General features: G+C 31.4%; 4 protein-coding genes across 10 annotated transcripts; all 4 read right to left on the minus strand.

Moving 5' to 3' along the window:
- Nucleotides 1-2,259: 2,259 nt before the first annotated feature.
- LOC134683028 (metal cation symporter ZIP14-like) lies at nt 2,260-30,847 on the minus strand. Its single transcript, XM_063542035.1, has 9 exons — nt 30,358-30,847; nt 24,866-25,040; nt 20,348-20,517; nt 17,922-18,056; nt 16,363-16,410; nt 10,797-11,024; nt 9,816-10,014; nt 8,612-8,799; nt 2,260-7,888 (listed from the first exon to the last, which is right to left on the minus strand). The coding sequence occupies exons 1-9, from the start codon at nt 30,637-30,639 to the stop codon at nt 7,733-7,735; spliced, it is 1,581 nt and encodes a 526-aa protein (XP_063398105.1). The 5' UTR covers nt 30,640-30,847; the 3' UTR covers nt 2,260-7,732.
- Nucleotides 30,848-38,280: 7,433 nt separating this feature from the next.
- On the minus strand, nt 38,281-65,705 carry LOC134683029 (DNA damage-regulated autophagy modulator protein 1-like). 6 transcript variants are annotated; one of them, XM_063542037.1, is made up of 10 exons: nt 65,587-65,705; nt 59,406-59,529; nt 57,393-57,446; nt 49,751-49,818; nt 48,561-48,715; nt 48,009-48,177; nt 47,508-47,569; nt 45,691-45,864; nt 43,707-43,748; nt 38,281-42,278 (listed from the first exon to the last, which is right to left on the minus strand). In XM_063542037.1, the coding sequence occupies exons 2-9, from the start codon at nt 59,495-59,497 to the stop codon at nt 43,713-43,715; spliced, it is 810 nt and encodes a 269-aa protein (XP_063398107.1). In that variant the 5' UTR covers nt 59,498-59,529; nt 65,587-65,705; the 3' UTR covers nt 38,281-42,278; nt 43,707-43,712. The 6 variants fall into 6 exon arrangements, with proteins under 6 accessions (XP_063398107.1, XP_063398106.1, XP_063398110.1 ...); XM_063542036.1 differs by lacking the exon at nt 65,587-65,705 and adding an exon at nt 65,224-65,360; XM_063542040.1 differs by lacking the exon at nt 65,587-65,705 and adding an exon at nt 63,572-63,650.
- Nucleotides 65,706-70,167: 4,462 nt separating this feature from the next.
- LOC134683949 (DNA damage-regulated autophagy modulator protein 2-like) lies at nt 70,168-91,472 on the minus strand. 2 transcript variants are annotated; one of them, XM_063543258.1, is made up of 8 exons: nt 91,336-91,472; nt 75,620-75,693; nt 75,014-75,067; nt 73,940-74,007; nt 73,272-73,417; nt 72,506-72,686; nt 71,739-71,824; nt 70,168-70,417 (listed from the first exon to the last, which is right to left on the minus strand). In XM_063543258.1, exons 2-8 carry the CDS (start codon nt 75,688-75,690, stop codon nt 70,232-70,234), a joined length of 792 nt encoding a protein of 263 aa, XP_063399328.1. In that variant the 5' UTR covers nt 75,691-75,693; nt 91,336-91,472; the 3' UTR covers nt 70,168-70,231. The 2 variants fall into 2 exon arrangements, with proteins under 2 accessions (XP_063399328.1, XP_063399330.1); XM_063543260.1 differs by lacking the exon at nt 91,336-91,472 and adding an exon at nt 89,624-89,702.
- A 6,540-nt stretch (nt 91,473-98,012) lies between these two features.
- Nucleotides 98,013-129,070, minus strand: LOC134683030 (plastin-3-like). Its single transcript, XM_063542043.1, has 13 exons — nt 128,895-129,070; nt 115,583-115,741; nt 114,064-114,233; nt 112,642-112,737; nt 111,636-111,846; nt 110,480-110,665; nt 109,685-109,759; nt 106,009-106,216; nt 105,129-105,305; nt 104,288-104,389; nt 103,118-103,227; nt 102,308-102,451; nt 98,013-101,549 (listed from the first exon to the last, which is right to left on the minus strand). Exons 1-13 carry the CDS (start codon nt 128,958-128,960, stop codon nt 101,382-101,384), a joined length of 1,872 nt encoding a protein of 623 aa, XP_063398113.1. The 5' UTR covers nt 128,961-129,070; the 3' UTR covers nt 98,013-101,381.
- Between the last annotated feature and the right edge of the window lie 15,109 nt (nt 129,071-144,179).

A 144,179-nucleotide genomic window follows, 5' to 3' on the forward strand; every position in this document is an offset into this window, starting at 1 on the left:
CATTCACGTAACAGCTACACACATTTAATAGTTCTATATATTTCAATATTGTCTGAAGATCTTTTAATCTGTCCATATGACTTTAAAACTTATGTAAATGTTAAGACTACATGTAATGCTCAAAACAAGGCTTAAATATGTCAAGTGGAGGACCTATTTCACAAAAAATATGTTAAAGGTATGATATTTGAGCAGCTTGGAATATTGAGGAGACTGAAGCTATATATTAATATCTTTTGGCATAAGCAGTTAAAGTAACCAGAACAACATAAAAGGTGCAGAGCCCTCTACTAATTAGAATATGCTTATTAACAATATTAAAATAAAAAAAATAATTAAAAACTTTGATTGACAGAAATGATAGAAAAATTGTAGAAACCTGTTAGTTAGAATATGATCATATAGCATGTATAATAAATCATGAAATAAAAACATGAAAGGAATAGTAGTAATAAAGATACTGCATCATTTGTCTTGAAGTGATGATAGATTGCATTCATGTATCTACATTTTGGCATTTTCCCCACGCATTATTGTAGAAACTGGTTTCTACAAAGTACATTCTTACTGTGCTTGTAAGAAATATTGTTTTAGGGTAACCACTAAAAATTAAGATCAATCACTTTATTGGATATATTTTGCTTATGTCTGAGAGTGGCTTTAGTTATAGATCATAGTTGATTATCTCAACGAGATTGATTTTCTCGCTTGAGCTGGTACAGCGAAAGTGAGAAAAGCAATCGAGTTGAGATGACCAATGATAATCTGTTTATTGCTATTTTACCAATGAGGACGTTGTCAATTTCAATGTCAATTTCGTTAGCAACGCCACGTGGCCTCCTTAGTTTCTAGTGATCATTTTTCCATCTCAAGCGAGAAGCATGATATGAAAATTATCACAAAGAAAGATCAAAGAAAAAATGCACAAAATAGCAATAATGTTAGTTATCTGAATATATCACTAGATATCATCCTTCCTCTCTTCAATCTGACTCAAATCCGTTCAATTTGTGTTTCTACAGGATTTTTTCAAATTGGTATCAAACTAAGAATACATACATTTAACTATGTCTACATAGGAGTAGCACAATTGCATAAGTTTGAATAATTGTATAGTTTGCATGAATAAGAGACAATTTTAAACTATCAAAATTGAGATAAAATTGGTACACTAGACTCACACATCATCAAGCCATACTAATGAATTGGAAATGGATATCATGTTAAGGGGTCCATCTTTGGGAAAAAACAGACAACTTATTCGTGATTTATTGAAAATAGAAATCTAAAGAAATATTTAGTGGAAACTTCCTCTTCTCATAACAAATCAAAAGAATTGCATCAGAAAAATCACATTTTATAGGATTGTTTTAATAAGAGTCAATCTCAGCTTCACACATAACCTGATTTCAGACTGTCTTTCACAACAATCAATGGGTAAAATTGAATAGCCCTTTCAATATGACAGGGGCATAAATACACTTTAACTATTATCGTTGTGCAGCTGATGAATTCAACTAAAATTGTATTGAAACTGAAACTACTCAAAGCAAAATTTAGATTTATCATGATGTTACATCCTACAGTTATTTAGCCATTGCTGAATTAACATGGTTTTTATGTGGGTTTTTTTGGATAATAATGCCTCATTCAACTACCATGTCAGCCATTTTTGGTCAGATTCCCTTGGAAAAAACAACAAATATCAGTTGGTCAATTGACAACCTTGTCAATTTAAATCAAAGTCAAGTGTAACTCGCCTCTAACAGGGTTCAAAGTCACAAACTAAAGAGTTTAAAGGGTTCTAAATAAAGTAGCAATGTTTTACAAGCTCTTGATCAAACTTAAATTGTTTTTCAATAAAAAAATACTTATCATACCGGCATGATTGTTGCAATAGTCAATATTCATTATTATTTTCGAGAATGAAAACAATTCATATAAATATAAATACATATGCAGATGATATAAAAAAAATTGTATCAAAATGCTGAAATTGGATTTCAACTTATTGTATAATTGAAATAAATAGTAATTTTTTTTCTTGTAATTAGACACTTAAGTTTTGATAGTACTTTCTAGGATAACCTTCAATCATAACTTTGCATTTCGTGTAAAGCTTCAGCACAACATCAAATAAAATAATTCAAATTAACATTTTCAAATCCCTGTTTCAGAATCTAATGCATTTTGGGTAATATTTCGAAAAGCGTACACCAAATGTTATGATTGGTTTAAAACATCATAAACAATAGAAAATTAACCAATGATGTGATGTTATTTTAATTTTGGTGTACGAACAATGAGATTATCCATAGTCCTCTAGATTCTGAAAAGAAGAACAATTCTATGCTGAATAATTTGCATAACAAAACAGTTAAACAACACACAAATAATCATATAAAACAAACAAAACAAAACACACCTCTTTCAAGGGGTTGATACCATTCTTTCAATAGAAAAATATGGTCTGTCAATGAAAATGTCATGTGATTTCAAATGCAAGCGTAACATTATCAATAGACAGATTTGAAGAAAAAAAAGATTACATACAAAAAAAGTGGAGAACATTTTAGTTTGAGAAGTAGTTAGATTAGTGATAAAAGTAATGTCTTTAATCTAGCCCTTCAACTGTCAGATGGGTCCTATTCATGCATTTTCTTGAAATGATCTTTATGATAAAACTAAATTAGAAATAGATGATATAAATGTTCATTACATAAGGTTTTACCTCCCAGAAGCAGGAAAGGCCTTAAAAGAAGATTTTGATTGTGCTGCTCAAGATGTAATTGAAAAAAGAGAGAGATGGGGGTGGGGTGGGAGAGGGGCCAAATTTAAGAATTGCAGTTTAATCTAAATCTTTCTGACCCCAACTACAATTAAATTTGGAACATCCCTTCTAAATTGATTATTTATTTGGCTAAGCATGCTTTCTTTTAGAGTGAACCTGAAAAAGATTATTACAAAATGATGTGTGATGTTTACAGAAATCTGTCTCATGAATGAGAATGAGCAGTTTATAAATTTCATGCCTTCACAGCATTTTTCTGGATTCACCTACATCAGAAACCTTAAAAACATAAATATTTGAAATGAATGTAAAAATAAGTTGCAAATTAGAGGATTTATGAACTAAGAGACCTTAAAATGATAGACAAATTTATCTGAGGTATACTTTGACTTAGGGACTTCTTATAAACAAGTATGTTGTAAAATTAACTGATTCTATCAAGCATAGACTTTTTTACAATACATTAAATAAACAAAATACAAAAAATCATAAAACACCACATCAGAAATGCTTTCAATATACAAATGCTTAAAATCAATAAAACTGCTTATAACTACAATCTTATATTAACTGACATGGGTTCTACATAAACATCTATTTTGTTTGATGATGAATTTAAAAAAATAAACATTAGACAAAACCTTGAACATTATTCATCCCCTTTACTACACAAATTATAATCAAATCATCTTTCTAACTAAACATACCAGGGGCGTAGCTACCCGGAGGCACGACAGTACGTGCATCCACGTCGTTTTCACAAACAAAACAAAAATGAAGAGAGAGAGAGAAAAGAGTTGTCAATCGGAATCGGACAGCATGATGCATATGTATTATCTGAGACTATTATGATTATAATATTTGTTTAACGTCGGAGACTGTTGGTGTCCCGGATATTAGTTTGACAACCTATAGTTACAAGTGTTGATGAAGCTGTTCGAGTCATGCAGAAAAAGATTATGGCTTCATATACACTTACACACAGTTGCATGTACATTGATTCGGCATGCAAAAAAGAAATGGCAAAATCAAAATTTATAAATTGAATGTTAAAGGAAACAACTATGTTGTCACCTTTTTAATTAATGAAATATCATTAAATAACGACCTTTGGTTTCAAAATAAAAAAAATGACAAGATCAGGAGGTAACTTGTATTTTTTACAAGATTTGAATTTATAATACTCAGTCTAAGACATGTAGTTTTGGAGAATATTTCTCAGTGTACAGTTCATCAGTTTGGAATGAGATGTACCAATCGGCATTAGAATTATTAGATCCCTTCGATATCATTGAAAATATGCCGAGGCGAAGTGGTCAACAGACTACCGGAGCCAATCACCCTGCCACCACTCCAAAACAGTATTGGAAATTCTTATTATTTTTTGCGTTTTTATACCATGATAAGGGAACTGGAAAGAGGATTCGCTTCAAGTCTTATCTTCTTTGCGCTGTATCTGCTTCATCATAATGTAGGAAATATCACAAACGAGCAAATCTCAATATTGTCTGAGACATACGAAACTGACCTGGCATGTAATTTTGACGAATTCAATTGGAAAGGTCGCTCGATGCCGGACACTTACACTAGTGTATAACATCTCGCGAGTACTATACCATGCCATGATGGAGATCTTTCACTCACGGTACTACATATGTAATTGAAAACAAATGTACGATCAACAATGAACAACGACAGTTACATAGCATTACTGCATATTCATCAGAATTTCAATGTGAATATTGACAAAGTAATAGAGAAGTTTCTTTCTTCCCAGACCCAAAGAGCAGATTTTGGACAATTTTGAGTAAATTCTTATCAAAAATATGAGTTGTTTATTAATTACTCTATTCAGAAGATTTATTAATAGTTTTACATTCATAAATTTTTATCTACATATAAATGTAGCTCCTCTTTTAGCTGTCCTATGACCAAAAACCGAAAAAAAAACCATTTTTCTGCAAAATAGGGTCCCAAATTTTTTTCGCATCGCTCCACTCGGCGGAAGTTGCTTCCACGTTGCTTCTTTCTAGCTACGCCCCTGCATACTAACAAAATGCATGGTTCAAGCTATGTATACAAATACCTAATATGTTACTTACCTATATTTACTAATTACACAGTACTTTCTATATTTGTTTATTGAATTTATCTTATTTACATACTGTTTAAAGACTTATTCAGGAAATTTTAAGGAAATAAATGTGTTCTGAAATACAACCTGTGTTTGCAATATACTAATTTGAAGGCAAAACAACCGGTTCCAAACTACTTATTATTCTGTATATATTAAAGTACAACAACATGTATATCCGTTTGAAAATTGTTTTTGTGAATTTACTTATTAAAACAAAATGTATAATTTATCCGTTTGAGACTTGTTTTTGTAAATTTACTCGATTTAGTCATGCAAGATAGAAAGAATCAATAACATAAACCAACAATTAATTTTTACCCTATATATGAAATATATTAATATAATAATACATGTACATGCAAAAATGTTAAGTCCATTAATTTTATCCTTAAAGTTTATACAAAAAAATATATATATCAGTCTGCAGCATTATATTTATATTAAATCATATATCTAAAAACCATGGATATGCTTTTGTTCAGTATAACAAATATATGTATTTTTAAAAAGACTAGATTAATCATAGAGACATAAATTATACAGGAAAATGTTTTGTTATGACTCTCTTGAAGTTATTCACCTTATTTCATGACACATATGCACATCACAACAAATACAATTACAACACTGGTGTAAAACCTTTTTTAACTAGACTTTGTTAAAAATCACATGAATTTGACACATCAAATCATTTAAAATCTGAATTTTGTGTAACAGAAGTTTGAGATCTTAATAAATGCATTATTTTCTGTGTTGATATGCAATATATTTTTGAAATCATAATGTTCAGCACAAACATTTAATGTCTTTGACATATAGTTATGGATTAAAATGTACTTGACTTTAAAACTTATAAAACATGTAGAACATGAAAATATATATTAAGCATACAATTTGCAATCAATATCATGTTGAATGTACAGTGACAAACTAAATGCACATTCAAGACTAAAATATGATAATGCAATATGAATATGAACCCTGCTTTGTACTAGACCAACACAGTCATACTGAGACCAATACACCTAATTGCTATTTACTCCATTCCGGACAAGTTCTAAAATTACACAACTTATTCATCCTGTTGAAGCTATCTGGGACCCTGTTTAAACAATTCACCATGCATGCTACTTTTTAATAAGACCTGTTTAAACTAACGTAAATACTTCAAACAAAATATTTTTTTACTTCAATTTTAGTTTAGAAAAAATGGATCATACTCTATCAAAGTTTCTTAATAATCACTTTCTTAAGTTTTTTCTCCCTCAGCTCACTACTGATGACCTCTATTTTTCGGCGGCCTGACCCAAACAGGAAGTTATATAAATGACTGTTTTTTCCCAGATTGAACTAAATAGTGATAAGGTGTTTAACAGGAAGTAATAGTCCACAGGATGACATGTTATGCTATTCAGACACAAAAGATGAACAGGATTTGCTCTAACTCCTAAATGCAGTAAAGCAGATTAAGGCTTTTTGAAGTGAGTTTCAAGAAAATTCTATATCAAACGGACCTTGTAGATGAATACATCACTCAATCCAATCTGTTTCCTTCCAAGATATATTTTTTTTTATTCAACTTTTGATTCAATCAATGCTTAGATAAATTTCAACAAACTTTATACAATGATTGTCTTATGAGTTATGAGTGAATGAAAATGATGATTTCATGTAAAATAAAATCAGTACACAAATAATTAAATTCAAAATACCTCTGTAAATTAGTCTATGTTGTGAATATCTAATAAGCAAAACACAATAGGCTATAAAACCTCTAGAATTTCAAGTGTAAACTGATCAGTGTATTAAAAATATATATAATTTACAGGACTTGACTGGAGTTAACTAGAACTGACCTTTTTCCGACAATTTTATACAGTTCATAATATTTCAAGCATAATTTTCTAAAGCACCTTGTTAAATTATTAAATAGATTATTTTACATCTTTTTAATTCCTAGGTTAAATGGAAGAAATTGTTTCATTTAAAAAAATTGACTAATTTATTGTTATAATTACTTACTGCAAATATTAGACAGATAAAAGTCCCACATATCAGTTGCATTCCAGATAATGTTAATTAATAGTATACATAAACTCTCCTTATTTTTCAATATGAAAAAAAAAAAAAAAAGTTATAATTTAACTTATTGGATTGATGCCCAAATTCCTCATACAAATTATTTTATAAAAATGAAAAACCCCAGCTTGATATATAATAACCTTAAAGCTGTGAATAGGAAGCTGTTAGTGAATTGCGAGAGCCAAACATTCTTCCTTTAATTGTCTTAAAAGAAATTTCAAATATCACGGGAAAGCTCTTTCATATTCATAATCTAAAAACTTGATGTATGGAAAATAATAATTTGGCATTAATTTAATACAATCATAGATATAAAAATATGATGAACTATAGTTATCCCTCCTTTACACAACTGTTTCAAACAGTAATCATGTATCATTAAAATAAAATATATGTCCCTCATTACACTCTTAAACTTTGTTTACAATGTTTTTATTAATCAAAAAATGATTTTCCTCTCCATTTTTTCAACTTCACTTTTAAATTCACTTTCCACTCCATGAATGTAATATATTAATACAAAAGTGTTATGAATTATAATAAAAATTCCTCCTTTCTATAACTAATACAGTAACGTTGAATAAAATAAAACATATATCCCACATAACACACTTAAACTTTCATCCACATAGTTTTAATTTATACTTTATTTAATTTATACTTCATTTTAAATAATCAAATTTCCCCTTTCAGTTTTTCAACAGAAATCAAATGTGTCTTCTTTACTCTGTAAAGTTAATTTCTCCTCCATAAATAGACATTATTAATATAACAGTGAATCCTAAAATCAATCCCACGTTTTGTAGAATAAAGATCTGAAAGGAACCTATATTCTTTTTATTTTCTTCCGATTCTGCTGCGCTATTCATTTCTGGCATCTGAAATAGAAAAAATAAATTTGTCAAGTCTTTAATACAAAGATGTGGCAGAATGGTACTAGCCAAAAATTCTACTAAAACCTATACTTGGAGCTGTTCTTTTTCTGTAAAATTCAGTGAAGTGGAACCAAAAGTAAAATCTAACTATAACTCATCATAGTAGATTCACATTAAAAATTACCTAATATATGATAGTGTTTAGTAAAAAAGACCGTATTACTGCTTGTTGCTGAAGGACAGAGCGGCGAGAATGACTGATAAGGGTAAAAATATATAGCCCTGCCTTTTTTGCGGAGAGGCAATACAAAGCAGTACCAAACTAAAACAGAGGGACCCATTTTAGTCCTTGATATGTTGATTATACTGATCTCAGTACCACTAGTAATAAGAATGTAAACTATGCATTTGGTTAATTGGTCTCTGGTGGACAGTTGTCTCATTTGTAATCATACCAATTATTTTTATTCACATCTTCCCTAGACAATGCTAGAAGGACCTCAACATAATTCTGAAATCAATTGCCACTTCATAGTTTTTTTTGGAATAGACTTTACCTAGTTTTCATCCTTTTATTATACTTTTTCTTTAATGAATTCACTTTTAATTATTTCTTTAACATGATAGGTGTTTTACAAACAACAGGCTCAGGGGAGATAATAATATAAACTTGAAATTATCTCCCCTTAAATTCTTTACTTTTCATGCACTAAACAACTAACATACCATGTCAACCAATGATATATACAGGAACATTCCAGCTGCTATGGCAAACACCCAGTCATGTGCTGTTGTATTCTCTCCCAGTAGTATACCAACAATGAGACCAAAATAACACATGCATGCTGATAGGAAATTATACATCAGAGCCTTCTTCACGGTCATACCTGAATTCAACAGGATGGCAAAATCACCTGAAAATAAAATAAAATAAGACTGAAGATGTTTATACTTTAATATAAGATTTATACAAATATCTCATGCAATTTTAAACAATCATATAAGTGTAAATTTGAGCTAAAAATTAGATTGATGCGGTACAGACTGCTAGATAAAAATCACAAAATAAGTACAATAAAAAAATAACATACCATGCATATGTTTACCAAGGTTATATATAGGAACATTCCTACAAGCAAAGTGCTGAAATTTCAAAATAAAAATTATTTCTTACTTTCTCTATGAATTATTGGACCTTATAAATAGAAACCATATAATGGTATGATGGTAAGGATATGGTGTATCAATTCAACACCAAATCACAACTTCACAAGCGCATGTAATCCAAGTAAAAATCCTTGCCTATGAGTGGTAAATATTGCTTTTATTTATCAGTGGGAAGTAGGCTTGTAAAAAGCATTGATTGAGGTTGATTAAACTACAATTATGGACAAAGGAAGATAACTCAAATTAAAAGACAATGATAGTTATCAAAAGTACCAGGATTATAATTTAGTACGCCAGACGCGCGTTTCGTCTACATAAGACTCATCAGTAACGCTCAAATCAAAATATTTATAAAGCCAAACAAGTACAAAGTTGAAGAGCATTGAGGATCCAAAATTCCGCTATTGACATTGTTGATATTATTAGAACAGATATGGGATTTCTTTACCTTTGTTAGTTATATAATATTCTTGACAAGAATAATATGATTTTGTAACTTGGATATCTGAGCATATATTTCATTGATAGACTTCTGGTAAAAATAATAGATAGGATGTTTAGAATGTTACGATCAATGCACTATATTTTAAGTATCTTGAAAAGTCATGACCATTCTGGAAGGTTGAGACATCAAGTCAGTACGATAGGGTTTAGATTGCATTCCATGCAATTTTTATCCAAAAACTCAAATCAAAGGAACAGCATGTTTAATGCTGTTCTTCATCTGTAAGATTCAATGAGGTCAAATTAAATATTTGTTTACCTAGTTCATGTGGTAACTCCTCACAGAATACAGACACACATATACTGATCCCTGCCAGTATGTTATCTGTAAATGCTGCTCCTATTGTTAAACCATCTATAAAATTATGTAAACCATCTCCAAATATGATCATCCAAGCTACAGTAGCCACTTCCTTTTTCACCTTTTTTACTGGCCTTTTGGCATCACCATTTAGAAACTAAAATTTAATGTTTTATAAATTACATATATAAATATAACACTTTATCTGGTTTGTTTTCAAATCTTTTATTGAGTTACTGTAATTTGTCTATAAAGAGTTAATGGTAGGTCTAGTATTTTATACTTCAAATATGGGTTACTATCATATGGACGTTTCTTGAAAAGAATGTACAAGTACTTGGTTATGCCCACATGTTTTTGTTATATGTAATTTTATTTGTATCCATCTGATGAGTTGAGCCTTTTTCCAACTGATTTTTATAGTTAGTTCTTATGTTGTACGTTAAACCACTGTTCTAGGTGAGGGGGTGGTTGGGATTCCGCTAACATGTTCACCATGGTACATTCTGTATATATGTATGAACCTGTCACAAGTGGGAGCCTGAATTTAGTGGTTGTTGTTTGTTGAAGTGTTACATATTTGGTTTTTGTTCATTTATTTTTATATTAATTAGGCCTTTAGTTTTTGTTTGAATTGTTTTAAATTTGTAATTTAAAGGTCTTTTATAGCCAACTATGTAGTATGGGCTTTGCTCAATGTTGAAGGCTGTACAATGACCTATGGCTCTTAATTTCTGTGTCATTTTGGTCTCCTGTAAAGAGTTGTCTCATGTGCAATCATACCACATCTTCTTTTTTATATGAACATCTTTAAAACCACTGATTTAGAAACTATTCAGGATTTTTTACCAAATGAATGATTAAGTAAAGATAAAACTAGCTACTAATACTTCATTACATTTTGTGTTTAATACTAATTCAACACTTATTATAACATACCCCACCATTATTGGAACTGCGTTCATCTGTATCAAGTTTATCTTCTAGTGTGTCAAAACTTCCCATGCTAGGAGTTTTATCCTCTAATGGGCGAGTACTGGAGAATGAGGATTCTGATTTACTCATATGGAGGTGTACTGGTAAATTATTTGTGTTTTTGTATTTAGCGTTAACATTCACTGGTGTATTTTGTTTAATACTTGGATACTGGTTCTCTTCTTCATTTGGCTAAAATAAAAATGTAAATATTTGTTTTCCTTCCTAAAAAAAACAGTGTAATTAAATTGAGGGCATTTATGATTCACATTAAAAATGACAATTTGATGAAGTTGATTTTTTTTAATCTATTAAATAATGATTCAAAATATTTACAAGAATGCAGTCCATTATATGATATCTGTATATTTCTTTAATAATTTTAACAGGGGCCATCCAGCCATTTTAAAAGGGGGGTTACCAACCCAGGACAAAAGGGGGGTTACCAACCCAGGACAAAAGGGGGGGGGGATTCCAACTTTATGTCCCCATTCAAATACATTGATCGTCAAAAAAAAGGGGGGGGGGGGGTTCCAACCCCAGGAACCCTCCACCTGGATCCGCCACTGTTTAATATATCTATTTTTAAAACACAAGTACTTTAAGTATCAAATCCCATAGTGAAATTTGTACAAAACAAATAATAAAAGGAAGCTTATTGAAATCAACTAAACCATTTTCATAAAAACTTAATTTCAGTAAAAGCAAACTTTAAGTTATCAGATAAAATATAGAACAAGAGGCTGTCACAACTACAGCAAACCGGATTTATTAACATTTATTTGTGTCCTGGCAATATCACAAGAACCATTACTGATGATTGGTGAAAGTGAAAATCGTCAATATCAAATTTGACCTCTATTTTGTCATCAGTATCAACATATTAAAATTTGAAAAGCTTAGATTGAATGGTTTGTGAGTAAATGCAACAACGTGAATGGCAACACCATTTTACGATCTTTCAAGAACCATAACTCCTTAACAGTAAAAGTCAAAATCGTCATTATTGAATTGAACCTCTATTTTGTCATCAGTAACAACATATTAAAATTTGAAAAGATTTGGTTGAATGGTTCATGAGAAGCACGGACACGACTGGAAACACCATTTTTTCAATCTTTCAAGAACCATAACTCCTGAACGGTAAAAGTCAAAATCGTCATTATTGCACTTGACCTCCATTTGGTCATCAGTAACAACATATTAAAATTTGGGAAGCTTCGGTAGAACAGTTCATGAGTTAATGCATGGACACGACTGGAAACGCCATTTTACGATCTTTCAAGAACCATAACTACTGAACAGTAAAAGTCAAAATCATCATTATTGAACTTGACCTCTATTTTGTCATCAGTAACAACATAATAGAATTTGAAAAGCTTTGGTTGAATGGTTCATGAGAAAATGCACGGACACGACTGGAAATGTAACAAAAAATTTGTTCCGGCGTGACATTTGTTCCGTCGGAACAAATCTCATATGAAATATCTTCCACCGGAACTAATGTCATAGAAAATATGTTCCAGCACCATAAAATTTGTTCCAGAACTAATTTTTAACTAAGTGTGAAATTAGTTCCGGAACAAAAATCACAGCACCATGAGTTTTGTTCCAATATAAAAATACAAAAAAAAAGTGAAATAAATTTGTCTGTTATTAGTTTTGAACGAAGGTATTTTATAGAAATCAATGAACATGTTCTGCTCGTAACCTATGTCACAGAAAATAAGTACTGTAATTGCATGGGGTACTTTTGCAATTGAAGGCATGACTGTAGGATGAATATAAGCGATGATTATGTTTCATTATAAAAATCTATGTTTTATCATTTATGTGGTATTCCACCTCCTTGTTTCCTGTTGATCTGTCATGGGTGTTCTAATCATACATGTACTTAGCTATGGTCATTGCACAGTTTTTAAAGAGTGTGTCTTTTTGTTTCTTTATGTCTTTTAATATAATTGATCAGTCACTTTGCCCTTTCAAAAAAGTACCAAATTTATGTTCATCTCTAACAATTAGAATACTTTTTTTCGGAATGACTTTTATTATTATTTCTTATTCTATTCTTTCCTGGTTCATAAGTTTCATTTTTAGTATTATTAATTGAGTATGTTATTACACTTTTGTTTTACTCCACATGATCCAAATTGGATGTTTGAACTTTTTATTTATTACCTTATCAATATAATACACGTTTTTTATATGGACTTAAAACTCACTGATGACAAATGCTCAGTATATAAGATAACTTGTTTAACCAGTGGAACTTATTTCATAGACAAGGAACTTATTTCACCAGGTGAGGAACAAATCTTACAAACACGGAACTTATTTCACCATGTAAGGAACAAATTTTACCATCTCAGAACTTATTTCACCAGGTAAAGTGTGGAACTTATTTCATATAGATGGAACAAATTATATAGAAATTGTCTGTGAAAAAAGTTCTCCCAGAACATATTTCCTGTGAAATTAGTTCCACTGGAACTTTTTTCACAGGAACAAATTTTGGCTCACAGAAACACCATTTTTCAATCTTTCAAGAACCATAACTCCTGAACGGTAAAAGTCAAAATCGTCATTATTGAACTTGACCTCCATTTTGTCACCAGTAACAACATATTATAATTTGGGAAGCTTTGGTAGAACAGTTCATGCGTAAATGCACGAACAGGACTGGAAACGCCATTTTTCAATCTTTCAAGAACCATAACTCCTGAACGGTAAAAGTCAAAATAGCCATTATTAAACTTTACTTCCATTTAGTTGTCAGTAACAACATATTTAAATTTTAAAAGTTTTTGTCGAACAGTTCATGAGTTAATGCACGGACAACATTTGATTGCCGCCCGCCAGGTGTGGCGGGCGGGCGCCGATCATCCCCAAATCAATAACCGACACTTTTGTCACAAAAATCCAGTTAAAAATTAATGATTATTGAAGCTAAAAAAAATCTTTTTATTTGCTTATGGAATCTTATGATTGTGGTCGCTTTTTGTTTTTCCTATTTCCAGTAAGGAGGCAGTAAGGTGCAATTATAACTAAAAATCTTTATGTACATGTAACTAGTACTGTAGATTAAAAATTTTGCCAAGTTTAGCAAATGATGTCTTCAGTAAGATGTTTTACATGTTTTAAGAGTGAAATTTCTCATAAAATCCTAATTTAACTTATTTTGAAGAAGAAAAATTCTAACAAAAAATTTAACTGTCATGTATGCACATACACAGACATGACAGAGAGAGAGGTTATAAAATATTCTAAATATGTAAATGCTGAAATATCATAACTGAAGGTGATGAAGGATTATATAAATTGTATTCACAAGCTTTTATAAAAGATGACAAACAAGAGTTATATTTTGTCTTTGTTACATGACTGACTAAAATAGATCATATTTTTTAACTATATATAATTCATATCTGCCTTCTGAGTTAATAAATATCAGGATTTACAGTCTAACTTAGCTAATTGCCATTCATAAATTGATGATTTTATTGAATCATCTTTTCCCTAGTCAATTAAGTATTATATTTTGGTTTCTCACGTCTACAGATCTATTACTGTGAAATGCAGAATCAATATAGAAAAAAAAAATAAACAAAATCAATGGTACAAGTGCTTGAAAACTGCATAAACAAACACAGACCACTTCAAACAACAGGTTTAACATTAGAATAGATAATAGCCTAGTGATCACCTTGAACAAGGGAGTTGTTTGACGATGTCCCTGTAAACATCCATATTAGGCCAAACAAAAAAGTATGCATGCTTACTGTACCCCTACCTACCCTTAAGTTTCTTTTGCCATTTTTTTTATTAATCACTGTTAAAGTCATCATGTTGCTCCCATCATGCCCATAGACTCAATGTAAACAAGAATGTGTCCACAGTACACGGCTGCCCCACTAGCATTATCATTTTCTATGTTTAGTGGACTGTGAAATTGGAATAAATTCTCTAATTTGGCATTAAAATTAGAATGATCTTATCAAAGGGAACATGAATACTAAGTTTCAAGTTGATTGGACTTCTACTTTATCAAAAACTACCTTGACCAAAAACTTTAACCTGAAATTTGCACTATAATTTTCTATGTTCAATGAACCGTTAAATTTTGGTCAAAACTCTAATTTGGCATTTAAATTAGAAAGATCATACCATAGGGCACATGTATACTATGTTTCAAGTTGATTGGACTTCAACTTCATCAAAAACTACCTTGACCAAAAACTTTAGCCTGAAGAGGGACAGACGAACGGACGAACCAACTTATGGACAGACGAACGAACAGATGGACGAACAGACGCACAGACCAGAAAACATAATGCCCCTCTACTATCGTAGGTGGGGCATTTAAAATAATAAAAATAAAAAAAGTTCCCTACCTTCCTACCCTATTTTTTTCAGTTTGTTACAGTAAACACACATACATTTTTGTTTGGCCTTATAAATTTGTCTGAAGAAACTGTGAAAATCCATCAAAGATCATACCTCACCATTACCTTTTATCCTATAGATAGAAACTATTAACAGACATGTCAATTCCTTTAATAGAAAAGCTTTTCACTTTGTACCATTATTAGTATAGGGAGTTCATTCAAAAGTCATAGCAAAATAAGATTTTAAAGAGTTCCGTATTTCAAATAACGCTGACAATTACAAACTAGATAACATTCAATTAACAAGTCCTACACTGTTTTAAACCAATCAAAAGCACAGGAAACAAATTTGTTAACAACTTTTCATATGCTGTAAAGTCTAACAATTCACTTATAATCCCTTCTATAACATGTATAATGAGAAGAGATATTCTATTGAAAAGTGATTTAAAGAAGCCTAACAATGCATGCACGGATATGTGATTCACAGTAAAATTGACCTGCAGTGGCCAAGGTAACCGTCCATTCAGTTGCCAAAGCTTTAATTCAGGCATGTTTTTAATGAAACATTTTGAAAGTAAATGTCAGTAAATTCAGGCATGTTTTTAGTGAAACATTTTGAAACTAAATTGTCAGTTAAAAGACGATATAACTATGGAGGCAAATATGACTAACAATGTTTTTTGGCTTTAGTGTTTAGGCTCTTTTGTCAGTAGACTGTCAATCTAATAAGGCTGTATCTGATCAATATCCAGTTCTTTATTAATGGCCAGTTTTCAATGATTAACTTATAAACTGCAAATTTTCAATGTACACAGTAAAATTTTCAATTTCAAGTTCTGATTAGTTCATGAAATTAATTCTGAATATTGCTTTAAAAAATTGTGAATATGTGCATGATGTGTTGCCTGTCATCTTTAAATAATATAGGCAGAAATGGCAAAGACTATGTTCATGATTTTATGATATGGAAAACACATAAAATCATTCAGACCTGAAATTCAAATAGTGCACAATTGTTTGTCCTGCGCAAGTTTGGTCTTTTTCAAGAAAGTGCAGCACAAACCACGGAGGTGATCCCTTATAAAGTGATGCCATTTCTGGACACTGTCATGTGATAACATGTGATAATATGTATAAATTACCTCATTTGGAACTCCATAATATTCATGTCCATGACTATGTGTTGGTGTCTGTATAAAAAGTTATAAAAGTGCATTTTAACTAAAGCTATATCATGCATAATACAACACACTGAATACATTTTTGGGTTAGCAAAATAGTTTGGGAATATTACTGAAGGCATTGATGTTGTCAAAAAGATGCAGTAATATTTTGATTTCTACAAGCAATTTCTTCACTTTTTACGTAAATTAAGCTAATCTTACCATGCTTTCAACCAAATTTCATTCATTTCAGGTTTTTTTTAAACAAATTTCTGGTCAGCTGGATAACAACAATGCAAAAAAAAAATGTGCAAGGAAAACTTAAAATACATTCATGATAATTAGGTATGAAACTTCAAAACACAAGCATTGAAACAACACAGGGTTCACAAAAACAGACATTTAAAGGTCATCATACATATATACATTAAAATGTCTTTAAACATCACATCTATTCAATGTTGGATTGTCATGTAAACCGTTTTCTTAAACTGTGGTAATACCTTTACATTGTAAATCTCAAATAAAAGGTTACCACAGTAAAAACATCAATAACTGGTTCTGATATCGATCTTTATATATAAATATATATATATTATATTATATAACATCTCCATGCCTTATATATCATGTACTGTAGTACACCTCTAGATTAAAACTGACGAGGAAAGGTAACACACGCCCACTGAAAGGTGTTTTTTTTGTAGAGCCCATGTGGTCGTGTGGTCTAGCGGGAAGGCTGCAGTGCAGGCGATTTGGTGTCACAATATCACAGTGACATCGAATCCCAGTGAGGGAAGAACAAAATTTGCCAAAGCAAATTTACAGATCTAACATTGTTGGGTTGATGTTTAGACGAGTTATATATATTATATATATATATATATAGTGTCTAAAAATAGCAATAAATCAACATACAATCATATATCATATAAAGGAGTTTGTCTTTGAGTTGTTTCTATTCAATTTCTATAAACTAACATGACAAAGGAAAATCTCATGAATCTAGAAGTTTTAAAACATAAAATAAAGATACATGTCTATTGTTAAAGCCCTTTTGATTTATATAGTACAAGCATTGACTGCCAAAAATTTATAGCATTTAAAGGGGATTTCAAAAGACGGATGAAAAATACTAATGGGACAGTTAAATTCATAGTAGTATATAATTAATGAATTGTAAACAAATGCAGAGTGAAAATAGCAATGCAGTATATCATATCCCAATGGTTTAAAATATGATCCTTAAGACTAATACTGTGAATTCATTTATTTTCGTAGGTACCAATTTTTCTTTGATTAATATATACAATACTTCAAAATATACTGATTAATTTTCGGTATGATTCCAATTAATAACAAGGTTTGTGTTAAAACTGAATTTCTACTGACCCTCATATGAACTTTATAAGTTGAAAAGTCATATTCAAAAAACTTAACACCAATTCCTTCTTAAGCTCTAAACAATACATTAAATCATGCAATGTTAGGGATACACTTATATAGATATACTGATATACTTGTGCATGTTTAATTACCTGTTTAATTTTCAGAACTATTTTCAAAAATCTTTCAATGAGGAAAAACAAGTAAACTCCAGCAATTACAGTAGCAGTTTTGACTATATAGTTGTCTCTGATCTCATGGTCTTCTGTATACATAAGTCCTAAAGCCTACAATGAGAATTCAAAATATGATCTCATGGTCTTCTGTATACATAAGTCCTAAAGCCTACAATGAGAAGTCAAAATATGATCTCATGGTCTTCTGTATACATAAGTCCTAAAGCCTACAATGAGAAGTCAAAATATGATCTCATGGTCTTCTGTATACATAAGTCCTAAAGCCTACAATGAGAAGTAAAAATATGATCTCATGGTCCTCTGTGTACATAAGTCCTAATGCCTACAATGAGAAGTCAAAATATTTTTAGAAATCGTAAACTGGTTCCTTTGAATGGAATTACAGGTGTTAAGTTACTGCATTTCAGACTGTATATTAGTAATGTCAGGAATACCATTTTCAACCTTCTAAGGAATAATTGTTAAATTTGTCATTAAAGGACAATAACTTCAATAAGGAGTTGAATGACAATATTTGCCATGTTGAAGCCTGTAGCTTTGAGGTTGGTGATCATGTTTGCTTTTTCAAACTTCTGTCTATCTATTATCATGATTATAGTAATATTGATATGAATATTTCATTGGTTAAGTAAAAGTATCGTATAACATGTATAATAAATGGGGAATGTGCCATGGGACTCTAGAACGGTTTAAGTGATAGCGATGCAACCAAAATTCAAATTTGATTTGTGTTTTGTGGAAATGAGCATTGTGTATATGTTTCATAACATTTGCTTATGGCAAATTAAAGGAAGAGAATGGAAACGAAAATTTCAGCAATTTTTAAATTTATTTAGAGGCATACCTCTCATCCTCTAGCAAGATTAGAGTGACACAACCAAAATTTAAATCTTATTTGTGTTTTGTGGCAACATACATAGTGTATAAAATATAAGTTTCATAACATTTGGTTGATGTAAACTAAAGTTAGAGAACAGAAACTAAAAATTCAGCATTTTTTCCCCCATTTTTAAAGGAGCATAACTCTAGAACAGTTAAAGTGACGCCACCAAAATTTAACTTGATTTGTGTTTTGTTGCAATATGCATTGTGCATAAGTTTCATAACATTTGGTTGATACAAACAAAGGTTCAAGAACAGAAACCAGTTTTAGGACACGTGCACGTAGGAATGTACTACACATACGTACAGACATACAAGGGTAAAACAAAATGCAGAGAGTTGAACAAACAAATGAATGGAGTAGTCAACAGATGGATAACATTATAAATGTTAAACAATATATTCCTTAGTTCACTAAACTATGTGTTTTAAAAGAAAAATGTGCATTGTATACCCTATTGACACAAGGTAGACATGTCTATGAATTCTAAAGAAACACATGTTAGCAATATTTCATTTATATATTAAATGTTATATCTTTTTAAATAGAAACAGCTGTGTTCTACAAAAACATTTAGGTGTCATTAAGCCAACAGTATAAATTGATTATAATGTGTTATGACATATGTCATGCTTGTGGTCTTGTACAATGTTGTAAGATTTGTAAAACATTAATCTATTGACATTGTATCTTAAAATAGATCAAAAGAGTAACAACACATTATAGCACACTCTGTGTACAATTGATCTGTCCATCAACAAGATAAAATATCTGATATCCAAATTCGTATCTGGATGCTTAAAGTCACAGATACATTTAAACACCATTCCGTTGATACTTTAATATTTATTTACATAGATAAGGCCGTTAGTTTACTCGTTTGAATTGTTTTAAATTGTCTTATCTGGGCCTTTTATAGCTGACTATGCGGTATGGGCTTTGCTCATTGTTGAAGGTCGTACAGTGACCTATAGTTGTTAATGTCTGTGTCATTTGGGTCTTTTGTGGATAGTTGTCTCATTGGCAATTATACCATATCAGTTTCTTCTTTTTTATATCCTTTACTTATTTTTATTTGCTTACTTATTTTGAATAGCAATGACTACAATAGACTGTGTAAAGGACTTAGAAGCTAAATAAAGGGTAACTTCTTGAAACATGATCACCTGCAGCTGATTAGTCTAAGAATGAAATAACCCCCTTTTCTGCAAGGTTCCTGGATTAAGTTGTGTGCAGTCTTTATTTTGCATTTTTCTTTCATTACAATTTTATTCTCTGATTTTCTTTGGACTGTGATTTGATTGTCCCTTTGGTCTTTTCTTTCTCATACATTGTATGCTCATATTTATTTTCTGTAAATTCAATTAAAATTTTAAACCGTGTTCATTTTTTTTGGTCTTAATTAGCATGTCTTATATTACATGTACTAAAAATTTCCTGATTTCCTGATTTGATTACAAATCCAAACATCCACCTTGTTAGAATAATAAGCACCTACCTCTGGAATAAGGACCAAAAGTGCATTGGCAGCTAAACTCCCTACAGCTAGGCCAACCATGAAAATCAGGACTTTCTGGTAAAATGTCTTCTTCATACATGGTAATACAACAGCTCCAGATAACGAGCATATATTTATAATGGTCACAAACAGGAACCCAAATCCCCAAACTGCAAGATAAAAATACAATTGTCATATATATAAGATCACCAATATTAATGTGGCCCAGATAAAAGTTCTATCTGTCGATATTTGTATGTAAACCTATCATCTACATAATTTGGTCTCTGGTTGATAGTTGTTGTCTCATTGGCAATCATATCCATTTGATACTACATCTTCATATTTTTATTCCTATTCCGGTTAAAGTCGGATTTCTTTCTTTAAATGCTAAGGGTGAAGGCTTTGTACCTTAAAACATTTAAACCCGCTGCAGTTGTTTGCATATATTCTAAGTTAGAAATCTGATATGCAGTAGTTTTCATTTGTTGATGTGGTTCATAAGGATTTCTTGTTCCTTGTTTTTTTTTATCAATTAGACGGTCATGACTGTTGGTTTCCTCATTTGAATGATTTACACTAATTTTTAGGGAGGCCCTTTATAGCTTGCTGATTGGTGTGAGCCAAGGCTCCATGTTGAAAACCGTACTTTGATATATAATGATTTACTTTTATAAATTGTGACATGGATGGAGAGTTGTCTCATTGACACTCATACCACATCTTCTTATACATTTTATACATTTATCTAAGTATTTATTCTTTAACTAAACAAATACTATACAAGTGCTAAATAACATATATATTTAAATGTTCTTTTGTCTGGTCACAAACTTTAGTCTATCATGTCTATTATATAAATATGATATAGGAAGATGTGGTGTGAGTGCCTATGAGACAACTCTCCATCCAAATGACAATTTTAAAAAAGTAAACCATCAGAGGTCATAGTACAGGCGTTCAACACGGAGCCTTGGCTCAAACTGAACAACAAGCTATTAAGGCCCCTAAAAATTACTAGTGTAAAACCATTCAAACGGGAAAACCAGTCTATCAAGCATTTTTCTATAATCATATAAAATTGAGAATGGAAATGGGGAATGTGTCAATGCATTTCTTACTAATTTACATTAACAATGATTAAAACTACTACAAGTTATTTAGTATGTTTGGAAGCAAGTATTGTCACAAGGACCATGTTAATCTAACTTATGGGAACTAAGAAGAATTACACAACTACCATGACTACAAAAAAGATTAATTCTATTTTACAACAAACTGTTTCCAATAGCAACAAATTTCAATGTCTAGTTAATTCAGTATTTTGATTGATTAAATTTACCATAATAAAGATCAGTGGGATAATTTTTAAAAACAAATGATCTTAAATCAGGTTTTTAGTTTCATTTCTATAATTCCGTATAAACATTAATGCCACTGGACATCTCACAAGGCAATCAATCAACCTTTTTTACAGATGTTAACCCTTTCATCCCCAACAATTCCTTGACTGTATACAAGAATAAGGAGATGTGGTATGACTGTTAAAGAGAGGGCTAGTCACCAAAGTGTCTTTCAATTCTTATAATTAGAAATTTTCAACTAAAAAGTTAGCTACTTGCACAATGATCGAAATATTTGTTGACCTTTAAGTATATATGTATAAATTGGTGTTATTATATTGCCTCGAGCTCATATACTTTTTTTCACCTAAAATCCCCTTTCTAATCACAGCTACAGATATATCTGAGGTTCATTCCAAGTGATTGGTGGTACTTGTAAGATATAACCCTCTGATCTATGAACCTGTCATGTTGTACACAGTCAGACATGTTTCTCAATATTTTCTGGTGATCTTGGGTCATTAATATACTCTGAGTACAAAAGGTAAATTTGTCTCTAAATAATCCCATGATTCAATGTATTTACCTTTACTACATCAGGAGTCTGTAGTTCAGGGGTATTCAGTGGTGTAATTATTTATTGTTTGTCATATTTATTTTTCAGTTGGTTTTTTTCGTCATAAATCAGGTTGTTGTTTTCCTGTATCGAATGTTTCTTGCTTTGTGATGATGAGGCCTTTTATAGCTCTGACTATAAAGTATTGGATTTTGTTCATTATCAAAGGCTAAACAGTGACAAAAAGCATTAGGTGCTTTCATACAAATCATTAAGACGTCTCTGGCTGACAGCTGTCTAATTGGCAATCACCAAATTTCTCCATTTGTTCTCCTTAGTTTTATAATATAGAATAGTAAATTTTAGAATGGAAACAGGGAATGTTTCGTAAGATAATAATAAATAATAATCTATTTTATTATTGTGTCACAAATTGATTGACATACATATTATACAAAAATATTAAAACATACATAGAACAATCAATACCCAGCCATATAATTTGGCCAAAAGAACAGAAAACTGCCCAAGGCCACCAATGGGTCTTCAACACAGCGATTAAATCCAAAACACCCTGAGGTAGGCTTTAGACATAAATAATATAATTAAGAATGGAAATGGGGAATGTGTCAAAGAGACAACAGCCGAAGGCTACAAATGAGCCTTCAATGCAGCCAGAAACTCCTGCACCTGGAGTATACTAGTTCAGAGGAACGAAGGTCACAAGAAAATTCTGAAAAACAAATAAACCAAAACTAAAAAAGTTTCAAGATTAACAAAAGCCAGAGATTCCTGACTTGGGACAGGCAATAAAATGTATGACAAGGTCGTTACCCCAAGATTGTAGAATTAATATCAGATTTAATCAAACAGTATCACAGTGCTTCACTCAACACTTACTAGTAAGACTCGATCCATCATTTTGTGAGTGCATTATATATTGCTGATAATTTGGAGATAAATACTCATGTAGCACATGTAGTATCGTAATTCTCTTATTCCCATCAAGAGTGATTTTTGACTCAATACGATGTTTAAAATGGCAACTTTATTTTCTAACTCAGGCACCATTTACAGTGAAGCAACAAGAGCTCGATCAGTTATTGTACAATATACATTTTATAGCGAACAGAACAAAGTGATTAAAACAAAACAGAAAAATGAATTGAAAATGACAAACTGATAACTTAAAGAGGGTGGTAAAGGGGGAGGGGGGGGGGGTTTTGCACAAAAAAAAACGTGAAATAAGACATAATTTCACGTTGAACTTGAAATAGTTTCTGTAATGAATGTTGCACGAAAAATAAATACTTTTATGTGAACCTTTTGTGAATGTGTCACTGTCTTCTTGTATATATTAACTCTTTGTTTTATTTGATATTCCCGATTAAGTATACACACTTATGATATAATTGGTTTACGGCTTTTAAAAAAGTATTTCTTGACGATCCTTGCCAAGCGTTTGAATTTTATTTGAAAAATACCGAGCACTCAAAATAATACTTTGACAATCACGATGCACGTAAAATTACTTAGCAGAACACGTTTAAAGAGACACCCATCTTGCACAACTGAACGTCAAATAAAAAAGTAAAAACCTGTTGAATGTGAAATAAAAAACGTCGATCACATTGCAAGAAAATAACCCTTTCGCACCCTCCTTAAAGTTAGATATTGAAACAGCTTAAAAATTTTCTATTCTAACATTTTCATCTATTGACAGATTGACTTGAACAATTGCATAATCTAAGATTATATTAGTGCATTGATCATGTTGATACCGTTTAATAAATTTTATTAAATATACAAAGTGATTATGATATTGAATTTTGTCATTGGTTTCATTGAGACAACTTTGATCATGTTGATGAATGAAAGTGGCAAAAAAACTTTATCATACAATCTATTATCAAGCATTAGATTCAAGCAGCTGCCTCAAATAAATGAATTTGAATAATTTTAGAACATTTCAGTATGATGTATTTGATGTAAGTAAACATGCATCAATAAATGGGGAATATATCCATGGGACATACATGCTACCCCCTTTTGAATATCATATCATGTCAATACTAAAGAATGGTAAAAGTCACACTACCCAAATTTGTTCTTGATTCAAATTATGTGGTCAATATTTTATTGGGTCTGGCACACCAAACCATTAGAAAAGGGGCATAACCCTAGTAAAGTGAAGTGACACAACCAAACTTCAAATTTGGTTTGTGTTTTGTGGTGATACGCATTGTGTAGAAGTTGCAAAACATTGGGCTGAGGCAAAACTCAAACTTAAGTTAGAGAATGGAAACCAACTTTGGGACATACAGACAAGGGTAATTTTAATGAAAAAAGCTTTTATTTAATAATGAATATTGATATTCTTGTTTAACTTAATAGTTAACATGGTTATAGATACTAGCTTTTTTATCTGTGTTATCCTAAAGACTTGTATTTTGTAGTGGCGGCAGATTATTTCTCGCTTTTTTAAATGTCTGTGGCACAACAGGTTATGTTAACTTACCTTTTGCTGAATGCTCAAAACACACATACATTGTATTATGCTTTTAAAATTCAGCTATACGTTTTTTTTTTTAAATATTTTGATAACCATCACTTGCTCACCTTGTCCTGATGGGGCCTCAACTTTATGAACCTCTTCTTCTTTCTTATGCACCACCCCCTGGCAGGACATCTTGTGAAACAACAAAGCAGGAGCAATGTTGTTGACATCTTCCAATGTTAATGGTCTGTTTAATGGAATGGAGTGAAGTTTCAATACTTCTTCTATGGAAATACACTGTAAAATACACAAAATTATTTGCTATACATTTACGTGAAACACAATGTACATATACATGTATTAACACTAATTTTACACACATATATGTGTATAAAGAGGTTTTACAAGATCATTGATGAGATCAAAAGAAACTACAAAAGTCATGTAATAATTAAGCAATAATAAATTAAGATAAAATTCAGAAAATCATTGTGAATTGAAGTTTGAATCTATAAACAAATATGAATGTGAATTAAAGGAAATAGTCCAATGTGGTATGATTGCCAAATAATACAATTCCAAATATCCAACAATTTGAACAATGTCAATGTACATGTGTACAGTGACAATGAACCTACATCATGATACATGTTAACTTACATTGTAAGTTTGAAAATTAAAATTGCTGTATAAACTGTAAATCATACTCAGACCATTCCTAAGGTTAATCAGACATGTGGCAATGCCCATGAGTAATACATGGTTTCCAAGTCCAGTTATGAAATGCTTTCAATTACTGGACCTGATAGTGACGTCATAATGTAAAATACTGCTAAACACTTACTGGACCCAGTGATATTGTTGTCTTTTTTCAAAACTACCCCTACCCTTTTTTATTGGGAAAATATGCGTCATTTTTATCAAATTTGGGAAATTTATAATAAACCATGAATTTGACTGGAACTTCAATTTGCAGACCCCCTTTCAAGAGGTTAACCCTCATTTGAAATAAGACCCCTTAATGTCAGTGATGATACATAAATAGACCCTCAAATCTGCAAATACAGTCAATTTAGGCATGAAAAATGTTTAAATAAGTGTTTTTCAGCTTCAATTCATGCAAAATTACTACTGAGACTGCACTGTTTGGGAAAAAATTTGTCTTTTGGGGAATAATTTTAAGCCATTTTTTTTCCAAATTGGGATTTTTCTCCAGGGGAAAAAGCCTTTATTCTCCAGTTATTTAAGGCAAACAATATCACTGGGACCTGACTTACATGACTATAATGCTTGAACAATTACTTGACCATGTTGACCAAAAGTTTTAAAAAAAACCCATTGAAACCTCTGCCAAAATATCATGAATATGGAAAAGATTCCATTATAAATTCAACATGAAATGAACCAGATCTGTTAACGTTTCTCTGAATTCATGGCATTTGTTCAAAATGTACCTTAAGGATTACATCATTGTACATAACATGGGGTAAACCATCATAATTCATTAATCTACATACATGTACCATCAGTTTATGATGCAATTTAATTGGATTTTAATATTATCAAAAGTACTGCCTGAATTGTTTTAATAGTTAATAAGTACACATGTAGTAGAAGAAGAGCATGAAGTATTATTACCTTAGATTTTTTTGACAAAATTTACCAATATACATTGTACATCCTTAATACTGACAATAACTGACTACCAGGATCCAGATGGGGGGTTTCCCGGGGTTGGAACCCTCCTTTTATTTGGACGATCAATGCATTTGAATGGGGTCATGTAGTTGGAACCCCCTCCCCCCTTTATCCTGAGTTAGGAACCCCCCCTTTTTAAAATTGCTGTATCTATAAACTTATTGCTTTAAAGTTTCAAAATATATATAATATATCATTGAATCTGATGTTCAGTAGTTGTCATTGGTTGATGTGGTTCTTAAGTGTTTCTTGTTTTCATATAGATTAGACTGTTATTTTTTTCCGTTTGAATGGTTTTACACTAGTCATTTTTGGGGCCCTTTATAGCATGCTGTTAGGTGTAAGCTATAGCATGCTGTTAGGTGTAAGCCAAGGCTCTGTGTTGAGACCGTACCTTGACCTATAATGGTTTACTTTTACAAATTATGACTTGGATGGAGAGTTGTAATACTGGTGCTCACACCCCATCTTCTTACATCTATGTAACTATACTTCCTTAGTGTTATTAATACTATTCAAGTACAATGTAGACCACAAACATACTGATAAAATCTTGTTTACTACAAATTTTCCATATATTCATTGAGCTTTATCAGTAAGGGATAATATATCAATAACATCCTTTTGGAGTTTCAGTTACATGCTATTGTACTTAGGAAGAACTTAATATATATTTTGTACATAGTGTCACGAGATATATCTCAGTACATAGCATGGGTTCGAATACCAGCGAGAAAAGAACAAAAAATTTGCGAAAGCAAATTTACAGATCTACATTAACATTGTTGGGTTGATGTTTAGACGAGTTGTATATATATACATGTAATATATATTCACTAAATTCAAACCAAAGGTTGCCTATGTGTTACATTTCTACATTAACATGATGTTTATTTTTAAACTCTAAATGATTTAAGCATTTCTACTACTTTTTTCTATCTTATAACTGAAATCATGGAAATGACAAGATCAGTAAGGCCCAAACACACATTTGTTTATTGGTGCAGACACGTGATATTATTATATGAGCAGGGTCCCACACAAGTCCTGAATCTACTGACTACTAACAGTCAATCCCTGACAGTCTTGTCAATAGCATTATACATTTGAACATATACATGTACATGTATGTAATTTTTTGTATTCTGTATTTCAAGACAAAGAGGGTATTGCAAATGGGAGTGTATATTTTTTAAGTGTAAACTTATTTTTGGGGATACATTATTTCATATATATATATATATATTAAGCCCTTTCTATCCCTTCTCACTAGTGACTTGATTTCATGATTTTTCAAATTTACTCAAAGAAGTTAAATACATGAAATAAGGAATAATCTAAATGTTTCGTACAAATTCACCACAATTTATATTCATGTTAATTTTCTAAGCGCAATAGTTATAATTTTGAAAGATTTATGCAAACAGAATAATTGCACTAAGTTCATGAAGTTAACATCCTGAGTCCTCACTAAATTTTTTCTTAACCATATTGCAGCTATATGTATATCATAAAATTGAGAATAGAAATTATGCTCCTGGTGTAGTATATATATATTGTAAAGATGATCAATAACTCCAACTCAATCAATTTGGGAAAATATCTTACTGAAAGAAATGTAAACAGTGGGAAAAAAATCAAATATAGACAGACCATACACAAATAAAATAAATGAAAACAATAACTTCAACATTTTTACTTGTTTCCTGTTTATCTGTACCATGTGTACATGTATGTATAATGAATTCATGTGAAAGTACAAAAATACTTGTATAAGCAATGCAAATGTATGACTCCATACAATGTACATGTATTTCATATATATCTAAAGTTTTATATACATTTATTTTTTTCCTTTCTCAAGCTTTAATACTGTTCATTTTTAAACCATGTTTAAAGTAACAAAGGAAGCATAGTTTGAAATTTATTTATTTTTAAAACTAGAAGCTTATTATAATCTCAATACATGTAGCAGGGATACTATAAGTATGATAATGTACACTGTAGTTTGATGACGATTTCTTTCAAGTATATAATTGTCCTTAATCATGTTAATATGTACAACTTTACACACCCAACAATGCCCAAGATTCGTAAGCAGAGTAAATGATTAATAAAAATGAAAGATAAGACTTGTACATTTATTCAATTTATGAGGTACAAATGTATTTACGGTAAAAACTACCCTTATTGATAATTCTATGTACATAATTATCTTTTTCTATAAATTATTATAAAGTTTCACCTGTTTTTAATTTTTTTTAAATCTAATAAAATAATAGATTGTGGTTGTCAATGATCGTTCTGCACTAGTAAGCCTGGGATGAAGAACAATGTACTTGAAGATCAGCTGATAATCATAGTCATAGTATCTACACAGGGAAACAGTTCAAGGTTAGGTTATTTCATAGCCTAGCTTACAAAAATGTAATATCGGCCGTAATTTTTTTTGTTGTAAACATGTTTTATCTGTACATCATGCATGTCATGTACATGTTTATATGATATAAGATGGGGGAAAAATGACACCAAGACGTCATGTGTAATAAACAAATGGCAAAATCATTAAAACTGATAAAAATGAAATTGTTTATGGGGCTAATGATTGCCAGAAGAATATATTTAATTTGTAAAACAATGATTATTAATTAAAAACATGAAAAAAATGAAAAAAAATAACTTTTCATCAAAACAAGAAATGATACATTTGTAGTTACATGTACATGTATCAAAAAATTAAAAATGATAGTTGTTCTTATTACATGTATTAGTCTGGAAAGCTCAGATATACATGTACATATATCATGTATATAAATGTAGACAAGTCTGTATTTTTGTTTCTGACTTAGAACATTAGAAGTTATATCTAATATCCAGCATTGTGTTTTTAAATAAATCGGTAAAAACAGGTCACACACGTGTGTTTTCATGTTGTTTTAAGAAGCATAAATTGACTTAGACAGCTAAATATATAAAGTCAATGACACGAATGACATTATGACTTTTAGTAAATTAATCTTCCTTTTTCAAAACAAACTTCCATTAAAACATTCAATTTAATTTACATATATATCATTGTATATGTTAAGAGAGAGAGAAAAGGACATCCAAACTCATAAGTAGAAACTAAACTGACAATGCCATGGCTAAAAAAGAAAAACACAAACACAACGTCGAATATGTACATTTGAAGAAAACTAAGGGTGATCACAAGTGCTCTGGAAGGGTAAGCAGTCTATACTCCAATTGTGTTGTCTTGCAACTGTTCAGTTTTGAATTAATTTTTTTTTCTTCGACACCTTCTGAAGACCGCACAATTATTTGTACTACATGTATAAGTATAATTTTACTTGACAGTGACTCATAGTCATCTACAATACTAGTCCGAGATTACTCTGACGTCCAACGGCTGTTTTGCAAGACAAGCTGGGGCCGTGGGACGTCAGAGCTTGTCCCATATCAAAAAGTGGATATTTGCCCACCCAAAATAGATGCGCTGCTTCGTCACTTTGTGTGCCAACTGACGGCCTTGGAATTATATAAATTGGGAATCAATCTGTTCATTTTTCATTTATCTCTTCATTTATGTAAGTTTCACCTACCTGTCAACCTTTATTTTACCATATTTTAACAATTTTCACAGTGACCCATTGATTTTGGATGTCAGAGTAATCTCCGATTACTACAATACATGTACATATTCTTTTATTTCATTTTATATTATTTTATTGTAATAATTTTACAAGAGAGGATAATTTACAAGAGAGATTACTCTGTCATCACGACAAAGATTGAAGAAGAAAGATTGAAGATGTACATGTACAAAAATGTACATGTATATGTATGTTCATTTCTTTTTTGTTTCAGAAATGAGAAAAATATTTTTCAAAAAGCATGTATATAAATTTCAACTTACATGTTTTAAAATACATTCTTTTCTCTCGTCATTGTTCATCAAACTGGAACATGAAGTAAAATTTTTGGTGTTATTTGTGGTTGATTGTAAACTAGTGTTATATAAAACAGTTTGTAGTTTATTTAAAGTGACAGTTTCCTTCCCACTTATATTGTACATAAAGTCTGACAAAAATATCCGTGATGTGTTTGAAATACACTGTCCATTCAAACTTAAAATGTTAAAAACTATCAATGTAAATAGTAAACAACACAACCCTGACAAGGTGAGAGAGTTCGTCATCACGTATTATTTCCTATTATCCAATAAGTTATAAAAAACAAAAACTTCGTCTATAATGATATTAATCAAAGCAGTGTTTCCTGATTGAAATTGAACCTTCCTTCCGTTGTCTTATATTAGTTTTGAGCTTCTTCGTTTTATATTTTTATTTTTTTCAGAAGCGTGTCCTTCTTTAAAATCAACGTCAACAACAAACTTTAAACCAATCTATGATTCAACGATAGTAAGGGCATGTATAACCTAGAATTGCATTCTAAATAAAGTTGTTCCCGGAAGCAAAATCCGGAATGAGGCTCAGTAGGGGTACTAGTTTTCAGTCAAAAGTTAGCCTGAATAATTCAGTCGTTATATTTCAATCACTTCCATCGCTATGTTTTTTTGTTTAATTATGAGAGCAAGCACTTTGATAGGGAAAAGGGGATTAGTAATAAGTAGGGAAATAGAAAAAAAATGAAATAAAGCAAACAGTCAGCAGTATCAAAAACTATGATATGTCAGCTGAGTGAATATCGATCGGTCGCAAAGCGTCATTGGACGCCATTGGTTATATCATTCTTGGATTTGCTTTTATGTTTACTTCCATGCATTGTCTGCTTTATAGTATGTTCTCATTGTCTTACCTGACCAGAAATTAAAAAAAAGGGTCCTAAAATAAGTTTAAAGTTATGATATAGCCATTTCAGTGTGATAGGAATTTACTTAAAGTTAGAAACAATATTTTAAACTACATGGGTTACAGAAGTTTCTTATTCGTTTCACCATCAAATGTCCATTACTAGACAAATGGATTTCTGGTTTCACAGATAATAAATAACGAATATGTTTCAAATGTAACTACAATCCGTATGCACTTTCTCACCCTTCAGGAGCACCTGAGATGATCACCCCCAGGTTTTTTTTTATCTGGTTCGTATTGCTCTGTCTTTGGTTTTCTATGTTTTGTTTTTAGTACTATTGTTTGTCTATTGGTCTTTTTTCTTCTTTTTTGTTTAGCAATGGCGTTGTCTGTTTAATTTTGACATATATATGAGTTTGAATGTCCTCTTGTATCTTTCGGCTATCTTTTGTTCAGTCACAGGCTTGTTTTCCAAAATATCTTTAAAATCAAAGCAAAAGAGCTTGCATTTTACCGATATTTAACAGAAGTTGTTATCTCATATCCAGAAATCAACACCACTTTGCTTATTTGAATATTATACTAAAGAAATCGGATACGGGTCACGGAAATTCTTAAAAATGATAGGGAATTTCATGAAGTCAATACGCGTTGGCCCCAGGTGACTTTTAAAATGCAGATATCATTAAAAAAGCTCCAAATTAACTCCCTTTGCCAAAAAATAGCATTTTTGCACCAAAGGGAGTTAATTTGGAGCTTTTTTAATGATATCTGCATTTTAAAAGTCACCTGGGGCCAACGCGTATTGACTTCATGGAATGATTTTTGTACCATATGATAAAGTAACAACTTCTTAAGGTAATTGATCAAATTTGTAATGAAAAATAAATGTTTGATTTTTTTCTAAAAATTTTATACCCGCGAGCCTCCTTAACGTCAGGCATCAATTTACAGGGCCGTAACTACATTGAGGCAAATGAGGCAAATGCCTCATGTTTGAAATTTCAAAAAAAATAAAAAAATAAATAAATAAATATTGAAACAAAAGATTATCTTCATATATATCAAATTGTATTCACTAAAAGTGAAATCTCTTTTTTATTTCATCGGTAACCTATATTTTGTTATTGTTGTTTTCGAATAAGCTGTACATAAAGTAAAAAAAGGTAAAATTTTAAGGATTTCTGTAATTTAGTTCTTTTTTTATTTCGATATTACCGCTATTTCGCCTATTAGCTCAACAGAAAAAACGGACATTAATTATAGATTATCGCTATTTTGTGCATTTTTCCTTTGATCTTTTTTTGTGATAATTTTCATATCATGCTTCTCGCTTGAGATGGAAAAATTATCGCTTGAAACTAAGGAGGCCACGTGGCGTTGCTAACGAAATTGACATTGAAATTGACAACGTCGTCATAGGTAAAATAGCGATAAACAGATTATCATTGGTCATCTCAACTCGATTGCTTTTTCTCACTTTCGCTGTTCCAGCTCAAGCGAGAAAATCAATCTCGTTGAGATAATCAACGATAACAAAAAATTAATGCATCTTTCGAAGGCAGATTGTGAGCGTAAATGAACGGTGACCCCATGTTTTTATTTCATTTTTCTATTAGGTATAAGATAAAGTTAATTTATAGAAAAATATAGCGAAATCTTATATTAAATAAAAAAAAAATGATTTAGACCCGCGAGCCCCCTTAAAGGGCAAAAATTACTACGTATACCCACATGTACCAACCAGTAATCGGTGTAACTTGAAACACGACGACTTGTTGCCAGGTGCGGTTCTAACTTTGAAACAATAACTATAAATAAATTATGAAGAAATAGAAGAGATCATGTTAAGGCACTCTTGAGTGCATTGTTACTATTATTATTATCATTTATAAACTTCGTCCAAATGAATTTTCTTACGCTACTTATATTAAACACCGTTCATACTATGCCTTTTTAAACCGGGTTCGACCCGAATGAGTTAATCCGGGTTAATTTTAGGTAGTGTGACCGGTCTTATTTCGGAGCGAACCCGGATTAGAATTACCCCTCATTTGAGATGGAGTTAATGTGGGACGAACCCGGATTAACTACCTCACGTTTAACTAATAACTTCATGGTTGACCCAACAGCTTCGTTGGCTTATGTCAAAGTGATAAAAATCACCGACTGAAAGATTGGATGAGTTATATATTTGCAAATTTCAAAACATACAGTAGTTGTCCATTGAGATTAGCCTGGTGACTAATTATGGATACGTAGTTTGTTGCAGTAATTTTTCAGTGAGAAATGAATTTTCATGCAGAAAGTCGCTAAATTTTCAGCTGTTTTTTTTCTTCTTCCGAAAGTCCGTTTTCAAAAACAAGAGAAGCTGTGAATTGTCTACCATTTTTTTCACAATAAGTAGGTTGTTGTTCACTTGGACAAAGCTTCAAATGATATTGTCTTTGTATGTAAATCGAACTACTGCAATTTTCGTGTAAAATAGATATAATACATTAACACTCAGGTTATATAACATATACAACCAAATGCTCCACAGGGCGCAGCTTTTTACGACCGCAGAGGTCGACCCATGAAAAGTTTGGGCAAGTATTGACACAACATTTAAGCTTGATACAGCTCTGAATTTGGATTGTGATTAAATAGTTGACACATCATAGGTTTCTGACACAGAATGAATGTGGTCTAATGAACCTATATTTTCTTTTTGCTTTTGAGCAATACACTATGCTGTTGAATATTATTCCCTTTAAAAAGAGTTTGAAACAATAACTACTCAATTAATACATCATAAAATATTAAAATATAAAATAACATACAATCATGGTTAAAACTAATATTGATTAATAGTAATTTCTAACATGTCTAAATATAAATTTACAGCTAGTAATCTCAAGACAATCATCATTTCTCTATACATAATTTTCGAGCAGTGTAAGGGAGGTATTCAAATAGTTATCAAAGGAACCAGGATTATAATTTAGTACGCCAGACGCGGCGTTGTTTCGTCTACAAAAGACTCATCAGTGACGCTTATATCAAAATATCTATAAAGCCAAACTAGTACAAAGTTGAAGAGCATTAAGGATACAAAATTCCAAAAAGTTGTGCCAAATACGGCTAAGGTAATCTATGCCTGGGATGAGAAAATCCTTAGTTTTCAAACATACTAGAACACACCCGTGACATCGCGGGTCCGTGACTGAATTAAAGTATATAACTATGCGCAAGCCTTACTTTAGTATTAGTATTGTCATCTGATAAAATCATTGCCGATTATAAGATGCACAGTTTTCTCTGCTTTCAAATCTTTCTGTTTGAACCCGTCGAACTGGAACCTATCAATTATTGGTCACGAAAAATACTTATTATTTGGAAAACAAAAGGTCCTGAAATGGAGTATTTTTAATCAACAGCATTGTCCTGTGTTAGTTATAAATTAAGTTGAATTCTTTGATTCGCTGTTTTACGTCACTCATGCCCGCTAACAAATTGAAAACTGTATCTATACGCCTTATTTTTAGTCCAGATTTTTAGTATTCGTATTGTTATCTTAGAAAGTCTAACTGATTAAAATACTACAATAGGTAACAATTTGACCATTTAGTAGTGTCAACCCTGTGATTATGACCCGTGTATATAGCATATTAATCCTGCATACACTGTTTGGTGGTGCCCCTGTCAGATGCGGAACGTACAGATAAGGTAATACGTAACAGGTGATTATACTATTGGTATCGGTATCGGACTCGATCCGGAACTTCTTAATTATTGGCAATATTAATAACGTGGAAAACAAAAGGGCCTGGAGTGGTGTAATTTTTAATCTACACCTTTATACTATATTAGTTGTATATAAAGTTGAATTCTTTGATTCGTCGTTTTCACGTGATGACGGCTGACAAATTGGACCTCGTAATTTTAGTATTATTATTATTATTATAGATACTATAACAGTAGTCTTTAAGTGAGTGGAATTGGCCATTGTTAGTCTTGTATTATTTTAATTTTAGTTTCTTGTGTACTATTTGAAAATAAGTATGGCGTCCATTGTCACTGAACTAGTATATACATGTATTTGTTTAGAAGCCAGCTGAAGGACGATTCCGGTTGTGGGAATTTCTCGCTACATTGAAGACCTGTTTGTGACCTTCTGCTGGGTTTTTTTCTATGGTCGGGTTGTTGTCTCTCTGACACATTCCCCATTTCCATTCTCAATTGTATTACCTCCCTTACACTGTGTTTAAATTGTATAAGTGTCCTTTAACCAAAAACACCCTTTTTTCTACTTTTTTTGGCACCTAATTGCTAAATGATTTGAGTCTTAACCCCCAATAACCATCCATTTGTAGTATGGACACTTGTGGTATAATTTCAAAGAGATTTATACACTTAAACACAAGTTATTGACTGAAAACTACAAAATGTTTATTTGGGCCCCTTTTTGGCTCCAAATTCCCAAAACCACTGGGACCATAAGATCAAAAGTCAATCCAAACCTTCTACCTGTTGTATACAACATTTGTGGTACAAGTAAGTAGCAAAAAAATTCATAGAGATCTATTCACATAAACTAAAGTTAATGTCTGGACACCAAATGTGTCTTCGGACGACACAGACAACGACATCATATACCATTATACGAGCGCAAAATTAGTTTGCAGTCGTATAAAAACATATCATTTGACATTGGCGAGTCATAAGTCCGGCATGGCTTCAATGAACATTACATTGAATAGTAAATCGGAGGACTTACTTGCTCATCTGAATGATCGACGAAGCATAGGTTGATTATAAAAAAAAAAACGCTTAAAAACTTCTCATGTAAATTTTAAATCTTGATCTTTCTCCGAAATTGATTTTAACAAAACTTTTGCCTTTTCAATCCTGAGTATCACCATTCCCCATGTGAAATTGAAAATCGTCTTAAGGAAAAAAATCCACAATGCTTTCAAACTAAAACGTGCTAACATACGCCATACATTTATAACTTTAGGATACAATGCGGTATATTTTGTTAATAGTTAACAAAAAGTCAACATGGTACACAGAGGAACAAGTGATCAATATGCTGGAATTTAATATAGAACTTAATATTTGTTGAATTTGGAAGTAGACTATTTCAACAAATTTCGGCATTCCTATGGGAACAATCTGTGTGTCTCTACTTGCCAACCTCTTCTTATTTTAATGCGAGCCGGAGTTCCTTCCAACACTTGTAAAAAAAACACCAAGAAGATCAAAGGAACCAGATGATTTCTTTTCATTCAGATAAATTGATGATGTTCTTTCAATCAACAACAATTTAAACTTTTCTGATTGGGTTCCACTAATATATTATAAGAAATTCTAACATAACGTCCTTCAAACGCTTGGGGTACTGACACCCGTGGAAAAATATGAATATATTGTTTGGGCTCTTCCAATCGTACTCCCGCGTCATATGCTTTTTTATGAATGAGCTACCAGACGTCATAGAACGTTGACGTCAGAATATAGGCATTTTACGGGACATGCTTGTGAAGCCGAAAATAATCACTACAAGAAACGTAAACAAACGATGCTAAAAGTGTTATAAATGCCATTTTTAGTATACATATAAGACATTTAAGTACAGTTATTATTTAGATTAATCCAAACCTATCCAAATATGATATTGTAAATAGTTTTAAAATGTCACTTATTCAGTTTGCTCCGTTCTTTTACATCAATTTAATAGTGCGGTTATTTATTAGAGCGGCAAAAAATGCCTACACCTAGAGCGATTCGATCCAGAACAATTGCTGTATTTGTTCTATCAGAATCGAAATAATTCATTGGGGCTATCGCTCAGGGTAAAATATTTGTCATAAAGGGCCAACCCGTGGTAAATTCACGATATATTCAAGATCGGCATAAAGGACCAACCCGTGGTAAAATCACGATATATTCAAGCCCCCATGAAAACCGACACGGCCTCGAATTCTTTTTTCTCAATTTTAGACTTATACCTCGTAATTCACATAATCAGTCATCCTGTGACCAGAATCTTAAACGTCACCAGCGTCTAATCACAAAGTTAATGAACCAGGGTAATGTCAAGGAACGTCTCGTCCTTTTTATAAAAAAAAAAGTTCATCCGAAGATTAATAAGACCTTGTTGATAAATATTCCGTATCAACTTCAAAAATAATACACGGTGGTCTCGAAGTATAACCTTTAGGTACTGACGCTATGTATCGTCTTAATAACGTGTTATAGTGTTCTTTTTAAATTATTACTTTTACTGTTTAGCCTATTTGCTTTTTTTAATATCCAGTTGACTAGGCTTTAACTAATACATCCAATCATTGTGTTATTGGTCTGTGGAGCTTTTTGTATCCTTGTCTTTCTTTTTACTTACGCTTTTTGTCTATATGTCTTTTTGTTTGTCTTTAATAGTCTTTGTTCTAAACGTGGTTAATATTATAACACAATGTTGACTGATGTACCCCTATTTATGACATTTTACATATTCTGTAGTTTGTTTTGTTCACACATTGATGTCAATATAATTGAATTTTATGCGACTGTCATACAAGCGAGACGTTAAGCTAGCTATAAAAGCAGTTTTAATCATTGTAAACATACGAAAATGCTTGTAACAAGTAAGGAATATGACAGTTGTTATCCATTTGTTTGATTAGACTGAGCTTTTGAGTTTGCCATTCAATTAGGGACTTTCCATTTTGAATTTTACTCTAAATTCGGTAGTTTTATTATTTTACTTTATACACTGTCGAAAAACCTGGGTCGCTCATTATGGAGTTACTACGATTTTCTTTGTTTTGTTTGTTACTTTGGGTTATCTATTTGTGATCAATTTTTAAGATTTGATGATCCTTAAATCTGTAAACTACTGTCGACTAAATTAAATAAGACATTAAGTACTACTATTTTTGTGTTACGTTCCTATTTCAACAAACGTTCACATCTATACACATATGGTGATATACTCCTCATACAGCCAGCTTATAAACATGATGAATAAAAGTAGCCTGTAAGAATTTGTACACAAATTTAATATACAAACAATTAAACCATGTAAACATAGGAAACCACATGTATCAACAGTTACATGCTTTAAATATCACATTTTACAATCTGCACAATTTCATTCACAAAGTATTTCATGAACCAAAAAATAACCTTTCTAAAAATAATCAAATTATTACGCACACAAGTTTTTATTTATAACCTAGTAAAGTACTGATCTGAGAGAAGACTATATAAGTTTGATTGTGTCTCATCCCTTGTGCATATCTAGGCAAATAAAATATGTTTAAACTAAGTACTGATCATCCTTTTTTATGATATTTTTTCGTTCATACATAATTTTATTCGTTTCCGATTTTCGTTGTTAGATCTTATTTAAAGTTAGAGATAAACGGTTGCGCGTGACTAAGGACTAGTCTTGTAGCGTTCTCTAATAAACAGCTGCGCCATGAGCGCATGATACGCCCGACGTCTTGTGTGGAAGTTTTATGCAATAATCATAAATAGTTTCTGAGAAAGTTTTAAGCAATAACCATATATTGTTTTTGAGACACGGCGGGACATGTGAAACCCCCAACCCTGTTTTTTTTTTACAAAAAACTAAATATCACTAAAATAAAATTTTGAATCAAAACCAAAAAGTATACAGATCTTTAGATTAATATAACAAAGAAGTGTGTAAAGTTTTATGGGATAATCATAAATTATTTTTGAGATACAGCGTGACATGTAAAAAAAAACCTCCCCTGTTTAACAAAATACTCAATAATTCCAAAATAAAGTTTTAAGTCATCACCAAAAAGTATACAGATCTTTAGATTAATATAACAAAGAAGTGTGTAAAGTTTTAAGCAATAGTCATAAATTGTTTTTGAGATACGGTACAACATGTAAAAAAAACCTCCCCCTTTTTTACAAAATACTCAATAACTAAAAAATGAAATTTTGAATCATCAACAAAAAGTATACAGATCTTTAGATTAATATAACAAAGACATGTGTAAAGTTTTAAGCAATAATCATAAATCGTTTTTGAGATATGGTGCGACATGTAAAAAAACCCTCCCCTTTTTTACAAAATACTCAATAACTCAAAAATAAAATTTTGAATCATCACGAAAAAGTATACAGATATTAAGATTAATATAACTAAGAAGTGTTTGAAGTTTTAAGCCATAATCAAGAATCGTTTTTGAGATACGGTGCGACATGTGAAAAAAACACACCCCTGTTTTAGTTACAAAGTGCCGTAACTCAAAAAGTGTTAATCTTGTTTTCACCAAAAAGTATACAAATCATATGACCATCATAAGAAACAACTATGTTAAGTTTCATAAAATTTGGATAAGTCGTTCTCAAGTTACGGTGCGACATGTTTACGCCGGACAGACGGACAGACGGACGGACGGACACCGGACATTTGTATACCATAATACGTCCCGTCAAAATTTTGACGGGCGTATAAAAATGAAAGTAAGGTGAGTCTAATAGTTCAAGCTCTAGCATTTCCATGGACGTGTCAAAAGTATATTTATAAATGGGTCAAAATGCGCAATCAACATAAAACTGCAATATAAATGGAAACTTAGAAAACCTTTTCCATTATTTTTGTTGTGGTCATTTTTACCAAATTTCATAACTGTATTGTTGTTCTTGTGACCATTCAATGTAAAGCCATAAAAATGTTTATGAAATGAAAAAAAGTTATATGACAATTAGCTATGTTCATAATAATAAAACATTGTTTGCGTGCATTGTTCCTATATTTAAATGCATTTTTAAAAGAACGTTCAAAATTATCAAGAAATACCTGCCACAGATTCGGTATATTTTTACTTGCATGTGTAAATAATATATTAGCCAGCTAGATAATAACAATAGCACCTTTTTCACCATTCACTGAGAAAAACACACATCTAGGGTGGTAGCATAAGGCAGCTATATACATAAAAATGCACTTATCAAAATCCATCAGTTTCCTCAGATCTACATTATGACATACATAAAGTAGACACAGGACATAACAAAAACACTCATACGAAAACAACTCAGAGTTGTCTTTCTTATCGGTTAATGTTACTTAAGGATTATCGCTTGTCTGTTTCAAAATAACAACCTTTTAAAAGACTTATTAATTGATAGTATATAAATAAAAGAGATGAAAATACAGGAAAAAACAAAGGTCTTTGTCCTTGTTTTTGATACATATTATAAATAAACCCAACAAATATAACAGGATTGATATTTTGTATCTGCGCCAGACGGGCGCATAACCAACTAAAAATTTGGTGGGATATTAATATCTATAGATTTTTCTATAAGATTATCATTGGTACCTTTTTTCTATAAAAATAAGAAAAGTTAACAAGGATCTTAGAAGATTTGAAGAAATATGCTGTGAAACTTCATGTATCAAAATTATGAAAGAGAAAGGAAGCAGAGAGCGGGCAAACGTTTTAATGGCACTACTTGGATAAAACCATGGCACTACACGGATAAAACCATATAGCTACATGTTCATGTATAAAACCAGAGGATTCCGATTAAAAAGTACAAATGTAAAAAACACAAGAGCAGCGAATACCATTAATTACAAACTTTGGTAATGAAGGATAACATTATGACATAAACATTTAATAGCTTTATATATAATACGTTTATGAATAATTGGTTAATTATATGACCAGAAACGACAAAACATCGTTTTGCAATAAAATCTGAAGATTATATTTTATATATTGTATACAATACCCGTGATAAACAGCTGTTCAAGTGAGATATAAAATAATATATCCAACAAGAGATTCAAACGTGAGTTATTATATCAGTTTGTTTTATATAAATATAGAATAACTGTATTTGTATATTTGTAGCTCAATAACAAACAAATGAAACAAGAACACAATCTGTTATTGAAGGTCTAGTAAATGCAACTAGTTTGAAAATGCTGACATTGTAAGTTACTTGAATATAAAGCGCATTCATCCTTATATAAAAAATAACCAATATAAATCAACTACTAGAATACAGCAAAACCTAATGTTTTGCCATAGTTAAAATCTTTCTCCTTGCATAATTTATGAATATTATTATTAATAACAGTCTGTTCTGACTTTGCCTACCTCCTCAAAATCTATCAATTTGGCAATAGAACACAAACAATTCAATTTCACAATAGTGCATTAGGATATTCTAAGATTTAAACAAGATGTACTTAATTTAAAGATCATTGGTTTGGTATCCCTCTATAACAATTTTGTCGAGTTTACTACTGAAAGTCAATTCTTTACAACAGTTTTTAAAACAATATATGTCATGTTTCTACGGACACCAGTATAGTAATGAAAATTAAATTGCATCCGTTGAGTGTCTGTCATACACATGTTTTCAAGTACATTAGATAAACATGTTGACAACTGTAACATTAACTCATATACCAAACTAACAGTATTCCTAAAATAACCCTTGTAAACACTGTTAAAAATAATAATCTTACTCCAGGTTAAAGTGTAAATGCAATGTACGTTGGACCTAAGTTAAATTATCAAAAACGTTTTGGGCAGAAATCATGTTTCTTTGAATTCATTTAACCATCGTATAGTTACTAATCAATTGTATTACAATATAATTAAAAATTTATAACTGGCACCATATAAAGACATTATGAAAATTACATTGTATATACTTAACATATAAAAATAGAAACACACCACATGGTTAATTTAAAGAACAAATATAAATACAAAAATATTTCAAAAGTTGGAAAAAAATTCACGTCATAAAAAGACTAATAACTAAAATGTTATGTTGTAAAATAAATTAAAAAAAAACAATTGCATATAAGGCTTAATATACATTGCTAGCAAACCATGTGTCAATTTCTATGTGAAACATATCACTCACTGGATCACAAAAACACTTTTGCAAATAGTCTTATAGTCTTTATCATCATCAGAATCATACTTCTTTTGTCATGATAACTAATTGCTGAAATCAATCATACAACCTGAAAGGAAACAATATGATATCATTAATAACAAGTACATAGATTACTTTTACCATCCTGTTTGTGAAATAAAATGTTTGGGATTGAGCATAATTATATATAATAATTTAAAAGTTATTTTCTATGTGTAATGTAATATATGAGTCACAGATTGTCATGGTTAAAACATCTTTTTCCTCGCATAATTTATGACTTTTATTCTAAACATTCTGCTCTGACGATGCATACCTCCTAAAACTTTGGCAATTTGGCAATTGAACACAAACAGTTCAATTTCACAGCAGTGCAATACGATATTCTTAGTAGAAAAAAGAAGATTATATTTATATTTACATGAGTATGAAGCAACTTAAGTTATTCAAAGGTGGTGGTTAATATACATGAAGCAAGATTTTAACTACAAGGGGCTTTTAGAAGAGAATTTACAAAAAATAAAAACATGTGGAAAATAGAGTTAGGTGTGTGTACAATTTTTCGTAGGAAAACCACAATATTTACAAGATAGATTTTTATCAGGGAAATATGATATTACATTTGTCATATGAAATTGGCGAGAAGAAAAAGTATAATAGCTGCTTGATAAGTCATGAATAACAAAAGTACAGAGGACTTGAACAAACCTTACAGGACGAAAAAATAAAAGTATGTTTACAATCATTTGGAGAAATAAAGGGTTTGATTAGCAACTCTTATCATGTTAAGCCAAGGGAAAGTCCGAATGATTAAAACCAAGAAAATTTTGTAAACCGCCATGCGCTTTAAAAATTGTCTCAGTTATGAATTGTGGGCTAAAGAGGCTTGACATTTTGATTAATTTTACATGTAAAGCATATCCAGTGTTAAACTTTGTTATAGTCTGTTTTAAATAATGTTGATTTTCTTACTAGGTATTAGTCACTGTTTGCAATTTTTGTTTTGGAAACGTTTCAAGGCTCCTCTATGGTTATACTATTCTGGTCATTGATCAGCGTTCAAGGACACATAAAAACAACATTTGTTGTTTTTTTGGTTTCTGTTTGTTTTGCTTTATTTTAATATATCTTAATTATAAGCAACATGCCAGTCATTACGATAAAAAAAATATGGGCATAATATAACAATAAGGAGATGAGGTGTGGTTGCAAATGAGACAACTATCAACCAAAGATCAAATAAACTGAAAATGATCCATTAAAGGCAAGTGTACGAAATGTGAACTGCATTAGTTATGCAACTATTCTATTACATGCATATATCATCCCTCATGCAATATTATATATATTTCCATTAAAAGTCTACACAAATGGAATTACTAGTATGAGACATGTTTATGATGTGCAAAGGGTTTATGTAACGATCACAAAAAGGTTATTGACAATCAGAAAGTATTGCGCTCAAGTAATGAAAGTAAAAGTAAGCGTACATGCAGATCTGATAAAACAGTTTTACCTCATGCTAAGCGGTCGAAGGGTCCGTTAATGCTTCTTGTAGCTGAAATTAAACGAATGATGCATCTAAACAACTGACATGCATTGTACCTTCATACAAAGTAATGTTAATTATTTAGTAGAGGATGAATAAACATAAATAAACAAATAAATTTAGTTAGATGTTAAATGAAATCATCTGTAGTTAATTTGCACCAGAGTATACCCAAATACATTAAAGTAGCTATTTTGTAAATCATTTGACTCAAATTGTTTAAAAAAAACCACCAATTTATGAAAGTTTGATCCGCAAATGTATACAAGTTTACAAACAAATAAATGTAGTTCTTGTCTTAGTTTTAAATTGTTTGGAAAATAATGTTGTCGTCTTGCCCAATAATGCAAAGGATTAAGGAATTTAAATATATCAGTTCATTTATTCTATATCAATTTCGAACATATAAACTAATAGCAATGCGCAAAAAAATGCAAATGAATAATTTTGTTGCACAAAAATGCAGAACATCAGTAAAACTAAAAATATAAATAATGCAGTTCCTGTACTCGTTTCGAAAATGATTAAAGAAATTAACGTTGTTATGCAAAATTTACAATATTACTAAAACTAACCAACCATGCAACTATATTTATATATTTTATATTTTCTAACCAGAATATTCCCCGATGTATTTCATGCTTGTTAAAGAACTTTTTTTGGGGAAAAACAACAAACTCAGTCAAAAATGTCATACAATAACTATTTTCAGTAGGATTTCTAACAAAATCAAAACTTTGCTGTCGATTTATTAACTTTCAGCATAAAGTGCACATGTTGTACCAATGAAATTGAACTCTTATGGAAAACAAATATTATCTAACGTACGTAGATAAATGTATAACTCTGCATTTTTCGTGGGATCGTTTGCAATCACAATGCAACTAACATCAAAACATACAAACAAAGTCAACATTAATGAAAGGAAATCGCACGAATACTCCGACCGAAAAGTCATTACATTTGCAAAATACTTGAATCAGAAGGTAAAGAAAACAAAAGAGAATCTCTTTTTTGGCCATTCACTATAAATTTCCATTTTGATTTTGCTCGAAGTTCAGTAGTTGTGTGATTTTACTTTTTTCTCTATATCTTTCTTTTAGTCATAGGTTTCTGGCGTAATTTTATAGTGATCAAGATTATAACACACTGTTGTCTGCTGTACCTCTATTTTTGACATTTTTACCTATTATGTTTGTTTGTTTTGTTATCACATTGTTTTTCAATATAATGGAGTTGTCTGGTACTGTCATTCATACAAGTGAGAGGTTTACCTATCTATAAATCAATCCAGTAAGGCTATCGATAAAACCAGGTTTAAACCAACATTTTCTACATACATTGTATAAGAAAATGCCTGTACAAAGTCAGGAATATACAAGTTGCCATCCACATTTGTTTGATGTGTTTGAGCTTATAATTTTGACATTTGATTAGAGACTTTCGTTTTGAATTTCCTCGGTGTTCGTTTTTTTTTATTTTACTTTTCTCTTAAAAAAAATGTAATATGAATATTGTATGTTGTTCTATTCAATTTATAAACCAACAGTGCAACTTAAGTAAAAATACTTGTTTACAACATCGTCCCTTTGTCTCATTAATGATCCTTTACCACTTTTTTGTTGTTGTTATAACTTCGTTCCCATATGCTATATCTTAACAATGCCTCTTATGTTAATTCGAATTTAAGGTATGCAATCACAAACATGGTTGTACACATTTATCCATATTTGAAAAGGGACTTTCTTTTTGAATTCTCCTTGGAGTTCAGTATTTTTGTTATTTAACTTTATACCAATGTTGAGTCTTATGAATGTGCCTGCAGTAAAAATGAATTAAATGCATTACATACATTGAAAACACTTCTGATTCTATTCTTCAGACTGAAGTACGGCAAGTTTGATAGCATGCCATAACAAAACAATCAAATAATGCATTGTGGGAAAATTACCTGTCCATTCTCCTGATCTCGGTACCTGTTATGGTCTTCTTTTAACTGAACGTCTATTGTTATTACACGTAGTTCTCTAAAACAGCTCACAAAGGTTATGACAAAGGCCATGATTGATAGTGCTAGTAGCCATTCTGTTATTGTTGACAACAAGAACACGCCTCTTAATTTGTCCTGAAAATAATTGAAAGAAGTTTATCACCGAGTCTCAAACAACAAGTTACCAGGCAAACCAGAAAAAAAATCGTGATTTGATCTTGTATGCATATTCTATAAATAACATGTAAACTATAACTCATTTCAGGAAAAATCTAAATGACACCTATACATCAAATACAAATCATATTCATCAATTGAAGTGGTGTTCTAAATCTTTTAATTTCTGGTGACATTTGTACATTGAAATATACTCATAGAATAACATTAGAAAAGTCTGCCACCAGTTTGTTTACTAACTTAAATAATGTATCTTTAAATTCATTAGGGGACGACCATTTGATTTTAAAAATAAATAACTCAGCCTTGATAATCACAAAAATAAATGGTTTGTTCTGTGGTAGTTTGAGAATAAATTACCTTACTTGCAATGTATTGAAAATAAATAACTCATCAGGTCTAATCGAAAGTATGAGATGGCACCAGATTCTTCATAAATTCATCTTTTTTCTCCAAAAAAAATCGGGAAACACTTCCCAGTTTTTTTAATAATAAAAGTATAAATATTATTTAAATATACTTGAAATGTCTGAAAATTGGTTTCATTTAACTTGAGGTATATTGTCTCAGGAAACCTTACCTCACTTTTATTTTAACAGGGCCGTAACTACATTGAGGCAAATGCCTCATGTAGGAAATTTCAAAACCAAACGCTTGTCTCCATATCAAATTGTGTTCAAGGCGAGTGCCTTGCAAGAAGCAAGTTCTGTTTTCCCACAGACGTAGCCCTGATTTTTTGGGATCAATGTTTCTTATTTATTTGTCTTTTGTTCATTGATTGCCCTTCTGTATTCTGTTGGTGTTGCATTCCTTTTGTAATATAGTAATTTTGTTATGAACTTGATCATGAAATACAGCAGCCACAGATTTAACTATGTGAATTCCATTTTTGCTTTATCATGCACATTGGTCTTCTGATTTTGTCCCTAGAAACTTAAGTCTTACACTGAATTTATACATTTTGCTTTGAGACCCAAATATTGTCAAAAATTATTAAAACAAAACTTGCATTTTCAGATTAAGAAAGGGTCTTCGGAACACCCAGGCAGAAAGCATGATTTTGCATCATTTGTTCTATCGCTTCTTGGGCCTTCAGTGGCTCCAAAACTCTTCAAAAAATATTTTTCTCGCACCGCTCGGCGAAACATGTTTGCCAATACTTTTAAAAGAGGCTAGTTACAACCAAACAATAAAACTATGTATGTACGCAATACATGTATATGCAGTTGCGAATATAAAAGAGTCATTTCTGCAGAGGATGATAACTTATTCTGATTAAATGGTACATAATGACTTGACTATACATGCATTATTTATAATAAACAAATCATTTAAAAGTTGTATTTGTTCTAATATCATAAATATAGTTGTGAAAATGAAAAATTAATGCAAAAAATAAATAATCTGTCCTCTTAGTTTACAAAAATAAATAACCGATCAAAAACAAATCCTCCATCCCCCCCCCCCCCCCCCCCCCCCAGAATAAATATCAAATGGTCGTCCCCTTAGAACATTTAGAGTTTCTGAGTAAACTTCTGCTGAAACATAGGAAGATCAAATTTTCAGAAATGTTCGATCACTCCAGTATATACAATACGTACCCATTTTGTGTATTCTGGATGTGCCTTCCGCTGCATTTTATAATACGTTTTTGAAAAAGAAACTAAATCAAAAGTTAAGGAAATTATCGATTAGAAGTGCGAAGTCACAACACCTTAATGTTTTAGAGAGGACATGCATTGTATTACTGCATATAAAACGAAAGTTTTGATATTTTATATATTGTGGGTTAAACGAGTCATGCGGACGAAAATCATTTTTGCGAGTGGAATTTCTTGAACTAAAATCATGTAGAGATTCGGATCAACACACACATGAGAAAACTATAACATTTTGAATAAGGCGAATTAATGAACCTCACGGGCAATTTTATTTTTTGTAGTTACCATCTTGAAATCGCTGAGAGTTATCTGATATTTGCTCAGCAAATGTGATCATGTGAGTGTTTTTAGTTCAACCTCCTTAATTTTCCGTATAAAAAATATGCAAGGTGTGTTTTTAAAAAGATCTATGATGTTAATCAGTCACGATAAAAAGGATACACAGCAAAAATATTATGCAAGTGGCAACAGAATTAATAATTTGCCACACAAACTCCCATCTAGCTCTCTGTAGTTTGAATGTGATAGCTGTTTGTAACCACAGGTATGCCACTGCCAATGTAAAACAAAGGAAAGCACCTGTATAATGGGGCGGCTTCATAGTATCTACCTACAAAATAAACATGTATCATATTAAAACTGAATACGCACATCTTCTTTTATCAAGAGAATACTTGTTGAAATACAATCAGCATTAAATTACTATATTTTGCAAACCAGCTACACTTGTATTTTAGAAAACACATAAATTCTATTGTTTTTATCGTCTTACAATAAAGAATCGAGTACTTGAGAATAACAACTAAATATATTAAGTAACCTTAAATATTTTCTTCGAAGAAGTCATTTAGACAATTATTTCAACATTAACTTTTACTACAATCCAAAATTAAGGTAAGATAAGGGAGAGGATAAACATTACTTCATTGTACTTTGTGCGTGTATTTCCGTTACAATCTTTATTTCGAGGGTAAACATTATGTTAACGCTTACCTGAAAGCATGCTACCAATAACAGACCTAACGACGACAATAAAGCTAGAACAAGTCCAGCAGTATTTGATCTCTGCCAGTGTTTACTAAAATTGGCTCGGTTTCTTGTCATCTTTTCTCTAATAAATAGGAATCTCATTTCAGCATTTGCTGCCACTGAAAATAAGAATTTGAACTGAACATCATGTTGTCAGGCATAATGGATTACAATAACATTTAAAAAACATTTTGGATATCGAATTGCTGTTCAAATTTATTGCCAAAGTAAATAGCTGATGATAAAAATAGTTCCTAAGTTGTTGAAGTACAAAGACAGACACAGACATAGGTCTAAGTTGGACAATCTTGGTCGAGTATGGTTCAGACTAGTTCGAGTATGGTTCTGACTAGATCGAGTATGGTTCATATTAGGTCGAGCATAGTTAAAACGAGGCCGAGAAGGGTTAAGACTAGGTCGAGTATGGTTCAGACACATACGTATTACTGGTTTAGTGGAGGTCGAGTATAATTTTAGACTGTTAAGTTTGATTCAGACTACAGTTCGACGAATAATATCAAGTACATTTTAGACAAATTCAGACTGGTCGACTAACAATCAGTACAATTGTGTTCAGATATAAACCATTTCAGACTTTGACTAGTTTGTATTAATAAAATCACATGTATGTTTCTTTATAATACCTTATTTTGATTGGCTAACAGCAATCTCGTGTCATTCTGAAATCAACCTTCATTTCATAATGAAATGTATAATTTATGAAGACACGAGCTTCAACAATTAAGTGCAAAGGAAAATAAAATAAAAATTTGATAGAAATAGTGTTTTCATGATCCTAGCAGAAAATGTAATTAAAAGTACTGACTGCTTCTTTTTGTAAATTTATAGTGATGTAAAAGCGTTGACCTTGCGCACATTTTTAGAATGAAGCGATTCGGCGCTTCATACAAAATGAACTTCGGTCAACACTTTTACACCAAAATAAATTTTACAAAAAGGAGCATTTAATTCTTAAGTGAATGTAATCAAACGTTAGAAGAGAAGTATGCAGATGAAAACATCGTTCGTTAAAGTTTCATTAATTATCAACGGGGTCGAAGAGTTTGTCAATTATATATAATCTTCATCTAAAATTATTTCTAGTTTTGACCCAATTAGAAAATAACACTTCAAAATTGATAAACAAAACTTACACATAATAGCTGACACAGCAACACAGAACGTAAATATACCACTCTCTGGTTCTTCTACACCAGTATAACTGAAAAACGAAATTATAAGAATATTTATACACACGGACTTTGAATAGGGTTAGGTCATTCGTTGTATTCATTGCTCACTTGCTATGCTTTATTAAAGATTTTGATCCATGTGCAATGCATTCATTTTACCAGCGTTAAAAGATAAACAAAACTTACCTCATATTCTACATTATTTCTCTGACATGTAATTAATTACCTTCAAATTAATAAGTAACAGGTGATTACCGATTCTTCAGACTTTATCGGATTTCTGTGCGTTAATTTTTTTTAGCTTTTGTGTCTGTGTGTATGTGTGTTGGTATCTTACTTAATACAAGAAACAACTTGTGCCCTGATGATATTTTTAGTACAGAAAACATTAAAGTCTGTGTATTTGATTGCTTTTTTGTTGCTTTACGTCAACGTCTTGTTGCAAATATTTCATAATTATTCAGGACAACAACAAATTAACAATAAATGTAGAAGGATCGTCATGTAATGGAGGTCGTCCGTGATAAAGATCGGAGAAATTTTAACTGCCACTGGAATATTAGGGTATATTGTTTAGTTTAAACATATTTTATTTGCTCAAAGCGAAAAAGGATCAGACACAAGTAAAACATACTTATAAAGTCTTCTCCACAATACAATATATATAACAATACAAATTGAACATGAGCATGCATCATATAATATAAACAACATACATATTACTTATCTATACTGAAAAAAGTAAAGGGAATGAGGAAAGAACAACAGAGATTGTAAGTTGATGATGATAATGATGATGATGTGCGTTTTACCTATGTTGATACTATACTACGAGGAATCGTTTTGATCTCTTTATAAAATTGAATACTTGTTTAAGAATTTGCACATTTTGATCATAGGAAAGAGTTTCTTTTCCAAAAACCAGTAGTGTTAAGTCCAAATCGCAGCCTTCGGGAAGCCAGCTGAGACCATTAAACAGAATAGCCCTTTCATTTAAATAGAAAGGACAATCGAAGAAAAAATGGTGCATGTCCTCAATATCCAAACCACATTTACATGTTGGATCAGATATAATGTTAGCTCTAAACAAGTCACAATTCAAGAACGATGCCGAACATCTAAACTGGGTTAATATTATGTTCAATTTTCTTGGACCATATAAATAATGTTTTAAAATAGATTGATTCTTATTTCGAATTTCGTAGTTTTTTAATTCTAGTTTGAATTTTGATAACGAGTCTACATTTCGAACTGATATGTTCAAATTATTCCAAAGTTTAATTGCTGATGGGAAAAAGGATTGGGAAGTCAGTGTCAGCCTGCAAAATGGTAAAATGATATCTTGTCCATTTCGCAAGGGATATTGTGTTGTATTTTGAATTTTAGGGGGCACAAGGTTGCATAAATACTCAGGGGCATTATTATTCTGAATTTTATAAAATAATTGTAGTTTTCTTCTCTTTCTTCGTTCCTCTAAAGTTTCCCAACCAACCTCTTTTAAGACAGTCTCAGAGTGTGTGTAAACAGGCAAACCTGTTACAATGCGTGCAGCTTCAAGTTGTAGCTGTTCTAATTTAATTGAATAACCTTTTCCGCAATTGTCCCATACTTCAGTTGCATATTCAAAAATTGGTCTAATAAATACTAGATATAATTTTTCCAAATTTTGTCGGCTAAGTTGATATTTTAGTTTTCGCAATATATTCAGATGTTTTTTAACACTATTTAATATGTTTTCAACATGGTTGTTCCATTTTGCGTCACTTCTAAATGTAACCCCTAGATGCTTATGAGATCGCACAATTGGTATTTTTTTGTTGTTCATAGTAAAATTAGGGTCTTTTATCTCATTATTTGAGAACATCATAATTTCTGTTTTTTCAGGATTGAAAGACATAAGCCACTTTCTTGACCATTCATCCAGCTGTCTTAGGTCATGACTAACAACTGACTGTATAAGTTCCTCGTCATGACCCGAGTAGCTGAACGAAGTGTCATCTGCAAATAGTCTGCATAAAGAAGTTAACTGTTCAGCAATATCGTTAATATATATGATAAACAATAAAGGACCAAGAACGGATCCTTGGGGTACACCAGCTGAAACATTGCAAAAAGTAGAGGATGATTCATTAATGATAACCTTTTGTTTTCTTTGGTATAGGTAGCTAGTGAACCAATTTAAAAGATTTCCCTCAATGCCATATGCTTTCATTTTATGTAGTAAGCCAATATGCCAAACTTTGTCAAAGGCCTTCGAAAAATCACAAAAAACAAAACAGCAAATTTCTTTTGTTTCTAGTGCATTTAAGATACAATCATAGATTTCAATTAGTTGATGCACTGTTGAATGTTTTGGCAAAAAACCTGATTGGTATTCATAAATTAGTTTGTTATTAAATAGATGATTATATACATGTTTAAAAACAACTCGTTCCATAACTTTCCCCACGCAACTAATTAAAGATATTGGTCTGTAATTAGATGGCAAAGAAGAGTCCCCCTTTTTGAAAATAGCTATTACATTTGCAATTTTCCAGCTGGTTGGATATATACATTGACTTAGGGACTTGTTGAATATAATTTGTAGAGGTATTGCAACTTTATCTGGACAGATCTTGAGCATCCTGTGGCTAATCACATCTGGTCCCGAGGCTTTATTTGGATCAAGAATATTAATCATATCTATAATTTCTTGAGTAGTGACATGTATGTCACAAATTTTATTGTTAGATTTAGTTTCAAATTGTGGTAAGTTGATATTTTCTTCATTTAATTTGGAGATTAAATTAAAATACTTGTTCAAAAGCTCACATTTTTCTTCATCTTTATATGCTATTTCGTCTATTTTTTCGGTATTTATAATATTTTGGAGTGGGGGGATGTTATTTGATCCATTGTTAGATTTGATTAACATTTTCATAATTTTCCAATAAGTTTTTGTATTCGATACATTATTTAGAATGATGTGGTCTAAATTACTTTCAAATTTTTCTTTAGCAACTTTTTTCATATTATTGACCCTATTTCTCTGTCGCTTGTACTTCAAAATATCAGATTGTTTTTTAGATTTAAAAGCCTTTTTTCGTAATCGATCTCTTATGCGTAATTCTCTCCTAAGCTCACTATTGAACCATGGTTTGTCGTTTTTTCGTATAGTTACTTGTTTAGTAGGTATGCACTCCCTTGCAATGTTCAGAAAAGTTACAGTAAATATTTCACATAATTCATTAACATCCTTGTCATCGGGAAGAATGGCATGCCAATCTGTTTCATTCATTATTTTCAAAAATGTATCTTTATCCATCTTATCATATATCCACACTTCTCTTTTGAAAGTACGTGACATTGATGACGGACACTCAAGAAATATTACTGCTGCATTGTGATCACTAATATTTGAGGGAATATCTAAAACATCTGATAGATAATATGACATACAGTCACTTATTATAATGGGGTCTAAGAGTGTACTACTTTTATCAGTAACTCTTGTTGCTTTATCAATTACATTTCTTAGATTGAACAAGTCCATAGTTTCAATAAGTTTATTATTATTGACATTAAAGAGATCAGAATTTAGATCACCAGTAATCACTATATTTTCGTTTAATTGAAAGGCAGTTTCTATTGCATGATTTAATCGTGCCCAGAAGTCAGTGTCCGCATTCGGTGGACGATATGAGTGACAAAGAAGGAAGTTTTGACCTTTGGCTCGTATTTCAACCCAAAGTGTTTCATCAAATGGATTTTCTAGTTCGCCTTTTCGGACGATACCGATATCATCTTTCACATAAATCATTAATCCACCACCAAAGTTGTTTCGATCTTTCCGTATAATGTTATTGAAGGAATCTAATTTTAATTGATCTTCAGATACACTAGGATCTAAATGTGTTTCTGTTACAGCCAGGACATCAAATTCGTCAGTGAAATTATTTAAGAATTCTAATTTGTTTCTAATACTACGGATATTTAAATTACATATTGATATGGATTTATCGATTTCACTAAATCTGACACTAGAGGGTGTACTCGATATGTTATTTTCATCTGGACCAGGGTTTGGTTCAATATTTCCGACAATAAGAATAAAATGAAGCACAAACAACAGAAAGATAATGTCAATTTTTGGATTTATAGACTGTAGATATGCTAGTGAAAGAACATAAAAGGAGCAATGTAAGTTAATTTTTAGTATTTCTAAATAAGTATAATAGTTATAATTTATAAAAGTACTACTTTTCCTCTTGCTACATGTACAATGAAATAAGCCAATGACTGTCCTGTAATCCTCAATGCTGACTCCCATAATGTTTAGGGGGTTCAGATATTAAGTCTAACGACAGCCAACGGCATTTTTCGTATGGTAACTTGCACACATCATCATCATCAGAAAAAATAGAGAAAGTAAATATAAAACAAGAAAAATAAAAAATAATGGTGATGGAAAAACAAACGGATTTTAGGAGGATACCTGGAGTCATACTGGATGATAAAAATGGGATTTTGCTTAACTTTTACTATTTTTATAAATCAGTGTGAACCGTGATCTAGCCACTATATTTAAAAGACAAATTATATGAGCTGTAAAGTTCAAACATACTGTTGGTTTATAAAAGACGAATACCAATATGGTAATAGTATTAAACACTTTATACTTGCAACTTGAGTATACAGTTTTACATGATATGTATATATATAAATCAAACATAAATATTATGTACAATTGTGTGTGCACACAATACTATTTTGTAAAGAATTTAATCAGTATCTCCTGGTTTTCCTTTAATAGTGTTTAATTACAACAATAAGATTTTTTACAGACAAAACTATGTACACGGAGAATATATTTGTACATTTACATGCATTCGATTATTTCTTACTATCATATTTTGGTTCGTGTTTGGGTTAGGCAAGGGCGGTCTGTTTGACTTTTATATTTTTAAAAACTTCTTTTGATCAAAATCGACATTTTTCGTTAATAGATTTATTTAATTACAAGCTATAAAAATGTACAATTAAGCTGATATGATTATAAGCAATGTTGTCGAGAGAAGAACCGAACATGTGTACGTTCACTATAGAATGTCAAATTTACACTGCTTTTTGTTTTTATTTTGAGTGATTGAGAAACGGTAATTTTATCAACTGTTGAAAAGATCTTACGATATGTAAGACCATTTTACTACTTAGCCAATTTGGGATGACCGTTTTTATAGTTGTCATGATGTGGAAACATATTTTTGGGATTTTTTTATTATTATTGAATTACAGACTTTGGTTGTATTTTGGCTACCAGAACAACTAGAAGAAAATCAGCTAAACGGTTATAAAGTGTAACTAATTTAACCGTTATTAGAGCATATATAACAGGGAGGAAAACAGAACAAAACAGAACAAAATGAACTAAACATGAAAATAATTAAATCAAACATAAAAAAAAACAAAAAAACACACACACACAAAAAGCCCACATATAACAAACAAACAGTGTCTAGGTTATAAAGTATTAGTAAACTTTTTTTAAAACTTTTGTTGATAAGATATCAAATTTTAAAGCTTGAATAAATCAGTTTTTGTAACTGTCTCTAATCACTCATGATCTTCTGATTGCTGGTTTGCACTGTCTGGCTGATTGTCAGCATGATTGTCAGGGTGATTGCCATAAGCAGCAGGCCTTTTATATGGAGGTCTAAGATCACCAACGTCCTGCCAATTCTGTATAATCAGCTTTCTGCTGTTTTCAGATTTTTTAGCGAATATTCGACCGTCGGCAGTCCAGTAAGCACTGATTTCGTTTTTAGTTTTCATATCGGCCAGGCTTTTTACTAGTTCTGTTCTATATTGTGATAGGTTTTCAGTTATGAAAATACCATTTGTGTCACCCTTTAGTTCCCTTTTATTGCTGTACACCAAATGTTTCATTCTATATGATATGAACCTGACTATAACTTGGGACCTGCCTTTTCTTGCCTTGCCTATAACATGAGACCTTCCTATGTCATGCAGGTCTATGTTTATTTTTAGCTTGTTCCTAATTATATCCAATACTATCTCATCTGTATTGACAGGGTGTAAGGTCTTTCCTTGGTTGTCAGTAGGAACTGGAATGTTATGAAAACGAAGACTCGTTCTTCTAGAATATTGTTCCTGTGATTCTACTCTAATTTTGAGGTCAGCAATTTCATCACTCAGACAGTCAAGGTCTTTGCCTTGTTCTTTGATTGTTGTTATATGGTTTGAGGTAGCCTGTTCAAGGTTTGATATTTGTATGAACTGTTTAAGGATGTGTTGCTTGTGAGTTTGTATTACAGTTTCTTGTTCCTTTATTTGTTTTAGTAGTGGTTGTATCTGTATATCAACGAATCTTTTGGCCTCTTGTTCAATTATTGGTGTAAGGGTATCACTGATCTTTTGTGACAATAAAGGTATCATAACGTTAAGAACTTCTGGGCTATTAAGAGCATCAAGTACTTTATCGGCAACTGTTTTCCTAAGTGTTGGAGTTTTTCTTTCGCCTACTCCTCGCAGATCCCCAATTGAGTTACTATGACGTCTGCGGATTTGACGAGTTGACTGTTTTTGTGTGGCTGGTAGGGAGTCTGGGCTATCAGGATTACCACGTTTATTGCTGCCAGTTATTATGGAAGAGATTGATGGACTCGGCTGTGAGCTAGTCAATGTAATGTCGGACTGAGATTGAGACTCAATGTTTACATCAAAGGAGGCATCCATTTTGTGTTCACTCATCTTGACCTATGGCTATTTGAATGTTTTTTCTAATTGTCTAATTAATTGTCAGTTTTATTTAGTTTACGAAGGATCAATCACGATTCAATTGTTTAAGTTGACTATTTACCGATGCATGTGTTCATATCATATACGTTATCCATCATAAAAATCCCATTTTGTTGGTCAAATATTTTACCCTACCATTCCAGTTAGCGCATGCTTATTGGATAAGAATAGAAATTTTGCTTGCAACAAACCACATACGAATCCCGAAGAGTTATTGCGAAGGTTCTGAGTGTGTACTCTCTTAGAGGGCACTCTTTAATATACGAGGAAGTCAATATAAGGTCCCCATTCTGATCGGACGTGGCTGCGATTTTTTACATTCCACACAATCAAATGGACGTCCCATTTTGGCAAGATTTTTTCTGCCGGTCGGAAGAAGACCAAGAGTGACCATATATGTTTACCTCACTCACCTTTAGCGTTATGATCTGTAGGAGATGTAAAATAACATAATATTTCGGAACAACATATTTTCTTACTAGTGGCCGAGTGATAAACTCATCATAGATACCAGGCTTAAAAATTGTGTACACCAGACGAGTGTGAAAAAGACTCCTTAGTGACGCTCGAATTGAGCAAGTTATAAGAAGCAATGATGTAAGAATGTGAAAAGCATAGAGGACATTAATTCCAAAAATATTTTTCCAAATAATACGAAAGTAATCTATTACCGTGTTAGAAAATCTTTCGAATTTCGAAAAATTCAAAGTTTTACAAACAGCAAATTTTCATTATGCCCATATCAATGATAATTATACCAACACAGAAGTGCTGACTACTAACCAGAGTCGTGTCTTATTCATACCTAATATATGGAAAATCTGGAAATGTGTGATTCTGTGCAACAGCTAGCCCATATCTGTGAAAAAAATATATATTGACTATATATATATATATATATATAAACGAGTCTAAATTGAAAACTACGTTCAAACCTATGACTGCGTTGGATAAAAACCGCAATTTTTATACGTGTGCATGTCAAACAAATTTCGTTGAAGAAGGGTCTAAAAACAGCACAAACAACATTATATATATATACAACTCGTCTAAACATCAACCCAACAATGTTAGATCTGTAAATTTGCTTTCGCAAATTTTTGGTTCTTCCCTCGCCGGGATTCGAACCCATGCTACTGTGATATCGTGACACCAAATCGCCTGCACTGCAGCCGTCCCGCTAGACCACACGAACACCTGGGCTCTAAAAAAAGAGCTTTCGGTGGGCATGTGTTACCTTTCCACGTCAGTTTTAATCTAGCGGCGTACTACAGTACATGATATATAAGGCATGAAGATGTTAATGTTACAGATCAGTTAAATTATCTATAGTAAAGGATCCTACAAATTAATGTAAGATACAGTCACAGAAAATAATTATATTCACAAGTACGTCTGAGTCAGTGACAACCCTACAACAGATGTATCCATCGGATCGCCATCAATGATGGTGATACATGGCTGTGTACATAATGTATATACAACTCGTCTAATTATATATATTCAAATCGCAAATATAAATTATTGATAAATAGTAAATGTATTTAAATATTTTCGAAGAGCATAAGGAAATTTGAAAAGATATACAAGTTTTGTGAGGCGTATATAACCTGATAACAATAGACTCGTCTTTATAAGTACAGACATACTTAAAATAAAACGGAAACAATAAATTGAAATTAATTACAATCACGTCTGCATTTAGTATACGTATTAGATCATAAAACTATATTCATTCGTGGATGTTCCATTAATCATATGTAAACTTGACAAAATATTGCATGGTATATAGTGAAGTAATAACGATAAATACAAAAATTAAAACAAAATCAAGTATCTACTACTGCTTCATGATTAAAAAAAGACAGTTTTGAAAATAAAACTTCACAATTTTCTGCGTCATATATATTTTTTTTTTCATACGTTATAATATTATAACATATGTAATCTCGTAGTTTAAAGGGGGACTTTCCGACTTTTTTGTAATAAAATAACTGAATCCCGTTTATCCGTCTTCTTTAAATTTTGAAGACTCAAATTTTCACTCATATTTTTTTTCTTTTTTGCAATAATATATAGTTAATTTCCTTTGGTTCTTTTAATTTGATTATCTCGTTACATACATGACATTGTCTTTATTTATAAACAAATTTTACATTTTCCACGTGGTTTTACAATATTGAATTCTTTATAGCGGTCGAATGAATTTAAAATGTGGATGAGTTAAGCTACATTGTAATGCATTAACTAACGAAAAAGGGGGCATCTTTCTCATATGAAAGTATACGCAGACGATGTCAAAAATATCCATGGGTGAAAATTCACAGACTGAGGTATACAGGAATGGGTCATACATTTTCAATTTAAATTATAGTATGAGTCTGTATATACGATGCACCACTCTTTACGTACAACTGTCTGATGAGTATATATAGAATTTCTATGATGGTCCTTTCTTCGTCTGCTGAGATTTTTATTGACACGACTTTTGCTTTTTTATTTATTTAAAAAGATGTCTAAGATTTTATAACTGAAAATATTTAAATGGGTTATAATTAAGGAATTATCTCCCTCATGCAAAGCTCTGATTGCTTGCCCGGCTTTGGCTATACTTTTTTTTGTCTATTTTGGTTTATATCTCTTCATCCTTTTAATAAGCTTTGGATTTTAAAATATTTTGGCCTCGAACATTACTTGATGGATATTTTCACAAATCTTCAATAAATGAATGAGATGGTTTTTTTTTTTAAACAAGCTGCACCCCAGTACCCAAATTGTATGTTTAACCCCTCCTCCCTTGTATATAGTTTATACTTACGTTGTTGCAAATGAAATCCAAATCCACACATTTGTTACTATAGGTAAAATCCATATCCATCTTCCCAAACACCAACTCGCAGCGAAAAACATTTTTAAAACTAAAATTTATCGTCTTTAAAACACTGAAATATATAAAATACTGCACCTGAATAATCACAGAGCTTAAACTAATAGTCTTTGAAATACCGAAATATATAAAATAATGCACCTTAATAAACGCAGAACTAAAACTTATCGTCTTTGGAACACTGAAATATATAAAATACTGCACCTTAATAAACGCAGAAGTAAAACTAATCGAAATAACGCATAAAAATTCGTTTACGTAATAAATATTCTGTCTTAACGGAAATGAACTGACATGAACGTTCAATGGGTTTTTAACTCGAGTGTTTTGCTTTACTTCTTTCAAGGAAATAAACAATTTGTGGGTTAAGTGGACTTTCAATTCAATAAAAGAGTGTTGTTTATAATTAGTGTATCTCGTTTAAATATTTGAAACGAGATCTCCCTTGACACCATTTGCGAGTATGGTCTTGAGGAAACGACGATAGTCCGTCGGACGGGGACGATAAATGGCTGACCCGTGTTAAGAGAGAGCCATATCTCTTGCACGTTAAAGACACCCTTGTAGATTTCGAAAAAGAGCAGGCTAATGCCGCTACAAGGCAGCACTCGCACCCGCAAAGTGGAAAGGGATTAATATAAGTTGCAAAACTTGTTTCCCAATCCACTATAAATAAATATGTTTAAACTAAACTATTTGAATGTAATGTGATGGAGAAAGCTCATGGGAATAGTTCCATATGGCGCCTCTTGGAATTAATTGCAAGGTGTTAAAGATGTTTATTTCATTCAGTGAATAGATGCCAAATCGAACTCTTCGCGAACTCTTAACTACAACAAGTCAATCTGACAGATGATGTTATTTTGTACATTCATTAATATCATGATGCAATATACATGTTACATATATATGTAACAATTGTACACACGATCTGTTAACATCCTCCCCTATCGTGTGACAACATAACGACAGACGATCTCCGTCGCAACACCTAACATCAGGATTTGTAATATATATATACAGTAACACCGCCTGGAAATTAACCATGAATCTGTACATGCGATCCTGCAATGTTTCCAGCGTCCCAGACCTATCGGCCAAATAGTACAGTAGCTTTCTCGTTGTTTGAATTTCTTTACATTTGTCGTTTGGGGCTTTTTCAAGTTACAGCTGACTATATATGCGCAATGGGTTTTGCACAGTGTTGAAGGCAGTATTGTGACGTATCATGTTAATTTCTGTGTCATTTTGTCTCTTGCAGACAGTTGTCTCATTGACAATCATACCACATCGTCTTATTTTCATATTATGAGTGTGATGTAAGCTTGAATTCTAAAAAATTTCAAAAGGCTTTTCTAAGATCACCATATGCATGAAAATCGAAATAAACAAAAAACTGTTTCCTACCGATTTCATCTACAAAACTTAATCCGCCTTAATCATAATATTCCCAAATGCCAGGGTAGCTACTAGAATATTGCAGAAATATCCTAAAACCATCCACGTTCAATTTTGATTCATTGCTAAATTCATAGGCTTAAAAAATGTATATTGCACATCTCGATCAATGACGAAACATTGATTAATCATGTTAATGAGAGCATCCAGAGGGGTTGTAAATAAACAGCCGATTACTGTACTGAGAATGTATACTTGAAGATTTAGGTAAACAATACTACTAATACGTTTTCTATAATCTAATTAAAATATTGATCTCTGATTACGTTATACTCATATGTAGTAACGTAGTATAACGAAATTGGAGATCTATATTTTAATCAGATTGACGTTTTCTATTATATGTTGTTGTATTTAAGTTCAATAAAAAGAAATGGGATAGAAAGAATAGGAATAAAAACATGTATTGAAGCCTTTTAGGGGACGACCATTTGATATTCTGGGGGGGGGGGGGGGGGGGGGGGGGCTGGCAGGAGGATTTTGAAAATAAATAACTAAGCCTTGATCATCAGTTTCCAAAAATAAATAACCGATCAAAACAAATCCTCCCCCCCCCCCTACACCCCGAATATCAAATGGTCGTCCCCTTAGTCCAAGATAGGCATAACAACGGTACTTAAATAGGTACAAGGACATCATTCTTGAATATAAATCAACATGCAGACATCTCTCAGGTCACGATTTCACATCCAATCTTTTATGGTAGTATTTTTAACAAAGCACAAAAAGGTCGGCATTCACCTCTTACGCTACCCAAACCTTTGAACAGACTCATTCAGATGGGATATAGCTACGTTACTGTTTACAGGTCAATAACGATGGCATATTTTGGTATTAATAGTGATTCACTCATATATAGGGTCTTTGCATCAGAAATAAACATAATTATTCTAAAGACAGTTATTGGTGTGATACGGGTTAATTATGTTTTTCGCATATATTTTATGCTTGATTATTATATGATGAAGACATGATCTTTCAATCAGTTTAATTGGGGACCCATTGTTGGCCTTTTGCAGTATTCTGCTCCTCCGTCGGGTCTTCTCTCTTTGACACAATTTCCATTTCCATTCTCAATTTTATGACAAGAATACAATTAGTCAGAATCATCTTATTGCAGTGTTACATGCATAGACAGCTGCCAATTCAATGTATCACATATAGTTTTTCGGCAAAAAATATAATTCAATGTCGCAAAAGCATAGTCCGTGCCATGAATAGCACAAGGGAAACCCTTGCAGTTTTCAAACAATGGTAACGAACCCCCATATATACAAAGTACTGTTTTTGCTACGTAAATGCAATATACAAAGCACTGTTTTTGCTATGTTTAATGAATGTTAATGCATTTAAAGCCACAAATTTTACTGAAGAAATTTGGATGCTAGTATTTAAGAAATTAACAGTAGAACTGCAAGTTGTTGTTATGGCTCAAAAATGATTCCCGCTTTACAAGTATTCGGTATTGACAGGAATTAAATTATAGTTTAACATATTTATATATTCACTATTTTCAAAACTTCGTATTGTTCGAAATGCTACGGATTTTGTAACCAATAAAAAGATTATATTTTTCAATACCTTCAGGTATTTTGGATCCTCAATACTATTCAATTGTACACTTTATTTGTATTGAGCCTGATTGGCTATTCTTTTATATAAATAAGACCGTTAGTTTTCTCGTTTGAATTGCTCTACATTGTCATATTGGGGCCTTTCATAGCTGACTATGCTGTATGGGCTTTGCTCATTGTTGAAGGCCGTACGGTGACACTATAGTTGTTAATGTCTTTGTCATTTTGGTCTCATATGGACAGTTGTCTCCTTGGCAATCATACCACATCTTCTTTTTTATAGTCGTTTGAAAACGAAACGCGTCTGACATACACAACAGTAAACCTTAAAGGGATTGGTACTTAAACTTTGACACCTTCTATCAACACTGCTGTTTTATCCATGGCCTACAAATTACTCTAACGTGAATATTTTGCTCATTGTTAAAGGTCATACGATGACCTGTAATTTTCCACATCAATGTCAAGTTAAAATTGTCTTATTTCAATAAACATAGAACGCCACACGCGGGGTGTCGACTATGTTTGACACGGGTCAATTTTCATGTGTTTGAGAGAACAGAACACTGAAATCGACTGCTTCTGCTTGCAGGAAATAGATTGTGTTTCAGTTCCTTCCGTGCAATACATTATATGGTACTAGGAATTCTAAAAAAAGAAATTTTGATACTTGAACTTATTTTGGTCGTTTTTCTATGCTTCGAAAGTGCCACCCGTGTCAAACATAGTCGACACCCCGCATGTGGCGTTCTACACGGTGTTGCTCATGTTTATTGTGCTCAAAATTTTAGAAAGGCGATAGATACCAGAGGGACATTCAAACTCATAATGTTCATATTCATGTCATACTAAACGAAATCTTTTTTATTGAAGTCCTTGTAAGACACTTCACTGAATGTATACGAGAAAGTTAACTTGTATGTCATGTGTCAATTATTAAACTATACTTTCCAAAAAATGTTTATTGTCACTCTGTTATCGAACTTTCAAAATTATTATTTGTCTAGTTAATAATAAAGATATAATATAAATTCTGTGAAAATTTGTTGAAGGAGTGATACTGACTTTTACAGATAACCGTCCACTTCAACGGCTCTGGTCAATTAACCTTTTATATGACGGTGTGGAAGGGGTTGACGGAATACAGAGCAATTGGTCAAAGCACTGAAAGAAAAAAATGGACCAAACAAAATAAATGGTGTGTAAAAAAAACTAAAAGAGAATAAAAGGCAAAATACTAAAGAATACAGATAAATTACACCATCTAGAACCTCTTATATGTTTCACTCAGGGGTCACAGTCCGGACTGAGATGAAACCGAGTACATACATGTACATATAATTATAGCTCTAATTCAGTTATATTAAAAAACGTCACTTTGTTCATTGTTGGGGATTAATACAGAAAGTTTGACAAAATTGCAGTCAGAGCTTTTTTTTAAACTGCATGTTCGCAGGTGTGAAAATCGGTTTACACACTCTCAAATTATAACCGAGAATTTGTGATGTAGTAAATTCTAGTAAAGATTGAAAAAAATCGTTAGCGTGAATAAATTCAAGAGACAATCGGCATGCACCTTTTCCATATCTTATCTAGACCGACTAGATTGACATACCATGTAGACACTAAGCTTTGTCTTACTGTTGAAGACAGTATTTTGACCTGTGAAATTCGATCAAAATATGTGAATTTTTTAATATCTTTTACTGAAGTGTATTTCGCTGAAGAAAGCAATATAATGTTAAGGATTTGTGTAAAATGAATAACGTATCTTTTAAGTCGATTATTCAAGCTCTCTGGTATTTAATAAAATAAATGTCGAAAGGTGTTTTGCGTCGTTCGTCTACTGTCTCGCACATTCCTTAATTCATTAATGAGTTTCATAAAGCGGGAATACTGAAATGTTTGCTCTCGTTTATAGAAAACTAAAAAAAGGAAAGGAAAACCACCAGGCCTTTGAAAAAGTTTGAAACCTCATTGACATCGACAGCCCTTGCACGGTCGGGGTAACTGACATAAAACGTCCTCTAAATTAATGTTATCGAAGTCCATTCATGGGGGAGTGGATGAAGTATTCAAAATCAAGAATAATAATGAAAAAAAGGCCATAATAGAGAAAAATATTAAAAAAAAAAAAGAACACATAATAATGGGTGAAAACAGATAAAAGCAAGAACACATAATAATGGGGTGTTAAAATTTAAAGAATACAGAATAATGGGCTGTTGACATTTAACTTGAAAAATACACACACAAAAAAAAGACAAAGTCTATGATGAATAGACAAAACTCAGTCTATAAATAATTTTAATTTATATAAAAAAAAAAAGAAATGAAGGACCCCCTTTCCCAGACCCTCATTCCTGGTACAACAGATTGTATCCAAATTTGAAGATACAATTAACTAGCTGATCAATCTGACTCGATAATCCGTATAGTTTATACTTCGTACAGGCTCTTAATTAACGTAAATGTACCGAGAAGTGTACATAAATACAATATATAAAATATATACACATGTATCATAATATAATTATATCCATCATGTATAAGTTTAGAAGTCGTATTACCAGTAAACAGAAAGTAGGAATAATGATGATAATATATATTTATATATACCAAAAATATCTTTTAAGTTTACCAACATGATTTAAAAGTATCTACACACATATACGTTGTGACATTTTATACATATATACCAATACATGAATACTTACAGATCAATTAACGGTAAAGGACAAATGTTTCCCTTAGTCAATATTGTTTTCGATACTACGAAACCGGAAGACAAATTAATATTTGCCATGATCTATAGTAATTATCATAATAAATCGTGGGGCGCTAAGAGGAATATAAACAAGATGAAAAATGCTATAATGTAACGCGTACGTAACATAGGAATTTAGTGCGTGGTCATCCAGAAACAAATATAACGTTAATCATCGAACGCGTTGTTTATTTTATCGATTTGTACCAAAAGAACAAGAGAAAACTTGGCGAAATGGCGATCTATCGCTGTTCATTATTATTTTCTTATATAAAAAATGCACATAAATATAAAAAATATTGTTATGTCTTACCTGTGTGAAATACCTTAATAACATGTGGAAATGTAACATCTATGTCAAAATTGTTGTGTATGCATTGTCCTCAGGTAAAATGACCTGATTAGTCAAGCAAGTGTGGGAAGTTTTATAAATGGATCAAAACTTAATTCATACCAAAATCGCCGATTAGAACCATGAATCATTGTATTCTGCACACATATTTATTTTCACTGTTATCAATGCGTGATTGTAAATTATAGACCCACCTACAAGTTTTAGGGTTTTAAATTATTAATGCAAGTATCCATATAGGAGATACGGTAAAATCATTTTCAAATTTCTAAATATAGAAATATTTAAAATTTAAACATATATATTTATTATAATGAAAATGCATTTAATTTGAAGACCATATTCTGGATCTATTTAATGCAGTATAATTATTAGTCCAAGCCATATCCTATACGTGTTTTCATACTTTCGAATTTCGTGTACCCTATAGGCTTTAGACATACTTGGCATATCTTTGTTTGGTTTTTTTATTTTTTTTTTAATAAGAACTGAATGTACAACGTGTTAAATTAAAAAAAAGCAATTTAATAAGTAATCCTCTTATTATATAAGTTTTATTAACTTTCGAATTACATGAATCACTATATACACATCGAACGTCCAATTTTGGGGTTATTGCACCTAAATGCAATTGTTAGCACATTTTAAAGTTTTTGTGTATTATCTTGAAAATTGTAAGGGATAGAGTGAAATTTTAACACTTAAATGAATAATCAGTTCCCTAGATTTTAATTTAACTTTGACTCCTGTCGCTGATACCTTAGAACCTTTTTACATTCACTGCAGATGCGATAGTTGATAGAGAGAATATTCTTCGCAAAAATTGTTAGAAAAATAAGATCTACAGTGCAAATAAACTGGGAACAGTATATCAAATAGGAAATGAGTTTGATGGAGTTTTTTGGGGAGATAAATCAATAAAATTCCTATCTTCATGAGATATTTATAGTCTATGAAAAAACCCCAACGTAGTCGAAATCGTAAATTGACCGCAAATATCAGTTGTTGGTCCTGAAAAAAGGCGATATTAACAATTTTGCATTCTTTATCAGAAACTATGATATGCAAAGAGAAATTAAAATTTTATCAAATATAGTATAATATAAGCACAGTAAGATCTACGAATACGGACACTTAATTTTGGAGCCTTGTTCTCTTACTTATTATCTACAAAGAATTATGTTTTTGTTTTTGTTTTTTTGTAATGCATTATTCAAGTTATTTTATTTCTTCGGGTTTTGTACTTCTATTTAAATTTTAAGATATTTTTGTTCTCACTTTATTTAAGTATCATATCATTCTCCGCTCGTATTTTGTATTTTGTATTATGTATTATGTATTATATGATCTTTCATGCACACCTTATATTTATATATACTATATATCTCTTGTGAAATTCTTATATTGGTGTAAAATTGTGTATATGTATCCTATAAGCTGTATTGCTTTCGGAATAAAGTATTATTATCATTTGAGTTTACATACACAAATGTCCCTCGTATATGTATAACTCTCTAGTCTTTTCCTTAAATTTTAGTCTGTTTTGATGCCGGAGGATATTTGTTTGTTTTCTTTTTGACTGTCCGTTTGTTTTTGTTTATAGTAGTTATCTTGTTTTTTCGTCGTTTTTTTAGTCTTACTAATAATAATAAGTTTCTTTAAAATAAATTTTAACATATATATTGTAAATTTTAATAACAAAAGTACAAAAATTCAATCCACACGAATAAATCCATTATAAAAGTAAACATTTTGGCGTTAAAGATTAATTTCCCTATGATTATGCAGATTCATGATTGTTCATTCCCTGTTTGTTCGACTATTACAACTTTTGTTCTGTCATGAACACTGCATGTTGGTTTCTCCAATTTGAAATACCTGAATTCTTTGTAGAAAGTTGCTAAGAATATCACAATTAAAAGTGCAACTAACCACTCTGACACGGTTGAAGTTATTCTAAATCCATAGCCCTGAAATATATATACAAATATATCCGAAATTAATCTTCTCGAAGCATTTGTTATTTCAACTCTAATACTATAAGGATAGTTGGAAGTTCATAACTTTTATGTCCTTTACCCATAAGATATGTACAGATGTGTGGTAAAATATGTTTATAAAATACGGAGCAAAAGCAATAAAAAAAAACTAAATATTTAAGACGGTCTGTGCAACTGTTTTGAGCGAAAGTCTTTGCGAAACCATTTAATAGACAATGTAAGATGTAACACAACCAAATCGGGCCGGTCACAAAGAAATACTAGAATGTATTGCATATTTAAAACAGCATTTTTGTATTTGTAGTGCGTGTACTATTTGTGATACTTACATGTAATTTATAACATTTCCAATTATGCAATTCCAGATTGTTCATTGTTGAAGGCTGTACATTTACATAAACTGTTGCTTATTTCTACGTCATTTGATTTTTGGCGTATAGTTTTCTCACGGCAATCATATCAACTCCATTTTTATATTATGTAGTAATAAAACTTCGGCTTTCAGAGAACATATAAGAGAATATCAACACTCATAATAAAAATCTCCCAATTATTTATTTGTTTGGAATCCTAGGTTGAAGTGAACATGTCAGCAAATAGTCTACCTATGATAGAAATATTATAAACATACTTGCTAAGTCTATAATATTTTTTATTACAAGTATTTTTTTATTACAATTATTTTTTGAAATACTAAGGCTTTTCTACCTCAGGCATAGATAACATAAGCTGTATTTGGCAAAACTTTTAGGAATTTTGGTTTTCAATGCTTTTCAACTTCGTACTTTATTTGGCCTTTTTAACTTTTTTGAATTCGAGCGTCACTGATGAGTCTTTTGTAGACAAAACGCGCGTCTGGCGTGTACTAAATTTGGTCCTGGTATCTATGATGAGTTTATCTATAATATTTTTTATTACTCACCGGAACTGATGGATTCCAATAATCTAGATTGCTCTCTCCTTTGGGTTTCTTTAATTTTGATAGTAACGAGAAAACTCCTACTAGAAAATGTTAAGGAAAATTTCATATAATAAAAGTCTGATATTCTGGTTTCATTAATTTTTCAAGGAAAGTTGATAGATGAAAGAATGCTTTTTATATTACCAGTTTATTTTTCATGTGATCCAGCATCACGGGTTTTTGTTTTATTCGTTCAATCCAAACGGAACAGAATAGCATTAAAAGGACTAAATTGAGTAACCAAATAAAGAGAAGAAAACATCAGTTTGATAGCTAAAACATATATTTATTTGTTTTCATACCACCATAAATTGTCACATTTGATGATTGAAGTTGCAGTGATAATACTTAAACTTGCCGTTTTGGTGTGTATTGAATGATTTACCCTTTTTATTATAATTATATTTGTATTAGAGCGTCACTGATGATTCCCATATTTATGAAATGCACTTCTGTCGTACAATACTAACACTGTAAGCCTGATATCTTTGGTGAGTTTCCCATATTTACTAACATCATACATTTGTGTACATACTTGCATGAGCTTCCGCACAAACAACTAGTTTGCTTTAGTGCTTGATTGACCATAAAATCTATATCCCCTTGTTATCTAAATAATAATAATTATAACTAGCCAGTACAATCAAATCATGGGGAATGAACCAAAGTGATGATAGAAAAACATGTAAGACCTTTATGTTGTTGTATATTTAAACAGGTTATTTAAGACTTCGTGTATAAAAGGAAAGTGAAGAAGGCAAAGGGAAATAAAAAACCACAAGTCCAACAAACATCATAGTCAGAAAGCTAACCACAGCAGAGAAAAATAAACACCAATAACAAAAAGTAAAATCACAAAAATACTGAACTAAGATGAGAGTCCAATCAAAAAGTCCATAATCACATGGCAAAATCAAATAACAAAACGCATCAAAAACGAATGAACAAGAACTGTCATATTCCTGACTTGTTACAGACATTTTCAAATGTAGAAAATGGTGGATTAAACCTGGTTCTATAGCGCTAACACTCAAAACACTACACTTAAAAACCTAAAGACCTGAGACCCGCCTCCAAAAAAGGGAAAAAACTCAGTTGTTTCGAACGGGTAAGCGACAGAGATTGCTGCATTACAAGTGGCACGCTTCGTGTTGCTTATTCAAGTAAAATTCCGCTGATAGATCGCATTCGGTAATGTCACAATTTATATAAAGCGGAAGTGAACGTGGTTTCGACATGTAGAATACTAGTATAAAGCCGTGGTCATCTGTGACATAGACAGTATATAACGGTAAATCAAATAGCGAAAGCGTCTAGATACCTTCGAATGTTAAAATAACCCAGCAAACTGAACTTGTGTGCAGCAATTACATACTAGAATACGAGTAACTTAGTTGTAAATTCAAGTCTAGTGTTTGCTTTGTAAACGAAATCCGACAATGAAAGCAAAGTAACGATATATTTTTACATTTTGTAAAAATATTAATAAAAGAGTATACACTTTGTTAATGTTTTGTTTGAATGCCAGTGGATATGTGTTTCCTAGCGCTATAAAAAAAATTAAAAGGATAAACTCAGAAATACAAAATACAAGGCAATTTTATTGGCAAATGTATAAACATATAAAAATTGTGTTCGATTGAGATCATGGTAATCCACTACCAGATTGTTCAATATTATAATTGTTTGTTATCTTTTTGTCTTTATGCATACATTCTGGTGTGTACATTCTGAAGAATTTGAATTCCTTCACAAAAGTCAGTAAAAAGAACACAGTAGATAATGCTAGGAGCCATTCTGATATTGTCCCCGCTAGTCTTAAACCATATCCCTGTAATAAAACAATAAAAGTGATTATAACAGTATTACTATTGATCGTTGGTTTGTAAGTTGTATTGCTATCTACACAAGGCATCATATTTATATCCCTTTTATGATCAGACGTTGCTGCGTACTTGTACATCCCAGAACAACCAATTACAGACGCTGTACTTCGGCAAGTGTTTTACTGTTGATCGGGAGAAGACAAAACAAATGACCATAACCAAGGATTTGTATAGTTATATACAAATCCTTGCCATAACTTAATCCGCGATTGATCCCTAGTGGTAGCAGTATTTGCTTATTTATGAATTTATAATTAACGTTAAAGGGAGAGACAGAATGGAAACACGTCGACTCTGATAAGGGACGCCAAAACCATACATATATACATGTATGCTGTTAATTTAGAGTAGCAATATCGTCGTGCTGTTTAAAAAAACAACATCAAAATGACAGCAATTTACGCCAAACAGATATAATTATGCGTAGATACTTTTAGTGTTTAAAAAAACAAATTTAATGGGCTTTAAAGGAACACGGGAAGATATCAAAAGACATATAAAAACCATAACTTCATGAAGGACCAAGTAACAATAGTGACTTTAATTGAGTGTCAACTCAGGTGCTCAGGGGGATTTTCTGTTCCAACACACACTTGAGATGTCTTCATCCTTAAATAAGCCATGAGCTTTCAAATAGTTGGACATCGAGCATCACTGAAGAGAAAATGATTATCGAAATACGCGCATCTTTTTGCAGGAAAATTAGTACCGTTTATGTTATTAAATCAACTGGTAAGTTTAATTCAGTAGCATAGCTCGTCACAAAATATTTCTGGGATCAAGTATTCTTTTGTAGCTTATGTAGCAGTTGAATTTAGAACAGTAAAAAAAAGAGAACTATGTAACTATATAAGACAATGCTATTAAACTCCTTTAAACGGAGCAACTTTAAAAAATGCTTAGTCTTTCAGATGTCCGTCAAAATACACATCAATTAATAATTCATCCTATAATAATTTAATTTTGGATGTAACGCGTCTTCTGAGTGGCTGTCGTTATTTTGTTATGAGCCCATAGACATAATTTAGTCGTGTGACCGTGACGTCATCAACGTTTTTCATGGTTTTCTACGGTTTAAAATGGAATGTAGAATTAAATTATAAGAAATGACTGTAATATTTTTTCTGTCTATTCAAAATAACATAAAATATTTGGTGTACTCTGTTAAATAACCCGCTACGCGCGTTATTCAGTGTTCACCAAATTTTTTATATTATTTTTTCATAGACAGAAAAAATATTACTGTCATTCCTTAAATATACCTACCGGTTTCCCGGGTTTCCAGTAAGTGTTATCTGTAACGTTGACCCAGCTTGGCGCTTGCTGGTTCGAAAGCGTTGGAAATATAAATACTGTTTTGGGTAAAGAAAACAAATATATGACTTTGGCTAATTCTTCCAAACTGATATTGGAACATGCAAATAATGAGAAGTATTTTGAGACAATTATTTACCAAATAAAAATATCATTGCTTCTTGTGATATATTAAACTATAATATGATCTAATTATTGACTTTGAATTGACTAATTCATACCTGATTATATAATATGTAACTCAATGCACTAAAAAAAATCAGGGAGAAGCAACATACTTGAATACTCTTATAACCAACAAGTAAGCTGTTTCTATTGACAGCCATTATCTAAAAGGATAAAGGGAAACCCGTTTGAGATACAGACCCCCATAGCATTGGATGTAAAAGAAAATAAACTTTACGTATGGGATATCTACAAAAATTACTTCTAATGGGTCCCAAAAAGGTGTTACATATATTCTATCTTTATACAATCAGTGTTCGAACTTTCAATTGTGTTATATAATAATGTAACAGAAACATGTAGATTTCATCATGGTATAACCTCTATGTGTTTTGGGAGGTTGCAGTCGAGCGGTTGCTTTTAATGCTCTCGCAGGTAAAAACTACTTTCACGTAAAACAGTTCTTGTTTTTTGATATTTTGATTTTTTGTTTATTTTGTTTATTTTGTTTCAATTTTGTTAATTTTAAATCTAAGCATGTACAAAAAGGATACACATGATTATAAATATAAATGTTAACACACTAATAACTGTGCGTATTCGACACACTATAACTGAATTTCCAGGAAGATCTGTCATTTTAAACGACATCCCAGTCTGTATCCAGCAATATATACTCCCTACAACAAACGCTAGAAGTGCTCCTATAAGATGTATCACTATCACATTTGTTTCCTGAAAAGAGATGTTGAAAGACTCGTATAAAATTATAACATGATGTTGACTGCTGTACCCAAATTTTTGACATTTTTACCTATTATATTTGTTTGTTTTGCTGACGCTTTGTTCTCAAATTAATGGAATTCTACGAGACTGTCATATAAGAGAGAGGTTTAGCTAGCTGTAAAACGGTTCATGACATTGTATAATTCTCCACTTTCTACATAAGGAAGTGTCTGTTTTAAATACCATAATATTAAATGTTAATCAAGTATAAAGTACATTGACCTATAATGGTTTACCTTTTTTTAAAGTTGTTATTTGGATGGAGAGTTGTCTCATTGGCACTAACACCACATCTTCCTATATCTACTTATCACAGTATCCCCTGCTTGATCAATCTTTTTATTTTACTTTATATTATTTTATTTTTTAAATAACGTCATTGGCAAATGAAATATTTGTTTGTGTGTTTCAATTTGATAGAAACGATTTAGTTTCAAAAAGAAATTATTCACCCTTATAATTTCTTTTTATTTTAAATCAAAATGTTGATTTTGTTTTGTAAAAAATTCCTGGTGAATATTTATGTAATTGTACCTGAAAGTTTCCTACTAAGCTTATACCAAGTGCGGCTGTTATACCCATTAGAAAAGTCACTGTGTTGTATTTTAATAGTTTTGTTCTTCCTGCTCCTTCATAATGCGTTCGTATTTGTCGATACCGTATATAGAATATAATGAAAGCTGAAATATAATCAAATACTTGTTAAATAAAATTTAAAAAATATATCTTAGCATTTTTGTTAGAACAATACATTTGGCAAAACGGTTGTTATATGAATGTGTGTCTAGATTATATTTCAATTGTAAAGCTTTACCAGAATATTGAAATCACTTTTGATTTGGAATAAATAAATAATATGTATTAGGACATAGGACTCATAATACGATAAATGAAAATAAATTAATAGTTTTTGACTTTTGCCAACAAAGAACTGACTCGCAAAGAGAAGTTCGCCTTATAGTTATTCGATAGTTGAATTAACCATACATATATTGTACCGCAACAACCCAGGTTCATATCCTGGTCACGGCACAATACATGTTATGGGGGATAAACTATTGCTATAGAGGAGATAGAATACAATCATAGTGTTTGAAGTTTACTTTAAATTTATGATTGAGTGCTAACGTCTTGTTCAACAATGACGGCAAAACACAACGTCGATAAATAATATCAAACTAAGCCGAAATATATAATCTCACCTAGGACGGCACCAATATTGAGCATTTGACCGAATACACAACTCTCAGGTGGTTTTGTACCTGTATCACTGAAAAATGAAACATATAGTACTCGTATGGATAACTTTCTGTAAAATTCTGTAGATATGTAATATGTTACAGACAATTAAAAATAAGAAATAAACAAATAATTATATATATTTGCATACACTTCGAAATAACAAGTGTATGCCCGTAAAGCACATTCAAGAAATGTTAAACACAATCAAAGAAAGTCATTTAATCCATGATAAAAAAAAATAAGAATTTATTATTTGAAACTGTCAAGCGAGACTGCATGTAATTTGATTATAGTCATTTGTTTTACTTAAAGTTGTAGAATTTTCTAATACTTTGCCAGAATTCGGATTTGTTCACGCTTTTTTGGCAAAAATATGATAAAAAAAAAGTATGGGTTCTTTATCATTTTGCAAGCTACACGTCGTAAAATTGCCAATCTTATATTTTGCCAAAATGTGTTGATTTTGGTGCTCTTGTTTTTGAATTTATTTTTCGACAAGGGCCAATTTATAGCTTCACAGATGGAATAAATATACATATGTCAAATGAGACTTTTGTTGCCGACGATATTCTTGCTATATTTGTCTTTCGGATATAAATGTTGTTGGTATGTAGTCGCATTCACGATAAATTTGTTTAAGAAATGATTGATGTAAGCTCTACTTTATTGTAGTTTTATCATGGGTAGGCAATATATTCGTGATTACTTTTTCCCGAGCGATAGTGAGGGTTAAAATAACACGAATATAATGCCTACCCATGTTAAAACTACAATAAATTATATGCCCGATGCGTATAAGAGTGTTTGTATGGGCTCTTCCCTGAATGAATTACTTAAACCATGTACAGCATTTAAGAGTTTGGAAGTGTTTTAAGTTAATGGCACATTTTAAATGCATGCCAATTTGATAAAATTCATTATTCTGAAGTAGTCATTATACACATGTGCCAACATTTTTTATTAGATTTAGAGCATGGGTTTATTCACAAAGCGAAAGAAGCACGCCACATTAGAATAAGTTATACAAGTTTTACCTGATGTACGGAAAGGCTGGTTCCACATGACCACTGGTTACTGCTAAAATGTATCTGAAATAAAAGTTCCGCAAATTCAAATAAGGAGGCAGAAGTTAGTAAAAGATAAGCTAAAAACGACAAGTACACAAAAACAGTCCTCTAAACACAAATGATGTTAACACTAACTACAATGGTAAAAGCGTATTTTGTTGTGTTGGTCATTTTCCAGTTCTACTTAATAAATCATGACTGTCACAATAAATTCTTTTCTTTTTATTTCTGTATTAGTAGAATTTGTTATCTTGTATCAATGATACCTGGTAAAAAAGGAAAAACTCGAAATAAACAAAATGCGTTCCTTAAATTATATTAGATTTTATGTCCTAAAAGAATGTTTGACTTGATGGTTACACAAATCGATTGACATCATGCAACAAGATCTGGAAACAACACGTTCAGTGTCCAGATTTTATTTTGCCTTATCATATTGATTTCATCAGTTGGTATCAAAAGCCCACTCCGGTTTGTTTTTTTCATTTTGCCAGTGAGATTTTTAGTCACAGCATTCGAAACGTTCCTTGGATGATGTACATTATGTACGAACTTATTTCTGAATATACTTACGTTATTGTGAATGTCAACGGTACAAAAATGGCTATAACAATAGGATACACGTGTAGTCTGTCGCCAAACATTACCTAATAAATAAATAACACAATTTTTAAATGATTGTAGTAGGAAAGGCAATGAATCAAAATAAAAAAAAAGGCTTCCCATATGACCCATCTGTATGACAAAATAAGCAAGATACACAGGCAAAGGTGTTCAAATATAAATCTTGCATATTCAAAGACCCACTCTACACATTTGAAGCTCACTGAGAAAAGGAAGAGGTATAACAAATCGACAATAGATAAATAAAAAACAACTTGATTAAGTTAACAGATTGTGGAACTACAATGCAGTAGCTTTTTGTATACAATATTTATAGATTATAACATACCCTTTTCTATATTGGCCCTGGTATCATCCCGAGACTCCCATATCGGCCTCCAGGCTTAAGCCGAGGGTCGATATGTGTCGAGGAATGATACCTTATATTTATCACATATTTGTTATGAATACCTTAGGTTTTGCATATGCAATAACCTCAAAAATGACCGGGGTAAAAAAGAGTATATTGATATTGTGCCTTGATTCCAAATGACGGGACGTCATTGCGTCCTGTACGACAATGGCGAACAATGACGGTGCTGTTTTGTTTCATTAAATGATAATTTAACTTTTTTTTCTCTTACCTGCAAAACTTAAATATGTGATAAATAGATTATAACATACCCTTTTCCATATTGGCCCTGGTATCATTCCTCGACACGTATCGACCCTCGGCTTAAGCCTGGAGGCCGATATGGGAGTCTCGGGATGATACCAGGGCCAATATGGAAAAGGGTATGTTATAATCTATAAATATTTACACAATTGCAAGGCAACATACACATAAGGATAAAAAGAGAACTTCACATGAATATCAACAAAGACGTAAGACATTAAAAAGCAGTTATGATTCAAGAATGTAAATTCTGTGGACCGGGACGAGTAACTATGGCTGATGCGTGTCTTTATTTTATGAAGGTTAGTTCAAACCAGATTTCGAATTATATACGTGGTGTGAACAGCAGCGCATAATTTAGACTGGCGATTTTCAGATTTCCCATGTAAGATATTATAAGTTATATGGTTCGCTACTGACCCCATACGGATCCATAAAGGGTTAGTAAAATCCATAGGGGGTGAGGCCGGAAAATAAACAATGAAACATAACAACATTAATAGATGACGTCGCCATTAACGCGTCATGAACCCCATATGAAACTTACGAACCCCATACGGTCTCATAGGGGGTCACCACGTGACGGCGTTTAACCAATCACAACGTGATAATTCATCTGTGGTCCGATAATAAAGCATATATGGACAACTCCTCGTCCATTTGCATTTTCCACTAAAGTTTTATAATACATTCTTTTCTGTGTACTTAAGGTATTTTCAGATTGTTCACCTTCTAAAAAATTATTGAATTATTTAATTAACAAATACATGTATAAAATAATATAACAAATTTACCTTCAAGAATTAGGTAAATTTGGAGAATAATTCTTAAACAGTTATTTATTTACTAAGTAGGGTTCATCTTGGCACTCAGGACAAGACAGAGTTTACGCCATTCATGTTTGTTTGTCGTTTTTTTGCCGTCTTGTTTTAAAGATGTGACTCCTCTCTTTTTTCTATCGCCAGTACATAGTACTTTGTCATGTTGATGTTTTTGTTGTATACTCTTTTATGTCCCCTCAGGTGTTCATCTCAGTACACATTTTGGTAATATAACTTGTTGGTTTGCAGGGGACATGATCAAACCATCATTATATTTTCTGATACAGAATACTCTAATACTATGTATATCTTGATTGCTAGTTATCTTGGGTGAGTCTTTATTTACGACCTGGTTTGGCCAGTATAATCGTCAACTTGATAGCCAATTGGTGTATATTTTAGTTTTCTCGAGCATTCTTCACCATACACAGTAATAATAATAATATTCAGCTGTTTTGCAATTTTTCTTGGTACATTAAGTTGATCTTTTCCGATGTTATGTAGTCTATCAAAGCTTGATGTTGCATTTCCAATTTGGTTTAGATGTATATTGTACAACTCTATCTTAAAATTAGCACTATAACCATGTAAAAAAAAATACTAGTAAAACAATTTCATATGCAAAGTAGTTTTGATTTGATCAGCTCTGCAAAAACTGAACAATAAATTATACAGTCATACGGCGGTGATAAATGTTCAGATGTTTCATAAATTATTATTCACTATACACATCACTACCCAAACTTAATTGTATGAACAGTAATGAATTGATTGAACACATGGAACATAAGTTACAAATATATTATACCGACAGTTTCAGATATTGGTAAGATCAAAATAACCATTTTAGAGTAAAACTCATAAGCGAACTGTATGCACCTTTTCAAATTCAAATGTTGATACTTTTTTTAATCGATCTTCCAACCAAACGAGCTAGAATGTTTTCCAAATAATTATAAAGTCTCATTAGACTATTTTCATTTTTTATAGTATCGATGGGTATGAAAACGTCTAAGAAGACAAAACAACTGCCTTACAAGACGTCATAATTATTTGGACTAGAACGAGGCTGCTCTTAAAGCTGAATTTATGAAATCAATCCAAAGTCTTTATATTGTGTTTCGAACTAACGGATTACCCTTAACATAGTGACAACGGATCATGGTTCTCCTCGAACGATATTTGAGATTACTTTAAGGAAACAGGAATGAAGCAAAAATCGATTTCCAAATATTAACTGCAAGCAAAAAGAGAAGTAGAACAACAAAATCTAATTTATTGAATTTCAAAGTGTTCAGAACAGAAAATGCAGAAAAGAGAGACTGAAAAAAATGTCGAAAATTCCGAACCCACGCAAAGTTCAAAACAGAAAGCCGTTTATCAAATGGCAAAATCAAGAGCCCATAAACATCAAACAAATGTTAAACAACTGTCATATTCCTGACTGGGAACAGTCGTATACAATTTCTTATATGGAATACAATGTGTTATCAAAACAAACAGACATAATAAGTAAAATTGTAAAAAGTTGTGGTACAGTAGTCTAAAGTGTGTTATTCTTAATCATTTTAAGAATGAATAACTATTTCAACAAAGAAAAACAAAATGGTAAATTGACACTCTATAGGCAATTCACATTAGGAAAAATGAAAGACAGAATACAAAAAAAATATACAATAGTACAATAACACAATGGCGGGGTTTATAAACACGTGTATTGCCAAAATTATACTATACAGTAAAGACTAAAAGTAGACAGTAGACAAAGACAAATGAATAGAAACTGAACTATACCATCATGTCTTTTGGAGTTTAAAGAAACATTCCACACGTGACAAGAGGACGAGCTCGACTCAAAATGCAATTTAAGAGGAAATTAAGAAAAAAATGTATATACTTTCAAACGATGATAAGTCTAATTGAGAGACAATTTCCTAAAAGAACGAAAAACTAATAAGAAAATGTGTGCACACACACACAAATGTAATGTGAACGAAGTAGATATTGTCGTTCTGATGCGATGCAATGTTAAAACAAACAAACTGTCGACAAATGTTAATAAGGATCCGTTTCGTGGATTGAAGAAATAAGAAAGTAGAACAACAAAACAAACAATAATAGTGGCAGTGATCACTAATGACTGAAACATTGGAAGATCAAAGCATAAAATATACAGATGGTGTTAATTGAGAAATGCTCTAACCGATGAAACCAGGTCCATACAGAAAGAACTATGTCATATATTAAACGATTTGTCAAAACTATATATAAATGTGTAAGGTTAAGTTAAGTAGTTCATAAGATACTATTCTGCCATCTACAATTAATCTAATAATTTAACAATCTATATTTGATGTTTTTAAAGACATATTAATTGATATTTTTCTATTTCCCATTTACGAACATAAATACAAGTATTCCAAGGAAAAATGACATGTATAATTTTTATATTAACACGTAAGATAAGAAACACTGAGTTCATTGTGACCTCAAGTGTTGTACATGTACTTATTACAACTTTCTTTTCCGGAAATATGATTATTTTTATAAAATGTAAGTTTTGTAACCCGGATTTGTTTTTCTGAATCGAATTATTACTTTTAAACAGAGGTATTCTACTGTTGCTTTTATTTTTTTTCAATCAGGTTTCAGTAACTGCAAAACCCTAAGATGATCGGTACTATGCCGTTTTTGTCTTCAGTGATTATCGTTTTAGCGCCCACTTATTTTAGCGCAAATGATTATTGTATTGGCCGTCCGGCAAAAACACATAATACAGAAAGATCCTTTGACACAAAGTTTTCATAATTGATATGATTGTTCATATTTTATTGGCCTGGCTATATTCAAGTTTAATTTGACAATGTTGATGGACGTTAAGGGACAATGACCTTTCTATTTTACTATCGTTAAAATATCACCTCTTCAGTTGTGAACGCAATTCGTGTGAGTCTGCTTAATAAAACATAACTGGTACTATCGTTTCCATCATATGCTGCCTTTTAATTTGAATATATTTATAAGAACTATTGGAATTCTGTCATAGGTTTAAATTACAGTGACACCATATGATCGCGAATCCGTTGACGAAAAGCTCTCTTATTTGTAAGGTTTGCTTCCAATCATGTTATTGACCTTAATATATTTTCATATTAGGAAGACCCATTAATAAGAGTTACAGGACTTTTTTTTACTATCCCACAAAAATGACACATTTTGTATCATTTGGCAACTCGGAACCTCTTAATAGCAAACAACATGTTATTGGTTCTGCATATTGTTGAAGGTCGAACGGTGACCTTTATTGTTCCTTGCATTAACGTTATTAACGTCATTAGGTCATTATAGCAAAGTTTTCTCATTGGTTATCAACTCAAATAATTTTATTTTTTATAATGGACATAAAGTTAAAGTTTATCTGACCTTGTTTGGTTAAGTTCACAGTTTCATTATTCCTCCTTGGACACTCATCCATTGCCTGATTGCAATTATTATTAACATCTGTGTATTGAAATATTTTAAACATGTAATATAACAGTCGTATTCCTATTCATTATGCCTTGAGCACGTGTGTCATCTAAAGACATATAAAAATTTGTAATTATACATACAAGATTGATACCAAACCACGGGTATGTTCGTGCAATGATAAATTTTAATTACACATATTTCCCTCAATCCATTGCGTTGGTCATTAGAGAATTTTGAACACTATGAAATAATGAAACCGTCAGAACTTTTGAAATAGGACAATAAGAACTCATAAATTTATAAGGGAAAAGTAATTTAATAAGCATTGGTGACCATTAAACCACGGATAAGAAAAACGTTTTTATTTATAATAAATGCATTCTGAGAGGAACTAATGCCTCGTTCACACGGACATTTAATTCGAATTGAATTCGAATCGAATTCGCAAATTGCGTTAACACACTTTTCTTTTTTAATTCGAATTGTTTCGAATTGGCTAATTCGAATTATCCAATTCGCATTAGAAACACGCTTTTGTGAACACGAATAAAAAAAATTAACGTCGTTTGGACAGTAAAGCGAATTTGACGCGCATTGCAATTCGAATTAGAATTGACGTTAGAACGTAATTAGTTTCGAATGCGAATTAATCTAATTCGAATTAGTTAATGCGAATCGAATTCGAATTACGTGTGAACTCAGCATAAGCATCTATCCATCCCAATTAAATCAAAGCCGTCATTTAATTCAATTTTAAATTTATATTTTGCATTATAATATCATGGTATAGATGAAATGCGATCATCAGGCTGTCGCCCTAAGTGGTGCATTTAATACATGCAATCCTACAACAAAAAGTGTCCACCCTTAAATTGTACAGTAGCGGGATTTTTAAGATCACTTAGTTTTACATTTAAATGACATCAATTATTTGAAGGGAATGGCTGTGACAGTATATAACTTCATGCACAGTGAAAATATTTCAGAAGATATAAAAAGGTAGACAATTCATAGTTTGCATGTCACCTCTATTGGTCTATAAAATGATTATTCAATTACATGGCCATCTAACACTAAACACTGGACCTTCACATCATCTCAAAGTTCAATTAACAATGAAATTTTTACCAAAATCTCAGTTTAAAATTTATAAAAGGTCAAGTTTATTTGGTTGAACAGATTTTTCTTTTACTTTACTTAGTGTAAATACAACTTCTGTATAATATATGTTTTAATGTGTCTTAACCCATCTGAAACGGGGTTTCTTGCTGAGGTCATTTATGCAGTAAGGTGTACATGACTTTCTATGGTTCAACTCCCTTCGATCATGTTCTTGTGGTTCATTGATCCAGATGAACATTTCCTGTACAAGTCAATCTCAAAGTTCCGGAGAAGGTCAAATATATTTCTAATAGGTTTAAAGAATCTAAATAACTGTGATGAATAAAGGCAACAGTTGAAAACCGATGTTCAAAAGTCATAAATTGATTGAGAGAAAAACAAATCCAGATTTTTAAGATCACTTTATTATACAATTAAATGACATTAATTATTTCAGAAGAGTAGACAAGTCATAGTTTGCATACATTAATAGTCATTCTAAAGTGGAGTTGCATGTCATCTCTTATTGGTCTGTAAAAAACCCCATTTGATTACATGTAAGTCTAACACTAAACCCCGGACCTTCAGTTTTTCTCAACGTTTAGTTACCAGGAACTGTTTGCTAAAATCTAAGTTTTAAGTTTATATGAAATTAAGTTTATTTGGTGGTGCAAAGGATGGCTATTTTGTTTTAATTTACTTTTTTTTCTTTTTTCTAATATATGTTTTAAGATGTATATATATATATACCAATCCCATACAGGGTTTTAACCTTTACCGCGTTTCATTTGACCTGTTGATGGTATTCATTCAATTAGGTGTACATGGTCTTCTACGATTCAACTTGATTCGTTCATGTTCCCCTGGTTCATTGATTCATGTGGACATTTCCAACACAGTTCAATCTGGAAGTTACAAGAAGGTCACCTATATTTTATAATGGGTTTATATAATCTTAATTACTGTAATGTTACTTTCTGAAATAAGACACCTTGTGACTTTAGCTCCATTCTCAATGATTATGAATTGATCGCAAAGCATGTCAACATTGTTCACTTAAATTTTGCGTCACTCTTCCTACTAGTAATACTATTGGCCATGGCAATTTAACTCGTCAACAGGCGAAACTCACAAATATTCAGCAAATTTTATTTGAAATTTAGCTTTACTAAATTTGTAAAACTTTTTCTAATGCACTTAAACAAACAAATGTTGACCAAGGGAATTTAAACAAAATGATAGAAAACCAGTTTTGCAAATTAGCAGTTTGAGTAGTTGTCTCTTTTTACTTATATTTCTTTCTTAAACATATTTTAAGAGTGACACATATGAGTTTTAGTGTTAGATGTACAACATCTGTTCGATTTTACATGTACTGATTTAAGACATTTCTAAATATTGTACTAATGTATATCCGCTTTTTAGAAATTTAAACTGCGATATTTAATGATATGAGTTAGACAAATCTTTCTAACACTGCTAATTATGAGTGAGGTTGAAATATTACCGACACTTTCGGATTTAAACTGAATTTAATTCTCTTGAAAAGTAAGTTATACTGAGACAAAATATGAAAATGTATAATTTTTGCCAAAAAAAAGGTCTTTAGAACCTGTATTGTAATACATTTTGTAACACAAAACAATAAACAAAAATCGATGATTAAGGAACAGTTGTCTTTACATATGTAATTCAAAAAGATTTAAATGTGGTAAATATGGCAATGTAAAAAATGGTACAAAAATGTCCAGTTCTTTCCTGTTATCAAATAGAATCAATTTTAAAAGTGTCCAATGCAAATAAGGAAAAGTTTAAGGTAATATTTGTGGTTTACTTGTATATACTGCAATGTTTAATCAAATGCCAATTATTCGTTTTAGTTTTTACAGTACAGACGGCTAAAAAATGTACTAAATTGAGTCTGATTTGTCAATAACATTACAGAATCTCCAGTAACAGGACAGAGTTGGTAACAACAATCGTATTCAAACAAATTGACAACAATTGGAATATTATAGCAAACAATGCATTTTTTTCTTAAAACTTTCATTTGTAAGACGAAAAATCTGCCTAGGTAATGACTATTCAAAAATAAATTCTTTTCTGTTACCATCTACTCTTCTAAAATGGGACATTGTTCTCTGCTGTTATCAAAGGCCAAAAATTTGTCTTTTCATAAAAAAAAACACTGTATGTTATGTTGAAATTTATTCATTATGATGAAAATAACTTATCTTATATGAAACATTTGGCAAATACAAAGTTTCCCTTGTGTTTCATCTGTGATATTGTTCTTAACATCATTCCTGTTACTAATTATGGCTATGTTGTTACTTTCTATCAGGTAAACATGACAGAATGCAACGGAAAGAAATTATACAGTACTGTTTGTCCTTTAATTTGAAGTGTGTGGAACTTTACTTCCATCTTTATATCAATTTAATAAGATACTTTAAAACACATTTAATGTTATAGTGCTGACAATCAAATATTCTCGGAAGGTACACGAAAAGGCTGTTATAGGAGAGAACAGCCAAAATATTGTTCTCCAAATTCTAATCTTGGGTGAGCTCAGACATTTCCAACTGGTCGCGATTCAAACTGTACTTGTGTAGTCATACATTAAGAAAAAAGAAACTCTTCTCATTATATCACAGGTCTTCTTTCACACGTTTCCACAAGTAAAAAAACTCAGTGGTAACAGCAAGATAATTATCCCTTGGAACAAGGTTTTAAAACGCACTTTTCATTTTTTGCCTTGGTTATAAAAAAAATTTATCAATAGGCGACCAATTTCGTATATAATCTATCGTATTTGTGACATTTTGGAAACATAGTAACTTGATTTGGATATTCTTTGAAAGACTTGATTTTCAGATAAACAATGGACAACATTTTTTTCGGAGGTGGAACGTTTAAATTATAAATTGTTATTGAAAGAAATAAAGGGAGGAGTATTAAATAGTCATTAGTTAGTTCATTATATACTCTAGTTAATACGGACACTAAAAAATATTCAAGAAGATAATTGAATTAAAACATAATTGCCTGTGAACTATGGAACCAGGAAGTTAGACATTTTCAGAATTTGTCTCTAATACACTTTCAATGATAAGTATCATTTATTGTATTACATTAGATGTATTTATAAGAACTTGTTAAAGTAACTCTGCTTATTCTACATCAACAGAAAATACATTCACTGTATGCAGTGAACATATTAATTATTCTGAAATTTTGAAAATCCCATTACAAATATTTAAAATCAGCAGTTATGTGTAAGGTCTTACATTAATGTCATAATATCTCAAATACGTTCTATGAAAACAAATCCAAATTCAGTTCAGTTACATAATATAGTCACCATTTCTTTTAGGTTTTTCATTGCCATTACTGTTAAGGGAAAGAGATTTTGAGAATGAATCATTATTTTTAAATGATTTAACGCAATGTTTTTATTCATACAAAAATCCGGAGATGAGATGGTGCCAAGTAAATATCTAATAGGGAGTAAAGAATGAGAGTGTAACTGGCATTGGCCCTAACGGTCCTCAGGACATTACCAATATGTAAGTGTACATTCTAAACGGATTTCTGTCTATATATTAAAGTCATATAATTACATTACATATTTCATTATAATACGTTATTTTGATTGGCTAACAGCAATCGCGCGTCATTCTGAAAATAACCATAATTTCAAATGGAATGCAACAGTCATACTGACACAGCTTCCCAATAAAGTGCGAATGCAAATAAAAGAAAACTTGATAGAAATCTTCTTTCGTGATTGTAGCAAAAAAATATAAGTACAAGTATTTAATGATTCTTTAAGTTTTAGTAATTCCATAGGGTGTAAAAGCATTGACCGTGTGCATATTTTTTTTTAGGATAAAGCGCTTTCGCGCTTCATACAAAATTTACTTCAGTCAGCGCTTCGTTACACCGCAATACATTTACAAAAAATAGCATGCAATTCTTAAATGGTCTTCAAATGTAAGTATAAAGAGAATGTATATACCAAAAGGGTCTAGTTCCAAATTATTAATAGACGTGCTAACTTCTGTTAAATTGTTGTCTTCACGTACTCCAACTCGTCAACAGCTTTTTCATGTGCAGTTTTTAGAAATTCTGCAATCGCACAAAACAAATGCAAAGTGAAAATCAACGATAGAAAAGGTGGTGAAGAAACGTGGATTGCAGTCTTAAATTCCAATACACAAAATCAAGTAATGACTGTTAAGAAAAGGTTTAACCAACAAATGGCCTGGTCATCGCTGTATCAATTCATATATACAGTCCGCCAAAAGTTAAGCACCACCGAAATATAACTGGCAATATTTTTATAACTATAACGAAAAAAATATTAATGTTTGGTGTTATGAATTACCTTCAACATACCCTAAGAAAATCCATTACGACGAAAAAGATTGAACTCCGATAAAGCAGTCAAGCAACCGCTTATCAAAGGTCATCTGCGCGTTTACAAATACACTGTTTCTCCAGGTGGTCGTGTTAGTGTTCGCACATATGTCAGTCGACTTCTCAGAGGCAACCAAAGAGCAAGTATTGGTGTATAGAGACCTGTACTTACAGGTAGGCACTCTACCGTCAGGTTTTAATGGGATTATGACTATCTATGCTTGAACATAAGAAGCTGAGAAATCACTCATTGTTCAGATGGTAGTCAGTTTCTTTTACTGCCAGGAGACGCCATAATACGAATTTCGCGGAGATACAAAACGGCCTATTATCAAAAACAATGTTTGCACAAGGAATGCATTCAGTGCTGGTGGTGTTCCAGTACGGGGTTGATTTTTATACCCTTATAAGCTGGGTACGCATATTCTGCACGGTAACATAAACGGACAGACTTTCAGAGAGTTGGTGCCTTAAAACATTGAAGTCCCTCATTTTAATAATCCCCCACTTGCGTCTACATTGCCAAGACCCTTGTGCATGGACGACAACGCTAGAACACATAGGGCAAGGATTTTAACCGAGTCCAAAGAGCAAGAAGCCATTTTCACTATTTTTTAGCCTTCCATGTCCCCATACATAAACCCTATCAAACATGTCTGAGATGCCATTGGCGGAAATCTCAATCACAGAGATCCACTTTCACAATATTGTGTCGATTTAAAAGTGGTATTTGTTGTTTAATGCAACAGATTTTCCTAAACTAAAGCTTGAAGGCTTGCACCTAGAATAATACGTCGTGTTATGAAACTGTACCGGAAGTGTGTTTTGTTACACATGCTATTGACTCAAATATTGACATTAAATTTGCCGAACATACCAAAGCTTATGTGTAGAAAATTTTAATAATATTGGGTGATCAATTGTTGTAAAAAAAAAAAAAAATCACAGTGAATTTTAAATTCTGTATCTGAATTGTGTAATTTACACTATTTCTATGAACGGAAAGACTGTATATTATACAAGTGCTCCATGATTCTGTTGATTATTCATGATAGCGGTGAAATTCGGCACCAAAGTAAAATTCAGCCAAAGTTTGGAACAGGAATCGCCAAATGAAGTATTTCTGTCGAGTATACGTTATATAATCCATGTAGAAAACATGAACAGAGAACTTAGTTAAGCAAATATGCATACAGTGCTCAATAATTTCCTTAACATTATATAATCACATGAAAGTCGATTCATATGAGCCTAGTATTCAATATCATAATATACAAATCAATTACATTTCATTTATTGAATTTACCTTTATAATATCTTAGAAGGAGATGATCAAATGCTTCGACTTAGGTCACTAATACATTTGAGTTTTCTACTGTGTGTGTGTGTGTGTTACTTTGCTCCTAATGATAAATAATAAGGTAGAAACTGTAATGGGTTCATTCAATCTATGCCAACATTTTGAAATTTAGTTATAAAATTGTGTGAAAAAATGTTGGCATAGGTTGAATAATTTGTTACAGATTAAGTGTTATAAAAACATAAATTAATTAGGGGCTAATCAATCTACAACCAGTTTAAACCTAGCGTTAAAGAATACTCAATATATTTTTTTACAAGTTTTAGTGAAAATGCAGGTAATTGGGTGTGTTGAGGATATCTATTTCACAAATGTATTAGTTTGTGTATTTCATAAAGACTGACTCCTGTAAAATATCTAAGTTACATGTTCACTATTAATTCCAACACATACAGAGAATAAAACGAATTTCACTAATATGATTGTCTCAATAGTCACACTATAAGATATGATGCTGCATCTGTAAAATCAACTGGTGTCATGTTCAACTTTATCCTTGAGTCTCTATGACCAGTTAAATCACAAAACTATCTCAGGAGTAAGGATAGTTTAACGGCATGTTCTAGTCTTTAGTGGGTTTTACAAAGTGGTCCTTAATTTGGACATCTTTTAATGTTGGTCACAAAGTAATGACTCCACGAGAGTTTGTTTATAAAAATTACTCATTTTATATATTAATTTTGCAAATTATCATCAATTTGGATGATGGAGTTCCAAGTTAGAGACACAAATTTAACCATAAATCTCACAACTTGATATAATGAAATAAAACAAACATGGAGAATTTGAATTTTTATAAACTAAAACAAAGTAAATAAATAGAGCACTGTCTCACTGGAAAGTTGAACCAAAAAATTATATTTTTTTTTAACTTATTTTAAATTTTATATTTTAAAATTACTTTGATTTAAAAAAGTTTCTGCTGAAGTATGTTATATTTGTATATTTTGTTGAAGTATGCTTCATATCTAATACAACAAAATAATGAACAAAATTTAAAAATTTGCACAAATGAAATAGCCTTTTTCTCTTTTTTTTCTCATGTATTGTTATATTTAAGTGTTAGATTTTAGAAATTTAGTCTTCTCAAGTATTGTTATATTTAAATATTAAATTTTAGAAATTTAGTCTATTTTTTTTATAATTTTTATAATGACATTCAGTTCAACTCAATTTTTCTAGTATCAAGGGTTTTATTTTACAATTTTTGTCTTTTAGATTTTTTTTGATATTTCCATTTTTACTACAACATAATTTTGCAAATTACTTTATTTTTGTTTTGAATTTCTAACTAATTATGAAGAGTAATATTTAATGCTAAAATATACTGACTGTATTTTACCTTTCATTAATCAATAATTGTTATAACAACACCTATTGTATTTTGTTTGTAGGCATAGGTTGAATATATTTTTATCAAATGTTGGCATAGGTTGAAGACACCACCACCACTGTAATGTTACCAATTCAAGTTGACAGACACGATAATCTGGAAATATTTTGGTTAATAAATTTACAGGTACGTGACATATTAAAAGGATACCAATGTCAGAGCGGATGACACCACTTTTTAGAATCCTTAGTTCTTCGTTGTGGAGCTTTTTGCATTACAATAGAAAGAACAAGCAAATGCTTCTAGCCACCAAATATCAACTTTGATTAGGACAATTAAACGCCTTGATAATTTATCATTCTATCAATGGAGAATATCATAAAGGTATGGTATATATCATACCAATACAGAAGCACTGATCAATGGACTGATGGTGTCATCGGTCACACAGCACTAAAAATGAAGATTTGGTGAGTCATTAGTTCTTTTTCTGGGTTTACCTTCATCAAGAACGTTCAATTCAATTTCTGTTATGACTAGGGTGAAAAGTACTTGAATACGGAAAGAGTTAGTAGGTCATCAAACGGTCGGTAAATGAAAGGAGAGGACAAAATATATATTATGAAAATAGAAGAGCATCAAAAATAAAAAACAGCTTTCCATTTTTTTTAAAAACAAAACTATACGCATTATACATTCATAGTTTATTAAATACTATATAGCTAGAGAATGGAAGAAACATCAATATACAATACACAAAGAATACAGTAACATATATACATGAACTTACGGAGCGTTGTTTTGGTTAGAAACGAATAATAATTGATAAAACAACGATATTCTTCTGCTGTTATTTAACGCATTGTAAGTATACTGAGTTGATTTAAAGATTGTTCGTACATTTTACCACATTTATCATAGATAACACATGCATGCATCGTAGACCCATCCGATATCATATTAAAATTTCGTAATAGTTTATCTAACTAAAGATTAAACGTTTGTTTAAACAGCAAATTTGTATTTTAAAATGATATAATTACTCATTTTAAGGATGTTCTTAGGTGGGGTTTAGGAATTTGTGTCCGATTTTCGGACTCCTTGTTTATTTCACTATGATACTGAGTAACATACTTTCCCTATAACACCCATATTTCTCATCATATCCAACTGCAATGACTAGTAAAAGGTCATTTACCAAAGTTTAAGTAGATTCGAGATTTCTTTTCTTTCGATTTTTGACCAAAATGAGTCCGAATTATTAACTATTAACATTCTAAGCATATTTTGTTTCCTAACTAATGCTCTTCTGAATTGAAGAATCAATCTTAAAATTTAGAAGTACATGTGCATCCATAAAACATGACAATGGATGACCAACGGACTATAAGACAAATAAGCGAAAGAGGAATCAAGACTGTTTACGAAAAGATAAACAATCAATATAGCACATATTTCACATGGTTGTTACATTTGGAATTTCCAGTACATCTTAATCCCTGTAAACTTAATTGAAAAAAAGGACCACCAGGAAATTTTAAAAACTGCATGGAATGATCCCTACAAGTATGCATTATCATGTAGACATTTAAAGCCGCAGATAACATTATTCCATGTTCACGTGCATACATATATACTTGTTCTATAAAATTGAGAATAGAAACGGGAAATGTGTCAAAGAGACGAAAACCCGACCACAGAGCAGAAAACAGCACAAGACCACCTACAGGTCTGAAGGAAAGCGAAAAATCCCGCACGCGGAAGCAGTCTGAAACTTGCCTCTATGCATTGTTTTGTTAACATCTTTCAATATATTATGGTAACTTTGGAATTATTAGTATATATATACGGAAGTAAAGTTTCAAGTTAAAATAGGTATAAGAAGACCAGATTTAGACAAGATAAGTACGCCAAATATATTGACTTATTTTGTTGCATTCCTTATTAAACTCATTCAAAGGTAACTAAACTACAATGTCTGTATAAAAAATATAAGAAGATGTGGTATGATTGACAATGATACATTTCCTACAGAGACCAAAGACGTAGAACTAAAAAAAAATATAGGTCACCGTACGGCATTCGACAATGAGCAAAACCCATACCACATAGTAAGCTTTAAGCTTTTGAAGAGAACCGAAAATGACAAATCAAATACATTCCATATGAGAAAACTAATAGCATGCATGAGTTGATATACAGCAACAAACACCAATGAATGATTCACAGACTTCTGACTTGGTTAAACATGTTTTCTCCCGTTAACCTGGGAGAGTTGTCATTTAATTACAAGGTTTCGCTGAATGTGTAGGAAGCCGTACAGTGAATTCTATGGTGTTGCGAGAGAAGAGATGCGTTCAAAATTCTCTTTTTGAAACGCTATTTGGTATATTATAGATTGCCTTGTTTGTCATAGAGTGTTAAGACTCCAAGATGAAATGTTTCCCATCATTTTGTCTCATTGGTTAACGCTTTAAAACTCATGTTAAAAAGTCTACTTACAGCGTTCTATTTTTTAGCATGTAGAATCCAAGTTCATTCACAATCGTCCATACGAGAAAAGATTATACATAAACGTCAATATTTTTATTTACTTTTAATCTTAACATTTTCAGATAAGATTATTCGTTTGTCACGATCCATAATCCTGAGAGTTGTCGTTCGTGATACAATGTGATACTGCTCTTGATACGACGTAATTTTTCAAGCCTTTTGATTGTTTGGTATTTGATTGCATTTGTACTAGTTTCTGTCTTATCTTGGCGACTTTTGTAATATTGAATTATTCATATCCTAGTCATCAGACGTATGGGACATTTTGTTTTCTAGATTTAATACCACGATACCCATCTTCCCTAGAGAAGGTATAATGTCGGATGTAAAAATCACGAAAATGTCTCTTCCTCGTTCCAATGTTGACCAATCTTTGAAATGAACCAATAAGATTGTTTATGTGTGGTCATGATAATTTCCATTAAAACAAACTTTTTTTCCAAAAGTGTGTTGGTTTTTTTTCGTGTGTATATTGTAAACTATTTGTAACGTTTTACATTGAATTATATATATATAGATAGTGCACATGCTTGTTTTGACTATATCGTGTCTTCCTGTACATTTTATGACGATGTTTTATTAAGCTATATGCTTATTCCAAACGAGATGTTAACAATGATTTTTTTCCTAGATTCTGTTAATTAGAGGCAATCAGGATTAACTTATCTTTCCTTTTAAATAACTTATTTTGAAGGTAATTTTCAAATTTACACTGGAATGAGATCTTGGTTCAAACATTGATTTTAATATAAATGAATTAAACATAAAGTAATATTATTGCTACGTATACATATAGCTGGTACGGTACATGTATGAACATTAATATAATTAGTTTTCTCTGTTGAACTGTTTCACATTTTTTTAGGTCGGGGTCTTTTATAGTTTGAAATCTAGTATAGACTTGCTCATTGTTTTAGTCTATGCGGTAACACATGATTGCTATCTGTTACTTTATTTGGTCTCAGACAGTAGATCATGCACAGATACCATATACCATAATATGTGAGAAATTCAAGTGCAAAAAAAACCTATGCATATGACATGAGGTCAAGGACAATGAACATATGACAGACAAAAATTCAAATTATAAGACATTTCATGTTATATATAAGGTAAACAGGTCTTGTATCCTCTAAAACACAAAGCTTTTTACAAATAGGCGACGCAGTCACAACCATTAAAATATTTAAAAATGAGAATAAAAGGAAGAATAAAAGGAGATATTAGAATAACGAATATGAGACAGCCATCCAACACAAATAACGAACAGAAAACTAGAGGTCAACATACAGTCTTCAGGTGTCAGTTAGACCATTATAATCGTCTATACGCTGTCCTGAATATAAACATGTTGTGAATAATAAATCAGAAAAAAAACATCAATAATCTATCAACACCAACTTCACCTAAAAAAAAAAAAAATCTAATGACATTAATACGATGCTGTTTCAGAGACATGATACCGGATTTGAAGAGCAACAATATCATGTACTGGTCTTTGTTATACTTACTTCAAGGATACAAAAATCCTTCAATAAAGTTTGATTTTTTTTACTACCAACAGGTATACACAAGAAAATAAGATATGTATTGTGTAGACATGAAAATGTAGGGAGTGGTTCTAATGAGACAACTCTTTATCCAAGTCACAATGTATAAAAAGTTAACAACTTTAATTCAAAGTAAGGCCTTCGTCAAAGTACGGCCTTCATCACAGAGCGTTTGCTCACACCGAACATCAATTTATAAAGATCTATAAAGGACCACAACACATGACTAGTGCCAGGGACGGATCCTTCCATTTTAAAAGAGGGGTCCCAACCCAGGATAAAAGGGGGGTTCCAACTATATGTCACCCACTCAAATGCATTGATCGTCCAAAAACAAAGGGGATTCAACCATCGGAATACACCCCATGGATCCGCCACTGAGTGTTAATCAATTTAAACAGGAAAACCAAAGGTATAATTTATAATAAAAACGAGAACAAGAGAAACACAATTGAACAACACCAACAAACAATTGTGTTTGAATTAGAAGTACATAAAAACTGAGCAATAAACAAAATGAAATGGATTAAAAGAATCAAAATTTACAATACTTGATGAAATAATCTCTATAAACTCTATCGCGACAAAAAGTCACAGGCTCGACAAATATGATTGTCATAGATACATACATGTATTGTAGTGGTGTTTCCAATTTAAATAATTTCAAATTGATTCTGATCACCTCTGTATAAAACCTCATTGAAAACTGAATTAGATTGCTCACAATCATTTAAGTATATCATTTTAAGGTATCCCTAATATGATAGATTGGCATTTAATGTCTAGTGGAAAGTATTACATGCATATCAGGAAAAGAAACTAATAGGCTTGACTTTTTAACGTGCTAGCTGACGAAGTATCTGAGTAACAGGCAGAAAATATTATAAACGTGTGAATTATCAACAATAAAACTAACCTTCTTTGAATCTTTCAGTGTCTACCAAGAATACGATTTTTAAAACAATATTTAAATACTGCCTTTAGGATAATGAAGTAGCAAAGTTATCTGACAAGAGTGAACCTTACCTCATTATTTATCAGCAGACGATAATTATATAGTCGGGTGTGGACAGGAGGATTTTTTTCCAGATTGACTTTTTATTGTCATACTTACTTCTTTCCGGGGCAATTATTTTATTCAAAATAAATTACTATTTCTTATCAGGTAAAGATACTCATTTTCAGAATCATTCTGGCTCTTTAACCCTGTCTAAATTAAAAAGTCGTCTCAGAGGCGGATTTAGGGGGGGGGGCAGGTGCCCCCCCCCCTTTTTGCGAAAAAATGTGGTTGCTTATATAGGGAATCACTGAAGCGTGACTAGAGCGGGTCCCCTCTTAGGTCAGTCAGTGGGCCCCCACTTATGAAAAATTCTGGATCCGCCACTGCGTCTGACTCTAATAACTCGTTGCTGGTATTAATACAACACATTTAAAAAGATGATACTTTTTTAGAGGAATATTTATGTATAAAAGTCGGTCAACATTAACTTTCTTTCTCTAAACTTCTCTCACTTAAAATCAGACGCATGAGAACCATGGCATTATAAACTTACAAAAGTGTGACAAAATCCAGTCCGAGTTCTTCCATAATACAATTATTATTAATATTAAATATAACTAATGTTATGTTAGATATAAACTCACAGCTGAATTACAACGACAGAAAACTACAAGGTATGACATTATAACCTCTAGCTTTCAGGTAGCAAAGTTGTGGAACTCTAATTCAAACATGTACGAAACCTCTCTAGATCTACGATGGACAGTTCAAACATTTTATTTCAACATGGCGTTCTTCGGATAACTGTTTCTGTAACTTATGTAGACAATAACTTTGCTAGCCCTCATTGTTCTGTTTATTGTAAGACCAGTTGCTTTTATTTTGAATCATTTGAAAGGGCTTTTGTCTCTTTGCCAGCTATAACAAAATATGTTTTTTCATTGCATTTTGTATTTTGATATTTTTTTAATTAGCTTGCTTGCTTTGATTTATGCATGTTGCTTTTCTATTATGTTATAAACTTCTTTTTTTTTTATATGGGTGTTTTTTTTTTCTGTCAAATGTGTTTACAATTTGGTATTTTTTTTAATTTTTTTTGATAAAAAATCAATTAAGAGCTCTACAGTACAGAGCTTATAATTACTACGTAAATTTGTATATATCATGCCCGATTTTAAATTGATTATTTTCTTACTTACGTTTTGACAACTGATCATTTGCCATGATGCCGAATGGATGAATTTGGAAGGAGAAATCGTCAATTGTGCTATCATTGTGTTAAGTGCAACCTTATATGTTCCAATAATAGTATTTGCTGTTATCAGACTATAACATAACCGACCAAAACTTTATAAGCCATGTTGAACTTTGTGTAAGGCATACACTTTTTTGTTCATTATTGAAGACGGTCCAGACAGCTTTTAAATATTCAATATTTCCTATTAATTGCTCAGGCGTAATTCATCACATATTCATTCTTTTTGAGATCCAGAAAAAAATACGAATCTTTCAACATGAAATATAATTACTTATTTTGAATAATTTCTTCACTCTCTTTAGATCTTGCAGTGCATGGTCATAAAACAGATTTTGTCCATTCTATGGAAAAGTGTGAGTTGACCCAACCAAAAATAGTTTCTACAAATGTCAAGATATCACACTGAAAAATAATATTTTTTTGTGGTTGTTATTCCATATCTTTAGTGTGTTTTATTTTAGTATAAGGAAGGGAATTTCTTATTTCCTGATAAGTAAGTATTAAGCCAAAGTTTATTTTATTTGAAAATATAGGTCGAAGTCTCAAATGGCTGGGTTGAAGTATTTGCGACTAAATTTTGCTGAAAAATGACAAAGTTTAAATGTCTGAAAAAATGTGAGAAAAAAATCTTCATGATAAACAATTCCATAACAGCAGGGGCACACAACTTCAACATACTAGTATTTGTAATCCTTCAGTGAAATTTAAGTGATCTGGGCTGGAAAAAGTAGGAATAACTGATTACACAGTAATAGTAGCTTCTTCTGAAAAATTACTTTTTTCTCTACGTCTTGAAATAGGGAAAAGTTCCCCAAACAATTACATAATAGCAGGTGCACAGTTTCAACATGTTTACAATCAGTGATAGTGCAAAGTTTCAGGGATCTGGTTTGAAAACTTTCAGGGGGTGATTATACAAAACTTGTACTGTCTTTCATTATTGCTGCTGAAAATGACTTGTGTCCGTGTCACAGTCTTTAAAAATGTGAAAAAAATCTTGAAGTTCCATAGAAGCAAGGGCACAATTTCAAACATGTGCAAGCTACCTGTGAAGTTTCAGTGATTGAGACCACTCTTCTACACAAATGTCTGTCTATTTATTAGTATTTGAGACCACTCTTCTGCATAAATGTCTGCTATTTATTAGTATTTGAGACCACTCTTCTGCATAAATGTCTGCTATTTATTAGTATTTGGGACCACTCTTCTGCACAAATGTCTGTATTTATTAGTAATTGAGACCATTCTTCTGCATAAATGTCTGTCTATTTACTAGTATTGGAGACCACTCTTCTGCATAAATGTCTGCTATTTATTAGTATTTGAGACCACTCTTCTGCACACATGTCTGTCTATTTACTAGTATTGGAGACCACTCTTCTGCATAAATGTCTGTCTATTTATTAGTATTTGAGACCAATCTTCTGCATAAATGTCTGTCTATTTATTGGTATTTGAGACCACTCTTCTGCACAAATGTCTGTCTATTTATTGGTATTTGAGACCACTTTTCTGCACAAATATCTGCTATTTATTGGTATTTGAGACCACTCTTCTGCACAAATGTCTGTCTATTTATTGATATTTGAGACCACTCTATTGCACAAATGCCTGTCTATTTATTAGTATTTGAGACCACTCGTCTGCACAAATGTCTGTCTATTTGTTAGTATTTCAGACCACTCTTCTGCACAAATGTCTGTCTATTTATTAGTATTTTAGACCACTCGTCTGCACATATGTCTGTCTATTTATTAGTATTTGAGACCACTCTCCTGCACACATGTCTGTCTATTTAAATTTTACCAATTATTACCTAAAAATTTTACACCAACATCAGTAGAGGTTTTTACCCTCATTATGTTACCATATATTCAAGAGTGCAATCCTATTGGGCAACCTCTTTTATAATAATTGACCCTTGAGTTATGTAACGCAAATTATTTAGGGTTTTTCCTTTCTTTATATGTAATCAAATGTCAAAGGGAGGTTGTAATTCCATTTGTTGTACTTAATTTGTAATCCAGAAACCACTGATGTATGCCAATTTTGGTCTTCATTTAGAAGTTTCAACCTAAGACATTTCATAAAGACATTCTGAATTACAGTACCCTCCCCTTTTTTGTGGCATGATGTATTTATCAATGATGGAATTTTGACAAGGTCAATACATTATATATTTGTGGACCTGTTCAGATTTATTGACCAAGGAAGAAGTACTGACTGGATGAAAGTCCTTTATTTACATATGTCAATAATATATTAGGGAAAATGGCATTCAATGTTCTTTCTGTGTATTTTGTAATTGAATTTGGCAAACATGTTATTGAAAATATCAATTTTCTTTGAACAACTTCAGAGCTTGTTGCAAAAGCTTTCTTGTATTCTGAGCGTCTGAACTTAACATCAAATACTTGATATCTCCTGATAAACTTACAAATTTTCTTTTCAGAAAAGAGGGACGATAGATACCAGAGGGACAGTCAAACTCATAGATCGAAAATAAACTGACAATGCCATAATTAAAAAATAAAAAGACAAACAGACAAATAATAGTACAGAAGATACAACATAGAAAACTAGACTAAGCAACACAAACCCCTCCAACAAAACTTGCAACTCTTCCTCCATTGTTGTTAATTGTGAATTTAGCAAGATTTTTTTTATATTGACCACCAATATACCTAAGAATAGAAACATAGCGTCAATATACATAAAAACAGTAACAACGCCTCCGATACGTAAAATAACCTTTGATCGTTTTATCCAATGAAAACAGTAGAATGCTACACCGTATGTAATTTAATAATATAAACAATAATATTGATATGTTTATTTAAGAAATCTATCATTCATACAAATATGTTTATACCAGGTTTTAGCAGAATTTGTTGGAATTAATTTATTAAGCATCAAGCTCTCACCATAAACATATATACAAATCCTCAAAAATTAGCCAAAAATATATATAATATAGAATATACATAAAATGCTGTGCAAATAACAGACAATAGTATCAACAAATTAGCATTCCAAAAAAACAATATGGAATAAATAAAAAAAAAGAAATGATAGAAACAATGGTAAACTTAATATAAAAATGATAAAAATAATTATTATAATCTGATATTGTAAAAATCTAGCTCCAAAAATGTTTCATGTTTTCTTCCTTTATATAAAGAATCTTTTTACTGTGAATACATTTGTTTTTTTAAGATCATTCATTTTTGTGGGTTGGGGTAAAGTTCATTTCCTTGGATTTTTAAATTCATGGTTTTATAAATAATCTGAATGAAAACCTACAAGAAATATGTGTTTTGTTGAACACTTTAATTTTTTCTTCTCCTCAACCGACAAAAGTGAGTAGCCTAAATAAATAATCCAGTCTTATATAAATTATTATAAAATGATACACCATAATACCAACAAAAGCCTTTAAATTTGTGACCTTTCAAATATTTCACGGTCTATTTTTTTTATCATTGGAGAAAATAATCAAAGTATAAGAACTTTGCATATTGCTTCATTTAACATATTAATTTTAGTAATATTATTTCATACTACATTAAAAATATAAAATATCCTGCTCTGTAAGCCAAGACGAAGTTTAAAAAAAAGCAGTACCTATATTTATTATTGCTGTACCAGATATTACATATACATGTCACACATATACATTTTCTCCAAGTTATATACATTGTAATAGAATTCGTACTTAAAAACAAAGTTACCGTAACCAAGTAGTTCTTTTAAACAAAATGATTTTGAACTATTACACCAGAGGCCGGAAACTAATGATTTTACAAACCTTGAAAAACTTGTTAAATGGAAGAAATTAAAAAAGACTTGGTGAAAATTACTTCTTGTTTCCACCTATTACACATTCAATATCTACCAGCCAATAGTTGGGCCTTAACATTCAATAGTATTGAGGCCAAAATTGGTGTTTTTCTGTGAGATCGCTATTCTAGATTTCTTTAACAAATGGGGACTTATGTAGGATAGATAAACAAACTTTTAACATATACTACAAAATGACTAACAAACAAGATTGAAATTTTGATTTATCATAATTCCTAGCAGTTTTAACAAAAATTACACTAAAAAATTGTTGTATATATTTCTACCAGACATCTAAGCGTTCTGCTTAAGCTTTTGAATACTGACCAGCAAAGGCACCAAAAAAAAATCTATTTGAACAAACAAAAATAATTATTGCCATTTTTTTTAATATTATTGTATAGATCTATAAACAAATTCAGAAATTTCTTTGCATTTAGGTTTTAGTCAGTTAGTTATATTTACAAAGCATAAACAGTGCATGCTGAAAAATAATAAATTTAGATATTTTCAGAGACATTATAGAGACACGCCAAAATAAGATTATATTGACCTTATTTGAAATGACCTATAAAATAAACTTGTAGCTATCACAGATTACTTATTTAACTTTCGCACAGCTTCATATGAGACATAACATTTCTTGTAAATAGCTTTATTTATTTTTGGCTATAAAACTGAAAACATGCATATATGGTCCCTTTGTAATTCAATTGGTCCAGCTTAACTAGTGATTTAAACAATGCACTTGGAAGACATTGAAAAACTGTTTCATTTAAACACACATGTGAGCCTGCTCAGAGAGATAGACAAACATTCTTCTTTCAGATAAAAGTAATATTTCAAGGATTAGAAAATCAAGTTCTGTGTAAGAATCAATTCTATATGTTGAAATGAAACAGCCCTCAACACAAATATTTGATCATTTGTAAATATCACTTGGTTATGGAAAATTATACAATAATCTTATACATGTATATACATGGTCCCTTTATCATACATAGTTAAAAACTTAACATAAAACATTCAAAAATTTATGCCAGGAATGCATTGGTTATTGGTCAAACTCATTTAAAAATCTAAAAAATAACGTCTGGAACAAACGTAAACAGTTTAGCAGTGGTCAATTCATACAAAATTCAATGGACACACTAGTCACATCTTTATAAAACAAACTCTGCAAGCAAACTAAATCTTTTCCTTTTTAGTGATTCAAAATGATAGGTACTCTTTATCTGGTACAAATGGTCCAAACCCATGCAATGTCATGAATGTAAAAATTGGTCCAAACCTATACCATTAGCTAACTCATACATGTATCCATTTGATACAAATTGTACACATAATTATCATGCATATGGCAGGTTGCTGAGGAATGTAAAACTATCATATATATGTAAAAGTTAAATGGTTCAATTGTGAATGCTCTGCACCAATAAATAAAAATACTGTTTGAAATATTATACCATGCATGGTCAGGTATGCAAAAGTATGGAAACTTATCATTTATTTTTTTCACATTTCACTTGAATACACTAATGTAAAAATCTGGTCATGATTGTTCAATTATCACATTTGGAAAACTATACATTAAAATTTAATATTGTTGACCTGATATGACATGATTAAAGGGACATAACTTTGAAGGTCAAACTCTCCTCCAATTTTGTTTAGGAACCATATTTAAGCCCAATGTCATATCAAGTGAACAATACAAATTTTGCACTAAAATCTAATCCTTCAAGCTATACTGAATATCATATCTAAATTTACTATCAATATAGTCCTTGATTCTAGTCTAATATGGCAAATATTTTTAGCTTCTTCTACGGTCAATTTTATCAAAATGATACAAAAAGATTTTGAACGAGATCTAGCTTAATGACACAAGAATATTTCTCGTTAATAATATATCCAAAAGAACAAGAATTCTTCCTTTAAAGTCTCTAAAAAAATTGTTGTTGAAAACATTGTATAAATATATTCTTAGAAAAATCTAATTATAATTTCCAATAATTTACCCCTGTTTATCAGTAGTCATATAAATAAGCTCCACTTTATATACAATAAAATTCTTTTTTCATTCTAAATTTTTCAGCAGAAGCGCAACATACATAGATAAAACTTGATTTGTTACTTCCCCTTTTTAAAAATATAAGACAGCAGTTATCAATGTCTGTCAAAATTTTACGTGAATAAATTTTGGCGGAAGCAAAGCAGTTTGATTTTGACCATCCCATCCCACATTTTTCTCCTCACTCACATCCTCAACAAATGATTAAAATACTGATATCATGTGTTATTAATGAATTAAATTAGCATAAAAGTTTGATCAGATGAAAGTTCTTCAATCTTCTTGTGGCTTGTTCACCTGCAAGTCTTTGAACATCAGACATGCAAAAATTGTCATCACCATTTTTGGTTTAACTTCAACAATGTCCTCAGGAAGAGCATACACTTTTGCTCCAATTTTCCTTGCCATAGAAATAGCATATTTAGCATTTGACAATCGTTCCTGCAAAGTAAAGGATTTGTATTAATGCAATATTTTATTTTTATTAATCTAATTATATTATAATAAAATAACATTACATGGAAGTTTCATTCGATTCAGTAGTTTTGAATGGCTGTCAAAGGACATTCCAAACATTACAATGTATTTCCGTTTGAAATGCAACATCTGTGCCAACATTAAAACAATACATAACACTAAAATAGATGAAGGACAAAACACTTGATTTAACACGTAAAATTAATGTTTGTAATATAATAATGCAATTATAAGAGTTTTTTTTATTTATTTCATTGGGGCGTAAAAGTATTATACATGTGCACATTTTTAGCACAGAGAATGTTCTTCTGTATAAAATTACAAAAATTGGCAAGCAATTCTTAAATAAACTATTTCAAATTATTTTTGAAATAAGTCATCACTGATAGCTTTGTGATTTTTGTTGGTATAGCTGTACGTTTACGGGACATTTTGTTTCTGTGTAATCATCTATGAAATTTTCATTTTTTTAATTACCTCCCTTTACTTGCATTTTTAATTATTCACATTTTGTATATATAAAAATATAATTGTTAAATATATCACAGGCCTAACTTTTTCTAAATGAGCTACAAGGTAACTCTTAGAAATGCCATGTTGAAGGCATAACAAGACATAAATATATTTAAAAGGAAAAAGTTTCAGACAATAACAACATTCCAACTGATCTTTATCTGAATGAAGTTGATATATTGAGATATAACTAGATGTAGTTGACCTACCTCTTCATTTGAACAATCTTTGACTAAATCAAAGTTGACCATATTTCTTTTGATGCAATCAATTAAATCTAATATGGCTCTGCTGTCATTGAGAGATGAATCTTGGAATGAGCGTAATGAGGTTTTCTTTCCACCTTCCTTCAACTGAAATCAGGCAACGTAAATATAGTAAACAATATTAAACATCTATCATATATAATGAATGATTCAGAATTCTGAATACCCAGCACATTTCTGTTAAAAATGTTTATTCTGTGTAGTAAGTGTGTAAAAGGTTATCAAAATAAAACTAACAAGTATAATTATGTTCATGTACCTGTGCCAAGAAGAAACTTTATCAGTTGTTGTATTTTGTTATCCCTAATTTTGTGTGCATTTTTTATATACAAGTTTAAAGAATTTTAATTGATTGATTGATTGGTGTAAAACACCATATTCAGCACTGTTGGCTATTAAGTGGCCCAGATTTTAAAGGTGGAGGAAGTCTTGAGTTGCTTTATTACTGTCTCATTGACTAAATATATAATTCATGCTTCTTTTTCATATTTTGCAATTCAAATTAATGTTTTCTACAAACAATTGAGGTCTCTTATATCTAATGTTAATAAATACAAAGCCATTGACTGGTGTTTTCCTACATCAGAGAAATAGAAAATGAATTTTCCATTGTAGTAAAATTAAGTATATTGGGTATCCGTCCATGACACAAGATCCATACATTGCACAGCAAAAAAACAGCACAAAAAATAGTAAAATAACAGTGTCAATATTGTTGCTCTTCATCTCAAGGTGACAGTGAGTCTTACTAACCTTTCCATTGGCCCATTCTGTAATAGCCTTGTCATTGATTGGTGAATCACTGCCAGATATCTTAGTTAACAGTGATAATGTGTATCCTCTCATCAACTGCCATACCAGAGCTAAACAGAAAACATGTAAACATTTAAATTCAGTTACCATTCAGAAACACTTTAACTATGTAGACAATGCATGAAGTTTTATTCAACCAAAAAAAAAATGAAAAAAAGTTTGTTTTGATACAAAATCTTGATTTTTAAAAGTTACTAAATCTATTTCTTTGCATTCCGTTATATCATTTAGGGGTTTTTCCCTTGCAATGTATATTTTCCCGGGTTAAGTGTTTGCACGAACGGTTTCGAATGATGGTATATAGACATGTGTGTGGGTCTGTTTGATTAATGTGACTTTTGTTACAAAGTTAGAAAGGACGTGTTATAATATATTCCAGTTTGCGTTAGCTTTCCCTCCCTCCCCCTCCATCTAGAAGTAGCTTTGTACATTTGGTGCTTATGTAATTATATAACATGTTGACATTGTTACATATGTTTGATCTTTATTTTTTTTTGTTTGACTCGTTGATTATATAAAATTCATGTGATCTTTGTAACGAACGCACAACCTTATTTCTTGTTAGTTGTTTATTTTAGTTAGATCAGAAAATATTTATTTCAGTACAAATGAAATGAGGTAGAAAATAAGAGATGTGATTTTGGTCTTAAAACTGGAGTTTAGAAAGCTGACAAAGTTGACATATATCTTAACACTAAATCTGTTGGATGTTCACTGATTGATACTCTAGTCTTGGAGAACATGAATTATTTATTAATTGTAATTGGATTTGAACTACATTTCAGTATCTGTGAGTACTCTTGATACTGGTGCATTGTGTCTATTACTTTTATGTTAGTTGCTTTTGTGCCTCTGTTTACTTCTGATCCTTTGAGTTAAGCCAATTGCAACTGATTAATACAGTTTATTCTTATGTGTCTGTCCCAAATCAGGAGCTTGTAAGCCAGTAATTGTCTTTGGTTCTAGTTTGTAATATTTGTTTTTTTGTAAATTGTTTTGTTATAAGTTAGCCCATATATAACTTCCTGCAACACATCTCCTTATACATTTCAGATTGTATAGATATTTCACGGATTTCCCTGGTACACAAACATAACACTATGATCTTACCTAATGTAAGTGTTTCATTTCCCTCAAGAATATCTTGACCACCAATTCCAACCAGTGAAAACTTGCATTGTTTTCCTAATTCTACTGCATAGTTGCAATTCTCTGAAATAAAAATATAAAATTAATTCTGATATCAAATGATATGAACAAAAAAATGAATTATATTTTCATTTTGAACACACAAATTTTTCATAACTACGCATTTAAATTTCCCTCCTCAAATATTTCATTATATTTCAAAACAGATTATTTTTTCCAAATCTTCCTTGTTATAAAAATATTGAGAAACTTTGTACTATGGGAGACAACTCTTACACATATATACATTAACCCTTCCCACTATTCAAGAAAGACTTCGAGTCATTATTCCAGGTATATCTTTGCTTTAATCTATTACGGTAAATTCAGAAATCGTTGAGAGATTTTTATTCGTGTGAATTTGGCGAGTATCGCAAAAGTATGAGCTATTTTCCGGAAATTACAATACTAAATCTTGCCTTCTTGTCCAATCTTTGAATACAGCAAATAATTAAACTCCCAATTACACAATAAATTATAGAAGGGGTTGGATTGAACTATGCTACATTTGGATGAAAAACAGCAACAAAAGGGAAGTTCCCTTTACCTAGGAATATGTCAAGGTATGTGTAAAGAATTATCATCATGATGTAAAACAACTTATTCCGTCTTTTCCATTGTTTTTTTTTATATATATCCCTTTCAGAAAAAGAATAACATTTGAATGCAATTAGACATTTCTGTCTTTAACATTCTTTTTCAAATGTCCACTAGAATATATATGCAGCTCTTTATGAGAACCAACTTCTTCTAACAGCCATACCTAATTTTTCAAAATTAACTCTCATCTTGTTAAATTTCTTGACAACTTTGTTCCAGTCCACACATCCTGGTTTGATATGGTCATACAGTTGGAAAATAACATGTCCATCTTTCAGGTCATTGTACAGGTATGATACAAAGGGATTGACACCCATACTGTTCATCCAGTTTCTGTATGCTGAAAGTAAAAAAAATTAAAATTAAAATTGAGAATGGAAATGGGGAATGTGTCAAAGAGACAACAACCCGACCAAATAAAAAAACAACAGCAGTTGTTAAAATTAGTCTTTTATTGCCATTTATAGCTACAATTTTCCACTTATGCAAATATTCATTACAACATACAGTTTCTATTAATGGAAGCAGTGATCTACCCTTAAAGTTATCACTATTGTTCTCGGTCTACTTTGGTTGGTGGCGGTTGAATGCAGAATTTGGATCACAGTTACTTGATTTGATATTCAAATTATGTTAGTAACAAAAATACCTATCTAATTTTTATTTGAATAAAAGAAAAGATTTTATGTTCATCTTACATTTTCATGTTTTTATATTTAGAAACATTTTACATTTTCTAGCTATTTTGATTAAAAAGTTAATCACATTTTCTGGTTTTTATATTTAGAAATATTTTCACATTTTTCTGGTTTATATATATTTAACATATTTTCCCATTTTTTCTAGATTTTATATTTAGAAATTTGTTGATCAATAAAACATAAAAGAATAAATTAACTTGAAAAAAAAAACACCCATCTTGATTGTACACATGGATAAAACTACTTCTGAAGATCTTTTAAATGCCATTCTTTATTCATACAAATCAACCCAAACACATGTAGAATTATCTAACTATACTATAAGTATCTTACTATACTTACTTTTCTCTTCTCTTGTTTCTTCAATTTCCACAAATTCAATGTCTTCTGGAGGCACTAGAGCTGGATATGTGTTGAATAAGTTAGCAACAAAAGCCAGATTCAATTTAACGTTGCCAGTAACAACATCTTTAGGTCCAACAAAACTACGACATCCAATCTTGTCAGCTTCACACAACATAGCTTCAGCTCTCATCGTATCATCATTCTCCTGTTTATATGTATAACAAGTCAATAAATGAAGACCGAAATTTACCTCACAGATATAACCATAATATCAATTGGAATTATTTGACATAAACAATTTATATTTTGTAAATCATTTTATTTTTCCAGATAGATTTTTTTTCATGTTCAGTCATTTGCATCCTTTTTCACTGTGGCTTTGAGTGAAGAAGGGCTGTTGAAACCCCTATCTGATTAAAATAGATTCTGTATCCAGCCTTGTGAAAATGTGTACGCTAAAATTCAATTGGCTGATATATTAACCACAACAGTAAACAGAATAGATTGTTGTCAGATCTGTGTATCTCAGCATGGATCCATGTAAAATGATGTACAAGTAGATTTTTTTTTATAATTCTTCCTCTTTTGTCTGTTTTCTAATATAACAATATTTAAGATATAAAGCTCTACTGGAAAAATAGCATTTAAAATTAAACTTGCTACTGTGATTTTTTTTTTATAATTCTTCCTTTTTTGTTTGTTTTCTAATACAGTACATTCCGGTTATTTGCATAGCCTATTTGTCAGACGAAATTATGCAATAAAGCGAAGTATGCTTATATCCGAAATGACAAATTACAGAGTCAAATGACATCGAAAGTGCAGATCAGCAAAGAAGAAAGATGTACGTCCATAGTCCACTTACAACATAATGAATGCTTATTTATTCTAATAAAAGTTATTTGTCTACTGTCATACATTTTATTTCATTGTGTATTCTTTCAATAAAGTTTATAAACACATTTTGTTTTAGTTTATTTATGTACCGACTTTTCCTTTACCTGAGATACGATAATAAAATTGTTCTAAAAATAGATTTGTTTCCATGACCCGGATGTACAAATTAAATTGTTACGCTTTGTTTAAAACAAACTGTTTAACAATACTACACAGTTTATAATCATTGTAAACAATAATTGTGTAATGAACTGCCTTTGATATTCAGTATTTACCAATTACACAGTGATGTGACACTGTTACTTTAACACCGCTAGTTTCGTTTATGCAAAGCAGTTAACAGGTGATGGGGCCATGCACGGGTTATTTGCTGGACACGAGTGTTGAAAGTTAGAAAATATAATAATCAGAAGTAAATTTTCTTTTAGAAAAATATTAACCAGTTGCTTCGCAGGGCGCAGCATTATACGACCCAGATGTAGAACCCTGAACAGATGGGAAAAGTATGGACACAACTTTTAAGTTTGATACAGCTTTAAATGTGGATTGCGATTAAATAGTTGACACAACATAGGTTTATGTCACATTATGATTTGGACCCACCCTTAATGTAAACAAATTTGAAAACTGGACCAAAAATTAAGAATCTACATACACAGTTAGATTTGGAATATCAAAGAACCCCATTTATTCAATTTTTGATGAAATCAAACCCCGATTTGGACCAACTTGAAAACTGGGCCAATAATTAAAAATCTAAGTACATTTTTAGATTCAGCATATTAAAGAACCCCAAGGATTCAATTTTTGTCAAAATCAAACAAAGTTTAAGTTTGGACCCTTTGGACCTTAATGTAAACCAATTTGAAAACGGGACCAAAAATTAAGAATCTACATACACAGTTAGATTTGGCATATCAAAGAACCCCATTTATTCAATTTTTGATGAAATCAAAAACGTTTAATTTTGGACCCCGATTTGGGCCAACTTGAAAACTGGGCCAATAATAAAAAATCTAAGTTCATTTTTAGATTCAGCATATCAAAGAACCCCAAGGATTCAATTTTTGTTAAAATCAAACTAAGTTTAATTTTGGACCCTTTGGACCTTAATGTAGACCAATTTGAAAACGGGACCAAAAGTTAAGAATCTACATACACAGTTAGATTCGGCATATCAAAGAACCCCAATTATTCAATTTTGATGAAATCAAACAAAGTTTAATTTTGGACCCTTTGGGCCCCTTTTTCCTAATCTGTTGGGACCAAAACTCCCAAAATCAATACCAACTTTACTTTTATGGTCATTAACCTTGTGTTTAAATTTCATAGATTTCTATTTACTTATACTAACGTTATGGTGCGAAAACCAAGAAAAATGCTTATTTGGGTCCCTTTTTGGCCCCTAATTCCTAAACTGTTGGGACCTAAACTCCCAAAATCAATACCAATCTTCCTTTTGTGGTTATAAACATTATGTTTAAATTTCATTGATTTCTATTTACTTAAACTAAAGTTATTGTGCGAAAACCCAGAATAATGCTTATTTGGGCCCTTTTTTGACCCCTAATTCCTAAACTGTTAAAACCAAAACTCCCAAAATCAATCCCAACCTTTCTTTTGTGGTCATCAACCTTGTGTCAAAATTTCATAGATTTCTATTAACTTAAACTAAAGTTATAGTGCGAAAACCAAGAAAATGCTTATTTGGGCCCTTTTTGGCCCCTAATTCCTAAAATGTTGGGACCAAAACTCCCAAAATCAATACCAACCTTCCTTTTATGGTCATAAACCTTGTGTTAAAATTTCATAGATTTCTATTCACTTTTACTAAAGTTAGAGTGCGAAAACTAAAAGTATTCGGACGACGACGACGACGACGACGACGACGACGACGACGACGCCAACGTGATAGCAATATACGACGAAAATTTTTTCAAAAATTTGCGGTCGTATAAAAAGGAAAGATTGATGTATAAAATTCTTCAACCATATATAAATGCCCTGTAATATTTAACATAAATCTAGATCACCCAAGCTGAATTACGAAATTACACATTGGATAATGATCGATAATTAGCAGGCGTTAATGTTTTAAAAATTCACCCAAAATATAATCTATGAACAATGTTTGAAATCCAATCAATAATTAACACCTTTTGAGATAGAAGATCATAGAATGGTTGTGTTTTTACAACAATCAGCTGATTGACATTTTTATGACCTCGAGGCTTAAAATAGAATATGGGAAACTTTACCTGTGGACACATCGAGGCCTTTTCTATAATCATATAAACACGAAAGATACTGTTTTAAAACTTTATTTGAATAACACACAAGTTAATGTGAAATAATAATGAAAATTATGAAGAAAAATATACTTACCAAATTGCCGTTTCCGGTCAAAAATCTCGTCAGTTTTAACTGAGCATATCTAGCTGGCGATTATTTTCTATGCAATAAACCGAAATGCCACTTGTAAGGCTATGCATATAACCGGACAATTTAACATTAGGTGAATGGGAAATGGTTTTGTGCAGGAGAAAAGTATGCAATTAACCGAATTATGCTATTAAGCGGTATGCAATTAAGTGGAATCGACTGTATAACAATATTTAAGATATAAAGCTCTAGTGGAAAAAGAGCATTTAAAATTAAACTTGCTACTGTGATTTTAACCCTAAGGAAACATAACATTCTTAAATGTTTGCCTACTCATATAAACCCAAAAATAAATAATAAGTTATAAACAAAGTTGAACATGAACTTGACTTACACTCATTGGAGCTAAGGATACTCCACTGTCTTTTGGTGAAATCTGGTTCAACAAATGACTGTATGCCTCGGAATCCTGAGAAAAAATAAGGATACATGTATGGGTGATTTAATTATGATCTAAAATATAACTTGATTGTGTTATAACTGTGTTTGAATTTTGCTATCAGTTTAATACGTTCTTCTCTAACAGACTCGTGACCATTTGAAGGTTCATACATTGTATAGACAAATCAGTCCTATTCATAAACTCTGTCTGCAGTCTATCAAGACCTAACAAATTTTTTCAGTATAAATTGATCAGCTCAGATAAATGAACCCTCAAAATGTACTGAAAAGACCTCAAGTAAATACAAGAGAGACAAAACAGTACTTAATTTAGACAGAAGACAAACCAGTTAGATTTCAAAAGTGCAGCATTTTCCTTGATTATACCATTTTGTAAGTGACCGAACAGCTATTTCTGTTCAAAGTCTAAACTACCAGTTATGAAAAAACTTGACATTCTATTTCTAATTTCAAATGTTGTTGAGGTGACCACTTTTTAAATATCTTTTACATAAGAAAATGCCTGTACCAAGTCAGGAATATGGCAGTTGTTATCCATTCGTTTGATGTGTTTGAGCTTGTGATTTTACTTTTTTTATATTTGTATGATCATATGGCTATTTTAATTAAAATCTAAATATAAATGCCAAAATTGCTGATGTGCTGTCTCCATGACATTTCCATTTACAAAAGCATAACTTTTCTATGTAATATATGATAATGTGGTCAAAATTGAAACATTACATACCTTGATATCTCCCCCAAAGTTTGCAATCTGTCTGTTAATGCCAGCATTTCTGAGATGATAATTAACCCATCGGATTAGGATTTGTTCTGGGGACAATTTCAGAAGATCAGCCTGTTCTTCACCATCCTCCAACAGTAATACAAGTCCTGGGTGATTCATCAAGTTGATATCACTCAACAAACCAATCTGTGGAACAAATAAATGATAATAAATTTTTAACTTCTTGTATTGAAAAATATTTTTAACGTTTTTGTTATAAGGAAAGTTTTTTGAAGTAAATTTTTGTATGACATGTGGAATACTTTAAATAATGGATTTTATTGCACTGTGTAACATAGGCCTCATTTTCTATATTGATATTGTAGCCCGTGTAATATAAGCCAACTATGTTTTTTAAATCTGGTTGGATGTGCTCCTCATTAGCAGGAGGAAGATACAGAAAAGAAGAAGTATGTTGAAAAATCACAATAACTTTTAATATCTCAGATTTGTTTACATTTTTAAGCATTCAAAATAAGGAATGAATGCTAAAACTTTTGAATTTTTAAATATTGTCTGCTATTTTTTTGGTTATACATGTATTTGTATTCTTGCTGAGATAGAAGTGTTTGTATAAAGACAGAATAACTGTTATGCTGTAAGTAGAAGCTGAGCATTTTCAAAGGTAACTTATGTTAACAAAATAAACAATGAATTTGTATCCACAATATATATCTGCAACATTATAGACTAATAGATGTATGAAAGTCTTTCCTAACAATATTAACAATGATGTTACTTTGCTGAAAGCAGAAGAAATGTGTCCATGCTCATACTTTTTGACTTCCATCAAATCACAAAATTACATCAGTTATTCTATGTATTTTGTAATGTACTCTGATACATAATGGAACAATTTCTGTAATCATAATCATTTTAAGTGGTACTTTATCAATAGGCAGTTGATTTAGCTAAATAAATTGTAAACAATTATTGGTTGCAAATTTTTACTGATTGAACAATTCTACAAATGTATTTGTACTTTGAATAACTCACTAAATATTAAAATTGTACCCAAAACTCCTTTTGTTTATATCATTGTGTATGCTTATCTAAATTCCTTTAAGAGAGAAAAATATTTGTTAATCAATCAATATAGGGTCCATAAAAACTTTACCTTAATGACTTGCCACAAGAGACCAAGCACCAAATGTTGTTTGCCGTCCATCAAATCTTGGGCACCAATATTGACAATATTACATCCTATAGAACTAGCAGAGTTTAAGGCTAACACATGGTTCTCGTGCATTTTGTACACACTTATTTTGTCATCTAAGTTGATTGTTCTTTCATCTATGGTGTCTGGGACTGAGCAATTGATCAATTTACTGTAAAGACAAATATTTTATTATACTGTGGATTCATTATTATTCGTTGGATACCAATTTTCGTGGTTTTCATGGGTACTGGTGATCCATGAATTCATATGATCAATGAATATCATATGTTTAGTAGGCTATACATACAGATATTGTCAAAACCATGAAATCAAATATCCACAAATATGCAAGTTTTCAGCAATCCACGAAATTTAATACCCACGAAAATAAATGAATCCACAGTATCTAGTTTTCAATAAAATCATGATGGTATAAATTCTTAACCATGCTTATTATTTGCTTGTGCCAACCTTATCAGATGAATTGAATTATATCTATGAATTCATGGCAACAGAACATACTGAATTTTAAGTGAATGCTCAAACTGTAAATATGTTTTGTAATATACTTTGGAAACAGAAATCAATGCCTTGATAAAATGATTGATAGGTGCAGCAAATATGACATTCATATTCAATATAAAATGTTAATGCCATATGGATAAAACATTGCTTTGTAAAGGCCTAACCCACAAAGTCATAATTTTATGGCAATAGCTCACAAGCTGACAGTACACATGGTACATGCAGTATGCAAGAAGATATATTGTACAAACAGCTCACTTTATAAATTCTTTTACACCAAGATTAAGAACCATAGAGGCGTAGAGGTAGCAATGTCAATTTAAAAGTCTTCCGTTTGACCAATCCATGAAATGAATACATGCAATAATGGACTGGAGGCAAGTATTTCACAATAGGTTCAAATGTGTGTCTTATCTTATAAATAAAAAAAATATCATACCATATTAAAATACCATTTCTGACACATTTATATAAATCATCTGTTTCTGGGTCTATTGGTAAAAGATTTTTACAGTCAGGATCCTCTTTCAAATTTCTGAAATATAAAAAAAAGTTTATATAAATCTTACAAGTGTTTTACACAACCAGTTGTATTATTAATGAAATGGTGAACCAGTTGTGATGAAACTAACTTGAACATCATATAAAATCATATTGAATTTTGAAATATGTAATGCTAACTATATAAGTAAGCAAAAGGAAAATATGTCCCAAAAGACATTAATTTTGTTGTTTTATGTGTAGAAAACTTGCAATAGTTTTACTGTTGAACTAACTAAGTTTAAATAATTTGTGTAATGAGGAAAAGTTTTTTTTTATGTTTTATAAAGATAGTTTGCTATTTCACAGACCAAGAAGCAGTTTTCAAGAGAAATTGTATTCAAAAAGGGTTTTTAATCTTCTGGTTATGATTACAAATGAATTGGTGTTTCCTGCTAAGATATAATATATGTTCTTTAAGTAATAAAAACATGATAAATGTATTTTTTATGTGTGTTTTACATGTCTCTCATAACTCTTTTTTATAGGGGCTCTTTTATAAATTGATCTGTTATTTTCATATCAAATATATCAAGAAGCAAGACTCTTATAAAGTATTTGTTGTCGTTGCATTTTATTGATTAATTAATGCTGACATTTAAAATGTGGGGTTGCTGGACTGTATTGTGATGCAATTGTCCAAATATTTGAGGACCTAAAAACTATATGGCAGTAGGATCAAAAGGAAAATGTAAAAATCATCGGAAAAAATCAAATATGCTTCCAATATTTATAAAGTACAAAGAACAGAGAAAAAATCTGTTCCTCAAGTTAAAATGAAAGGATTTAAATAGCTTATTGTATGTAATCATTACATAAAAAAACAAACTTTTTGATATCAAATAAAAGTTAACAATTTATGGAAGATTTACACCTACAGTTTAACCTCATTTAATTCAGTATAATGTTGTCTTCCTGTTCGGCTTAATATGACAAGACAAACATGATCAACAGGATATAAACACAAACACAAACTCACATTTCAGTCAGTAGTATTTGTATCTAAGTCTCACCATTTTAACCTTTTATACAAGTGAGCAAATATAACGTTTTTTTTTCAATTTGACTCTCTACAACACTTTTTACAACATAAAATTCATTCATGGGTATACTTTTTAAAGTTGAATACAATAAACAATATTTTTATATCTAAGATTCACAGATGTTACTGTGCTCTAGGTCTTTATTATTTTTCAGAGAATATTCATCTTCTTCTTATTATTGAAATCAACCTATAGCTAATAATATAAGAGCATCTGATTCTTTATTTCCTGTATGACTGTGACTGGAACCTGTATATCAATAAATCTAAACTGGTTACCTATTAATCCATTCTGCGAATGCTGTTGTTTCTGCTTTCTTCACAGTATGTGTTGTGCCTTCTACAGAAGCATGGGAAGTACCACCATGTGTTTCAATGTCTTTTCTTGTTACTACTTGTTTCTTGTATTTAATTCCAAAATCTTTTTCTCTTCTTAACTTGGCATATAACTGAATAGATATAATGAACATGATGAACTAGGCTGAATATTTTGTGTAATTTTTAAAACTCAATACTGTAAATTCAGAAATTATTGCATGCATTTATTACTCGGGATTTATTATTGCGATTTTTACAAGAATGGACAAAAATGTGAGTTTAGTTGTTGCAATTGTCGTTAAAACTGCAATCATTTCTATTTTTCAGTTATCAGAATGCAAGTTTTTATTATTGGGATACCCATCCAGTCCCATTATTTGCAATAATAAAAACCATGCAATAACTTCTGAATTTACAGTATTTGAATCCATAGTATATTGATCAGACTTATATCTTTTCAATCATTTTATAGTTTAGTGTTTCATTTTCAAATTAGAGTTGTTTCCCTTAGTGGTAATTTTGTTCATTTTAAACATTTTCATTGTTTATAATGCCTTCTACAATTCACCACTATGATCTAGTATGGATCTTCTATCAGGTTTTCTTGCACCACATGTTTAAGTAAACTCATCATAGATACCAGGACAGAATTTAGTATGTATACGCCAGACTAAACTGGGCTAGTCAAAATCAGTCTGTTTTCCTTCATGCAAGCTGGAAATAACTGCAACTCCAATCATGTACATGATGAATGACATCAGTAGAAGCTATTTATGGAAAACATATTTTCATTGTATGAAAGGTTCAAGAACATTGTTTTCCAGAAGATGATTGTGACACATATTGTATTCAAAGGTGATGGTGCAAGGATGCCTTATTCAATAATAGCTGTGTTTGCCAAAATCAATTTGCCAAATCCTACAGTTATTTTACAGTTTTAGGCTGAATCAGTGTTCATAACTAGAGTCTTGCATTTCTATGATGGTGAATGCGTACAAAAGAACTACATTTGTCAATTATTCTGACAATACAAGAGAATTCTTTTCTTTTTTTAAAAAGTTTTTTTCTGTTTCTAAAAGTTTATCTCTGAGTTCTATTATATTGATCATGTTGAGGCACAAAATATTTTTTACATAAGATAATACATTTACTTTATTTCAGGTTTACACCATGAAGCCACCAGAGTATATATGTCATGTATGTACAATGTACAAAATATATACGGAAATATATGCATTGTTTTTTTGAATATATGTGAAGATATGTAGAGCAGGATCTGCTTATTTTTCCAGAGCACCTGAGAGGTTCCTGTTGCTTAGTCTTTAGTTTCTATGTTGTGTCTTATGTACTAATATTTGTCTGTTTCTCTTTTTTTTTAGTCATGGCCTTGTCAGTTTGTTTTTGATCTATGAGTTTGAATGTCCCTCTGGTATCTTTAGCCCCTCTATTAAGGAGATTATTGCTGATACATTGTACTTACGTTCTGGAATTCATCAATGTCCAGTTTTCCATCCTTAATCTTTGAGTCGTACTGATTGATCAGGTCTCTTACTTCATACCCAGGTAGCTTCATTCCAACCAGTTCTAAGGCAGACTGTAGTTCTGATGCTTCAATGAAACCACTGTGGTCATTGTCCATCTGTAAAACAAACATGGAAAATGAAAACATTAAATTTAAATGAAATCGTTTGAAATGTTATTTTTGATTGGATTACGCTCACCAATTTTAATGGCATCTGTAAATTGATGCTATGAAAAATATGCACAAGCTCAGACAACATTTGACAGATTTTAAATGTACGATTTAATGTTGTTTTCTGTCAGTTTCATTAGAATGGAGATAACAATATTGAATTTTAAGCTCCGACGGCATCAATTGGGGATTTGATGGTCGCAAATACCTGTTTACTGGCTACCCTAACGTGTCGCCAGTAAACTTTATTTAATACCATCAAATCACCAATTGATGCCCTTGAAACTTAAAATACAATACAATTATCTCCTAATTTGTGTACATGTATGCTGTTTTTTTCCTTTGGGTTCATATTGAGAGTTTGTCATGATACGATAAGTTGGAAACATGAAATATTTCCAGGAATTCTTTGGATTTTTTATTTTAAGCTAGGAACATCAACTTCATGTTTATGTATGAAAGGTTGATTCACTTTTTCCTAAAAATGAATTCATTAAACAGATACCAATAATTTCAAGATCATTTTAATGAACTGCTCTTGGGGGGAAAAACCTGAGAAATCTTCACTGCATGTTAACAATCACCTGACCAACAAAGCAGTTTATTAATGTAGTTGAGTATGACAACGCAAATGCCAGACAGTTTGTAATTATCATTTCTTCCGTGCATGTTTGAGGTAAACCACAATCAAGATTTCATTGTTCCAATTATGTAACTGTTTTAATTAAAATGTTCATTTTGTTTACAACAAAAACATAAGTGTATTGGTATATTCTTTAAAAAAAAGATTGATAGACTAAATTGAAGACTTCATTAAAACAAAGACAATTTAAACAACATGGCCAATAATAAAAGCATTTGAAAAACTTGTATGGAGAAGGGGATTGGTTGCATTTACATTCTAATTTTCATCATTTTAACCTGGTATTTATTATTTTTGCTGCAAGTGACAAGTCATAAATTTCAGTAGTTCCTGTTTGCATATATATGCAACTGCTCATTCTTATGAGGGACAATTGTGCAATGTTTGTGCATACATGTACATGTATGCCATTGAATACATTTACAAGATATTTTTCATTTTAATTTATTTACGGTCACCTTATCAAATAAAACCTTGAATAAATGTACTATCAATATTTATTTATAGTTATGTATTTAAAAAGTTGGTCAGATACATGTAGATAATCAGGTTATCCCTTCAAGCCTTAAACTACATCCTTGTACTGAGAAAAGATATATATATATATTTAGCTGGTTTTCTCTGGATTTTGTGTAAATGAAGGTCACAATCTGGAGGTTGATTAAAATGTTATTTACGACACATAATAGTCTAATTAATGCATTTGTAAGACATTTCAACAATTTTGTGTTATTTTTAAAGATTTCTATTCACCATAAAAAATGTAAACAAAATTATTTTTTCTTAATCATGGCTCAAATATAATGCAACTCTTTTAAATTGATATTTATCTTTGCATACTTCATATTTATGTTCTACTTCTCCATTTAAACATTGCATGTTCATTCAGAACTTTAAATAAGTTTTTCAACTTTTACAGAAAATTTAAATCCAGAATTGAAATAAATATTCTAGTAAAATTGACGAGGTCAGCATTTTTCCTAACACCTGTATATTTGCATTTTTTTCACAGGTAAATATTTCCCTATCACAAACCCTCCCTTTAAATCAGACCATCAAAATATTTAGTTTATTAAATAGACTTGTGGATTTATTTGAGCAGATTGTTTTATCTTCACCAAATATATGTATGCAATAAATATTGACACTGGGGTCATATGTAAACATAATAAAAACTTTAAGGATAGATAAAATTCTCAACAACTTTGTCAGTCTGAAACGGACATCCCTTATAAATTGATAAATGATATATTTGACCAGGGCAGGGGCCACCGATAGTATTCATAAGCTAGGGTAAAGTATTAAAGTTCCAAATTGACCGTTAACATCAGGGGAATAACTGTTGTATATTCACACACATGAACAGACACTAATAGTGACTAAAAGTCTGAAGATCCAAAAATGACCTGCATTGTTATTATAAAATCTGACATAACTAAACATCACAATAATTAAATATTGTAATTGGTAATAATAATACATGTAGCATTATATTAAGATTTTTGTATGAAGTAATTTAAAAGTCTAGTCATTATATCTCTTAGAAATATTAAAGAAAGAATATGGTCAGGAGTACATTTACTGTAGCTCTAAAAGTGTATTTTTCCAAAACAAAAATTCTATAAAAACAATTGACAATCACAAGAAGATCAACAAGGAGCAAAACTGCAAAAAGTCACGAAACACCTCAGTAGCCTAGCAGTATAAAATTGAAAAGAATTCTTTACTACACATGTATCTTGTTTAACCATAATTCCCCTGTATAGATCTATCAGATGTGTAAATTGAGGAATGTTCATAAAACCAAGGTTAATCTGATCATGCAACCCTTAAGCTTTTTTCCATAAAGTACAATTTATTTACTTTTAAAGTTCAAGTACTGTCTTTTTCCAAAGCGTTTATTTATCACTTTTTAATCACTGGATGTCATTTGAAAAGGGAAACCCCAAGTTATATTTTAACCTCAAACAGGTGTGTAAACTTCACAATCCAGTTGAGTCAGTTAAAAAAAAAATCAAAACATAACTAGTTATGGCCCTTGAATTCCATTGGACTTAAAAATCAATAGCACTGATGACCTAGTTCTAAGATTTGTGGATCAATACCCAGTAGATTTTTATCTTCTGTCTACTGGTGTACTGAGGTAGCTTATGTCCCAATACACTCCTACTACCAAAATACAGGTATTCATATTACCAAATAAGGTAAAAAATCTGCCACTATTTGTTGTTGACTTATGAAGAGGTGATTTCACACTAGATAAATCTGACAAATTTAATGACAATCGGTAATACACAGTCATAAATACTTCGTTAACTGTCATTCATACCAATTAAATCATACAATCATATGATTATATCAAAATAATGTAACATTAATCATTAAAATTAGGTAATCGTTTTGTTTTCTTTCTATGTACAAATTATCACCTATTGTAATTGTCACAATGGGTTACTTTCAATTCATTTCATTAACCAGTAAAAACTCCTTATAAAGTAAAAATGATGTTACATACATCTGAATAATGATGTACATGTACTTGTTAAATTACTTATGGTTTAAATCTACAGGAAACTAAAATGTAACTATAAAACCGTTTAAAACTGCCTACTACGTAAAATCATGAGGAATTTAAAAAGTTATATTTTAAAAATAAATTCATATAACATTATAACCGGGAAGGTTGTTTTATTTACAAGGAAAGTTAATCTGAAACTATTAGATTATTATCACAAAACCTTCCTGATCAAATATTTCTGGAATTGCATTTTACTTCAATAGTATCACATCAAATAACTTTGTTACATTACAAATACATGAAATAACGGATATACAGGTCATGTTTGCTTTCCTTAATGTTTTTAGTCAAGTCAAATTTTCAAAAAATTTACCAGGCAGACAGGAAGAAAAACACCAATAACAATAAAATACCAAACAAAAACTTAACAATTTAATCCTATTTAACATCAAAATTATTTTTATTCAATAAATACTTATTGATAAATAAATAGAATATGTCTATTTTGAACCAAATACAAATTATGGAGATACACATATCATGCATCAAATATAAAATTAAGAATCCTATTTCTCTGCTTGTTCTAGATATTTTTGCCTATTACGAAAAAACACAAATAACTCAAATTAGAACCTCATTACACAGTGTTAAAACTTTTAGAAAACGTACATCTAAATAAAAAATGTGCGTCATAAAAGACCTTGACAAAAATTTACAACTGACGTACTGATTGGAAATATTTCTCACTTTTAAGTTTATTTAAATTTGAATGATAAATTAAACTCTACAATACAGTATGCAAGATTTATTATAACCATTTTTCAAATTTCCAAAACATGTGGTGCACATTTTTTTTTAATAAAATTTCGAGTTCTTCTGGTACACTTTTGAAATTCAGATTACCTGACCCAGTGTTTTACTTTGAACATGCATATATGTTCAACATTAAAGCAAAATGTTATGTTAATATCTGGACTCAACAATCTTAATTTTATAATTTAACATACACCAGATATTCATTTAATTGGGAAAACAAGAACTATTAAATCTTTTAATTTCATATTTGACCACAAAAATTCATAACAAAACTTTCTAGGATAGAACAATGTTGAGCATAAGGGCCCAAATCCAGTCTATACTCATTTTTGCCAAATTTCAAAATACATTCATTTATATGTATTGTGATGTCCCAGCATGTACCAGTATAACATACATGTACTAGTAAGATACAAACTGGATTAAGCTTAATGTCATTATAACAATATAATATTTATATTAATGACTATATAATAAGATAACAAGAACTTATCCCTAAATTTGTAACTGTCTGCTTCAAGACTTTCATAGTCAACTAATCTTTTAAAATCATTTATTTTCAGTAAAATCCTAATGCTATTAAAAGCTTAATTTGTATTTGTATCATTCAAATGATATTTTCTTTCCATTGTCAGCTCTAACATGTTGAATCGTCAGACCTGGCATGTTTTCTTTTCCCTTTTCACTTAATAGCATAAAGCCTTTAATTGATGAATACTTAATATGACTGAAGTAATTATTCACATTTCTTAAGAAGTTGCCTTTTAACCTTACAATTTGTAAAGATGCTGTGTGGCACCACAACTAAGCAAATTAGTGAATCCAGAGTTCGCGAAAAGTGTCAGTTCTCTGGATTTCACCTCCAAAATTTGGCATAGGACTGACAGAATTTTAGTATTTTTCAATAAATTAATAGTGAGGACCATGCAGCAGATTTTCTTCAAAGACCACCAGGGGAAAAAAGATTTCGCGAAGTCTGTGAACCTAATACAGGATTGATTGATTGTCAGGGTTAATTCTAATGACAGACTTATTTTCAGGGGATGAAGCCAGAGTGCATGGAGAGAACCACAGATCCAATTTGGAAGTTCAAACTCGAAACATAAGTGTTGACAGGCTAGCATTATACAGAAGATAAACTGCTGAGGTCCATTTAAAAATGAGGAAGCTAATTACCAGTACTTTAGTTTACACACCTATCAAAAATCCCCCCCCCCCCCAAAAAAAAAAGTTTCATCCTGTCTTCTTAATTTGATTATCAAACTTGATCAATATCATTAAGATTTTGTTAAACTTCCAAACTGTGTCAAGCCTCACTCGTCATTCATCTTCCAATTAACCAATTTATCTCCTTAAAAGGGTAAAGAAGAGTATAAGTATATGAAGATGAATCATTTACTGAAAGTCACTTTTTCCAAAATTAAAAATCCCTTTGGACTTTTTGTACTCATTTATAAGGAAATGTCCTTAAAAAGATTTTTTTTCATATACATGTCTATATTAAGTCATTACAAACCTTGAAATTACTCAGGATTCTAAAGTTAACAAGTACATGTAATCAGAAGTAAATACAACAGTCTTATTGGATTATTTAAGCTTGTATCAATTTCACATTTTGGTTTTATTAGTTAAGAAGGAAGGAATATTAGTATGCCTCTTGCATGGTTATATAAAACTTCTTAATTACTCTTATATATATATATATATATGAATGTAGGATTTTTGTACTTATGTAGCATGTGATTTTTTAAAAATATATATCCGTTTTCAAGTACACGATTTTACACTTTATTCTCATGATCTTAAGACAATTAACAATTGTACTTTGATGTCAAATAGAGGAAATATTACATAAGGACGTTAAAAAGCAGGATGTTTTTTCAATTGTTAGTCGATTTTTTAATAAAATTTGTAAGAAAAGGCATTATTAAGAATTTAAAACAAATGAGACATTTAGGCCAAAAATTGTAATTAATGTGAAATAAATTGAAGAAAAGATGTAACAGCTGCCTCTAATATCAAACATAATGTATCAAGATTTGCTCTGTTCATTTAATATGTTGATGGAAAAGGGTTCCAACTCAAAACACTACAGATGAAGGCCTTAGGGACAGAAGGCAAAGACATAATAGTGGGTCTCATTGGGGTCTAAGCGTGACGCGGGATTGCTTAGGTACATAGTGTAAGCGAGATACAGGAATCTGACAAAACATTAAGCCCAAACCTTTATAGTGGGGAACTGTGGGTATATACATGTAATTAATAAGGAGATCTCATTTGATAATTTTCATAAGCATATGAATGTAAATGAAGGTACAGAATGTACATCAGTCAAAAACACTAATGCAGTTCCTGACTTCGTTGGAACAGTCAATTCTTAGACTCTCATGGTGGTATTAAACTATTTGTCAAATATCATTTATATCTTAATCCTCAACTTTTTTCCTACTAGGACATGTAGGACTATGGAACTAAGTGCTCTTTACTTTTTATTTTGGCCAGGTAAACTTTCAATCACGTCCCAATTAGTAGTAATATATTACATGTATTATAACCATTCAATTGAAAAATACTATTTTCAACCTAGACATGCTAAACGAGAGTGATCAATCAATCTTCTTTCAATCTACCGAGTAAATAGTCCACAAAGAAATGGTTAAATATGTAAACATTCAACACTTGATTGGGTAACATGTGTCGTAAGCTTTTAAACCCTCACCGATCGACATCCATAGATAACCGTTTAAATATGTGGAAGGTAACCAAACCATGTAAAAAATGCTGCATGTGGGTTCAATAGACAGATTTTTAAAGCAAAATCGGTTCATATATATACTTGTCTATATAAGTATGTAGTTACAAAGGTGTTCATAAGACCACACCTTATTTTAAATAATCAATTCTACTAAAAGAATGGGCTCTTGTTTATCAAGTTGAAAAAGATGTATACACAATTGTTTATGTATACATTTTTGTTGTACCTTAAAAGTATCAGACCATTCAATGTAATAAATTTTACTTTCTTTATGCTTTATAAAATTATGACTGATAATTAAAATTTGAAGTGTTATATATATGGTATTGTTTGAAGGTCAAATCCCCAATATGCAAGTAACAAAGTCGGGTATTTAATATTGATAATGACATTATAATGTCACATGATGTGATGGTGTAGTACATTACCATTATGAAGGGGTGTATACATGTTATATAGTTCAATGCAGTCTGTGCCAAACTGATTTAGAGTTTGTCTGACTGAACAGAAATTTGAACTTTACTACTACATGTACTATATATTCGACTAAAAAATCTTGAAAGTTCTGTCTGTCCAAAAGTTTTTTTGTCTGACATTCTGTGGACAGACAGAGTTTGGGTACACTGTTAATGACAAGACAATAAACAGCCTGTAAAAAACGTCTAGAGGTCAACAGACAGTTTTAAGTATAGTGTCTATGTCAAGCTCTAAATTGCTTCAGGGCTAGAAAATGTGACTATATAGCTATTAGTATCAGTGGTCAACACATGCATGACATGATTGATCATAATTCACCAAAACCCTCTTTATGAGTAAATTCCAGCTAAAAAAGTTCGTAATAATAATTATTCAGCTTGACATCTTCAAGTCTGCAGATTTAAAAGTATTTCATAACGACTGCAACAAGCATGACAGACACTTATTGACTTAGGTCTTCATGCATTTATTTAAAGACTTCCACTTACATAGTTCTAGACCATGGACCATTTTTGTTTTATATCAACTGTTGCAGCTAGTTAATGCTAAGGCCAAAATTAAAAAATAATTTCTCTTGATCTTAAATATTTCATCATTTCCCTCAGTAGCCCCATTTGCTTCTGATTACTTAATTTGCTACATCTAAAAACATTGTATATAAACTGTAAGATGTATAAAGGTATAAACAGAATTAAATTTAACAAAGATGTATTCAATTGATGTTAAATCTAGCTGAATAAACATGTTTTAAAATACCAGGGCCGCATTGTAAAATCATCCTGTTTAAATTCTTTTGACTTTAAATGGGGAAATAAATATAACATAATGTATACATTTAAATAGAAGAGGTCTGGCTGATGAATCGTCAAATGCAGGAGTTGTTCAAAACACCCCATTACACTTTCATAAAAGAAGAATAAAACGGCTAGGTCACCCATCAACCGATTGTCATGATTCAATATAATATCCATAAAGAAGTTATTTTCATGTGAAATAAATTTTAACCTTTTGCCACCAGGTTTATCTAGCTCATGGCTTTATTCTATCTTGATGTACATACATTGTATATATTATACTATACATATGATATGTACTATTAGTTTTGATTTTGAACATATATAGACCCCAGTTTCTGCAGAAGCAGTAAGTTTAGACTTTTAAAAGTTCATTGCCGAGGAGAGGTTGGTACATACAAAAAATCCAAAGTTTTTCTTTTATAGTGCAACAGTAAAATCATGTAATTAATTAAACAGTATTATAGCCCCACCCCCATCCTTCCCTTTTCATATATATATGTCAATTTTCATATTTTGAGAATATATGTGTTATAATATATATACTGCATATGTTTGTCACAATTTGAAAAGTTCAATTTAATATGAAAAGAGGATAGGTTTCTCATGTTCATGATTATGATGATAGCAAAGTTGAACTGTACATAAGTCATGTTTGTAAAATGCTCCCTAAAGCATTTACTATATAACTCATATTATATATTTGGCATTTTTGTAGATAAAAATAATTGCTTGATTCAAACAGGAAATTAACTTGGCTTTATCAACAATTTCCTTAGGGTTTATATATCACTGACTTTTTTATGCTGTATTTAAATGATATGTATCATATAAACCAAAAATTTAGGTATATATAAATATATATCTCTGTTTTAAACCATGTTATCTTATCAAGCATTATGAGTGTATGAAATTCTTTTTGTTTAAATATGCAATAAATAACTGTAACTTCAATGGCAATATACTTTTTTCTATCTACAATGATCATGATGATCTAGTGTGTTGTCCAATACAATATCTGACATCTAATATATTAATCTTAGAACTACAAATGTATCAAAGGTGAGAGCTGGCATCAGTTTGAGACAATTTATTCAAATCTTAATGTTCAACTTTTATCTAATATTTAACTACCAGCCACTATTTAGTCATGTTAGTTCAGGTTAATTTTTCATTAATGTATGAACACAAAACACTCAAAATATGAAAAACTCAACACTGTACAATGTACATTTTTTTTTTTGTAATTGATGAACAGTTTGTTCTTAAATCATAAATGGCTGACCGCTAGACAATGTGTAACCCCAAAACTGCATAGTTTCATAGGCAGATCCACAGGGCCCTGGGCCCCCCTTTTGTGGGAAAAAATTGGTTGATTATATAGGGAATCATTGAAGCATGACTGGAGAGGACCCCTTTATGTCAGTCAGCAGCCCCCCATAGGAAAAGTTCTGGATCCACCACTGAGTTTACATGGTTTAGTTCAAGATTGTTTTAATGCTCTGTTATAGATCTATTTTTTGAATCAACCTCCACTAGTAGTAATGAGTAGCTACACTATATAGTTTTATTGTTATAAATTTATGTAATAATGCAAAAAAGTGACATGAAAATCTAAAAGGTAAAAAAAAAGAACAATAAAAAGATACCATATGTGGTAAGATATATACTTCAATCATGTCAATCATTTTGTCAATAGGACAGCTCAACACAATAACCAAACAACACTTAGAGGACAATATGAAGTCTTCAACATGAGACAAGTCACTCGTGTTATGTATAAGGTTAAGTACATAATTGTCCAAAGTCTAACCTAGAAGACATAAGAAGTACTGGGAGCAAACTTGACTCACAAAATGATATCTACTATGACCTGGTACAGTCCGTATTGAGTTAACTTCTGAGGGAAACCCCTCAAAAAATAATTCTTATAAAAAGGGGGGGGGCATAAAAACACTACATGTACATGGTGTCTATCTAACAAGTTAAGTTCGTAATTGTTCAAAGTCTAAAACTACAAATATAGATGTACTGGGGGAAAAAAGCTCAATAAATTATACCTTTTTTCCATTAAAAGCTTAGGGAAACCCCCCAAAAATAATTCTTATAAAAAGGGGGTGCATAAAAACACTACATGTACATTGTGTCTATCTAACATGTAAAGTTCGTAATTGTTCAAAGTCTAAAACTACAAATGTAGATGTACTGGGGGAAAAAAGCTCAATAAATTATACCTTTTTTCCCTTAAAAGCTTATAAGGACCATGATGAGTTGCAGAAACAAAACAGACATCCAAAAAAGTATTTTGTCATGTATACATATATGTATGTATACATGTATGTCAGAATATATGGAGAAACCTGCTATTTTGTCACAAATCACTATTGAAATTGCATGTAAAACCCTAGATACATATGGTCATGAAAGTAGGTGCCACAGCAGTAAAAATATAAGTGGGTAATTCTAAATGAAAGTATTATTATCATTTTGCCCTAATTAAACATAATTTCATGTAAAAAAATAATCATGTGCATGATGTGTAAATATGTGAACCACTTGTGAAAGAAACTCCTAAAATAACACTTAATGAACCACTTATGAATTGACAAGGAAAAAAAGATTTACACTAAATACTAAAATAGGATACGAGAAAGGAAATCATCCCTTAAGAGAACGGGAAACTCAAAAGGAAGAATAAACAACAGATGATTCAAGTGTTTCAAGTTGAAACAATATCTCAGGTCATGTATTTTGAAGAGACTACAAAACTTACAAAAGTTTAAAAGGGATACATAGCACTTAGACAATTGTACTGTTACAGTGACTGTGTCTATGTCTTCAGTTGTTACATGTAGACAGTTAAAACTGCCCACAAAGGCTTATAATTATCACATAATTATCATGATTATGAAAATATATAATGAGTATTAATGACTAATGTACATCATGCTCTTTTAATTGCAATGATCTTTCTTTAATCAAAATTTCATATTTATATTTAGTGTGCATTATTTGTGGTCCAAGATACAAGTACATGTATACATGATGTATAGTGATCATTTATCATTTTTAACAAAAAAAAATTTTGCTACATGTACATGCATGTTTATATGTAAACATTACTCTCTTGCAAAAGTTTTGTAGTATAGTACTATCTAACTGTATTCAATATTGTACAGAACAGGTTCATTTCGAAAGACTTTTGTGAACTTTTCACACAAATTAATTTTAAAGTTCTTTAAATGTATTTAAACAAGGAGATTGAACAATAATAAAATATTCACAAGTGTGAAATTGGCCAATATATCATCAATTGATCTAGAATCATTGTAAATCTAAATCTGTGTCTTAAACTGAGGCTATCTGATGTTTTTTATGAGGTGATAATATTATCCTGACGACTTTTATGACTTTTTACCTGAGGCCAGGTAGATTTACACAGGTAGACAACAAATGACCCATACTAAGGCCATATAAATGTTTACATATTTGTTTAATCACCTGTAATTATGTCAATATGTATAAAATGTATGACCCAATTCATCAATATTAAGAAAGGTCCTATTTTCACAGGTATTGGTCTTGATGACAGGTAAAATTACATGGCATCAATTCTACGGGTGGCAATCAATTTGTATTACTACAAGGCATATGTTTCTTTGGTTTAACATGTTTCATTTTTGACAAGGTGAAATATTGTGAATGAAATTGCCCCCGATAGCTACATGTATAGTAAACAACTGTGTTTAGATTTTGTACCTTAACGTCTTGTAGTTAAAAGTGCACGTCTTCTTCTTCTATGTTGTTAATTAATCGCAGTTTAAATTAACATCATAGCGCAGATATGACAATAATCATGAGTAGAAACTAAGTAGGAGGAATTGGTATGGCAATAGTCCTTATGAATATAATATTATTCTATCCATAAGTAATTTCAGGCCTTAAAGTTAACATGAAGACTAGCAGTGCTGGTCCATTAGAAAAATGAAGACAGACATGCACTTGAATAAGGTTTTTTTGAGATGAAACTGTAATCATGACTACCAGATCATGCAGATATTTACTTCAAAAAATTATGAAAAGTTTAAAAATCATTCACAACTCAGTTGGTTACAATTTTATGGGAAAGAACAACACTCAGTGTTAGATCATGTAGATTGAATCATTCAGAAAAGTCCACAATAGTTTCCTGATGTAAATTTCTTCCTTAGGTTAGCATCATGGTTGTACTTTAAATGTTTAAGTTTATGATGGATATTAATCTTGATTGTGGTTCACAATGTTATTTTCATGATAAACATGATAAAGGTACCTCAACAAACTCAAGACTAAAGAGGCAACCTATGCAATCTTTTTGATTTTTTTCATTGTTTATTTATTTAAAAATACTCTTTATCTTTTTTGTTTGGTGAACTAGGACTGTTCAAGTAAGAGATCATAATCAGACAACAGCTCTGATTAATACACATAATCATGAATTATGACAATGTATGATGATACAGTTATAAAGATGATAAATCTCCAGGATTTACGTTGACCAGTACGACTGGTCTTCTTTTTCGTCTTTAATAGTGTCATTATTTATGTTTGTGCTAAGAAAAAAATGCGGAAAAACAACTATGTTTTACAGGTATCAGCAATGAAAGACGACTAGAACACCTAGTATGGTACAGAGGTTATGTGTAAATGTGTGCTTTGAAATTCCCAATTATTTCATGTGAATCCCCTTTTTTCTCCATCAAAAAGTGTCACAGCAAAAATTTTATAGCCTTTGAAGGCGTGATAATTTTTTAGAATAATGTGTTAAATATTTTAATAAATTTCAAGGCAAAATGTTTTATGTTCTAAAAAATTTACTCTTCAAAACTGTCATGACTACATGCACAAGTTAACTTAGGAGTCTGTTTGATTAGAAAAGTAATGAATCAAAGAACAATTTTCACACTTATATTTTTTTAATTTATAATATCACGCGAATTTGAATGCCACTTTAAACAACCCCCCTTTTCCAGGTGACGCATTTGGAAAATGGCTTCCTCGTTTGTACCGGTTTGGGAACTTGGCTATTTATAAATAAAATGTTTCATATAACTTACCGTTTGAAAAGCTGCCACTAGTTCATCGATTTGTTCATGAGAAAGGTCTACTGTTGTCCGACTCATCTTGAAAATTTATAAAAACACTAGAAAATCAAGATACAAAGTTTGTGTGTTCAGGGTGGGACGACGTCACGTGATCAATCATACGGAAGTTATAATGACGGACATGACTCAAATTTTCCGGAAACACAGATTATTTATGACATTTTGATAGTGTCATGGTTACTAAATCACAGGTGTAAAACACAATTCTGCTATTGTTCTATATTAATGTCATTAGTGTTTAATTATCTTAAAAAATTTTGTTATCATTGTTTGAAATTTACAAAGCCACAAGGGTCCATGAATGGTCAAATAAAGAATGTAAAATACTGTTTTCGCAAATCATAACTTACATTTTAAAACATGTAAGTAATTTTTTTTTTAAAGTTTTTCATGCTTCCCAAAAATGTATTTTACTAAAAATCATCAGAGAAATCATAATACAACAGGGAAGTAAAAGAAATGAAAGTTTTTCATACTTTGCTATTAAAATGACTGTATCTAACTTATATTGAGAAATTTTTAAAATATAAAAAAAAATGAAAGGCAACTAAAGAAATGTTTTCAAGCAACTGGTTGTGACAAAAATAAATATTTTGTATATACTAATTTACAGATAAAATCATCATCATATGAATAAATTGAAAGGGACTGCCAGACTTGGACATATGTTTCTCGAGGGACGGGAGGACCTATTTCGGAACGTAAGGATTGGACCTTAACTTCAGTTACAGAATTCGGGATTGACCTTAAAATTTTGAAGGAATTCTGGTTTCAAACTTGTCGGATTTCGGTGTTCATGATTATTTTTACGGGATTCGGAAAAAAATATTTATTTTTTTCGGCAATTTTTTATAACCTATTTAGAATAAACGATACATTTTGGAGGATATAAATCTCATAAAATCTTTTATACCTTAGTTTCACAACATAAAAAAAGGTGGACCACTATATACACATGTCCCTGTTATAACATATGAATAGAAAATTATCCTGCAGTAGAATTTTGCTTATTAACCGTATTAAACTTATTTATTTTACTTGACCTTACTCTCTACTTTACTTTAGAAGACTCAGAGACAAATATATGGATTATTTAAAAAAGATGTCGAATTTTGATTTTTTTTTTAAAATTCATTAAAAAAGTTACTTTTTCAAACAATCCTCTACATAAGCAAATCAAAACAAACAGTACTAATAATATAGAACAACATATTAAAACATGCAACAAGAATATCTTGAAACATTTTTTAGGTTTTTGATAGGTGGTACACTATTTTGTCTCTCCTACTACCATTTTCGAAAGAAATTATGGGTTATCAAGAAAAGGTTTAGATAAAATTTAAAGCTTGTTTTTCGTGGCCAATTAGATGGTTTTCAAGAGTATAAACTTTTATATATATTCATTCTGTGAAATAATAGATTATTTACCAATACTCAAGGTTGTACTGAAAAATGCCTCTGAAAATTGGTTTTCAAAGATTATAAAAATTACCACCAGTAATGCAAGTCTTAGATAGCAATTCATATTGTTCGGCATTTTTTCCCTCTTTCAAATAAACCCAACATTAAGTAAATCCCTCACATGTTAGTTTACTTTTGTCTTTATTTCATTGGTAACAGGAACTTACGTTAATGATATATATCACTATATAAAGTATTATCCTGTTACCGATATCAGTATTGCAACTGCAAATGTTAAATTGGGAAGATTAAAACGCTATAACCTTAAGTTCAGTTCAAACAACGAAAGATTTTATTCTGTTTGCAACTATATGTTATGAAAAACTTTTCAAAGACGTTTCTGTCTACAATTGCCTATCCTGCTACTGTAACCATAGCAACCATAGCAACCATTGTAACAGAATAGACAATCTTTTTCATTTTTGAATGTTGTTGTGAAATAACTACTTCCTTTGGCGAAGTGATAAGTTTTTCTGTTGTGAATTTGGTTTTCAACACGTTATTGTACTTTTTACAAGTATACTTTTGGTGTAATTAATCAACATTGTTGGTAACAGAAAACAGGGACGAAAGATACCAGAGGGACAGTCAAACTCATAAATCTAAAAGAAAACTGACAACGCTATGGCTAAAAATGAAAAAAAGACAGTACACATGCATGACACCACATAGAAAACTAAAGAATAAGCAACACGAACCCCACCAAAAACTAGAGGTGATCTCAGGTGCTCCGGAAGGGTAAGCAGATCCTACTCCTCATGTGACACCTGACATGAAAAAAAAGTACCCTTTATTTTTTTTTTCGCAAAATTTCTTGAAATTTCTTTTCTCTACACTGTCGTTCAAGAAACGTGCTTGGTTACTTTTCACTTTGAATATTTAATATAATGATTTGTATGTATGTTTCTGTTTTTATCTACTAGTAAATCACAACCGAAATGAATGACAGACGGACATATATACAAAACTTAATCAACAATTGAAATCAAAATATTTGAGTTATATCGCAAAGGTTTGAATTATAATGCAAAAAACGGTTTCCGTTTTAATGCAACAACGGTTTGCGTTATTTCGCAAAGGTTTGCGTTATATCGCAAATGTTAGTGCTATAACGCAAAGATTTACGCAAATGTTTTCGTTATAATGCAAACTTTTGCGTTAAAGATGAGAAGAAAAACAAAGCTAATACGCTTCCGTACTTTCGAATTCAACACTGTCTAATTCTATATGCATATGGAGAACAATTTAACGGTTGATTTAAGTAGCGGTAACACGATGGACATGAACTTCATGTACGCTGATTGAATTTAGTTTGTATATGAAATGTTACATATAAGATCATATAATGACAGAGAAGCTACGATTTTTAGTTAGAGTAACTATTAACGTTCTTAAAAGTCCTTTTTGCAGATATCAAGGCGATCAGAAAATCGGAAAAAAATCATTTGAAATGTGTTTTTTATGACTCTGTACGCACACAAATTGCCCCAAAATCGGACTTAAATACATTTTAATCTTATCAAATTATATGTAAATCGTGTTTATTATTAATGTTTTGAATAAAAAATCCTACAAGGTTTTATTTAAACAATTTTAACTGAAATTTCCATTAGAATTTTTTTTTTTTTAGCATGGGTGTACTGAAAATTCGCCTTTAAAAAAAATGACCCATATATGTCTCTGGGAGACTGTAACTTAGATTTTTTTATACCATGATTCAGTCTAGAATTAAGATTTCAATGATACATATTTTATGGACAAAGTCCCCTAAAGTAAAATCTAGAAATGTTGAGTCCCTAAATTAATAAAAGTCCTTTTGAGCGGGTTTTTTTTTCTTCTTCTGAAAATAGAAAAATGCATTTATCTTCCTAAATTATCTCTTTATTTATGATACCTTTTTCGCCGATTTTGCCGTGTGCTTTTGTAAAGCTGGGGTCACATATTCACGATTTTTACTGCCGTCCTTTACAGGACCATTCCCAATTAAAATTTGTCAAAAGTCTGAATTATGGATGGAAATTCAAACTTTAATTTAATTAAAATTTGTAAAAAAAAATTTAATCACGACAACAATCAGATATTGTTCAGGAAGCGTCTTTCGCATGGTAAAATTCGACCGAGTCTGTCACGACTGCGTCCCGCTGCGTCCCGATCCTACCGAATGTAATACGACAGAGATCAGACAGTGACCATGCAGACAGTGAACCGACGCTGACGGAAGTTATCCGTTCGAAAACTGGCGACACACTCGGGATGATCATGCAGGTAATGTCGGAACGTAATCCTATCACGGTCCGTTCTATCGCATTGCAAACGGCTTTGTCTGGTCTCAGAAGTATTGTATTCTGTAATTGTCGGGACTCTGACGTGGGAATCATTGATGAAGTTTGTATTAATAACAGGACTGTTCCGGAACAGTTTCGGCAAAGACGGTTCGCAATCGACAAGATCTCGATGCAATCTGGACTCAATCGGCAGAAAAACAGCAATGAAAAATTTCTCCAGATCATTCCCGTTCCACAGGACACTATCCAGAAAACACAGAACAATGTTAGAATTTTGATCCGATACAGTAGAATCTGTCACGACATAGGCACGATTGTAATCATCGGAAATTTTGCACCCATCTGTGAAATAATGTCACGAAAAGGGACAAATATCCAAATGAAATTTATTCCATATATAAAGACAATATTTCTTAAACGAAGAGTATGAAATATTAGCTTGTTAAAGGGAGGTTATTCAAAAAATACAAATCGTGTATATTAAGACAATATTTTATTGATAGCCGGATTGTCATGAAATTTTCAAATTTGTCTCATGAAAGTGAAGTTATATAACAATAAGGAGATGTGATATGATTGCCAATGAGACAATTAACTATTCATTAAAGTTCAAGTGAAGTGAATGTAATCATTTATAGAAAACCGTCAGACTCACTGTACGGCCGTCAACAATACTGAAGAAATTACCCATGCCGTACAATCGGCTTAAAAGGTCCCGACGTGAAATATATGAAACAATTCAATCGAGAAAGCAAACGGAATAATTTACAACAACAAAAAAAATAGGATAGACACGAATCAACGACAACATTGAACTTGATGCTCCTGATTTTGGAACGGCACATAAAGAGCGAGGCGGGATTAAACATCTTTGTGAGCGCCAAATAATAAGTATTTTAGATAATGGCGTATTTAAAGCTTTTCATTTGATGGTTAATAACAAGAAAATCTGCATTACCAGTTTCTGCGTTTTAAAGTGTAAACATCCCTGTTAAGGTTTTCAAGGGAAGGTCAATGAAATTTCATGTCAAAAAAAAAGGAAGTATGGTCGTTTACACTCTATAGATATTTTCATCTCAATTTATTTCAAACCAGGGCCATTCTGATTAAAATTTATACAGATGACATATCAACGCCTTGCTTGTAATATAAGCAAACAGACTGCATGCACAAGGAACATTTCCAACTTTTTTTGATCGATTTTTAGTATCACAATCTTAGGTTCTACACTATTGTAATTATTTTATTAACAGAAAACCAAATTATAAACAACCGAAGATAGCCTAAAATTGCAACTAACAGATTTGGAAATTAAAAATTTTAAATGAATCTACTTTAAAATATATATCTTGAAGGATATCGTTAATCGAAACCAACTCTTATGTTGGAAATAATGCTACGTATACATATTGTATATCGAATACAAATACACCAATTGCCGATGCAAAATTTTACCAAAATATGTAAAATTTGCCAGGTTTTGTCACAATGTCCCCAACAAAACAAAATATAGAGCAGAATAGCGTTTTGATTATGAATAATGGAAACAAAATTCACAAAATCTTTCATTCAGAATATAGACTCTTAGACATTTAATTTCCTGTAGTTTTGACAACTTATAAATTTTAATTCTATGAGTGAAACAAGTGCAAGGATTACAATCTTACCTCTTTTTTTCTTTTTTTTTTTGGGGGGGGGGGGGGGGGGAGTCATGCTTCTGAGAAAACGTTAGAACTTTTAGCATAACTCAGTCAGAAAAATCGATACACAGAAACGGACCAAGATTAAATTAACTCTAAGGTTTTCGTTTGTTCGGTTGAATTCTTAGAAGAACATTCAATATTTGACCACATATTTTCTATTTACGGGGATTCAATATAGTTTGAAATGACTTATTTTCCATTCATGCCTTGTTGCATTTTTACTACAATGCATAGGGAAAACACTCCATCTTTTCCCCCAATGACTTGGTATAATTTATAATTTCATGTTTGAAGCATTCAAAAGTGATTGTATGAATTGAATGCTTCTGTATTTGGTGTAAAAGCAAGTTGATCGTCATCGTAATATAATAATATTTATTTCTACAAACAAATGGATCTGTTTGGGCATTACTATATATAAAAATAACGTGCAGTGGCTGTTGTATTTCGACATTTCTGTCGTCGCACGACTACTTTAGGGGACCCATGCAAATTGTATGAGCTTACACATGAAGCTTGTGTTTCCAGAATGCGTACAGACAACCCTACGCCCAGACATTGTAGTTTGTTCACAGTCGTCAAAGATGATAGTTGCAATATAACTGACAGTTCCTTTGAGAGAGAGAGATGTGAAGAGGCATACCAGCGAAAGAAGGAAAAGTACACAGAGCTAATGACAATATGTAGATATAGAACTTGGAAGGCATGGCTGTTCTCAGAAGAAGTAGGCTGAAGAGGTTTTCCTGCAACGTTAGTATGGAAGATGCTACAGGCAATGTTAATAGTCACAAAGACAAGAAAGACAGCAGCAGTAAGACAGCTAGTGGAAGTAACAGAGTTCATCTTGCTGGTTATGGCATCGCCGAGATGATCTGGAAGGAAGCCGAGTGCTGATGAGTAGAGGTTTTGCCACCTCTACTAACCCACCAACCGAAGGATATAATGGTACAGGGTCGAAACATCTGGTTAAGGTTGGAACCATCCGGGACATCAAAGCACCGACAGAGAGCGACAGAGATTCCGATCAAGATGAAAGAAGATGAACAGTCAAGAGAATATGACAACAGGAAAGCAGAATACCACCATCTGTAAGTACTAATCATACACTAGGCAAATTTTGCTTATGTGAAATTAAAAAAGAAAACTTTCACGTGAAATTCACCTCAATCATCGTAATATAATAATATTTTTTTCTACAAACAAATGGATCTGTTTGGGCATTATTATATATAAAAGTAACGTGGCTGTTGTATTTCGACATTTCTGTCGTCGCACGACTACCTTAAGGGACCTATGCAAATTGTATGAGCTTACACATGAAGCTTGTGTTACCAGAATGCGTACAGACAACCCTACGCCCAGACATTGTAGTTTGTCACAGTCTTTAAAGATGATAGTTGCAATAGAACTGACAGTTCCTTGGAGAGAGAGAGATGTGAAGAGGCATACCAGCGAAAGAAGGAAAAGTACACAGAGCTAATGACAATATGCAGATATAGAACTTGGAAGGCATGGCTGTTCTCAGAAGAAGTAGGCTGAAGAGGTTTTCCTGCAAAGTCAGTATGGAAGATGCTACAGGCAATGTGAATAGTCACAAAGACAAGAAAGACAGCAGCAGTAAAACAGCTAGTGGAAGTAGCAGAGTTCATCTTGCTGGTTATGGCATCGCCGAGATGACCTGAGCTGGAAGCCGAGTGCTGATGAGTAGAGGTTTTAATCACACACTAGGCAAATTTTGCTTATGTGAAATTAAAAATGAAAACTTTCACGTAAAATTCACCTCAATGAGTTTGTACACGAAACTCATATGACATTTTCGTGTGATTAAAAAGATTTTAATCTAATTGGAAAATTAAAAATATTATTTGAATAATATGAAATTTAGACGATGTGGTATAATTGCCAATGAGACCACTCTCCACAACAGACCAGATGACAACAAGTCGGAGATGACGTAACGTCATTTTCTGATTCCAAACTAAAAGCATTTTTTCGAAAATTTACCAGTATAGAGATGGAATCAAGTTGTCCTCTTAGTCATTATTTGTGTCGAACGCTTTTATAGATTAAAAAAAAATAATTAAAAAATACACTTAAGTCAATGCCGTGTGAATGTATACCGCAAAATGAGAGAGAACCAGCTATTGAAGGTTGGTAGCAGCAATAACTAAAATGCAGGCTGCAAATCATGTTCTCTGCAAAATTATCTTAGCTAACTATACCATTAACCCATTGTTATTATTTTTTTGTTATACAGAACATAAATAATCTTACAAACATTTAATGTTTCTTTTTTTGCCTAGTATATAATGTTTTTCTTAGCATTTAATTTTGTTAAGGTTTTGTTTACGTGTATGTCCACATATTGTTCCCTTTTTACTTAAAATAAAAATTTGAAACTTATCCAAACCTCGTCATTTTCGTATACTGTTATATTATTAAAAGACAGCAATCCAATCAAAGAGCAAACAAACGTTCAAATGCCACAAAAAGTTCGTCTTTAGCACAACGAGAATACCCCGCAGCCGAAGGCGGGCTGATAAAGAAAGTAAGATCACTATGGAGCTTTGAAAATTTTAATTTCCTACTTATTGACCCCCCAAAAACGGGACATATAAAAGACCAAAATAACACAGAAATGAACAACTATAGGTCAACGTACGGCCTTCAACAATCAGGAACACTGCCCATACTACATAATCAGCTAAAAAGGTCCCGAAATGTCAACTGAAAAACAATTCAAAAGAGAAAACTAAGATATTGTTCAAAAATAAAGAACAAAGATGTTATACAGCATAAACGACAACCACTGCATTACTATACGGGGCGCCGAATGAGACTTTTGTTGTCTTGTACTCGAAATTCCATTTTGTACGGACAAAAGTGATTTTTGTTCAACAAAAATGAGTTCAGTTTAACAAAATTTGTAGCATACTACAAAATTTAAAATTTTGTCATACAAAATTATCTTTCAGTGGACAAAAGTCACTTTTGTCATGACAAAATTCATTTTTGTTACACAGACTTGACTTGTGTTACCTAATTTGAAAATTGGGCGTCAAAAGTCAATTTTGTATGCAAATTAATTTAGTTTGGATTCTGTGAACTAATTTGCATACAAAATCGACTTTTGTGAGACAAAATTGACTTTTGTGAGACAAAATTGACTTTTGTGAGACAAAATTGACTTTTGTGAGACAAAATTGACTTTTGTGAGACAAAATTGACTTTTGTGAGACAAAATTGACAAAATTGAATTTTGTCTCACAAAATTGAGTTTTGTCTCACAAAAATGAATTTTTTCGTCACAAAAATGAATTTTGTCATAACAAAATTGAATTTTGTCGTCACAAAATTGACTTTTGTGAGACAAAATTGACGTTTGTGAGACAAAATTGACTTTTGTGAGACAAAATTGACAAAATTGAATTTTGTCTCACAAAAGTCAATGTTGTCTCACAAAAGTCAATGTTGTCTCACAAAATTGAATCTGGTCTCACACAATTGACTTTTGTGTTTTAATTTCCATATCAGGTAACAAAAGTCAATTTTGTATGCAAATAAGTTTATATTTGCATACCCTTTTGACAAAATTGGCTTTTGTCATGACAAAAATGAATTCTGTCTACACAAATGAATTTTGTTATCACAAAATTGAAGTTCTCATAAAACAAGTCTGTATCACATAGTTTTGTAAGACAAAAATGATTTTTTTTATGAAAGAATTGAATTTGTACAAAACCACAAGAGTCCCATTCAGCGCCCCGTAATTACAGGATCCTGATTTGGAAAAGGCATATACATTACATGTTGGGTCAACTTCTAAAGTCTTCTTCTCTGAATCCACAAGACTAAATCTTTTGAGATAAATTCAAAGTTTGATCTTAACACCCTTTTTACGTCATCATAGACTCTGTCTTCTCACTCTTTTATAACAATTTACCAATCTGAAATGTTTGCCGGATGTTAAGCAACAATACTATAATCGGTAAATTTACACACCGAAGACCAATTCATGCGCGATGAAAATATTGGGACACCCTTTATAAAATATTTTCATTTTACACACTGTTCAGTGATATATCAAACGACGTCACAGAGGTTCTTTACTGTTGACAAAAACTTTAGATTTTTCGAAAAACTAAGGATTTTCTCATCCCAGGAATAGATAACCATAGCCGTATTTGGCACAACTTTTGTGAAATTTCTAAAGTCAGGTTCAATCCACCATTTTCTACCTTAGAAAATGCCTGTACCAAGTCAGGAATATGACAGTTGTTACCCATTCGTTTGATGTGTTTGGACTTTTGATTTTGCCTTTTGATTTTTGATTTTCCTTTTTGAATTTTCCTCGGAGTTCGGTATTTTTGTGTTTTTACTTTTTACTACAACCAAGTCGATGTCAAGTTTCTTCCTAGAAGAAACTTTACTGCTGGTGGATTTTTCCCCGAGGGCATCATTAACTTGGTAGCTTTATGCATGATGAATACAAATAATACTAAGAACAAACCGGCTGGGACGTCGCCCGGGTTACCAAGGTCCCCTTTTGCTACACGGAACACTGTAGCATTTGATTTGTGTGTTCCACGGAATATCCTCCGGGATACCCCTGATTTGACGTACGTTCAGCCAGAAGGTAATTACTACTTTAAAAATTCAGATACTTTTCATAAATTAAAGCCATGTTCCGTTAATATTTTCGACTGTTTGAAAACACCTGCTACAAGTGAATCAACACCTATCATTTCGTCTTGTAAACACAAAAAAGGAAAAAGGAGTACGTGTAAGACATGTGATATGTTAATCACGACTCCTGATTTCACCAGTAACTTAACAGGAAAAACGTATTATACAAAATCTTTCGAACCTCTGGACTGTTCCACGGACAATGTAGTGTACGGAATCGAATGTACTTTGTGTGGACTACTTTATGTTGGTGAAACTCGACAAACTTTACGTAAAAGGATGAATCAACACCGGTCTGATAATAAAGATCCGCAATTCAGGGTTCTTTATAACCACTTTAATCAACCGGACCATGACCCTTCGTTATCTATGAAAGTACGCATCATCGAGAAAATTTATCACCACACAAATAGTCCAGTACTTAGTACTCCTTTCCGAAAAGATAGAGAAAATTTCTGGATACGGGAACTAGGTACTGCAATGCCATATGGGTGCAATGATAATGTCAAAGGAGTAGGAAATTTGTCAAGTCCAGCCTGCAGTGATGTTAATGTAATGAGTTTATTTAATACTACCTTACGAAACCAACGTAGTCATGGACAAAAACGTTACCATCGGCCTAATGTAAAAAAGTCTTCCAAATCTAGATCGGCCTCTGGAAGCTTTGATGACCTTCTTTCTCATCTGCATCATCCGTTAGGGTTACATTACATTAGAACTATTCTTTTTTCACTGCCGGTTAATTTTCTAAAATGTTTGAGAGATTATGCACTTGACAAAGGAGGTACTAATACATTTTGTCCAATATACAGACTTGTCAGTATAATTTGTGATGTAGCTCTTTTCCGTCTCTTTAAACCAGTAAGATCGGAACCTTTACATGAGGAAAAGAGGAAATTCCTTCCTGTTCACTTTAACAATAGAGGAATTGATGCAATCAACATCAGCAACGTTCTACATAACAAGGAGGTAACATCTAAAATTCCTATTTATTTTCAAAATCAGTCTGTTCCTATTGTATCCTACAGTTACACCAAAACCATTGCACCCAAAATATTTAATTATAAACAAGCATTACATGACCTTGATTTAGAACAATACCTAAAAAAACCTCTGACATGTGATTGTTCCAACTCGCCTTACAATTACAGCCCCTCTGGCCATGTTATTACTGGGGATCTAAACATAATTCAACATGAAAATCTCCGAAAGGTGATTTCTCGTGGTCCTAAGTTTAGAGAACCCCAACACATCAATTGGAACCATAACTTCAAAATAATTATGGATTCCATTGAGAACTACGCCAGAGCATGGGCTAAGCGAGAAGAAGTTCAACTGGACACTTTGTCAGAATGGGTAAAAACAATCAGGTCTCTGATAAAACGTCGCATTCATAAGTTGAAAAACTGTGTGAATGATCGACCTAAGTCCATTTTCAGTGACAAAGAGGCTGTGAAATGTCTATCATCTCTTCAAGATAAGTATGTTGTTGTTCCTGCGGACAAAGCTTCAAATAATATTGTCTTTGTATGTAAATCGTATTACTACGAGTGTCTTATAAAAGAATTAGGAATAAATGAACACTCAGGTAATCCCACATACAAAAACATATCATTTGACAAGGATGAGATTTTGGCGAATCATAAGTCCTTCATGGCTTCTATGAACATTGCATTGAACAACAAATCGGAGGACTTACCTTGTTTGTATTGGATACCTAAACTTCACAAAATTCCGTACAAACAACGGTACATTGCCGGCTCATCTGCTTGTTCTACTAAAGAATTGTCCATTAGACTGACTAAAATTCTGTCCGCAGTTAAAGAGGGTCTTCAGATATACTGTGAAACTGTTTACTCACGTAGTGGTATTAACCATATGTGGATTCTGAAAAACTCTAAAGAACTTCTTGATAATTTTAAATCTCGGTCTTTTTCTGAAATTAGTTCTATTAAAACTTTTGATTTTTCAACCTTGTATACAACCATTCCCCATGTGAAATTGAAAAACCGTCTAAAAGAAATAATCCACAATGCTTTTCATCATAAAAATGGTAGCATACGCTATAAATTTATCACTTTGGGATACCATAAGGCATATTTTGTTAATAAGGAACAAAAGAGTAAAACATACTACACAGAGGAACAAGTGATCAGTATGCTGGAATTTCTTATTGACAACATATTTGTTGAATTTGGAGGTAGACTTTTTCAACAAATTGTCGGCATTCCTATGGGAACGAACTGTGCGCCTCTCCTTGCTGACCTCTTCTTATTTTCATATGAATCGGAGTTCCTTCAGACACTTGTCAAAAACAAGAAGATCAAAGAAGCCAGGTTGTTTAATTTCACTTTCAGATATATTGATGATGTTCTTTCCATTAACAATCCGAACTTTTCTGATTGGATTCCATTAATATACCCACCAGAACTAGAAATTAAAGAGACCACAGACACGGCTTCCTCCGCCTCATTTTTAGACTTATACCTCGAATTTGACATACACAGTCATCTCAGTACCAGAATCTATGACAAACGAGACGATTTTAATTTTGAAATTATCAATTTCCCCCACCTTAGTAGTAATATACCAACTTCACCTGCATATGGAATATACATTTCCCAACTTATTAGGTATTCAAGAGCTTGCAGCTCCTATTCAGACTTTGTAAAACGTCACCAGTGTCTGAGCAGAAAGTTGATGAACCAGGGGTATGTCAAAGAACGTCTCGTCCTTTTTCTAAAAAAGTTCATCGGAAGATACCCAGAACTTGTTGATAAATATTCCGTATCAACTTCACAAATAATACAAGATGGTCTTGAAGGGTAGATTTTGCGTACTGACGTTTGTTATCATCTTAATTACGTATTATAGAATTCTTTTATAAGTCTTTTTTAGATAATCATTTGAAGTGACTCAGTGGTTTTGTAAAACCACATACTTTGAACGGCAAAATTATTTCATTGATTGATATTACTTTTACTTAAGGTTCTTGAATACTATGAATGACAAAACTATTTTATTCAATAATACTACTTTTTCTGTTTAGTCTGTTTTTCATGATATACATTTGACGTGAAACTGTACTTATGTATCCCGTCATACTTTGAACCACACCATTATTTTATTTATAATTACTACTTTTACTGTTAAGTCTGGTTTTTGGTATATCTACTTTACGTGAGTCTGTATTTATGTATGCCGACATACGACAAAATTTTTTTTTATGTCTACCTGTGCGAATTTCAAACGCGCTATTTTACACCAGTAATGAAAACCTTCTATCATTTATGGGTAGACTTTACATAGATAAATTCAGCGTATTTGACGTGAAACTGTACTTATGTATCCCGTCATACTTTAAAGCACACCATTATTTTATTTATTATTATTACTTTTACTGTTAAGTCTGTTTTTGTTATATAAACTTTACGTAAGTCTTCATTTATGTATGCCGTCATACGACAAAATTATTTTTATGTCTACCTGTGCAAATTTCATACGCACATTTTAAAACCAGTAATGAAACCTTCTATCATTATGGGTAGACTTTACATAGATAAATTCAGCCGTATAAGAAAAGCAAAATGAGAATGTTAAATTAATGTATGCCTTTTTGTGCTTCTTTGTTACATTTGTTGTTTATGTAGAGATATTAAGATGATAACACAATATTGACTGTTGTACCCCTATTTTTGACATTTTTACTCTTTGAGTATGTTTGTTTTGTTCATGCATCGTTGACAATTTAATGGAATTTGATGCGACTGTCTTATAAGTGAGAGGTTTAGCTAGCTATAAAACCAGGTTCAATCCACCATTTTCTACCTTAGAAAATGCCTGTACCAAGTCAGGAATATGACAGTTGTTACCCATTCGTTTGATGTGTTTGGACTTTTGATTTTGCCTTTTGATTTTTGATTTTCCTTTTTGAATTTTCCTCGGAGTTCGGTATTTTTGTGTTTTTACTTTTTTCGGGTCCTCTATGCACTTGTTGTAATTATTTTTATATGAGCGTCACTGATGAGTCTTATGTAGACGAAACGCGCGTCCGGCGTTTTAAATTATAATCATGGTACCTTTGCTTACTATTTACACCACTGGGTCAATACCACTGCTGGTGGACGTTTCGTCCCCGAGGGTATCACCAGCTCAGTAGTCAGCACTTCGGTGTTGGCATGAATATCAATTATATGTTCATATTAAATAAATTTCCTGTTGACAAACTTTAAATATTTGAAAAACTAAGGATGTTCTTATCCAATGAATAGATTACCTTAGCCGTATTTGGCCCAAGTTTTTGAAATTTCGGGTCCTCGATGCTGTTCAACTTTGTACTTGTTTGACTTTATAATCATTTTGATCTGAGCGTCACTGATTGACGAAACGCGCGTCTGGCGTTTTAAATTATAATCCTGGTACCTTTGATAACTATTTAAAGGACAGTCTGTTAATAAAGTGGACAAATGCATGGCTGACAGAGTCAAAAAGTGGTTATGATCGACGAGGTTTCACAATTCATCTGTTCTTTTCAGAATGAATAGGAGACCACTGCAAAGCCCAAGATTTGTATCAGTGTATGATATAATCTCAATGCATATGTTTTGAAAATCTTGCAATTTATGTCATGTTATAACATGTACAGAAATATTGTAAATGTTACATCTTGTAAAATGCAAAAATACAAGTAGTAACATGTACAAAGGTACCTCGTACACGTTATAACATGTTCAAAATACTGCTTAAAACGGTTTAGGAATTTCATCACTAATTCATGGCCGCATTGCTTTCTGTTAATCCCCTGAATTTCAAACAGGCACAGCTCTTTTATTTTAAGTTCAAATAAGGCGACAAGCATTGCTTTTCAAAGCAACACTTTATAGTGTCTTATAATGAAAAAATCAACGTACTTTAATGGCATAGAAGAAAGAACTGGTTCTTGGAACTTCGGATGTACCGAAAAAGGTACACCAGATCTGACCAACAGGCTAAATGTACCTTTTATTTAAAAAAAAACCGGTGCAGTTTTTTAATAATCAAAATTATCAGTCAAAAGTGTTTTAAAATGATTACCAATTATTTAGCTTTCATTTGATACCAAT

The sequence above is a fragment of the Mytilus trossulus genome, chromosome 9 (assembly GCF_036588685.1).
Source record: "Mytilus trossulus isolate FHL-02 chromosome 9, PNRI_Mtr1.1.1.hap1, whole genome shotgun sequence".
NCBI classification, from domain to species: Eukaryota; Metazoa; Mollusca; class Bivalvia; order Mytilida; family Mytilidae; genus Mytilus; species Mytilus trossulus.

Excerpts from the sequence above, each read along its gene's own strand:
- LOC134683028 (XM_063542035.1), bottom strand. The coding sequence starts at position 30,639 with ATGACGAACTCTCTCACCTTGTCAGGGTTGTGTTGTTTACTATTTACA. Across the intron at positions 20,518-24,865 it reads TGAGGCCCCATCAGGACAAG|TTTGGGGATTTGGGTTCCTG; the intron begins GTGAGCAAGTGA and ends TTTATCTTGCAG. Across the intron at positions 18,057-20,347 it reads TTTTGGTCCTTATTCCAGAG|GCTTTAGGACTTATGTATAC; the intron begins GTAGGTGCTTAT and ends TTCTCATTGTAG.
- LOC134683030 (XM_063542043.1), bottom strand. The coding sequence starts at position 128,960 with ATGAGTCGGACAACAGTAGACCTTTCTCATGAACAAATCGATGAACTA. Across the intron at positions 115,742-128,894 it reads TAGTGGCAGCTTTTCAAACG|ATGGACAATGACCACAGTGG; the intron begins GTAAGTTATATG and ends TTTGTTTTACAG. Across the intron at positions 111,847-112,641 it reads AGAAATGGTATTTTAATATG|TAAATTGATCAATTGCTCAG; the intron begins GTATGATATTTT and ends TTGTCTTTACAG.
- LOC134683029 (XM_063542037.1), bottom strand. The coding sequence starts at position 59,497 with ATGTTTTTCGCTGCGAGTTGGTGTTTGGGAAGATGGATATGGATTTTA. Across the intron at positions 49,819-57,392 it reads CCAGATTTTCCATATATTAG|TTATACTGGTGTAGAAGAAC; the intron begins GTATGAATAAGA and ends TTCGTTTTTCAG. Across the intron at positions 48,178-48,560 it reads TATTGGTAGCATGCTTTCAG|GTAGATACTATGAAGCCGCC; the intron begins GTAAGCGTTAAC and ends TTTATTTTGTAG.
- LOC134683949 (XM_063543258.1), bottom strand. The coding sequence starts at position 75,690 with ATGTTTGGCGACAGACTACACGTGTATCCTATTGTTATAGCCATTTTT. Across the intron at positions 74,008-75,013 it reads CCAGCCTTTCCGTACATCAG|TGATACAGGTACAAAACCAC; the intron begins GTAAAACTTGTA and ends TTCATTTTTCAG. Across the intron at positions 73,418-73,939 it reads CAATATTGGTGCCGTCCTAG|CTTTCATTATATTCTATATA; the intron begins GTGAGATTATAT and ends ATTATATTTCAG.